Source organism: Malaclemys terrapin, chromosome 17 (genome assembly GCF_027887155.1).
Source record: "Malaclemys terrapin pileata isolate rMalTer1 chromosome 17, rMalTer1.hap1, whole genome shotgun sequence".
In the NCBI taxonomy this organism is placed as follows: Eukaryota; Metazoa; Chordata; order Testudines; family Emydidae; genus Malaclemys; species Malaclemys terrapin.
The window spans coordinates 17,543,879-17,688,057 of record NC_071521.1 but is presented as its reverse complement, the minus strand read 5'-3'; the positions used below and the strand labels follow the sequence as shown (position 1 = coordinate 17,688,057).

At 44.3% G+C, this 144,179-nt stretch overlaps 1 protein-coding gene across 9 annotated transcripts; it reads right to left on the bottom strand.

Annotated features, from left to right (window-relative positions):
- Positions 1-28,716: 28,716 nt before the first annotated feature.
- Positions 28,717-124,377, bottom strand: TNC (tenascin C). Of its 9 annotated transcripts, none has more exons than XM_054007133.1 (29): positions 124,157-124,377; positions 87,142-87,745; positions 83,696-85,195; positions 81,734-81,997; positions 80,150-80,265; positions 79,603-79,759; positions 78,780-79,049; positions 77,392-77,577; positions 75,865-75,954; positions 74,523-74,786; positions 71,505-71,864; positions 66,437-66,856; positions 63,464-63,736; positions 60,984-61,256; positions 59,357-59,629; positions 56,890-57,165; positions 51,864-52,136; positions 50,094-50,366; positions 44,719-44,841; positions 40,962-41,105; positions 39,632-39,751; positions 38,921-39,064; positions 38,680-38,810; positions 37,773-37,905; positions 34,106-34,257; positions 33,284-33,380; positions 32,920-33,081; positions 31,019-31,182; positions 28,717-29,949 (listed from the first exon to the last, which is right to left on the bottom strand). In XM_054007133.1, exons 2-29 carry the CDS (start codon positions 87,602-87,604, stop codon positions 29,839-29,841), a joined length of 7,212 nt encoding a protein of 2,403 aa, XP_053863108.1. In that variant the 5' UTR covers positions 87,605-87,745; positions 124,157-124,377; the 3' UTR covers positions 28,717-29,838. The 9 variants fall into 9 exon arrangements, with proteins under 9 accessions (XP_053863108.1, XP_053863109.1, XP_053863110.1 ...); XM_054007134.1 differs by having other exon boundaries at positions 60,984-61,253; XM_054007135.1 differs by lacking the exon at positions 56,890-57,165 and having other exon boundaries at positions 124,157-124,376.
- Positions 124,378-144,179: the final 19,802 nt, after the last annotated feature.

The following is a 144,179-nucleotide window of genomic DNA, read 5'->3' as shown; positions in this document are numbered from 1 at the left end:
ATATTTACATGCCAGATATGCTGAACATTTGTATGCCCCTTCATGCTTCGACCACCATTCCAGAGGACATGCTTTCGTGCTGCTGATGCTCGTTAAAAAAATGCACTAATTAAATTTGTGCCTGGACTCCTTGGGGGAGAATTGCATGTCTCCTGCTCTGTTTTACCCACATTCTGCCATATACTTCATGTTATGTCAGTCTTGGATGCTGACCCGGCACATTATGGCTCATTTTACAAAGACTTTCATGGCAGATTTGAGAAAACACAAAGAAGGTACCGATGTGAGATGTCTAAAGATAACTACAGCACTCAACCTAAGATTTAAGAATCTGAAGTGCCTTCCAAAACCTGAGAAGGAGGAGGTGTGGAACATGCTTTCAGAAGAGTTAAAAGAGCAACACTCCGATGCGGAAATTACAGAACCCAAACCACCAAAAAAGAAAAGCGACTTTCTGCTGGTGGCATCTGACTCAGATCATGAAAAATGAACATGCATCGTTATCGTGCAGAGCCTGTCATCAGGAAGGACACATGTCCTCTGGACTGGTGGTTGAAGCATGAAGGGACATCTGAATCTTTAGTGCATCTGGCACATAAATACCTTGTGACGCTGGCTACAACAGTGCCATGAGAATGCCTGTTCTTACTTTCAAGTGGCATTGTAAAAAAGAAGTGTGCAGCATTAACTCCTGCAAATGTAAACAAACTTGTCTGAGTGATTGGCTGAACAGGAAATAGGACTGAGTGGACTTGTAGGCTCTAAAGTGTTACATTGTTTTATTTTTGAATGTAGTTATTTTTCTGTACATAATTCTACATTTGTAAGTTGCACTTTCATGATAAAGTGATTGCACTACAGTAATTGTATCAGGTGAATTGAAAAATACTATTTCTTTTGTTTTTTATTACAAATATTAGTAATAAAAATAATAATATAAAGTGAGCACTATACACGTTGTATTCTGTGTTGTAATTGAAATCAATATATTTGAAAATGTACAGAATATTCAAAACTATTTAAATAAATGGTATTCTATTATTGTTTAACAGTGTGATTAATCAAAATTCATTTTTTTATTTGCACGATTAATCACAATTAATTTTTGTAATCACTTGACAGCCCTAGTTTAGATGCATCCAAGGGCAATACACCTGTAATTTAAATCAAAAGGAGGAGAAATAGGTGCCAAAAATGAATAAGATGGCCATGAAAGAGATGTTCTAGACTGCAGCAACCCACATTGCAGGCTTTCCACACGCCTACAGTGGAACAAGTTTTAATTATCGTCTACCTATGTGCACAAAGAATGAGATTCCAAGTGCTGAGAATCCTCAGTTTGCACTGTGGTCTTGTTCACAGTCCACTATCATCAAAGGTGCCGGGTTGAACCATTGAATGGGGTTGGAGACTTGTAGCACCTGGCTGGATCAAATCTTTGGTGAGATTACAGGAGGGGCGGCTCTATGGTTTTTGCCGCCCCAAGCACGGCAGTCAGGCGGCTTTCGGATGCACACGTGCAGGAGGTCCGCTGGTCTCGCAGATTCGGCGGCATGCCTGTGGGAGGCCCGCCGGTCCCGTGCCTTCAGTGTCCCCGCCAACGAATTGCTGCCGAAAATACAGGACCAGCGGACCTCCCACAGGCATGCCGCTGAAGGCAGCCTGACTGCCGCCCTCACAGTGACCGGCAGGCCGCCCCCTGCAGCTTGCCGCCCCAGGCATGCGCTTGCTGCACTGGGGAGTTTTGGTGTCAGATCCTTGCCCAAAGAGACACTTCCTCTGACTGATCCAAAGCATATTTTCTAACTAAACTCTTTTTAGATATTCTCCCAACAAAGCAGATAATTCATAATAGCCCCTAATAGGTTAACAATTTCCATAGCAACAGCCAATAACAATTAATTATTCTCCTTATCAGCAAAGCAGCTTCAGGAAAAAAAAAACCCACAACCGTACTATGACAGGTTCCCCCTGGGATGCCACCTGGAATTGGGGTACCACTGAGCCCTCTGACCCACCAGCCTGGGCTCTCTCTCACACTGTGCTGCTGTGACAAGTTGCAAAGTCCACCAGTCACATGCAGGCTCCCTAACCGCCAATCAGGACCCCAGAGCAGTACCATCCTGCCCTGGTCAAATCTGGCCAGTATATGGTTTAACACCTGGTCTGCCTCTCCCTCAATGTGAAGAGGACCATGCACCCTTGTGGTAACCAAGATGAGATTTTCCTCAGATGCCTTAGTCAAATGCACCCTGGTTTGGATTAAAACATAAAATAAGTGTCTTAACTGCAAAAGGATAGATTTTAAGTGATTACGAGGGATAGCAAACCGATCAAACCAGATTACCTAGAAAATAAACAAAACCGCAAACTGAGTTTAACATACGAGATAGGTAGGATATGAAGTAGCCAATTCTCATGCTGAGTGAGAAACGGGCTGGCAGATTCTTAAGGCACAAGATGCCTTGACTTTGCAGCTTGGGTTTCCCAGGTTTTCATACACAGGCTAGAAATCCCTTTAGCCTGGGACCATCACTTCCTCCCCTTCCTCCCCCCCTCCCCCCCGTTCAGTCTTTGTTCCTCAGGTGTTTCCAGGTGTGTTGTTGTAGGGAGAGTGAGGTCCCCCCAGGATGTCATTTTCCCCCTTTTATATCTTCTTCCCACTTGCTGGAAAGCTCTTTTGCTGTGATGTGGGTCAAACAGTTCCCATTGTGTAGTGCCATCTCTGAGAGGTTTCTATTGTACACAGTTCCTGGGGTAATCTTTGTGCTCGCGTGCATTTCCTCAATAAGCCATTAGCATTGTTTGGCCTTTTTACGGTTGTACTGGAAAGGCTGCTTGTGGGCATTTTCAACCTCACAAACATGTTTCAGTAACACATACATAGCCAAACTTCATAATTTCCCATATGATGATAGCACATACAATCCAACGAGATATTAATGTCCAGCAGATCAATACGTTTAAAATGATACCTCACAGGGCATACCTTGTACAAAACATATCCTAATTACATGACGGTGGTGAATATTGGGGTGCCAGGGTGTCACACTTACAACCACAGACAACCAAAATCAAGGTCAATTTTCCACAATTCCTCCTTTCTCATGAATCTGTCCTTTACCTTTATCTATCCCAGTCAGTAAAACTGCAGCTTGCCTAAGCAAGGCCAAATTATTCCTCACTTCCAGTTTATGAGGGCTAAGTGCAAAAGATGGCTGACAGTTATGCCAAATCCAGTTCTCTCACAACAAAGTGGCTATACCACAAAAGGTCTCATTGCAAGTAAGGGTCTGTCTACACTGCAATTTGACATCAATAGCTGGCCCTTGCCAGATGATGTGGGCTTGGGCTAAGGGGCTATTTAACTGCAGTGGAGATGGTCAGGCTAGGGTTTCCAGTTTTAGTTGGATGTATTCCTGGAGGTTTCATCATATGACATAATCTTTAATTAAAGATTAATCTTTAATTTCTGGAGACTCCAGGACATCCTGGACAATCCTGGAGGATTGGCAGTCCAGTCCAGGATCGGGCTGCAATCCAAGTTCTGGGACCCTCCTACCTCACAGGGTCCTACAACCCATGCTCCAGCCCAAGCCTGAACATCTACACTGCAATGAAACAGCCCCTTAGCCCAAGCCCAGTGAGCCCAAGTCAACTGGCACAGGCCAATTGCAGGTTTTTAATTGCAGCATAGAAATACCCTAATTGGCCACATTGTTGGCAGCCTCAACAGAGGTTGAGGAATGAATGGGATGTTAATACAGAAATATTCTCTCACCATTAAAGGCAGCTCCTCTAGGTAAAACATAATGGCTGAGAGAAAGTTTGACTGGCTATTGTCTGTCTGACATATGGTGATTATGAATATTCACAGATGTTGTGGTGATTATGAAGATATAAAGACACAAACCCACTTGGTTCCTGAGGGATATCCAGTGAGTCATCTAGTTTCAAGGCTTTGAAATTCATCAGACAGTGAAATGTTTTTAAACATATGCAATGCTACCTCAACCTTTCACTAGAAACTGCTTTGAGAATATTGAGAGCATGTAGAACAGGGATTGGCAATCTTTGGCATGCGGCCCATCAGGGAAATCCGCTGGCAGGCTGGGACAGTGTTTACCTGCAGCATCTGCAGGTTCGGCCAATCACAGCTCAACATTCCCGGCCAATGGGGGCTGCGGGAAGCAGTGCGGGCTGAGGGATGTGCTGGCCGCCACTTCCCGCAGCCCCCATTGACCTGGAATGGCGAACCGCGGCCAGTGGGAGCTGCGATCGGCTGAACCTGAGGACGCTGCAGGTAAACAAACCGTCTTGGCCCACCAGAGGATTTCTCTGACGGTCCGCGTGCCAAAGGTTGCCGATCTCTGATGAAGAACATTACATTGGATTTCCGCTAGCTGCTGGACTGGATGTTATGTAACTGAAGTTGACATAACTTAGGTCGACTTACAGCTGTAGTGTAGACCAGCCCTAAGTGTAGCAACCTGCATGGAGCAAGGAGCACAGGTTGCAGGAGGGAAGCGTTTGGAGGAAGCCCCAGGCAATCATTCTGTGTGCACATGGTTGGAATGCAAGCTGCAGTTGCAGCACCCCTGTAAATAGTTCTATTAATAAAGATCCAATTCAGTTTTACAAACGTGGAGTCCTCTCATGTTATTACCCAGCATTTGGTACATGAAACACGGTTGTGCTACTGAGACCTGCAACAAGGAAGAGAGTTTGAGTAACAGGCAAATAAAGAAGCACCTAGGTACAGAGCAAACAGGTGTCATGGAGGCACTCAAGCCATTGGGAATGCAGGATTTCCAGACACAACCGTGGAAGCAGTGCAAACAAGAAAGGAGTCAGCAGCCAGAGCTGACTGGGGGATAAAGGTGAGAAAACGTAAGTAAAGGTTTTTTACTATCTCGTTGGGCGGAAAAGGATGATAAGTCAGTGGTTGCCAGGGGTAATGCCTGAAAGGCTGGAACAGCTGCTGATTAAAGTGTTTGATGAGGTCTGTGATCCTAGACAGAAAGAATGTGTAGAGAGAGACTCTGTTTTTTTACCTCAAAACTAAGAAGAAGAAGTAGATACATTACATTACAGAGCTGAGAAATCTGACATCCACATGTCATTTTGGAGACAGAAAAGATTCCCTAGTTAGAGACAGGATTGTTTGCGGGATTCCCGTTTTTAAAGAGACAGTCCCGTATTTAAGCCATCCTGCAGACGTCCCAACTTTTTCTTAAACACGGGCAAATGGTCCTGTATTTTCTGTCTCCCCCCCCATCAATACTGGCAGGCCCTGCAGCTGGCCGAATCCCTGCTCTCCAGTCACCCGCCCACCAGTGACGATGGGCGTGAGTGTGCAAGGGCTGGTGGCAGAGCGAAAATGGAGTGCATGGGGCCGGCCCCATCAGCGCAGCTCCCGCTGTGTGCTGGCTCTCTGCCAGCAGTGCCCCGCCCTCTGTCCTATTTCCAGCCAGCGCTGGCTGCAAGCTGCAGTGGAGTGCAAGCAGGCGCCAGGCAGCGGCCGGGTACGTGTCGCCTTTATTGCCCACCCATCGGCCCATTACGTGCTCCCCCTCTCGCTGTCCTCTCCCTGCTTTGCTCCTTGCTTCCCCGCAACAGCCCCGCTGCTCCTCCATATCCCTGCAGTGCGGCACGTCCTGCTCCCAGCACTGTGCGGAGAACCAGCCCCAGGTCAGAGCGCTCAGCTCACCAACAGCTTGGCTGACAGGCTCCTTCCTTCCCCCACTGCCTCTAGCTGGGCGCCCCGGGAAAGCCCAAGACCCTCCGGCCCAGGGCACTGGCCAGGAGGAGCCGAGCCCTGCATGTCCCAAAGCCCCACACTGAGTTGGCACAGGGAAGCCTCTCCACCCCTCAGCTAAGCTCTGGCATGACTGGGAGGGGGGGAAGCGATTTCCAAGCTGTTCATGCCCCGAACCTGCAGGCTCCACAGCAGCCCCTGGGGCAGGAGGTTGGGGTGCGGGAGGGAGTGCGGGGTGTGGGAGGGGGTGCAGTGTGCAGGAAGGGGCTCAGGGCAAGGGGTTGGGGCAGAGGAGGGTGCAGGGTGTATGAGGGAGCTCAGGGAAGGGGGTTGGGGTGCAGGAAGGGTGCGGATTGCAGGAGGGCGCTCAGGGCAGGGGTTTGGGGTGCAGGAGGGGTGTGGGGTGTACGAGGGGGCTCAGGGCAGGGAGTTGGGGTGCAGGAGGGGTGCGAGGTGCAAGCAGAGGGCTTAGGGCAAGGAGTTGGGGGGCGGGGTGCAGGAGGGGTTCGGGCTCCGGCCTGGCACCGCTTACCTAAAGCGGCTCCGGGGTGGCAGCAGCGCGCACTGGGGCCAGGGCAGGCTCCCTGCATGCCTGCCCTGTCCCCTCCCCCACAGCCCCCGGCACATGTTGCCTCAGGAAGACGCGATGCCAGATACCAGGAGAGGCGGGGCCCAGACAGGCAGGGAGCGCCGGGCAGGGAGGGTTGGGTCAGTCAGTCACTCCCGCTGTGTGAGAGAGCTGTATGGGAGTGTGTGTCTCTCACCCCTCCCCGTGTGTGTGCGTGTGGGGGGAGTAAGGGTGTATGTGTCATCCCTCCCCATGTGAAGCCTAAAGCCTTAAAGATACGAAGGTAAATAAAAAGAATCTAACTACGCGGTATTTCTTTTTAACAGGGGCTTGATGTTAATTTGAATGTTTGTATGATTGATTGCCATTGAACTTGCTTGAATAGGAGTCATTTTACCAGGTGTCCCATATTCAGCATAGGGAAATATGGTCACCCTACGCAATACTATCCCTGTAACCCTGATAAGGAGAGATACAAGACCGGACACATATGCCCAAATGCTGTGACAAACAATAAAACCATTCTGAGGCCATTAGGCAAATGCAAGCTATCGATAAGGAATCCACAAAACACATACACTGGACATCCGGTAGAGGATACTGTCCTGTTGGTATTTTTGAGGGAGTCTGGCCAGTCCCAGAAGATGTGAAGAGAGTCTAGCAATTCATAAGGATGGTCGACTAACTTTTCCTGTTACTGTACCCACCTATCAGAAGCCTGGGAACCCTTGAACAGTTAACACACAATGACACAGCGTGGGAATGGTCATAGATCCAAGAACAGGCATTTGAAAGATTAAAGAAAGAGACTCAGAAGCGTGGCACCAGACCTAAAGTACCACAACCCTGCAGAGCGGCTAGAACTGCAGTGTGATGCCTCAGAAAGAGTCAGAAGCAACACTGCTGCAAAGCCAGCAGCCCATACCATTTGCTAATAGATCCCCGACACACAGAAAAATATGCTCCGAGTGGAAAGGTGTTACTGTCTGTGCTTCTTGGAATGGAACGATTCCATCAGTTCACCTTTGGGCACATGGAGGCCGCTCACGTTATACCCAGCATATAGTATGTGAAACATTGAGCTCTTCTTGCCTATTTTGAGATTTCCCCCTCCAGTTTTATCCTAGAGCAGGAAGTCGCAAAGTTGGCAACGTGAAGAAAAAAGCAATCCGTTGAGAGCTAAGCCAAGGTTTATGTTCCGTTCCGTTGGAGGGTTGGGCAGTTCTTATTCTGGCCTGCTCTAGTTCCACCACTTCTCGCTTAGGCCAGCAGTGTCAGAACACATTGCACAAGAGCTAACATATTTCAACTGTGGTTTGGTAAGATTTCCTGAGAATCAGTGGGCAGTGGTTGTTTTTCAATGTTACATATACCCACATATGTACTGAAGTACCATGAAGACCTAATAAACAGGTAGGTGTTGTGAAAGGTTAGAGAGGGGGAAAGAGGGCAGAATAGTCTCTTGGCCTCTCTCCAGTGCCCCTGAAGCTGCTTGGAGATAATTCGTGGATGTGCCGAACATGCAGTACTGAAGGATTTCAATGTACCGAGGAGGTTATGAAGCTGCAGGAAAAATGTGGTTAGTTTTTACTAGCACCTGTGGCAAATTCCTCTCAGAGGTCCTCCCACAGCCATTCTGTACGAGACAGTGATAAAAGAAAAGGGGGGAGGACAGTGGTGTCATATGTTCCCCTGGGGTTGGCTGTTTTATTTTTAAAGAACATTAGACAGATTTTTTTAAAAGGGGACAGAAAATAGTATGGAAATTATTACGGCAACATTATATGAGATCAATGGGAGGCTGGAGTGCAGACTTCGTTTTGGTCTCAAGCAGGACAAAGCAGTAATTGAAAAGAGCCCGAACAGAGGGATGAAAGCTTAAAGGCAGTTTCACAGTTAGCAGGGCTGGCAGTCAAGAGAGGCAGGCTAGATTCCTGGCTCTGACACTGATTTGCGGCATGGACTTTGGCACGTCATTTAACCACTCCACGCTTTGATTCTTACATTGATCAAATATGGATGCATATCTTACCTATCTCATGAGGCTTAATTTACTGCTGTTTGTAAATGCCTTTGAGATGTTCCAGTGGAAAGTGTTATAAATGGGGTTTCTATAGGAGAAGAGGTTGTGAAGATTGGGATTATTTTAATCGGGAAAGGAGAAGATTTAAGGGGACTCGATTATGATAAGCAATGCTATGAAGGCTGTAGTGAAAGCTCAGCAATCACTCCCTCATATTCTTTCCTATACCACGTAAACCAAGAGCTGTTCAAAGAGTCGCTGCCTCAGTAAGTGAAATACCGTGCCTGTGGATTTTTTTAGCCCCGAAGAAATCTATGAGCAGTATATATGGAGCTATGCAAGTAAAATGTAAGGTGAAGCCTCTTTTATAAACTGATCACCAGGGGATGGGGTGGGACTGGGGCTGGAGAGAATCAGAGATGTTAGCTCATCCTGCCTCTCTGCCTGCCAAGGCAGAGATGTTTGTCTGTTTATATCCCCTCTCCCCTGAACCACAGCACTACACAGATAGCTAGGAGGTTTTTCACCTTCCTCTGAATCCTCACTATTGGACATCCTCCAACTGTATCTTCAAGCTCATTGTTCTGAGGCGTGGACTTTCTTCCTCAGACAAGGATCACACTTGGGTCTGCAAAAAAGGGCTGAGACTCTCACCAGGGCAGGCTCTGTTGCGCATTTTCTGGTCTGCCTCATTTCTGGTCCATGGGGAAATACCAACAGGACAGTATCCTCTACGACCCTGTGGCATATCCACGGTGTTTCTGAAGAGGACAAAAAGATGCAAAAGAAATCTCACGGATTATTCAGAGAGCCCATTTCTCCTCTCTCTTGGTACACTAAGAATCAGGAGTAGCCCCATTTATATTAATTGAGTTACACCAAGATAGGACCAATGTAAGTTAGAGAAGTTGGATCTGTAAGAGGTGAACACTGGCCAGATTTTTCAAAACTGGATAATAGTTTTGGGTTCCTCGGGTTTTGGGAGCCCATCCCGAGACACATTTGGACTGATTTTCAGAAGAGCTGAGAACCTACAACTCCATTTGAAGTCAATGGGAGATGCTCAGCACCTCTAAAAACGGACACCTCGAGTGCATCTTACATTGACCACCCAAAAACTGAGCACCCCACACCAGTGGCCACTTTTCAAAATTTAGGCTGTAGTGGCTTCCAACTGCGAAAGGCCCAGAGATGCTCTTTTTAGTTTGGACAGGATAAAGAGCCCATGAGGGTCCTAGTTTGGGTCTCTTTCAACTCCAGTCTGAGCTTTCTTTTAACTGAGAAGACCCAGAGACTCCATGAAGGAGACTAAAGACTTCATTATTGCTATTGATTTTACATGGAGGGGTTTTCTGAGATCATATGGTGATGGATGGCTGTACGAACCCCTATGATATATAGCTGTAATAATTGTACTAACATGCACAATGCAGACCAATGACCATGGATGAGAGACTCACCAGTGAACAGGGCTGGCCTTAGTGAAACTGATGCCCTGGGTGAACTTGTATTTTGGTGCCCTCCCCGCATTAGCCCTGGCTCCTACAGGCACCCTGGGCTTCCCCCCTATCACCGCTGGGCCATTACCTATACTTCATATGGAATGCCAACAGGAAAGTCCATTCAATGTAGATGGGCGTCTCCCATGATCCATTGTGAGTTAAGTGTCACTTGATGAGCCACTTACTTTGACTAGTCCCTTCAAGATGTGCTGGGTAACTACCTTGTGGGCGTTACCCCAAACATTTGAAATACAGGTATAGAGCCAAGACTCATGACTTCAAATACAAAAATGATACATGCATGCAAATAGCATAAACACATTCAGCAAATCATAACTTTTCATAGACATCTTACATGCCACATGTACAAGATTTGTTGCAAATGTATAACAGTGGTTGCAACAATGATCTACATGGTCATGTTTTAATCAGATAACATCATAATGAGTAACTGCTACAACTAGCAAATTCCTAGGCCACCGTCAGCAGAAGCGAAGAAGTAAGGGTGGCATGGCATATGGTGTATTGCCACACTTACTTTTGTGTTGCTGTGGTGGCTTGTGGTGCCTGGCGCTTGGCCTGCAGCTCAAGGCAGGCTTCGTGCTGTCACATGGGGACTGCATCTTGCCAGAGCCCATGGCCCTCCTGCAGCCCCTAGCCACTCTTAGAGAGAGAGCCAGTGTGTGAAAGAGAGACAGAGAGAGAACCCGTGTGTGTGTGACTGTGTGTTGGGGGATTGAGGGAGAGACAGAGTGTATGTTGGGGAGTGTGAAACTGAGTGTGTGTGTGTGTTAGGGAAGTTTGAGAAACTGTGAGCGCACTGAGGAGCGAGTGAGGGAGGGGCCAGTGGGGCGGGAGCGGGGAAAAGCCCGCTGGTCCAGTGCAGGGGATAGGCCGGAGAAGAGAGGAGGCCAGCCACATCCAGCCAGGGGAAGCCTGAGCCCCTTCTGGCACTCCCCCCGGCTACGGCACCCTGGGCGTGGGCCCCATTTGCTCAGCCCTAAGGCCGGCCCTGCCAGTGAAGGCCATTTTAAGGTTCAACCACAAACAGGTGAACAGAATAAAATGCATGAGGTTGTTGCATTAACCATGGTTGCCATGGAGGGAGACAATGTTGCTTTTAGAACAGGAGTACTTGTGGCACCTTAGAGACTAACAAATTTATTAGAGCATAAGCTTTCGTGGACTACAGCCCACTTCTTCGTATGCATCCGAAGAAGTGGGCTGTAGTCCATGAAAGCTTATGCTCTAATAAATTTGTTAGTCTCTAAGGTGCCACAAGTACTCCTGTTCTTTTTGCGGATACAGACTAACAAGGCTGCTACTCTGAAAAATGTTGCTTTTGTTAGAGATTTTCTTTGAAGAGGGTTCGCTTGCATAGCTTTATTTTCCAGGAAGAGCAAGCTTCATCTCAGAATCTATATGCTCCAAAATCTCAAACGCTGGCACTGTTTAGTAACAGCTTGCTGAGTAGAGAATATTCTTCCTTATATAGGCCTTTCAGAAACTAGGTCAGAGGATTAGTGAGTACTGGTAGTTAAAATCCTCTTTGACTGCCTGTCTTCCTTTATTATTTCCTTGCCTGACCCATTACGTACACTCATGCCTGCCTGTTTTTCTAAGCTTACTTCTCTTGCGGGCAAACTATGATGACCACAAAAGATAGCCTCTCTTGCTTCAAGTGTGGTAATACTTTAGAATGCTTCTATGTCCATGTTTATGCCTTAGTGCCTACCGTGTTGGCTTGTTTAGTGGTTGCATCTTACAACATTAATCTTGCCTCCTCCTCATAAACCCTTGGCCGATTTTATGGTTTTTAAGAGCTACAGTAGCTACACAGCTGATTAAATGGCCAGTGAAAAGATATATAAACAACATAGGCACAAGTATTCCTAAGGATGGTATATTAGGGATTCAGGGTATTCATCACAATTAGACCTAAAGGGGAATAAGGCATTGACCTGGGAATCAGGAGACCAGAGTTAAACTCCAGGCTTTCTTTATGTGTTTGTACAACCTCTGTCATTATAGACCCTGATCTTGGCTGAAGAAATGCTGCAATACAAATAAATAAAAACTAATAATTATAGATTTGTGGAAAATGTTTTCTGAGAACCTCAAATTACAAGCTCAGAAATAGGCACCAGGATTGTCAAAAGTACATCTGTGTTAAAGGGCTGACATTTTCTTGCCATATTGTCTGAAGGAAATTGTGTCTTTCTGGAATTTTTACACACATACCATTCACTATTAAAAAGACAAGATGTAGCAATAAGTGCTACCTGCTCACTTATCTGAAATGCAGCTGTTTCTCCCTACCACTGTAGTAAGTGTGCAAGCTATTGTCAGTTGTTCTCTCTCTGTACTTATGCATATGTAATCTGTGTTTATACAAACAGGCCAAGGTTTTCAGAGCCTAAAGTTAGTGTGACACTCCCAGGATAATGAGCAGCTGTGTCACTCCTGCCCAGCAACCTTGGGTGCCTTACAGTACCTGTTGAAGAAGCTCCCACCTGGTCTGCACTCACAAACAGCCTGCCAGCATGCAAGCCACACCCTGAGTATCTGTGCACTACTGTAGCCTACCAACGGCACTAGAGTTACACTTTGGCTCTCACCAGCCTGGGTTATACTGCAGGGTGTCCCCAACACACCCCCAGTCTCAGATTCCTCCCAGAAATGTATGTCTTATACGCCGCAGCCCTCTCCTAGACAGTACAAAATATTTTAAGTCTGTTATTGCTTAAAGGGAATAATATGCCATTTTATTATCTCAAATAGTTATTCAGACACTTCAGTTTAAACACACTGGATTAGATAAAAAAAAAGTTGATTAATTACAAAGAGATATCTTTGAAGTGAGTACAAGTGAGGCATAAATGTCAGAAATGTTTACAAGAAAAATAAAGATAAGACGTTTAGTAATTCCCAACTGAACAAACTATGTTAGAGTCAAACAAAGTTTCTCACCACATGCTTTCAGCAGTTTTATTGACCAGCCTTTGTAGGCCAGGACTCCTCCTCCAGGGTCCAACAAATGCTTCCTTTATGTCTTCAGTGTAGTGAATGCAATGGTCAGGGAAAGAAAGCGGGGTGCCTTAGGGTGTTTGTCCCTCCTTTTTATAGTTTCAGTCACTCTCTTGAAAAACATTTTCAGCAGAGCAGTGGGAGCCAAAGAGTCTATATGAAAGGATGATCCCTGATGGCTTTTTCTCACTTCTTTGGGTTTTCTTTGTTTCCCTTCCTGCTTGATGACTTTGTTTACTGCTTAAATGCAAATTAAGCAGCGCACACATTCCTTTGTCTACAACAGACCAGTATGCTAACCTCTGTTTGGGCTAGGCTGTGGAGTTTGGAACATGTGTTAATAACATCATACATGGAACTCTTACAATTTTACATACAATGTTGCCACACATATTTTATTAGGATGATACTGACCAGCAAATTATGAGTTTTTAAACGATATCTTACAAGACATTCCTTGTACAAAAAATATTACAGTCGTGTGTAGGGTGTGAACACAGAATTAGATTCTGTCACTGTTGGGTTTCTAAAGCCATTGTTCGGCAGCTAAAAAGTGGTCTCCTTTTCAAAAGTGCTGAGCACACAACAGCCCAAAGGAACCTACTGGTGTTTAGCACTTCTGAAAATCAGATTACTGATTTAAGTGCTTAAGTATGGGTCTAAAGCTCAAATCCTTACAGGTATTTAGGCACCTACTCCCATTTGAAACCAGTGGGAGTAAGGTGTCTAAATACCTTTGAGTTTTTGGGCTCAGAAGTGTTACTTTAGCTTCCTACTTTTGTAAATCTTGGCCAAAGTTGATCATGTCCTGTAATCTGTAAGGTTCAGAATAAAGTTCAATGCTAGAGCAAGCAGGTGCATGCAACTCCATTGAAATAATGTAGTCGAGTCTACTTTTGCCAGAATGAATTTGATCTCCGTGGTCATATGAGCAGTAACTCCGGCTGTTATGATTTGTTCAGTCTCTGCTTTTCTATTAAAAATCAAGAAAGAAATCTGCTTTCCAGCCATGTTATTATTTCTTCTCCAGCTAGAATAGTGTCTGTACCTGACTTTGCTTGCCTTGAGATGAAAAGATCAGGCTGGATATTTTCAATTTCATTTCCTTGCTTTTAAAAGAAAAACAAACGTTAACCCTTTTCCAAAGGCATCATCTGTCCCTCAGCATTTACTCTGCAGAAATGCTCCCTCTAGTGCCCACATACACTATGTATTAACTGGTGATAGGTGGTTGGTGTGCAAAGATGAATGAAACAGACTGCTCTAAAAGAGAAAGAAGGCGAGTAAGCAGGAGCGGCGCCCGGGCTTTTGCTGCCCAAGGCGGCAGCGCTCCTCCACAGTAATCAGCAGCAGCTCCTCCTCTGAAGCTGCGTTCTCGGCTGCGAGGGTCCTTCCACTCCGGGTCTTCGGGGCACTTCGGCAGCAGGTCCCAGAGTGAGCGAAGGACCCACCACCGAATTTCCGCCAACAACCCAGAGCAGAAGGATCCCTGCCACCGAATTTCCGCCCAAGACGCGGAGTGGAAGAAGCCCTTAGCCACCAAAATTCCGCAGAGAACGGCGAAATGCCACCCCCCACATCCTGCCACCCTAGGTGACCGCCTAGGGTTGCCTAGTGGAAGCACCGGCCCTGCGGGTAAGGTAATATCTTTTATTGGACCAACTGCTGACAAGCTTTCGAGCCACACAGAGCTCTTCTTCGGTTCCCAGACCTGAATGTGTATCCCTTTAACCATCAGAGTTTGGTCCAATAAAAAGATATTACCTCACCCACCTGGATTCTCTCGTAGCCCAGGACCAAAACGGCTACAGCTACAGAGCATTCTCCAAAAGAGACATTTTGGCAATGTGTTCCAGTTCAGTGAGATTTATTGGCATGACAAGGTATATAAGCATTTCCAAAGTAAAAAGAGCCAGCGCTATCAAGTATGTGGTCAGAGTTATCTTAGATCCTTGATTAGGAGAAGAACTTTCTAAGCTAGGAAACGAAAGAGACATAGTAAGCAGAGCTGGCTGGGAATTTTTTAATGAAATGGTTTTTTTGTCAGAAAATGCTGATTCATCGAAACGGAAACTTTTAGCAAGAAAGGGATGGTTTTGACAACTTTTTCAGCTTGAAAATTTTTTGTTTGAGGAAAACAATTTTGAAATTGTTGAAAAGTTTCATATTTACATTTTGAAACCAACAAAAAAAATCTGGTTTTCCGGTTTGAACCAAACGTTTCATTTTGAATTTTGAGCTAAGTAGAGTAACCAACCAACAAACAAAACATTAAAAGGGTCAAAATTGTAAGGAAATGTTTTTAAAATTATTGAAATGACCCCAAATTATTTTATTTTAATTTCAGTTGATGAATATTTTGGGGATTTTGAATTTTTATCCCAATTCTTGACAGGAAAATTGTTGGATATCTCCCACTGAGCTCCAATAATGACTAAACCCTACCCGCTCTTTTATTTTGGTTCATGGTCATGTACTGGCTAGGACAGCAGGCAAACCAGGAAAGCTGAAATTTAGGACAATTTTGTCCCAGGACTGAGAGAAATCATTGGTTCTCCCCTTATTTTCTGTCTCTGTAATGCTTTTTAAGAAATACAAATTGAAGTGAGTAAGTTGTACTGATAATTTTGAGCAGTCATAATAGCAGTAACAACAACAACTGAGGAATTTATATTCCCAGAACACCTCTTATCGGCAAAGTACTTTACACATTATGGTATAGGTCCAACCATTGGGTAAAAAGAGGGGATGTGTCACCTTCCCCAATATTTGGCTATTCTGTTTGAACTAATGCATTCTTAATCCAGTGCCTGCCCCCCTCCCATTTAACTTTTTTAACGTCACTGCATTCTTGCACCTGAGAAACATTCTGGCCTGTCTTACACAGATGTTTAAAGAAGGTGTAGCCATCAGTTGCCTCAGCACACTAGCCAGGGTAGTATAGTACTAGTGCGTCCTTGATTGCTAGATGCAGTGGGTGTCATCAGCTGGCTGGGGGGAGGGGAGGGATATTCTTCAAGTGTGCATGGAACAGAAGGTAGTAGGTCACAGAGAGGAGTGCATTCTGCTCCCTCTAGGAGCATTAGCAAGAAGCCCTGAAGATTATAGTAACCAGAGTACCATGAGTATTGCCTTGCACAAACACGGAGGCCTTCATTTTTGCTGTTACTGCCATGCTCTTCATACTCCACTGAGTACACCCCATCACTAAGACTGACATCACTATTTCGATATCACTTTACCAACTACTGAAGTGCAGCTGCCTCTGGGGTGGAACCGCTTAACAATTCACAGCAACACAACACATGAATTTGGAGCATTGTGCATAATTTAAACTGCAAGGGGACTTGAGGTAGGCTGAAAGCAGGAGGTACTTACCTGAGTTGGAAATTGATCAGGTTAACATCATAACTCTTGCAGAAGTTGCCAGGGAGTCTTTAAAAACTACAGACCCTCAGTGCTGTAGTTTCCCTTCTCAATTGAAAGCACCTCCAGAAGCACAGTGTCCTCTAGCACCACCCTGGGGAATTGTTTCAGAAATGACTTAGAAAGAATTCTAACACCAATCTCCAACACCACTGCCTTCAACACCTAAATTTTACCAAGAGGTTTCACATCCAAGTACTGATCCTGGCCTATGCCTTCTGACAAAGCAATCACAAACCCAAGGTGATGCTGCTACAGGAGACATAGTGAGACTCTATCAGCTAGTTCATGCATGTGAACATTAAGATCTTTTTTCAGAGTAGCAGCCATGTTAGTCTGTATCCGCAAAAAGAAGAACAGGAGTACTTGTGGCACCTTAGAGACTAACAAATTTATTAGAGCATAAGCTTTCGTGGACTATAGCCCACTTCTTCAGATGCATATAGAATGGAACATATATTGAGGAGATATATATACACACATACAGAGAGCATAAACAGGTGGGAGTTGTCTTACCAACTCTGACAGGCCCAACAAAGAAAATAACAGAACACCACTAGCTGTCACCTTCAGCCCCCAACTAAAACCTCTCCAGCGCATCATCAGAGATCTACAACCTATCCTGAAAGATGATCCTTTACTCTCACAGATCTTGGGAGACAGACCTGTCCTCGCTTACAGACAACCCACCAACCTAAAGCAAATACTCACCAGCAACCACACATCACTGAACAAAACCACTAACCCAGGAACCTATCCTTGTAACAAACCCCGATGCCAACTCTGTCCACATATCTATTCAAGTGACATCATCATAGGACCTAATCACATCAGCCATACCATCAGGGGCTCGTTCACCTGCACATCTACCAATGTGATATATGCCATCATGTGCCAGCAATGCCCCTCTGCCATGTACATTGGCCAAACCGGACAGTCTCTACGCAAAAGAATTAATGGACTCAAATCTGACATCAGCAATCAAAATACTCAAAAACCAGTGGGAGAACACTTTAACCTGTCTGGTCATTCAGTGACAGACCTGCGGGTGGCTATATTACAACAGAAAAACTTCAAAAACAGACTCCAACGAGAGACTGCTGAGCTAGAATTGATATACAAACTAAACACAATCAACTCCGGTTTGAATAAGGACTGGGAATGGCTGAGCCATTACAAACATTGAATCTATCTCCCCTTGTAAGTATGCTCACACTTCTTATCAAACTGTCTGTACTGGGCTATCTTGATTATCACTTCAAAAGTTTTTTTTTCTCTTAATTAATTGGCCTCTCAGAGTTGGTAAGACAACTCCCACCTGTTTATGCTCTCTGTATGTGTGTATATATATCCCCTCAATATATGTTCCATTCTATATGCATCCGAAGAAGTGGGCTGTAGTCCACGAAAGCTTATGCTCTAATAAATTTGTTAGTCTCTAAAGTGCCACAAGTACTCCTGTTCTTCTTTTTATTAAGATCTTTGTATGCAAAAAGTTCTGTTCCCAGTCCACTAAAGAAGCAGCTTTCTTACTGGGCTATGTCTAGGACAAGAAAATGTTGTTCAAATTTAGATGAGGGTTTGGGTTTAGGGTAGAATCAGGTTTGGATTCAAAGGCACTGAAATGTGATCTGTTATGGTGAGAATTCAGTCCAATTAATTTGTGATCTGCTGACAACACACTTCTGGAACTCCCCCTTCTGGAAGAGCTAGACTCCAGCTGTTTGGATTCAGACACAGATTGTGGATTCAGGCCATTCCCCAGGGTTTGAGGGTATTTCTGGTCTGGGCTTTGGTTCAGATTATTCTCTCCTGGTTTAGTTTGATAACTGCCACCATCAGTAGTGCAAGTAGGGTGGTACTCTCTCCACTACACAGGACGGGCAAGAGATTTTTAGGTGGTACAGGGTAGCAGAAAGACTTGGGGCTAACCCCTGCCTCCAGGGGGCTGCGCTCTGCTCCTTAAAGGAGCAGAACACAGCTGGGGGGGCCATTCATTTTTTATATGGCTTTAACAGCACAATGCAGATGCTAACAAACTTAAACAAAGGCTTTGTTTACATTTGTTAGCATATGTATTGTGCTGTTAAATTGGTCATGAGTCCTCAAGAGGGGAGGGGTGTGTGTGTGAGGGGGAGAGGAACAGAAAGTGTTTAAACAGTGTTTTTTATTCTGTTTCTCCCCATTGGTCTGAATTATCCATGACATTCATACTGCATCACATCAAGTCCAAATCATTAGAGGAATGCCTCTGCTTGCACGGACCAGAGGATGTTTGGATTCGGATGTCAGCCCAGTTCTGCAGCCTGACAGGAATCAGGTGTTGTCCCCAGTGTGCATAGAATTCTTCTTTGCAGCCAAACTAGTCTAACATGCATTTTGCTAGCTGGAACTGGAGCAGCAAAACAAAGAAAACAAATGCCTCATTTTCCAGTTTTATGGGTGAGAGAACTATAAGTGAAGATTATAACGCTGGACACTGACGACCTTAAATCAGCTGCCTCAGGAATCTGCCAAGAACTTTGCTGAAAATATGTTCCTCATCTTAGCAACAGAGCTAAGACTTATCACACATCGGCCCACCTTTATTCGAATGACGCTCCTTCTAATCTGACAGCTCAGGCATTGTCAGTTTCACCTAGAACAATTTACAAACTTGGAACCTAATCCTATAAACCCTTAATCATTTGATCAATCCCACTGAAGACAATGGGACTATTTGTCCTCAGCAGACTTTCCTGTTACAGGGGTATAAGACTAGGTCTGTGAAATAAAGAAATGTATTAATTAAGCAATTAAGCAGTGAACATTCCTGAGAAATGTCAACTCAGGACAGTCTCTATGCAAAAGAACAAATGGATACAAATCTGACATCAGGAATCATAACATTCAAAAACCAGTAGGAATACACTTCAGTCTCTCTGGTCACTCAATAATAGACCTAAAAGTGGCAATTCTTCAACAAAGAAACTTCAAAAACAGACTCCAACGTGAAGCTGCAGAACTGGAATTAATTTGCAAACTGGATACCAGCAGATTAGACCGGAATAAAGACTGGGAGTGGTTGGGTCATTACAAAACCTAAACTTAATTTCCCCGATACTAATTTCTCTGAACTGTTACTCACAGCTTGTCAACCATTTGTAATGGGCCACTCTCTTACCACTTCAAAAGTTATTTTTCGTCCCTTGGTAGCCTGCTGTTAATTGATTTATTTTGTTCGACTGACCTCACACTTGGTAAAGCAACCCCCATCCTTTCATGTATTTATACCTGCTCCTGTATTTTTCACTTCATGCATCTGAAGAAGTGGGTTCTAGCCCACGAAAGCTTATGCCCAAATAAATGTGTTAGTTTCCACTTTTTGTGAAATTGCCGGTATATCTTCCTTCTACTTGGGCAAAAAAATCTACTAAAAACTGCCTTTCTCACCGTATTTCAGCTCTTCGCTACTCAGCTCCAGGAAGCGAAGAGAGACAAGAAAATGAAAAGTAAAGGCGTGGGGAGAAAGTTAGTCAAATACTTTTGGTTTTGAAACTAGTTTCAGTTCAAGTGTTGATCAAAGTTCCAGATTAGTTGTTGTTGACAACTTTTAATGCCTGCCTGAATAACAACAAGCTGATAAGAAGGGAGGCCTCTTTGGTAATGGGAGCTGCAAATGAATTGGTGAAAGGCACAACCTGTACTGAAACTATCTACATGTTTCCACTCTCGGTTTGCCTGTCTGTGACACTCTCTCTTTCCTCTTTGGTGAATATGATTTACAGTAAAAGCACAGGAAACTGAATGATTTCCTCTTAGGAAAGCACCTCACAAAGAGGTAATATTGCAAGTAGTGAAGTAATATCTGTGAGTAAAGTCGTCAAATGACTTGGCTTCATCACCACCTGCTGCATCCTCCGAGGTTTCAGTAAAAGACCTGATCCCAGAGTGAGAGGGCTTTGATGTGGTCATGAAAGTGCATGACATTCAGAAGGTATGAGAGTCCTCAACTGCTCCTAGTGACAGCCCAAGTACAAGCAGCTTTGGATTTTCCATTGTTTTTGTGACAAAGCATTTACTTAATACGTCACATGCGATACCACACCAGAATCTGCCACGATCACCCACCTTGAGGAGTACCTTACTCTGCAAATAGGGCATTGGTGTCAGTGGGACTACTCATGCACCAAGACACCACTCAGTGTGAGAAAGGTTGGCAGCATCTTTCTCTTGAGAACTGTGGTGGGCCTGTCAGACAAACGGCTGGGTAATCTGCAGTGTCCTGTGGGTGTGACACTGCACAGCTGCCATTTTGCATCTCACCCCCCCCTTCCCCCACTCCTGTGAAGAGCAAATCCTCACACGAGCTTTGGCTGTGCGACCATCACTGTGCGGCCGCCATTTTGGTTCTCCCATCCTGTGAGGAGACAGTCCCTTTCAGAAGTTTAAAAATCTTTTTTTCAGATACCTAAAAACGGACAGCTGAAGTTTTCAGAGAGATTCGGGCACCTGGCTCATATAAAAACGAATGTGATGTAGGCATCCAAATCCCTTAGTCAACCAAAAACTTTCTGAAATTTCGAAAGTTGTCCTGACTCAAGAGCCAAGTTCCCCATCCAACCAACTCCACAATGGCAGCTGCAAAAGGTACAAGGGTGGAAGTGACGGCATGGTAAGTGGGTTTATATGTATGTTTGTGTGCATGTATGGGTGTGTGTATCATGGCATGAGGGATGGCAGATTAGGAAGAAAGGGGATTTTATATTTTGTTAGGGATAACAGTTTGTCCACAAATAGAATAGAATGTTACAACTTTTCTTTCTTTCTTTCATACCCAACCCCATCTTCTTCGAAAAACACTCTACAAAATACACAGTAAGATGATTCACTTTGGCTGTTCCTTTCTCCACCCTGAATGCCATAAAACGTCTAAATCCAAATGAAATCATTGTGGAGTAAATGAGGCAGTCAAAGGTGATGTGAATTAAGTGTTACTTTGCAGGAGGTGGTGAAAACTTGATGGCAAACCATTCCAAACCCAGTGGGAAATTCCTTCGCTCTGGAAGTACCTTTCAGTTGAAATCAATGGGGTTGAGGTTCCCAAGCTGCTTTTGAGCTCCCAAAAAACCATGAGTGGTTTGTGAGAGAGGAGGATGGCCTAGTAAAGCAAAGCTATTCTCTCTTTTCCATTTTTTTTTGGAGAGGCTCCCCTCATCTCTCATCTAACCCAGCCTTTTCTTCACCACAAGAAAGATTGCCCTGTTATCTTGATGAGATTCTACATAAGTAGTCATTCGTTCATGGTGCGGCTACCCGCTTTTCCAGGAATGAAGATAATTTGTATTGGTGTGTGGACGATGTCTGCTTGCGCTTCCTCTGTGACAATCACATCTTGTTTATTAGGACTCATATGTGTCTTACCCACACACAGCTTCTCTGGCACTGAAGGCTGAGATTTCTTTACCTGTGGAGGCAGGCGGGGAAGTACCTTAGGGGAAGCTGTACACACAAAGACAGGCGTCATGAGAGTTCCCGATCAGACATTTTCAAAGAAATGTGTTGCGTGAGAAATGTGTTACATGGAGCGCTGATGGAACTATCCCCACCAGCCACTGGAGCTGCTGAAGAGACTGGGATCAGTACAAATTAATCATTTTTTTCGTCTTTCCTCCAGTTTCCTTTTTACACATACAAAATTCTCTGAACCATAAAATGCTCACGTACGTCTCTCTAAGTTAGTTTAGCAGTAACAGTTATAGTCTGGGGGAGATCTGTGGGTTGGTGTGAGAGGAAAGAGCTGAGCTTTATTTGTTTTGATTCATTTTTAATCATCGCCTACATTCTCCATTTATCTTCCCACCAACCTTCTTTATAGAATCATTAGCAACCCTGCTAACTTTAATCTCAGGGGGTTACACAATCAACTACTATGGCAGGGAGCATGAACTGAGGAAGTATAGTTGCATGGCTAAAGCAGTTGACCGGGACTCATTATCTGGGTTCATTTCCATCTCTGCAACAGATTCTTTGTGTATCCTCAGGCAAATTGCTTCCTCTCTCTGTGTCTGACTCTCAGTTACACAGACAAGCACAAAACTGTTTTCATTCAGGCACTCCCACGTCTCCCACTACACCCAGCTGCCTACTCAAACCTTCTTAAAGAAAGACATCCCAAGTTGAAAGTTGACGTTGTCCAACAGAAAAAAATAATCCCCTTTCCACCTCAGAGTGACTGCAGGACATATGGAAAAAGCGTTCCTGCTTAGGAAATAGAAAGGTCCTGCAGTTATAGACATCAGTAACTGTCTGGACTACCCTTTCTACCCAGGAAAGGGTCCAAGAGGTAGGTCTACCTTATCTCAGGGCATGCTGGGAAGTAAACTCCGCATGCAATCCCATGCATTTTCTCTGAAAAGCACTTGCGTGGGGTGACTCTGAGAGGAGAAGGCTCTTGTGAGAAGACATATACTATAGCTAGTTCAGACTCTTATGTTTAAATATTTGGTCTGGTTCTTTGCTTTGTTTACTATTTAACTAGGCAACAACACAGGCAAAAATAAATTCTGCTAAGACTGATGAAGATAATACAAAATAATCTTCCATCCTAACGTACAAGTGCAATCTTGTAATTGTATAAGCCCTGTCAATACCCGCAGCATGCCCTCACCAATCTCTGAACTATAGCTTGCAGGGGCTTTTCAATAATGTCCCCATCGTGAAATCTAACACCACCACCAGTAAAGCCAGTTCCCAAACCACTTCTGACTGTGCACTTTCCAGTGGAGGAGTTTCTCTGTGTTTCTCAAAAGATGAAACTACTCCCAGAAGGAAAATTACTCACGTGTGTATTTTCTGGATTGGACCAATCATACTGTTCCCCAGGTATGAGCAACTCCTGCAATACTGCAAGCATTCCTTGGGCACTGTGCTAATGCAAATGTTCAAGCCAGCTTCTGTGTCAAATTTCCTTCTAAACATCCTAAGGGGTATCTTAATCAAGACTTTCTCTTAAAAAGGGTTAAAAATTTAAAAACAAATCAAAAGAGACAGGGATTAAATTTTTTAAAGTGGCTAAATGCCATAGTACCTTCAGGATATGTCCACACTTACGGTGTGTGGAGTACACACACTGCATGTCCAGCTAGAACAGGTATAAATAGCACTGTAGCTGGGGAAGGCACAATTAGGCAGGTAGGGCGCTTTACGTGCCTGAACCTCCAGGGTATATACATGGGCTCTCTATATGCCCACACAGTGCCTCACACAGCTACATTGCTATTTTTAGCACTGTAGTGTCCTGCTGCCAGAGCCTCTCTCTTCTGCAGCAAAAGGCTCTGGCAGTGGGGAAAGGGTCTGACAGCTCCCTGCTGTCAGACCCTTTCTCCTCTGCAACCCCCCTTCCAGAGCCTTTCCCCGTTGCTGGAGCCTTTCCCACAGCATGTAGCTACATGTGTAGTGCTTGTCCTCTACACGCTGCCAGAAGGGTAGGGTGCCAGAGTTCCATTTTCAAAAGGGACTCAGGGCCAGATGTTCCAATGTATTTAGGGCCCAGATCTTCCCATTGATTTCAATAGGAATTGGGCACCTAAATAGTTTTGATGAGCTGGACCTAGGTGATTAAGCTGAGAAAGGCATCTAGTGGGATTCTCAAAAGCACTTAAGCAGGTTAGACACTTATCTCCCAATGGGAGATGAACGTCAATAGGCATTAGGGTCAGATTTTTAGGCACCTAAAGATACAGATAGGTTCCTAGTAGAATTTTCAAAAGTGCCTAAGCACCTAATTTCCGTTGCTGCCAATGGAAGTTAAGCACCGAGGTGTTTTCAAAAATTCCATTAGACACCTAGCTGCATAGTCCAGCATCTAAATTCATTTGAATATATGGCCCATATGCTCCTAAGTCACTTAGGAACTTTCAAGAATTTTATCCACAATGACTTAATTTGAAAGTGGCTTCTAATTTCTTATTTGGGAAAAAAATAACCTTGCTGAGTCTAGTATCAGAGGGGTAGCCGTGTTAGTCTGAATCTGTAAAAAGCAACAGAGGGTCCTGTGGCACCTTTGAGACTAACAGAAGTACTGGGAGCATAAGCTTTCGTGGGTAAGAACCTCACTTCTTCAGATGCAAGACATCTGAAGAAGTGAGGTTCTTACCCATGAAAGCTTATGCTCCCAGTACTTCTGTTAGTCTCAAAGGTGCCACAGGACCCTCTGTTGCTTCTTGCTGAGTCTCTAGATCAATCTTGTCTGGTTTTACATTAACAAAGCGTTCTCATAATTTTTGCAAAATGACTTTGTCAAGTTAAAAATAGGGACGGAGGAGGGACAGCGAGAAGAGTGTCCTATAACCTATAAAAGATGCTGTAGTATGTTTTTTGCTCCTGAATCAAAATTGTATTAGGTCAGTGGTTTTCTTTTGGCATTCATTACTTTGAGGTTTTGCCAATTTCTTGCTAGCCAGTGACCCTGAAAAAATATCAGGCAAGGTATCTGTCAGTGAATAATTACTGGAAATATCTCTTTCCCATTCAGTTTATTAGCATGACTTCTGTGACTAGGTGGAAACCTAAGCTGGTCTATACCAGCTGTATTTGGATCTCCCAGATGAAACCTAAGCCATTAGCATAACACAACGATGTGATAGAGGTTGTTTTGGGATGCTTCTAGTAACGAGAAAATCAATTCTATGCTTTTCACCTCATTCTTTCCAGCTGAATGTCTGCAAACAGATTGAGAGTTTCTTAAATTTGCTTACTAACAAATTTATTAGAGCATAATAAAATAATTTGTTAGTCTCTAAGGTGCCACAAGTACTCCTGTTCTTTTTGCGGATACAGACTAACACGGCTGCTACTCTGAAACCTGTCATTAAATTTGCTTGTTGTTCAAAATTATTCAATGACATTTCACATTAACGTGAAGAATGGTCTCTGTAGTATTCAGGCATCTCTGTGTGACTTGAGACCCAGGGGTTGAGATCCAACAATGGATGCTTTGCTATTCTTTTCTGGTGTCTGTCATTTGAAGGGCTCACGCTGTGCTTTGACAAATATCAATGGGGAGCGTAACCCATCCAGCACCTTTCACCAATATCCCTTAGTGTCATTTCAGTACTCAGAACTAGCAAGGTGCCTAGATTGATTAGCCAAGTGGAACTCTGATTCAGAGATGTAAAAGAGAGGCTAAACAGCTTTGAATTTTGGGCCAGGAGTACCTCCTTGTAACATTAGGGTAACCAGACAGCAAATGTTAAAAATCAGGACAGGGGGTGGAGGGTAATAGGAGCCTATATAAGAAAAAGACCCAAAAATCGGGACTGTCCCTATAAAATCAGGACATCTGGTCACCTTTTGTAACATGGGCATGGTGGGGATGATGCTAACAGATGAAGGATTTACACGTGCAGTGAAACACAAGGCCTGGTACATTAATCTTGATTAGAGAGTACTCAGCTATAACGCAAGATAGAACTAGTGTGCCATCTGCTGGTAAAAAGAGATAGAAATAATGGTAGCTGAAGTCTGAACAAATTAGCCTGGGAGAAAGAGTTTGAATCCCCACCAGATGTTGGGATGGGGGAAGATGTGAACAAAAAGATCCCTCAAAAAATCGTTGGCTAGTATTAGCCAATATACTTGGCCACTTCCCCACAAAGGGGTTTGCTGTTATCAACCTTTAACTCATTTAACAGCCTCCCTGCATTTCACTCTCTGACCTTCCATGTCTAACATTTGTTTTGTGGTGAGTAACTTGTGCATTGTGTGAGATGGTCATGTGGGAGACTCATAAAAGTGTGTTGTATTGTCTTGGTTCTTGCAACATGTTCTGTTGTTGGCTGCTTCTGAAACCTAGGCACCGAAACCTGATAGTGAGGCAGATTATGGTGAGATTTATTGCTCATGTCTGCTTTGCTTAGGTAGCCACATATCAGTGGCTGGCTACACTCTCCACGTACATTCATTCGCAGCATACATGAGTCTCAGCATAAAACCTTGGATGGATTTGCTAGTAGGCAGTCTCTTCTTTGGTTGCTCCAAAGTCCTGACCAGGAAACTGCAGGGGAATGCCCCCATGACCTCACAGCTGTCAAGCAGCCAAAGCTCAAATGTAAGAAACCAACTGAAGGATGCAAAATAATAGAACAGCAAAGATTCAAGTGATGATGAAGGGGGTGAAGAGGGGAGATGTGAGTTTTTCCAGTATCTCTGTTCACTTTTTTATACCACTTCAATTCAGCAATTTCTGACCTAACCAAACAACTGCAGTAACAACGGATTAACTGTACCTCTGTATGGGACAGAAGAAAACATGGGTCTAAAACAAGGCGTTGCTGATAGGTCCTTTCCTTCTTTATCAGACATGGTATGAAGATGTGGGATGGGTTCTGTTGTGTCCCAAGTGAGTGGCAACCTTTCATTCACATGCTAAGAGTCAGGGTTAAAGGCAAATGACTAACATCTTTCTCTCTAAGGCACCTATATGACTCCCCCGCCTCACACCTATTACCATAGCATCTGAGCACCTCCCAATCTTTCATGTATTTATCTTCTCAACGCCCCCCTGTGAGGTAGGGCAGTGCCATTATCCCCATTGTACAGATGGCAAACTGAGGCACAGAGAGACTAAATCCCAGAACCTCTAAGATAGTTAGGCACGAAAATCCTATTTCATATACTTTCTCAAATACCTTTGAGGATCTGGGCCTCAGTGACTTGCCCAGGGTCACACAGGAAGTTTGTAGGGGAGCAGGAATTGAGCCCAGGTGTCCTGGTTACATGCTAGCACCATAACCACTGGGCTATCTTTCCATTTCAGCTTTAGTGAATGCATCCAGCTGTTGGATGGACGTCAGCACAGCTCTGCCAAAGTGGGATATTTTCAAAATTGTCCAGGGAATTTAGGAGCATAAGTCTCATCAAAAGCCAATCCTTTAGGTGCTTTTGAAATTCTCCCTGAAAGTGAGCTGTCCAACCACACATGGGGGCATGTATAAGGTCTGGGATGCTTTCTTCAGTGGGCTGTCTCTACCTTGATTCTTCCAAAATCTCAGTCCAGAACACATGGGCTTTGAATCACACCCACAGAAGTGATTGTTTCGTAGACATGATGAGTTATCTCAGGAGAAGTTTTCTGTTGAACAGGGGACTCTCCTGTTCCTTGTCAATCTCTAGTCTCTCCTGTAAAAGATTAGGACTGAGGAGGCAGGGGAAAGTGTCTTCAATGCCAGCACTGCTGTGAGCAGCCACAGCTTGCTAGCAAGGAGTCTGCCATACCTCGCCACTGGTATTGCAGAATCTCCACATCGGCTGAACACGCAGCTCCGCAACTGGATGTTGCTTTACACATCTGTGCTCATACCCTCAGCCACAGGCTTTGGGCCAGAAAAGGATCAATAACATTAGGGGGACCTTGTCATGGAAACAGGATTTGATCAGTTTCAAAGGATTACACTATGGCAACACTCTTGGGGGCTGGGAGAGGGGAGAATCTTGTAAACAGAGCTTTAAAGGCAGCCTTGAAAAGAACAGGGTCTGGTAAAAATGTTTGCAAGAGGTGTTGTGGCATAGTTGAGGCCTTTGGGAAGAAATGTGGTGGGAGACAGATATATTTTATGTCATTAGCTAATCACATGTGTATTTTTAACCTAACCATATTTTAGCTCCTGTGTGCAGGGCCGGCTCTAGGCACCAGCAAAACAAGCTGGTGCTTGGGGCGGCACATTTTTAGGGGGGGCATGGCCGGCGCCAGAATGCTGCCCCTAAAAATGTGCCCCGGCCGCCCTGGCTCACCTCCGCTGCTGCCGCTCGCGCACCATGGCGCGTGAAACAGCTGATTCGCGCGCCGCTGCTCCCCCTCCCTCCCAGGCTCTCAAACCTGGGAGGGAGGGGGAGATCCTGAGTGGCCGTGGCACGCGAAACAGCTGCTCCCCCTCCCTCCCAGGTTTGAGAACCTGGGAGCGAGGGGGAGACTCCGAGTGGCCATGGCGCGCGCGCCGCTTCTCCCCTCCCTCCTAGGCTTGAGAGCCTGGGGGGAGGAGGCAGGGCTGGGGATTTGGGGAAGGGGCGGAGCTGAGGTAGGACCGGGGTGGGGTAAGAAAAAAACAGGGGGGGGGGGGGGGCGGCCAACATTTTTTCTGCTTGGGGCAGCAAAAATCCTAGAGCCGGCCCTGCCTGTGTGATATAGAAAGTTCAGGTATTTGAGGAGAAAAAAAAGCCCCTCTTGGACAGAGTTTTGCAGGAAGTTGTTGCAACAAGGCACAACCACCTTGGCCAGCAGCGTGAGGTCCTTATTAAAACAGATCTGCTCATGTCTGCGCTCACAGAGCGAACATTTTCTTTCCAAGCCACAATCTAGAGATGGCAGAGGAAGAGTCAGAAGCCCACAACTGAGGAGCACGGTGAGGGCAAGGCAAGGAAGAGAGACCAGGGCTTAAAACAAAAGGTCTTTTATTGTCTTTAATCAAAGAGTATGGTACAGAGGAACTACACAGAGGCTTCATTCATTTCTTTTTTCTGTTTTTTTTTTTTAAAAGGAGCCCTTTATTTACACAGGTGTTCCACATCACCATTTTGTAGCTAATCCCACCTTTGCATTTTGCTTGTTTTGTTAGTGATTCCCACCTAGTTGAAAGCAAGAGTCAGTCAGTTAAATGGTACAGCCAATGTGCTTCTGGCTAGGAAAAAAGGAACACCCTCTAAAAACCTTCGCGAGCATTCCATTGCAATGAGTCCACCAGAATACTTACACCCAAACACTGACAAAAGGGAGCATGCTTTCTGAATAAATTTAGCATCCTGATCATTCTCAGCCTTCTTTACTTAAGGAAATATACCCCGGACGTGCACAAAGTTGAAGAAAATGTAGAGGTTTTTTTTTAAAAGTAATTGTGCTTTATTTAAAAAAAAATACAATCAGACACTGTCCTGCTGTGTTTCAGAAAGCATGACAAAAAATGTTGCTTATTATCATTATTATTATTATTTTGTCGTTATATTAATATAAAATTAAGATTTTGCTTATGGTTTAAATTGTACTGTTTCCCTTCCCCCATCTTTCTCTGCGATACATGATATATCTCTATATATATTTTAAAAAAGCTTTCCAATGACCAACAGAAGTTCAACTACTAATAATAATAATAATGATAATCATACAAATTTGTGTGTGTAAAATATGGCTGGTTCTCAAACTACCAATGTACAACCTTTCCCCCCGCCCCTCCCTTGTGCTGCCCATCAGACCATGGAAGAATCTTGTCACGGACCTTCTGAGAAAAAAACCCTCCCAAAATCTAAAATCAATACAGAACCCTTGAGATTGTTGTCTTTGGTGTGAAGGGCATTAACCATGGGCAGCAAAAGCTGGTCTGCAGAAGATGCTGTGGTTGCATAAGGCTGGTCACTCAGACTGTAGAAGGAGCCCCAGTTAGGCCAAGCGTCATTGATGCTTTGGTAAGATTACCAGCTGCCTTATCCCCCTCCCCCGTGTTATTCCAGAAAACCCTCCCACTACCCCCACCCGACGTCCCAAACTTTCCTCCATCTCTGGGTTTTATGCTCTCTTTCGTCTGCCTTCTAGATTCCGGAAGCTGATGGGTCTCAACTTCATTTCTGCAAACTGGATGGAGTATTCATGGCCCTTCCAGTGGAACCAGTTAATGCCCTGCAAAAACACACAGGCAACATGACCCCATATTAGTACAATCTGCATCCCTTGCTCTTATATAGTGCTTTTCAGCCATAGATCTCAAAGTACTCTATAGCTGGGGAAAGCACAGGAGCGGTGAAGTGACTTGTTCAAGGTCACCTCAGTAGGCTAGCAACAGAGCCAAGAATGGAAGCTAGATCTCCTGACTGCCAGTCCAGATTTCTATCAACTAGGCAATGCTGCCGGTACATGTATTATTCTAGTCTTTAACCTCATAACAGAGAAGTTGCAATATTTATTATGCTCCTGTATTTCTGCATTATAAACTCATAGATTGTAAAGCTGGAAAGGACCATTACGATCATCTCATCTGACCTATGCAACCCAGACAATAGAATTTCACACAGTGATTCTTGCATCAATCCCAATAAGTTGTGGTTGAATTAGGGCATTTTTCTTAGCAAGAGATCTCCAACCTCAATTTAAAGGCTGGTGAAGAATTTACCACGTCCCCTGTTCCAACTCCAACTGCACAATCTGTGACTAGAACAGCAGTGGGTTCCCCACAACTTTTGTCCCCGAGAGCAACTCCTGGTGTGAGATTAATGAGGCTTTAGTAGCTTTGAGATCCATCAAAGCCAGTACTCCTATGCCGTCCCTTTTACTGACCCCTGCTGGAGGAGGCAGGGGCTTGGGCTAGAGTAACAGTGTCACTCCTCCACCGTTCTCTCCTATGTTTACTTCATTTTCAACAGAATGCTCTTTTTTTAAAACATGTATTTGAAGTGATAAAAGCTCCAGCCCCAAACATTCCCATGAACTCTCATGCGAGAATGAATAAAGAAGGTTGAGAACATGTTTGGATTGAACCGTGATTCTCGTTTGGTGAACGTGATTTAATATACCCCCCACCCCATGATTTATTCAGTTTTAATGATGGGGTTTCTCCTGTCTCTCTGAAGCACTATATATTGGCCACAGCAAGAGACTGACTAACAGAATGAATGAACCAGTGGCTTGATTTGGTATGGCCACTCCTACATTCCCATGCCTGGTGGATCGTTACATAACATGGCAAACTCACCTGACTGTGGCTGTTGTCACCGTATCTGCCCATCAGATTGACTCGGTGACAATTCTTGTACCAGAAAGCACCTTTGTAGGACAAAGCACAGTTTGTGATAGCAGCGTCATTATCCTTATCAAAGGTGGAGAAGGACCGTCCATTGTGATAGGTCATGGAGTCACCTATGTAGGGAAAACAAAGAGAATGATGTCAGAGTTTTCACCTGGCTTCTATTCTGCATGTGCAAATGATTCAATGGTTAGGGGCAACTTTGAGTTTTTTGGGCATAAAATACCTTGGTTGCTCCTGCTCAAAAACCTGGCGGTGCATATCACAAGTTTCGCAGAGACCACTTTGAAACCGTGGTCCCGAATTTCACTTGAAATGCTATTTGCCAATAAATAAAGGAGAGATGTGCCCACACTGTGAATTTTGCCTCTGTATCCAGATTCTGAACCCACCACTAGCTTCTTGGGCTTCAGATCTGAAGTTTTGGTTCAGGCCCATCTCGGCTAAAAATAAATACCAAAAGTAAACGAAGGCCAGTCCACGGAGCTCTGCTGATCTACATCAGCTGAACATCTGACCTAAACATCATCGGTGTATAGACTTCAAAAAAGTGACAAATATACACATTTTAAAACTAAGTAGTTTAAATGGATTCCCCGTTCACTCACTGCACTTGCTGAATCCAGGATTCAAGCCCTCAAGGTGCAGCGTTTCTCTTGTTCAAATCAATGTTATATTGTTTAACAACTGCAGCAGAGCAGGGAACTACATTTCTTACGCTACTTTAGGTGCCAATAACGTTATCAGGAGACACGAAGAACCCCTAAGACCTTTAACTTCAGCCTTGACAGATGCTCAATTGCCTTTCCATTTACCTCTCAAAAATGCACTCACCAAATTTAATTCTGTGCAATGTGTCCTTGGATCTGGCAACGCAACAATTGCCTGAAGTGAATTTGATCTCCACGGTCAGTTCTACGGCTCTGTGTAAAATTGCTTTGGGGCCAATTTCTGCAGTTCATGCACTCGGGACTCAATCCTGGTCCTCTGTCCAAAGCCAGAGTGAACAGACAGTGCAGGGGGATCTTCATGTAGGTCACTAATGGAACGGAATCTCCCCTTCAGCAGGTGGCACAGCAGTGATGCTGCTACTGTAACCCATGAGCTGAAACAGCAGACTCTACCTCAGTCTGTTTGCCCTAGAATGGGGGAGTTTGACTAATGGAGCTGTATAATTGCTAAGCCATTGGCTACACTCCTGTCCCTGCTACTCAGCTCTTCAGAGAGCCACCATGGACAGCTGCAAGGTGCATAGTCCCCAGAGAGTTCTTTCTGTGGCCATGCCCAGCAGAATCACAGTATTTCTCTTTTGTTTAAGCCGTTATGCTCCTATGGCACAGGATTTAGCCCTTGGTCCTTACTCTGTCAACACTGAAGCCAAAGATGGGGCTGGACATGGTCTGCAGGCCTGTGCTTAATGGGATTGAAGGAGGCAGAGGAATTCTTCAGTAACATTATCAAGCATGTTATAACAGGCATCAGCCACACATTCCTAACAAATGGCGCTGCGGCAAGCTATTACAAGCCCTATTAATGACAGGTAGGTATTGCTAAAACGAGACATATGTCTGTTTTAGATGTTTGTTTACATTCTGCCATAAGCATGTTATAAAACGTGGCATCTGAAGGAGCAGAGCATTTAGAATGGAATCATAGAGGAAAGCGATCCTTTCGCATTTTCCGATCTCCCCCCCAAAAGACTTACCTGCTGTGACAACAATCCCCGTTGTTGCTCTGAACCAAGTGGAAGGAAATTGTAGCTCCAGCCAGATATGGAGAAATGCCTAGCCCTCCCCCCACGTCCTTTCCTGGCCTATTTCGAGTCTGAAAAAATATCAGTTTTAACCCACCTGCCGTTCCACTGTATCCATCCACTTTTAGCCGATAACGGGTCTTGGAGTCTCCCACGCTAAACCTGTCATAGAGAGCGTAAGCTGTCTCGCCCTTGTCTCGCAGATCCACACGCAGCTCATACTGGCCCTGGGAAGTGATTTTGTGGAGGTTCTCCAGACCTGTAGTAATGAATGGATAAATGAGTAAAGAACCACTGTGTTGTCTCTCTCGATCTTCTGTCCTAACATCTTATCACCACATATTACATCTTCCTGCCATGAGCCTCTTTAGAGAAGCCAATATTGTGGTCAGCAACATGGCTGTCATGCCTACAAGTGACTCATTCTCTTTTGTTTCAGAAAGTTCTTGGTAATCGCTTACCTATCCAGAATTCATCCTTGGGATCCCCAAACCCAGCAGCGTAAGTCCTCCAGTTCCTGTAGAAATCCTCATTTCCATTGTGGCGCCTCAGAAACACCTAAAACCCCAACATGCCAGTAGCGTTATATTTACAACAGTTGTGACTTTTACACACTAAGGGCTTCCCTGCACCAACCATCCCAAAGCAACAGGGGTACTGACATATTTCAGCCCAACTAGTACGATTTTAGCAGGCCCACTGAATGTTATTTTTAAACAAGGCCCATGTTTCTGCTTGGGTTCCAAGCCACCTCTGTATTTTGCAGCCTTGTGGTCAGTCCCTGCCCTCTGCTTTCTTAGCACTCCCTCAGAGCTCCATATCACTCAGCCAGGTCCTTCTATATCCTTCAACCTGTTGTCCATGAAGCCTCAGTTTTTCTCAAGCGCCGTTCCTTCACTCTTTGACATTTTTCAGACTCTCAGGCCCACCTGGCTTCTTTGAATTCCACAGATTCTCAGCACTGTACTTTGCTGTTCTTCTTGCCTCTGTTTTTACTGCCCTGCTTACCCACCCGTCAGTGGGACTGTAGAACTAATGCATTCTTCTCAGTCCTCGTTTCTCCTGCAAAGTTTTGGAAGTGGCTGCACCTCTGCTTCAGTCTCCCACCCTGACTGCAGTCGGATTTAGAACTAAAAGTTAAATTTCCCAAGTGTTTTGGCACGTTAATGCAACATCATTAATAATGCAGTAATTGACTGAGGCTGGGCCCTGTCTCATGTTCTTGACCCAGGCACAAGGCAATAGTGACAGAGGTTTTGGATCCCTTCCCACAGTATACTCACAATCCATCCACCTCCATCAGAGATCATGTCACAATACACCTCCATAGGCTGTGACTTGTTTCCATTCGTATAAATGGTGTAAAGTCCAGAGGCACTTTCTCCATTCAACAGAGCTTGGGAGCAGTCTCTAGGGTAAGGATAGAGAAGTCCAACTGCACACAAAAGAGAAAAGCAGAGAACAGCGCTTGAGAAATCATTTATGAAAAGGGATGCATCTTCCTGTCATTTAGGTAATTAATTTGTGAGCTCTTTCTGGTGACAAGGCAAATGAATCAATTTCATTTAGAAGAGATACTGCTAAGAATGGAGTAATACACTAGTGGTGCACAAACTTGAACATGTGCAATGGAAAAATCAACTTGACTGTCCACAAATCTGGATGAAAAAATACTGAAATTTTGCAGTTATATAGCACATTCCTTCTTCAACTTGCTCATTGACTAATGAATCCTTACAGCACAATGGATGCATTAAACATTAGTGTCCTTAGTATACAGTTGTAGAAATTAAATCAGAACACTTAGGTGACATGGCCAAGAAGGTTTCTCAGCTGGTCAATAGCCCAGCCAGGAATAGATTCCAGGAGACCTGACTCTAAATTCTAGAAAAAATCCTTGACCCTGTATTCACACTCTAGACAATATTGTAACAATCTTTGTGCAAAATATGCCTTGTGAGGAGTCGTTTAAAAACTAACACCACACTGATCATTAATAATCTTATGGAACATGTGTACATAATGCCTATTAAGTGTTATGAACACAAGCTGAAATTATGACTGCCATTTGTTTACTAGACAAGTTTGGGGAGTAGGTAAACTGGTTTCTCAAAGACAAAGGACAAATTGATACTTCTAGCCAGCTGTCATCAAAGTTGATTGGTAGCCACCTGTCAAGTTGCCAATCAAGGGGGGTGGGGCAGGAACAGATCAATCTGCATTTTAGCAAACAACAGCATGGAACCTTTCCCCCCCAAACCTCCATGTCTCCTTCCTCACAACTGGAATAAACTTTATCTAGGGGTAACTCTCAAGAAAATGCATTTCAAAGGGTGACTGGACTATAAAAGTGAGGGGCAAAACACCCCAATTCATCTATCTTTCACCTAAGAAGACAAAGGTGCCAGCCCTTTGACTCTGAGGGGAGATCCTGACCTGAGAATTTGGTCAGCCATGTTGCTGGAAATGTGGTAAGGATTTTACCTTGAACCAAGGCTAGCTTGTTAAGTTTTAGCTACTAGAAAGTGTGTTCATCTTTCTGTCTCTTGTAATCATTTCTGACTTTCAGACCTGATACTTGAATTCACTTAAAATCATATTTTCTTTTGTTAATGCACTTGTTTTGTTTTTTAAGCTAAACCAATCCAGTGTTGAGTTTAAACAGAACGGTTTGGCAACTCCAGTTAAAGTAGCAAACTGTTGATATTGACCCTTTATAGAGGCAATGGACTTGTAATATCTGAACAGCCCAGGACAGGGCTGGACAGTGCAGAACACACATTCCTGGGAATTTGTTGGGGTCACTCTGCAAGGAGTCACCAAGGCTGCTGGAAGCCAGAGCGTGACTGGAGCTTTGCTGACAGGCTGCTGGGGTCAGAGCTGCTGGACCAGAGCTGGAGCTATACACAGACACTGAGGGTGTGATTTGCATGCTGGAAAGCTGTTTGCGAGTGTCCCAGATTGGGAGCTACAACAGCAAAGCATTGTGAAGCACCCAAGGTTGCGGACCAGGTGGTGACACAACCCCTAGTCTGGATTGCAGCCCAGAACTTCACTATATATAAAAAAAATCAGATAATACATGCCATAAAGACATATTTAGGGACAGGTTTCTAAAACTAGGCCTCCTGTGTATGCCTGTAATTTTGAAGGCACAATTAACTGCATTTATATACCTACCTACCTGCAATGTGGGCACAATCATGTAGTTAAATGTTTAAGTGACATCACTTGTGTCTGCAACTACCTGCAGGACAACACTGCACCTTTAATGATTTGCACGTATGACACGTGAGAGTATAACAGTGGAAGCATGGCTAAAGCCAAGATGAAAATCAGGACTTCTTCAATAACAAGTGTAATGCAAAGTATGTTATAAAACAAGGCATGTGAAAAAAACCCAACAACAATGGTGCATTTTTTTTTCTGACTACAACTTAATAGAGGCATAGGTGCGGTCAATACAATTTCAAACACAAAAAAATCCCCCAAACTATTAAAATGTGAATGTTTTGGGCATTTTCTTGACATCTTTGAAATGACTGAAAAAAACTATTGATTTTAGCGTATTCGGTGGAAATAACTGCAACAGGTGTAATTAAGGGATGTTCTGAAAAGGTATATTAGGTGTATTTCTATTATTAACACTTTTAGAGTCTCAAAGCCAGCTGTGTAAATGTAACTCAAGGTCCATTGTGTATTATGTGACACCCTCTGCGCCAGAGGGTTTGAGTCCGTTACAGCTCCCTACTACAGGCCTCCAATTCAGGAAAACATCCCTCCTGAGGACAATTACTCAGAGGGGAGGGTAAACACACTTACTCATGTGCTAGCCTCCCCACTGAGGTCAACAGGACTCAAGCATGTACTTAAAAATAAGCACAGACTTAATTGTTTGCCTGAATAAGGTACTACCTCTTTAGCTGGCGCTGTAGAGATCTCCAGTTACTGGTCGTGACCAAGAAGGCAGATGTCACTTAAACACCTCAAGATCTGATTCTGCTCCCACTTGCTGGTGTAGCTCCATTAACTTCAATGAGGTTACTCCTGATTGACACCAGAGTTGACTGCAAGCAGGTTCAGGGCCCTGTGACTTTACCTAGCATTTTATAAGCATTTGACCTGATGTCAGCGTAGATGGCAGGAGTCAGGGGCAAACATTTGAAGACGCTGTTGAGTTTGGAAGGTTGAGAAGTGAGGAGAAGGGCAGGTGGAATTTTGTAGCCATTTAATCCTTAAAAACGTCATTGTATTTTCCCTGCCATCAAAAATGTGTCTGCTTGACTGTCAGCTTGATGAAGCTTTCAGAATTGCATTCATTGCATCCTTTATTGCATTATTATTGCATTCAGCTCAGTGGAAAGCCTTCCCAGGTAGTATCAGAACGAACACTCTAGGGTAGCAGGATGAAAACTGAGTGAACTCAGTGGGAAAGAGAGAAGGGAGAGGAGAAGCTATCCAGGGGTTAAAGCTCTGAGGGCCAAATTCTACCTGAGTGCAAGCCACTCCACCCAATCAGGCTGTGGGTGGGTGGAGTGTGGAGGGGTTGACTAGCTGAATTCCATCCTTCCAGGATGAGAGCAGTGAATGGGGCTGCTGCCTTGTACAGAGTTTAAGTCTTGCAGGGAGCCTTGCGCAGGCCTTCTACACAGAGGCTAGCCACTCGTGTAGATGCTTAGGATCCCGGGTGGGTTGTACGGTCCATGCTGCTGGGGCTTCACTGTTAGTGTTTTTCAAGCTAGCTAGACCAAAGCTAGCTCAAGCTACATGAACTATAGTCACACCTCTGACTGCAGTGTAGACCATACTCACTGCCCTAAGCATACTGCAAGTATCCACTGCCCTTTGACTTCAATGGGAGCTGCATCTGCCTATTCCAGAGCTCAACTTGGTCCTAAGAATGGAAACGCGTAGATAATTCCAATCCCTCATACAAAGCAAAGGCCTTACTTGTGGTGAAGATAGTCTGGATTCTCTTGCTCTTCAGGGCTCTGTTCAGTGCCTGCAGTTTCACTGTGTACTGGGTGGACGGGTTTAGCTCAGACAGGCTGTAGGAAGTTGCCTCAGGTCCCAAGATGACTTCCTGTTGGGAGAATAAATCCTAGAGAAACTCTGAAATGAACAAACCCACGGACTGGAACGGTTACATATTTTAGATTTTCAGATGCCTTTTTATGTAAATTATTGATGGTATTTTTAACCATTTCAATGATTTATGATGAAACTTTATTCCTACGAGATTTTTACCAGGCTAATGTTCATTAGTAGCATGAGAAAGGTTGCCTGGAAATTAATGTTTAATATTATAATGTTTAAGTAGTGTAGCTTAAAAGCAAGCACGGTAGAAGTTAACATGGCTTATATATACACACATTATATACTGCCGGAGGGGCGAAATTCATCAAAAATTAAGCTGGATTGTCCTTTGTGGTATGTCTGTAGATGCCACTGAACTGAATTTTGATTTTGGACAACCATCTTGGAATACCTAGAAGAGGCCTGATTTTCAGAAAGTGCTGAACATCCGCCCTCTGAAAATCAGGTCTTTAAAAGTGGCTCAAGTTGAGCACCCAAAATCACTAGCCACTTTTAGACACATATGGTCATTGCCTTTATTCCATAGACTTTGGATGGGAGAAGGCAGGGGCTTGCTATCTGATTTTTCTCCCTCTTGTGGAGGGAGGGAAGATAGTCTATATGTCATCCAGGCTGTAGCTAAGTTTTCATTATAGGAAAGCACTGAGACATGTGCTTAATGTTAGACGTGTGCTTCCGTCCCATTGGCTGGCATTTTCTGAGCAACTCTACCAGCATGTCTCCCAACTCAGAATTTGTGAGTTAGCTCCAAGTGCGGTACCTTGACTTTGCCATCGATAGACTCGTAGATAAGGAGATAGCCAGTGACAGAAGCCCGTGGAGGCCGCCACGACAGCACTGCTGTTTCTGACTGAACCTCAATGGCACTCAAATCTCTTGGCGCATCCATGCCTAGAGGAGACAAGATACAGTGAGTGCAGGGCTGGCTTGATGGCAGCAGACAATGGAACCTTGTCGCACTGCACGGGGCTGCAGTGCCGGGGGAAGGCTTGACACTGCACCTGTAGTGAATTTGGTGAAGACTGTCTCACTCTTCTGTGGTCCCTTTACTGCATAGATCCTCAGGATATATTCGGTTGCAGGACGAAGGCCATTGAGGTCATATTCCACGGTGTTCCCAGACACCGTCTGAGTAACTTCTGGCTCTACACAGCAAACACACAAAAGATGGGAACAGAGAACTTTAGATTACGGGCCGCTAGAAGTCATGGCGTTGGTTGTAAAAGGCAAGCACTCCTCAGAGGGAGGCTTCACACCAGCGCTCTGAATGACCACATCCTGAGCTAAGGGCTGATCATTCATTGGACGGAAACCCACTTTCCTGAGGTGTTTCAGGGCGAGGATGAAATAAGCAGAGGCAGTGGCTCGGTGGAGTCACTGCCACAACCCACACTAAAGCTGAGTGTAAACTGTTAACACTACAGTCAATTCCATACAAAAGTACCAGCGCCCCCTGCTGTATGCGTTGAAAATAACAGTGTTTCTCTTCACTTCCAGGATAACACAGACACAGCTCTGCTGCTGCTCACCGCCTGGATTAGGGATGGACAACTTACTTAAATGAGGATGCTGTAACATGCTCCTAACCAGCCTTCACCCCTCAAATTCAACCTTCCTCTCCTCCCTCCCAGTTGCTGAATCCAGTCCTGAGCACCATTCTCACTGACTGCCCTGTGGTCAAGCTCAAAGATGCTCCCACTGACCCTTCTTACCATCCTCAGCAATGTAGGAGATGATGTAATTGTCCACTGTGGCAATCGCTGGCTGCCAGATTGCCAAGGCCTCAGAGTCTGTGATATTCACCGCTACCAGTCCTGATGGGCTGTCCAGAGCTGAAGGGACAGATAATACCATAATGAGGGAATTATATGTATTAAGGGCTTCCCTGCTGCCTCTAATATGCTGTACCAGGCACATAGTGCAAACTGTGCACACACTGCTGCCTTTGCGTGGTCCTCTTTGGGAGGGACGGGGGGGGGGGTGTTTACTGGAAAGGTGTCATGCTTCACAAAACAGCACTGCTGCAGAGTGAGGTCATCATGGGACAGGATTAAACTCATACCAAGAGGCTGGCAGCGAGAACTAATTATATTCAAAGTCTCAGTTCCACAGGCTCTCAGATAATACTCTTGTCATCATCCATCTTGGGGCCTCTTTCAGACCTGATACATTTCTCTCCCCAATGCTCTCAGTCCCAGACAGGTTCTTGGGGAAAACTCTGACTACCGAGGCTGGGGAAAGGACTGAACTGATGGCAACTCATGGCCATTACAACCGTCTACAGACTTCTAGCCACAATTGTTTTGAATCACATAATCTGCCTTTCTACATTATTCTTGTGGGGATTGCATCTTCCCTCCTTTTCATGCCTCCCATCAGAGACCTTGCACTGGGACCATTAGCTGCTCCCAAGGGTGAAGGAGGCGAAGTATGACCTGGCCTCCAGTGCTGAGTGCATTGCCCTTTCCTCCCAGTGCTCTGTACCCCTATGCGCCCAGCAGAATGATGAATCAATTAAACTGCAGCTGGTTTCCAAAGGGACCTGGGGGAAACCCTATCCCTGATTTAATTAAAAGTATGCTAGACAAAAGAGAGATGAGAGAGAGGATGGTTTGCTGGGACTGGGCTGGGACTAAGGAGATCTGGGTGCAATTCCTTGTGCCTCCAAACTCCCCGTCTGGTTCGGGCCAAGTCACTTAATCAATCTGTGCTTCAGTTCCCCATCTGTAAAATTGGGCTGATAATGCTTTCTTTCTGTTTTGTCTGTTTGGACTATAAGATATCTGAGGCAGGGTCTGTCTCTCAATACAGGTTGGGACCTGCTTAGCAGAATGGAGCAGTTAAAGCCTCTAGACTCATCTGCAATACAAAGAATAATAAACCACTAGGCAAAATACAAACAAAATAAATCCTCTAGTCAGTATCAGGGGATAGCTAAAATGTGACTTGGTTGGTCTTTTTCATCTCTGATTTTTATGAGTCTTCTGTATGAGACATGAACTTGAACAAACTTACTAGGCCCTTATTTCTTTGGGGCATTACCTGTAGTCAGAATTCCAGAGACCGGCTCGCTTTCTTCAAACCCTTTGATGGATATTATACTGACAGTGTAGTCTACACCTGGGATCAGTTTCACCAGCTTGGTCCTAGTATTGGTTCCATCCACCGTCACAACATTGGGAGTACCTAGGTGCAAACCAAATGTCAAGGCAATGATGATATGATGTTCCAGCTAGTGTTTAGGCTGTGGTGCTGTGCTCCAAACAAAGGACTTCATTTCCAGTACAGAAATAAGTTTCATGGAATCATAGAAATGTAGGGCTGGAAGGGATCTCAAATCCAGCACCCTGCACTGAGGGAGGACTGAGTAAACCTAGACCATCCCTGACAGGTGTTTGTCCAACCTGTTCTTAAAGACCTCTAGAGAAGAGGATTCCACAACCTCCCTAGGAAACCTGTTACAGGGCATAACTATCCATATAATTAGAAAGATTTTCCTAATAACTAACCAAAATATCCTTTGCTGCAGAGTAAGTCCCTCATTTCTTGTCCTACCTTCTGTGGTACAGAGAACAATTGATCCCCATTCTCTTTATAACAGCCCTGAACATAACTGAAGACTATTATCAGGTGCCCCCTCAGTCTTCTTTTTTTATGACTAAACATGCCCAGGTTTTTTATTACTCTTTCCACACAGGTCAGGTTTTCTAAACCTTTTGTCATTTTTGTTGCTCTCCCCTACACTCTCTCCAATTTGTCCAGAGCTTTCTTAAAGTGTGGTGCCCAGAACTAGACACAGTACTCCAGCTGAGGGCTCACCAGTGGTGAGAACACAATAGTAACCTCTCCTGTCTTGCGTACAACACTCCTTGTTAATATGCCCCACAATGATATTAGCCCTTTTTTACAACTGCATCATATTGTTGACCTATATTCAATTTGTGATCCATTATAATCCACAATTCCTTTTCAGCAGTCCTGCTCCCTAGCCAGCTATTCCCCATTTTGTATTTGTGCATTTGATTTTTTTTCCTTCCTAAATGAAATACTTTGCACTTGTCTTTATTGAATTTCATCCTGTTGATTTCAGACCAATTCTCCAATTTGTCAAGGACGTTTTGAATTCTAATGCTGTCCTTCAAAGTGCTTGCAACCCCGCCCAGCATGGTGTCATCAGCAAGTTGTATAAGCATATTCTCCATTTTCCAAGTCATTAATGAAAAGTATTGACTAGTACTGGCCCCAGGACCCATCCCTGTGGGACTCCACTGAATTGATGATAACTATTCTTTGAATACTGTCTTTCAACCAGTTTTGTGCTCGCTTTATAATAATTTAATCTAGGTCATATTTCCTTAGTTTGCTTATGCGAATGTCATGTGAAACTGTGTCAAAAGCCTTACTAAAATAAAGATATATCACGTCTACCGCTTCCCCCCATCCACTAGGCTGGTAACCCTGTCAAAAAAGGAAAGTAGGTTGGTTTTGCATTCTTGACAAATCTATGTGGGTTGTTCCTTATCACCCTATAATCCTCTAGGTGCTTACAAACTGATTGGTTAATAATTTGTTCTAGGGTCTTCCCAGGTATTGAAGTTAGGCTGACCTATAATTCCCCAGGTCCTCTTTGTTCCTTTTTTAAGGATAGGTACTATGTTCCCCCTTCTGGGACTCTGCCATCCTCCATGAGTTCTCAAAGATAATTACTAATGGTTGCGAGATTGCTTCAGCTAGTTCTTTGAGTAACCTAGGACAAATTTTGTTAGGCCCTGCTGACTTGAAGACATCTAACTAAGCTATATATTCTTTAACCTCTTCCCCCCCCCCCCATATTGACTTGTGTTTCTTCCCCTTTGCTGTTAATATTAATTGCGTAGAGTATCTAGTCACCACTAATCTTTTTAGTGAAAACTGGAGGAAAATAGGAATTAATCACTTCAACCTACTTGATGTCATAAATTATTAGCTCTTCTTCCCCACTAAGTAAAGGACCTACACTTTCCTTCAGCTTTCTCTTGCTCCACTGTATTTAAATAACCTTGTTTTATTACCTTCAATATCCCTTGCTAGGTGTAATTCATTCTGTGCCCTACCGTTCTGAGTTTGTCCCTCCATTCTCGTGCTATGTACACACAGGGCCAAATGTCCCCCTTGGTTAAACCCACTGACGTCAATAAGACTGAATGGGTGAAAACAAGGGGAAATTTTGACAGTTGAGGATCAGTAAAAATGGTCTCCTTGAAACATAAAATCAAAGGGGCAGGTTTATTCATGTTTTTTTCCCCTAGTGGTCCAAGTGCCAACATTTGAATACGTGTAAGAAAAAACTAAAATCTCGTGCACATGCACTGCCCCATTTTCATGTGCAAAATAGGTAACTGTCACGTGCAAATATAGGTATTTGCACATGCAATTAAATACAAAGAAATCAAAGATTCTTGTTGTATATTTGGACCTCTTTGGTTTTGTTTCTGGTGGGAGGAGAAGAAAGGCCAGATATCAATTCAGTCTCTCTCCTTGGCCCACTTAATCTCAGACCAAGACACAGTGCATATTAGCCTGAGAGGTTCTACCTGCATAGACAGGGACTCGGGATATTTATTTATTCCAAATTCTGGTCCTACTCCAACAAAGCATTTAAACCCATGCATAACTTTATGCTTTTGAGAAATCCCAATGATTTCAATGCGACTGCTCTTTTGCTTAAAAGTTACACATGTGCTTTGCTGGATCAAGGCCTAAATCTTAGTTGAAAAACCAACCCCAGTTATCTGATGTTGGTGGTTTCCCATTTTGTAGTTTCATCCCTATCTCCTTCCTGTTCTGTTCTGTGGCACTTCCAGTGTATTTCTTTTAGTCCCTGGCCCTAGCATGCTCTTCACTTGCTGTTAGCTGATCTTTCCACCCAGAGGTCCCATGAGTTGTGCTAATTCTGCTGCTCATCAAGGAAGTCTCATGAAAAAGACAAGTTTCCCATTTGTCAATGAAGCACTAAAACAGAGAGAGGTCATGGTGGAGGGAATGAAACATCCTTGAGGGATGTTCAAGAAAGCGTTGACTTAGAAAACACAGTTAAAGCCACAGATGAAATTTTAAAAAACAAACTATTTTTAATCTTCAAGGACCAACTTTTCAGCATGATGCATGCACGCTGAAGTGCTAAACGGGAGCTGAACTCTTTGGAAAATCTGGCTCCAATTATGGGTGCTGCTGAGCACTTGGAAATCTGGCTTTTTTGCAAATCTGCTCCATGGCATACTAGATATGCCAGCCATACAGTAAGGGTACGTCGACGCTACCCGCCGGATCGGCGGGTAGTGATCGATCTATCGGGGATCGATTTATCATGTCTCGTTTAGCCACGATAAATCGATCCCCGAATGTGCTCCCCATCGACTCCAGAACTCCACCGCTGCGAGAGGCGGAAGTGGAGTCGACGGGGGAGCGGCGGCCAGCGATCCTACGCCGCGAGGACGCGAAGTATGTCAATCTAAGTTGATCTAAGATACGCTATTCTCGTAGCTGAAGTTGTGTATCTTAGATCGATTTCCCCCCCCCCCCCCCCCACAGTGTAGACCAAGCCTAAGTCCGCCCACTGGAACTGGTTAAGTGCACACTAATTGTGCCTGCCAGCTGCTGGCTAGCAAGAGAATTGAACCTCTGTGTCCTTCTGATATGGAGGCTAGACTGCTGTGTACCAAGTGACTGACACCAGCGTAGCCCTAGTCTCTTCCCTTTGCTCTCTACTCTCTTTAACCAGTGCACCCTTATTCCTTTCACTACCCCTCCGCTTCCTCACCTCCTGTTATGGGGACGTATGAAATCCGGAAGCTCTCCACTCGAGTCCTTGGAGGCGACCAGCTGACCGTGGCCGAGTTTTCAGTAATGTCAGAGAAACTGATTGCCTTGGGCGATCCCACAGCTGCCGGTGGAGTCAGAGGGAGAGGAAAAACACACCACACAGACACAGAGAAAGAGTTAAAGCATGTGCTTATCAATCATTTTTTGCTGGAATAACAATTGACCTCAGCCTTCTGTCCCAGGAGCTGAAGCTATAAATATCGAGTTCAACATCACGCTAGAGAAACTTCCACACAGCTAAGGATTTTATGACCTGCTCAGAACAATCGGTTCTGATTTTGTTTTCCAATAAAGTTACAGCCATGTCCAGCCTCATAAAAAAGCTATTAAATGTATTATTATTATATATTACTTTATTAGTAGTATACAGCCGGGAATAATGATAATTGCAAGGGCTGTTGAACAGATCCATTTTTTGGATTGCACTTTATAGTGGATAGAATTTGTTCTGGCCATTATTTTCTGTATCCAATTTCGCTTGGTCTATTTTTAGTTTTTCATTGAACATCAGAGGCAGCCCATCCTTACGCTCTGAAAAGCAGTTGGGCACAGCAGTCTTCAAAAATGGAGAGAGGCTGAGCTCTGGTGCCAAGTCCCAGGCAGGCAGGCAGCCCACAAAAGGTCTCGAATCTGCGGTCTTGGTGCATCAAGGGCTCCATCCCGTGAGAGGCTGAGTGCCCTCAACTCCCGCTGATACCAAAGGGGGTGGAGGACGCTCAGAAACTTGCAGGATCAAGCTCCAGATAAGATCACAAACTCCAAGTAACTCCTAGCCCAAGTCAAAATCACTGAAGGTTCAGAATGCAGAGAGAACATAGTAGCCCAATGGCACCAGAGGGCCGCCCGGCTGTGCAGTGTGTAGAAGAAACCATTCACTCCCCGTGGTGGAGCACTATTCTGGACTATATTTCTCTCTGTGTAATGGCATGCAGAAGGGAATCAGGGGCAGCCAGTGGGACCACAATTACATAGATCCACTAGGACAGGCTGCAATATCACCTGGGGTCCGGCTGTGCAGCTCCCCTGCACCCTGCTTATGAAAATGGGGAGGATTCCATCCCCTCAACCCCAGAGTACAGCCCCCGGCTGAAAGCTGCTTGAACTTGAGCTTTGCATATGAAAGCAGCATTTTACCCACATTCCCTGGCTGGGAAGTGACCGAATATTTAGAGCCAGAGAACAAATCGTTTAGAGGGAGGAGGACAGGGAAGGAATTCTTTTGGCTTTCATTCCTATGGATAAAACCACTGTTTCATCTCTCTCTCTCTCTCTTTCCAAAGCAGGGGGCATCACTAAGCAGAATTTAAAGGGGCCTAGGCAAGGTATGTACATATTGAGAGCAATGCAGCTGATGTCTCGGCTGCAAACTCATTTGGGCTGGACGCTGTCTTGTTCTGTACGGCGCTGAATGCATTGTTGGCACTTAACAATCAGTAAGAATAAGGTTGGTGTGTACACAGCCATTAAGCTGTGTTTATGGCTGATTTGCATTGCCAGAGCAACACAAAGTAGCCTGTGCATAACAGTGAATATGGCCCCATATATATTTTTGCATAGGTGGAACTACTGGGGGTAGATAGGTCTTATGAGGGGTGGGGGAACTGTGAACCTTTTGAGGCTTTGGTTTCAGTCTCTCTCTCTCTCTCTCTCTCTCTCACACACACACACGCACGTGCCCTTTTGTTAAAAACCTGTTGCCCTTCCAACCCTGGCTCCTAATAAGTTTGTGTACACATTGGCTGGAATCAGACATGTAAATCAGACTGCATGCACCACTTAGATAAGTAGAAAAACATGTGTCAAAGAGATTCAGTCTGAAGACGTGTTCGAAATTTTTGCCACATCTGAGCAGTATTTTAACCAATTAGATCTTAGGCATGATGAGGGCCTCCCAGCACTGTGGGGTGACAACACCTGGTGCTTGAAAGTTCACTTTCAGCATTTCAGTCCTAATCTTCCCTTTTGACTGTAACAAAAACAATCCTGATAATGGTTAACAAAAATAAATAGCCCACACAAGAGAAGTCCATTAGCAGAAGAGTGACAAATACCAAACACAAGCTATAGTAAGAGGATGAGTGGAGACAAGCCAGGGTGTAGGGTGAAAGGAAAAAAGAAAGGCCTGTGGGTGAAATGGCTTGCAAAGAAAGAATTTGCAGGAAAATGAGTCATAGAAGATTGTGACTTCCAGGTGCTCCTGGGAGCTCCAGCAGCAGGGCACTAAATCAATAGAAGGGAAAGGAAAAGAAAACAATGTGTGCTCCCCTGAGAACTGTAAATTATCTCCACAGCTCAGCTGTCCACCTTGGGCCTGCTGGGTTTGTTCAAAAACAAGAGCAGGGGGGAGTGGGGGCAGGTCTTAAAGACAAAGCAAATTGGGTTTGGTAAAAGTGCACTGCACCAAAATCTGCTGCCGATTTAGCCATAAATCCACGATCTGGGGGAAACAATGAAGAAGAAAAAAAACATAGATGAGAGAGAGCTGGAAATAATATTGATTTCGTTTTGCAATTCAAGTGAATTTAGTAGCTGCTGAAAGCTGATGGATTGATAGCCCTGGGGACTGAAAGCCTCTGGTGGGACCAGATCCTGACTTCCTTATGCATGGGTGAAATTCATCCCTGCATGGAGCGCCCCTGAGTACCACTTCAGCCCACCTGTGCCCTATTCTCAGCATTTATGTGATGTCTGACCTGTACGGTGCCTCTCTGCATGGGGCGAATTGCTCCCTGTTTGAATAGTCCCGTTGATGTCAATACTGGACTAGACCCTTGAACCACAACACAGGTGCAGCATGGGCAGTGACAGTGCAAAGCATTTTAGGTTCACTTCCACTGCCAGTGTGACTCTGTGCCGTGCTAGAGGGGCCACAACTTGGTGTGAAGAAGAAGTTCAGTTTTCAAATGGACACTTTATCTTTGGTCTTTCTGATGGGTATACAAGAAAGGCTCCATGGCCCTGTCCCCTGAGTCAGCTAGTTCGTCTGACAATGACTGTCCATAAAACTGGTTAAACAAGTTTTGTACGAATATTTTCCTGCACAAAAATGCAGTTTCAATAAAACGGAAATGCTCTGCAGGAAATTGTTGAGTTTGGCTACATGTTTCTATTTTCCAATCAGGGGAATCAAAATAATTTTGAATGAATATTTCAAAACCAAAATGACATTTTTGTTTCCAGACGTGTTTTTTTTTTTTTTTTCTCCAAACAAAATGTAAAGATCTTTTTGGCACATCAAATTATTTCTTTTTGATCAAAAATGGCTACATTTTCCATTAAATCTTTTTGATAGTTTTCATTTCATGACATTTGTTGCTATTTTGTCTTTTGCTTCCTATTTGGAAGGGAAAATAATGGTGAAATGTCAAAATTCCTCCAAATATTTCTTTACCATCATCGCAGAAATGCTATGAAAGTCTAACAGACAGAAGCTAATTAGATTTCTTGGTGGCATTGGCTACTGTTGCTGGGAGTGACATAACCGTTAACCTAAACCATTTAACTGGGATTTTATGGGCCCGGCTCTATTATCAATTATCCATGGGCTATTTATGGGTGTCTGTCTTCTGGACTATTAGCTTCAATAGCTGACATGCTCCTAAATCTTTCTCCCAGGGCCAAATCAGAATGTAGGCATGAGGAAATGTATAACTGTGGTGGTTTACCATAAATAGTCCGTGAGTCAGTGAAAATGGGGACATGCTGCTAAAAAGTATAGTTGACTTTAAACATCACCCTCTCTTGTGAGTCAAACCTGTGGTTGGACAAAAGGCTGTCTGTGATGGATTGGTGTTCTGCTTATTGCAAATGCCTCAGACCGTAAGTACGTTTGCTTGATGTTTGCTTAAGGAACATGGTTGTGATCAGTTGGAAGCTGGTCACAAGTGTGCATTCCCCCTCGACCATGGGGGACCAGTTAGATGAATCATGGTGCCAGGCAGTCTCAGTGGATGCTTTCCAACACTGATCTACCATTGGCTCTTTTCTTCTCCAAACGCCGGCTAAAGGTTATCAAGCCAGATTTAGGGCCTGATTCGCATTTTCACCAAGACCCCTTTATACCACTCTGGCAGTTTAAAACGGCCTGGATGTGAGAGTGGATTCCAGGGGAGATTTGAAAGGCACACACGGGAGTTAGGCACCCAGGAATCAGGTTTCAGGACCATGGCATTGGCATTACTCAGGGGCGGCTCTATGTATTTTGCCGCCCCAAGCACGGCAGTGAGGCAGCCTTTGGTGGCATGCCTGCGGGTGGTCCACTGCTCACGCGGATTTGGCGGCATGCCTGTGGTAGGTCCATCGGTCCCACACCTTCGATGTACCCGCCGCCAAATTCCCGTCGAAGCCGCGGGACCGGCGGACCTCCTGCAGGCAAGCCGCCGAAGGCTGCCTGACTCCCGCCCTCACGGCGACCGGCAGGCCGCCCACTGCGGCTTGCTGCCCCAGGCACACGCTTGGTGCGCTGGTGCCTGGAGCCATCTCTGGCATTATTCCATTTCTGTGCCAGCTTAGTTCCATCGAAGTCAATGGAATTCTGCCTGTGTAAAGGTGGCACGATACAGTGTAGAATCCAGCCCTGGTTGTTGTTTTTTTTTAAGCAAAATGGCACTAATAAACTCTTGTGTCTGCCTCTTTCCTTGGGGATCCCATTAACTGTAAGACTCGGTTAAGTAAGCACTGACACCAGGGTACTGTACTCCCAGTCAAGGTAATCTATAGTGTCCTCTATTTGAGGACTTCAAAGCACTTCCCAGACACTAAGGGCTTGATCCTGCAAAATGCTGAAGACTCCTCTGAACTGCTGAGCATTATCATCGCCCATTAAAATCGGGGTGAGTTGAGGGTGCTTAGCCCCTGGCAACCTTGCAAATCAAGCCCTAATTGAGTAGCCTCTCAATTGCCCTGTGAGTTAGGTAAGTTTTATCTTCCATCTTTCACAGGTGGGAAACTGCGGGAGAGTGAAGACAACTGACTGTCCAAAGTTACATAGCAAGTCATGGACAGTGCCTGCAATAAAGGCAAATCTCCTGTCTCCCAAGCCCTGTGCTCTAACCACTAGACTATGCTGCTTGTCTTCAGATAAGTATGAAATAGCCCTCCTTGTGTTGTATTAAATATGGTGAACAAGACCAAGCAGAAGAGCCTGCTCCATCAGATGGAGCAGATTGCAAAGAAAAGAAATCTTGGTGAGAGTTGTGGGGGCAAAGGACTTTTAAAAACTTTGTGAGAAGTCAAACTGGATGTGAGAGGGACAGAAATTAAAGAGACAGACATACACATCATGCTTTTCTCCCTCCATTGTAGAGACAATACCTGTGGTAGCTACTGCATTTATGGGCTGGGAACGTCGTCCACTGATAAGTCCATAGAGTTCAATGTCATACTTAGTACCCTCCTTCAGCCCTGTTATATCTTGGGTGCGTTCATGGCCTGGAACAATTAGTTCCCGTGGGTCAGACTGCCTGTTGGTATCCCTGATTTTAAGAACAAAGCTGTCGAAGACCCCATCATCTGCAGTCCAGGACAGACGGAAGCCACCTGGAGTAGCATCTGAAACCAGAAGGTTGTCAACCTCGGGTTCTGCTTCTAAAAAAAGGAGAAGATAGCAGTAGGAAGATGAAATTAGATTTCCCCTCCCCTACCAGTTCATATGACCTGCTCTAGGTCAGATCAGAGCACGCTGCAAATATCCAGCCACAGTTCAAAGAAACTGGAATAATCTGATAGCTATAAAAAAAGAAAAAAAAACTTTGGATATTCAGGAGTTATACAAGTACTGTACAAGATATATTTGAGTGTGAGTGTAGAAGTGCCCAACTTTTACAATACCCCAAAGCAGAACAAATATCTGGATACACACCATTTGCCCCTGTCATACAATATTAAAGATAATAGTAAAAGTGATGTTTATTTGTTCTCTGGCTTCCACTAGAGTTACCCATCCTTTGTGAGACCTTTATGACAAATAAAAACAAGGCATTGTTAATAATCTGCAGCTGTGCCTAGACCGTTGCTTGCTTCTCCCCCTTTGATAGGAGCACTGTAGAGGAGCCACTAAAAAGTTCCTTCATTCCTAACAATTATTGCATGTGGTTCTGGACTTCTTGATACTTCTGATCTAGACTACAGTGCCCACTTTTCCTTTGGAATCAATGCTGAAGCAGCAATGGGAAATCAAGAAAATTTATATCCGCAATGCTGCACACTTAAGTCCAAAGAGGTTTATCTAAAATATCTAGTGGAGGAATCCACCTAAGAGGATTCCAGCAGCTAACTAAGATGGTTTCTCACTATTATTGTGGTTATCTGCCCCACAGGGTACTCTAGACATCATTAGCTGTAGCAATGCTACCAGAATAGTAACTGTGTAACAGTATCTCCAATGCGGTTGTAGTTGTCACAATAAAAGGTCCATATTTATTTTCTCACCAACGTTCAGCCATATAACTCGGGCTGTGCTGGTGCATGGAATGAGCAAATCCTGTTGCTGAGACTCGGTGAAAAGAACCAGTCAGCTAGCAATAACTGTTCAATAAGGCCAAAAGGCAGCTGGAAAAACTCAGCTATGATGAGAATGAGAACACGGGCAATGCTTTGTTAAGAGATGCCCAGCTCTATTGGTTGTAATGATCCTCTTGTTTATTTTCTGTGTGAGATTGGCATGGAGAATGAAGGGGAGGAGTCCATGGGCAGGAAGCCCAGTATGACTCTCCTGAATGGTCCTGACGGATAGACAATTGAAGAATACCGAGGTACCTGATGGCTTATAACATGGTGAACTCCTGCATCTGGTCTCCTTTCTCCAGCTAAGGGTTCTTGCATGGAGCAATTTACCCCTCCACCCTGTTCCACTCTTCTCCACTCGACCCCACAGAGACAGAACATAAAGAATACCAAGAAACGTAGAAATGGGATCACATTAGTGAACCTCTCAATCATGATGAGGTATGCGTAGCCATGATGAAAAAGTATATGCAAAAGCCATGGTTTGTTTTGCAAATGGATTGCACACAACATCTTCCAGGTGAGAAGAGAAGCATGAAAAAGAGGATGGAAAAGAACAATTTGCCCACGATAATATACCTGTAACAGCCACAGTGCTTAGGGGCTTTGTTTGGTGCCCCTTGGCAAAACCATAAAGCATAACCTCATAGCCAATGCCAGTAATAAGGCCTTTAAGCTCCAGTTGCCGCTGGGCTCCTGTAAGGAGGAACTCCTGTGGGTCCAGCAGCTTGCCAGAATCCACCACGATTACTAGAAAGTTGTCAAAGGCATTCTCCGATGCCATCCAGGACACCGTGAACCCATAAGGATTAATATCAGAGACAGTTAGGTTTTCCAGTGGGGGCATGGACTCTAAAAGAAGGGAAGGTGCAAAAAAACAAAAAAGAAAAGAAGCAAAACAAAAACATTGCGAGTTAGACAATGTCACAGCTTCCAGCAAACATCAATCACAAGTTTCCCCCGAAAAACACAAGATTTAATGGAAATGCATGGCCACTACAACAAGGCTGGGATATTCAAAGGAGCCTAAAGATATTAGGTGTTCAATTCCCACTGCATGCCAATGGGATTTGGGTGCCTACTTCCTGTTAGGGTGACCAGACAGCAAGTGTAAAAAATCAGGACGGGGGTGGGGGTAATAGGAGCCTATATAAGAAAAAGACCCAAAAATCGGGACTGTCCCTATAAAATCGGGACATCTGGTCACCCTACTTCCTGTAGGTCCCTTTGAAAATCCCCAACCCGGATACTTAAACAAATGTCTTCAATTTCACATGCACACGGAATCAGTTGTGAATAATAGAGGTTTACGATGATTTGAATAACACATCTATTTCCATCCTCCCCTCTCCATCACCATTGCTTTAGGGACAAGCCTCAATTTTGACATATCTCGCAACTTCACACCAGTATCGCCTACTTTTCTTTCCAATGGTTGACCCAGCGGAACCAAGGCTTAAGCCAACATGGGTCGCTGCAAGCGTAAGATCTAAACAACTGAAGGATTGTTTCTTTGAGAGATTGTGCTAGCAACTGCTAATGACAGCAGGTAATGGCTGAAGAACAGACTGGCTAAAAATCTTAATAGCCAACCATTCCTCCCCTCTCTCCCCTTTAACTGATATGTTGACAACTTAAAGAGATTCCAATGCTTATTCTGGTAGTTTTCAGACCAAAATGGCACTAGTTAAAGTTCAGAGGCATAGGGCCATTGGTTCAAAAGAGGCACTAAAATAAGTGGTCAGGCTTTCAAAAGAGCCCAGCCTGTTGAACTCATCTGAATATCTGGTCCTAGGAGTCACAGTGGGAGTTACTGGGTCCTGAGCATTTTTGAGGGATCTAGCCCTGATGGTGGTGCTCAGCCCTTGGCAATTTGACCCTAAGCTTTTTTAAAAATCTGGCTTTGCTGTCTCATATGGCCCACTCATGGAATCTTGCAATCCTTCCTTAACATGTTCACTTGCTATAGTGGAAGTTTATCCCTAGTAAGAGTTGAGTGGATTTGGTCCTCGACTTCCCACCCACCCACCCCAAAATAACCCTGCCTGCATTTCAGTATGTGTGACTACAGAAAGAGCACTGAACGGTAGAGATGGGCCCAAACCAGAAGCGTGGATCTGAAACACGCAGCTCAGGCACCCGAGAAAGTTTCTGAGCTGAATTCTACAGCGTAGGCCATGTCTACGCTTGGAGGTCGGCATGTGATTTTCAGCTCGCCCAGACATACGGGTGCGATTTCGCATCGAGCAAGCACACTAAACAGCAGCAAGGGGCAGCCCAGGCTTTGCTCCGAGTACAAACATACCTGTAGCCCACAGCTAAGAACTAGAGGTGGCCAGCCCCTACTGCCGCTGGCCGTTCCCCAGGCTCTCGTGGGTACACTAGTATTTCTAGAGTGCTGATTCGAGGAGAGCGAGAGCAAGTACTTCTATGTTAACTGGGAACCACATCCCTTGCTCCAACTGTAGACATAGCCTTAGTCTGATCCAGGAGCTCGGATACGGACCTCCAACTTCCAAACTTTGGGAAAGTTTGGGTTTTGATCAGAATCGGAACTTCTAGGCTTGAGCCCATCCCTACTAAAAAGCCACATGGCTCTTCGAAAACGAGGCATGAACAGAGAAGTATTTCTTACTATTATCAAGGGAAGGACCAGAGAAACAACTTTGGGGCGGCCTGTGGCCTTCTTGTAGGAACTGAGACATTGTTTCCCTCGTTCTCCCATCCACAGTATTAAGCCACTTAATAATCTATAAATCCTCGAGCTTTGAGGGCTGCATAGTGATGTGCCAACGGCTTTGTTAGAATTTGATGCATGTGGAGGGCATGACGCGGGCAGACCAGGTGCCAGCTCTTGGCAAGGCTTTAGGCCTCAGCCGAACACTGACAAATTCAATGCTGGAAACCAGTCAGTTTTACCTGTGCATTAGTATGGTTTAGATGGGTATTGGAATTATAACAATGTGTTTAGACTTTGTGAAATGCTTGTAAGTTGCTGCCTGCACTAATCTCACTTACAATTTCTTTATCACATGCTATAAGTTAATATTTAAGTTTTTGCTGTGTAACTGTAAAAATGTTTGCTCTGAAACTGTGAACCCAGCCAGGAGGGTTCGTTTCCTGTCCATCAAGAAGGCCTATCAAAACTAAATGGGCCATTGTAGAACATCACAATACAAAGACTTTGCTAATTGCTCCCCGACACCCATGAGGCTACCTGCAAAAGGACTAGTTCCATTCTGGAAGAAGGAACTAAAAACAGCTGGCAAGAAAAATTTTCATCTCTTTTGCTGTTTGGACTCTCACAGGACAGAAAAGAGAAGCCGAGATCCCCAGGGTCAAACTGGGTTAGTCCTAAAAGACATTCAGAGCTGACAGATTACTACAACTGTGTCACCTTCTGAAACCATAGACTGGTTTGTGTGCATATGTTTGCCTGCTTTAACCTTGTAATAACTCTTTCATTTCTTTTCTTAGTTAATAAATCCTTAGATAGTTTACTATTGGATTGGCTACAAGCGTTGTCTTTGGTGTCAGATCTAAGGTACAAATTGACCTAGGATAAGTGACTGGTCCTTTGGGAATGGGAGTAACCTGAATATTTTGTGATCTAAGTGTATTGCAACCAACTATCACTAAGTCCAGCTTGCCTGGGTGGCAAAGTAGACTGGAATGACCAAGGGGACTGTGTGTGACTCCAGGGTAGGACTGTTATAGTCCTTTAGGAATTCATACTTTTACTGGGTCGGTGAAATCTAAGCTTAGAACATACAAGCAGTTCGGGGTCTCTGCCCTGCTTCTTGACACTCTGGCACTTATAGTCATGATCCAGACAGCATGACAGAGCAGGGCTGCCCAGAGGGCGGAGGGGGGGGGGGCAATTGGGGCAATTTGCCCCAGGCCCCACAGGGGCCCCGCAAGCCCTGGCCCGGCGGCGGTCCAGGTCTTCGGCGGCATTTTGGCGCCATGGGGCCCTTCAGTTGCTCCGCGTCTTCGGCGGCATTTCAGTGGCGGGTCCTTCAGTGCTGCCGAAGACATGGAGCAACGGAAGGCCCCCCCGCCGCCAAAATGCCGCCAAAGACACGGACCGCCGCCGGGTGAGTACAAGCGCCGCAGCTCCCCTGCTTTGCCCCAGACCCCCTGAATCCTCTGGGCGGCCCTGTGACAGAGTGGTTTAAGGGATTTACAATCATCGCCTACTGAGCATCCCCAAGAAATACTGGATTCAACTCCTCGTGGGTTTGGTTTGCTGGAGCCTTGATAAATAAATAAAGGATCTGAAACACTGAAATTATTTCTCGAAACAGGTTTACCTGCACTACAAGCAGACAAGGATTCATTGGCTTCCAGGGAGCATAGCATGCTTATCTAGATCAGGGAAACTTGCCTTCAAATGTAGCAATGCCACATTTGCTATAGGGAAGCATCTGTACTTTGGAGCATCAAAGAACAGGACTGGAGAAGGCAAACACTGGTTCATTTGTAAGACTCTACCATCAGGGAGGGAGGTCACAGTCAGTGCAAACTGCATCCTTGGGGCTTCGGTGAAGTGGTTGTGGAGACTGCCTTATGTAAGGGAGACTAACTGAGCACAATGCCTCTGCTGAGGGTGTTACCTCTGTGTATTACTGGAGTGAGGAGGAAAAGGACAGATAATGAGACATGAGCTTCTGGATGCATGCACATGCAGGGTGGCTGTTTGGTCGAGGCAAACGATACAAAGAATGGAGAGAAGCTGTAGTGACAGCCTCGGTTCTTGTGATATGATGTGCAAGGAATGCTTAGTCTTCAAGGAGTATAAATGGACGGGAGGCAGCACTATAATACATGCATGGCTGCTGGGTTATTATATTAGATCTGATCTCGGTAAAGAGTGAAATAGCAACAAGAATTGGGCTGAATCTTGACATCCTCTCTTACTGCCACATGTAGAGGTTCGGATAGCTCAGAGCATTGGCCTGCTAAACCCAGGGTTGTGAGTTCAAACCTTGAGGGGGCCATTTAGGAAACTGGGGTGTAAAAAAAAAAAAAATCTGTCTGGGGATTGGTCCTGCTTTGAGCAGGGGGTTGGACTAGATGACCTCCTGAGGTCCCTTCCAACCCTGATATTCTCTGATTCTTAAATAGGCACGAGGGTGCCTGAAGTCCTGGCCCTTTCAATCACCCTGTGTCATGCAGAAAGGAGATGCCCATCTCACAGATGATTAGTGTTATTCAGTGGAACTGACCATGGAGGACAGGCAGAATTTTAAAGGCCTGGACTGCTCTAAATATCCAAGAGTTGAAAAGAGGCCTAGAAGGCATTCAGGTTAGATAAATGGGCCCGTGAAGTTAACCTTATTTTTTGAAAGCTCAGAGGGGAAGGTTAATTGCAGCTGAAGTTAGGAATAAAGATTTGGATGGGTTCTTAATTCACCTGAACCTGTTCTCCCCTCCCTCGCCCTAAAACTGGACGATCTCTTTAAGTGTCAACATTACTCAGTTTCACAGGGAAACAGCCAACACCGTTCTCTCCTTTCCTCCACATTAATCAATGTTTGGTGGTGGTTGTTCTTTTTTACACAAAAAACACACACACACAAAGCAGCAGCCTTTAAACGGGTACCTGTCACGACAAAAGCAGTGAGGGGCTCTGTGTGGACCCCTGCATTGGTGGTGCCCTGAATGTTAATATCATAGCCAGTGCAATCTGCCAGGCCTGAGATGCGAGCGCTGCGGGCCCTTCCTGACACCGTAAGCTCCTGCGGCGCGTGGGTTGCATAGGAATCTCTAACATTTATAACAAACTTTGCAAAAGGCCCATCTCTCGCGGTCCATGAGAGGTTGAAGCTGTCGGGGGTAACGTTTGTGAGTGTGAGCGTGCCCAGCTGTGGCTTGGCCTCTGAAGGAAAAGGAACACAGGGGAAGAGAAAGCATTACTTAGAGCAGGGCGGTGCTTAGTAGCAGAAGAGAGTTATGGCTATTGAAGGGTGTAGAGAAACACAGCCAGCCTTTACCATCTGCTGAGCAATGGGTGAAGAAACAAGGAGCTGGGCATTACAAATAGCCATTGAAAAGGGCTTTTAATTTAACCTCTTGCAGGTGTTTATTTGTTTTAATTTTTTTTTCTTGCTCTTTTTTGTTTACTGTTAAATATATTCAGTGGTCTGGTCTAAACTTGGGCCTGATTTGCAGAAGTGCTAAGCGCACACAACTCCCCGTGAAATCCAAAGGAACTGCAGATGCTTAGAACTTCTGAAAATTAGGCGCTCGATGACTGCACAAATCTGAACCGTGATTACTTTTGCAGAAGGCCAACTCTCTAAATTATGGGACACTTCATGTTAAAGTGCTTTACCAAGCAGGTCAGGATCATTATCCTCACTGTCCAGATGGGGAAACTGAGGCACAAGTGAGTGAAGAGATTTGTCCAAGCTCATACAGCAGGCCAGTGGCAGCACCCCATTCACTAGGTCCCACTGTGGACCACTGAATGGAGGACACAAGATCACTGCAACCCCCTTTTTCAGGCCTTTATAATTCTTCTTAGGGAAAAATATTCCCTTTTGGCATAAATTTCATTCTCATCCTCAAAGGAATAACTTGGGAAATTGGAGTCAAATCCATCCAGCTTTCACATAATTCAACCAGGAGGAATCTATTGAAACCCCATTTGTTAAAATGTTTTGGGGACATGAAAGTGTTGGTTAAATGGAGTCAGTGATATTCGGGGGGGGGGGGTTATTGGGTAAATGACTCACCCTGGAGGACGTAATCATGACAACAACAGAACGATTAAAGAACAGAGAGCGACCAATAATTAATTGACATATGAACTGATGTAAGTTACCGCAATTTACCCACCCAAGACTTAGGTTAAATGGGCCAGGAGAGTTTGTTCCCCATCCACTCTGCTGCCTTGGTCTAGTCCAGGAGCAGGGACAGCTCAGTGACCCCAATTAAGGATGCATGCTGGGACTGTCATGCCGAGCCAGCATGGTTGGTAATGAAGTTGTCATGGCGAGAGCTCGATGCCTGGGGAGATGGCGGAGATCAGAAAGTATTCAAGATGCAAACATACGTAAGGGAGAATGTGGTGAAACCAGGCACGGGGCACTCAGTCCTGCATGCAGGTTGAAGAGAACAATCTTTTCCACACCGAACCCGAAACGGGCACATTCCTTCACATGCCATTCGCACCCAGCTCAGGCAGGCCCGTGTCATGGCATCCCGATTTCAAAGGTTACTACATGCAGCACAAGTTGAAAATCCCTCCAGGCAAGGCTTAGTGAGCTCCCAACATCCGGTAGTCACCATCAGCGTTGGAAAGGCTCTGGCATCCCCTGGAAGGCACTGTGGTGCCCATTCCCCTACAAGACTCACTGGCACCCGTGCAAGTGATAGTGTACGGGGCCGAACATCAAGAAGGGATGGACTTCCTTTTCAATCCCAGCTCACTGCTGGGGGGATGGGGAAAGATGCCAGGCAGAAAAAAAACTCTTGGTACCAGCACTAAATAACTGGACCACTCCATGCAGTTCCTGTTGGTCATTTAACATGCTACCCAAAGCACCAGGAAAAGATACAAATGCCATGAGAGACATTTGACCTTTACAAACAAAGAACCAAAATGGCATGCAGTTGCCTTTCTGGTCTGACAAGGACATAGCGCCCATTCCCGTGATAAGAAAGATCACAGGCAAATGAAGAGAGAGGGTGTGGAATGAACACAAAGAGTATTCCAAGTCAAATGCAAGGATGTTCCAGAGAGAATCATCTGGAGCAATTCAGTTATATATACAGAGAGCTTGCAGATAAGTGTATATATAAATAAACCAATCAAAGGTTTACCATTGTGCTTCCTTAATTCTGGGGACACTTTTCAGCCATTTCCAAGGTCCCAGATCCGCTACTTTCAAAGCAGTCTTGGATTCAGCTTATTCCAACCTGTCCCCCTAGTGACCCTTTCTTTAATTTACTAACGAGGGCCATCTAGATGAGGAAAAGTGATGTCACTTTGGAGCCACGTTCTAGAGCAGTTTGGTGGACAGGAAAAGAAAGAATAGAAAAAGTAAATCTGGAAGGTGAAATACCTGTGGTAACCAGTGCTGTCAAAGTCTGAGCACCTTGGTCATCAACTAGACCATGCAGTTGGACAGTGTAATTAGTGGCGGCTCTGAGGTTGGTGATTACAAAACTCCGTGAGGCCCCTGGCACTGTGTGCACCAGAGAATCCAAAGGCAAGTCAGAGTTTATAACTTCTAAAACAAAGCGATCAAAGGCGGCATCCTGAGCTTCCCATGTGAGGGACACACGGTCTGAGGTAGCGTTTGAGACAGTGAGTTTGCTAAGGAGAGGTTCGTCTACTAGAGGAAGAAAAACAAATGGAAATGTGTCGGAATTATTAGAACCAAAAATCAAATCAAATCAAATCAATGTCAGAGGAGTCAGAGATGGAAAAGACCGATTTAATCACATTTTCTGCACCATGACACCTATCATCTTAGCCAAAATCTCACCAGGATCCCCCTCCCATTTAGTAGTATGAGCAGTATGGGCAGTATGATTTTGACCCACTGACACCTGTTTGTGATCCTCCTGGGGGGGTCGTGATCCCCAGGCTGAGAAACCCTAATTCATCCCTCTGCCAGGATCCCACTCCCCGCTTACAAATGTATCTGCTATTGACTTGATCACAGATGCTTCATATTATGTTGAACTGCGACTGGCATCCCAAAGTTCCATAGAACTGTCTGTCAACCACGTCAGCAGCAGCATCACATTGTTACAATTCCTCCAACGTATACAGATTTTAAGATAAAGCAAGGTCTATTCCTGGCAATCTGTGAGGAGATAGAACCTGCATTACTTGTATAATTGGTCACAAGGTTAATGTAGGCACCTTGTTTTGAGAGAACTTTGTGCAGGGAACCATTTGCAGAGGTCATATGAATGGAGTCAACATGGGTAATAAAAGATCGCTGCATGTGATACAGTACCCCCCCTTGAGTAATCCATCTACTTTTGTACAACGATAGGATTCCTTCTTTCCTTTGAACGACTGTGCTACAGAGAGATCCAGATGTGAAACTTCAGGCTAAGAGCAAAATCCATACCTGTGCAGCCAGCCAGCCCAGGGCCGTGAACCACTTCAGTCCCATGTAAAACCTACTCTGAGGTTTTAAATGGGATTACAGTCGTGCATAGGCCTTATATAATTCCTCTGCCATGGAGTCAATTTCACCCAAATCCCTTTCAAAAAGTAGAAACACCTTTGCCTACACATCTGCCTATTCAAGAGAAATAACCCCCCTAAATGCAACATAACAGATACGAACACATGTTGCAATGCTGAGGTGTGCCTAGAAAAGTGTTGGCTCCACGCTCAGCCCCTGAGCAAACTTGTGGAGGTTCTCCTCTGTACCAGAAGTGGCCCCTGCTCAGATGAAGCCGAGAGGAAAGAAAGCTGATTATTTCTGTTGTGAATAAGAACACCGCTCATCGCCGTGGTTACCTTTCCCTGCACTGGACGGGCGGGTTAAACATAATTTTACAGGTTAAAATAATGCCTGCAGCTCTTCATCAGAAGGCGTTGTAGGGTGAGGTAGAGGATTTGGTGCCGGGTGGTTGGCTGGGGAAGGTAAGGGTGTGGGAAAGGTCAGGTCCTGTAAAGAAGAGTTAGGAGAAAGCCGAGTTAGTATGTGAGGTAGGTTTATATACCTGTAGTAGCTGCAGCACTTATTGTCTTTGTGCGGAAATCACCCGTGCTCCCAGAGAGGTAGACAATAAAATCAGTTTTGGGGGAAAGCCCTGAGATATGAGCAGTCCTTAAGTTGCCTGAAATGTTGTACTCCATGGGCTCCAGTAACCTGCTAGAATCAATAATTTCAATGGTAAAGGTCTTGAAGGCCTCATCCGGGGCTGTCCAGGAAAGGTGGAAGCTTTCGGGGGTAATGCTGGAAACCATTAGTTCACCAACTTCGGGTTCTGCTGCTAAAGAGGAAAACAAAACGAGTGAGAATTAGATGCCCCCTCTAAAGCCTTATGTTCAGCAATGCTGTGCTTGCATCTACAGCTGCCAGAGATCTACGTTGAAAAGGGGAATGGAGGGTTGGAACAACAGGTTGCTGCAAGCGGACGTGAGCGAAGGGGAAGAAAGTCAAAAAGAGAAAGCGTCTAACAATGCCGCATAGATGAAATCTGTAAGACTGCAGTGGTCGTCCATGCTTCTGAGCGCAGCCAAGCATCTTTCAGTAGGTCTTCACTGCAGCTGGGACCTGCTCCTCAGTGCAGGTAGACAGACCCACACTAGCTGTACTCAAGCTAATCTGCTAAAAATAGCAGTGTAGCTGGGGTAGCATCGGCAGCAGCTCAGGCGAGTCACCTGAATACCAACCCACATGGACCCTCGGGTACCTACTTGGATGGCTAGCCCAAGCCTCCCCCTATGCTCCCCGCTGCTACTCTGCCATTTTTAGTGTGCTAGCTCACGCCGAGCTAAGGCATGTCTGTTTACTAAGACTGGGAAACACATTCCCAGCTGCAGTGTAGACGTACCCTTCGAGGTCTGAGCATGAAAGCAGATGCGTAAGAACACACCGAGGGCCCTAAAGACTTGGAGAATACATGTCACTGTTTTAAGAGAAGCTGAAACTAGAGCCGTGGCTTGGGCAAGGAGAAAGGGTCGAGTTTCATTTGAGCTTTTCCTCTCTCCCTTCCTGTTTAAAACACACGAAAGTTGGCATCTAGTCCTGGAGCTTGAGCCAAAGTACAAAGCCGTGGTAGCTCCCTGGGGCTTCCTTCCCTTCTGCACTCATCCCTGACAGGCCCCCAAAAGGCGCAGAACATTCTGACAATGGAAAATCCCCCAGAAAGAAGTCTTGAAAAGCCAGGTGGTGAGTGTGACTGGAATAGAAGGGAAAACCCCAGTAAGGTGTCCTCTGCTGTTTCCATTAACTAAGAGAGACAGAGCAATGCATAAGCCATACTTCGGCAGGACGCTGTGGATATGTCTACATCAGGGGTCGGCAATCTTTCAGAAGTGGTGTGCCGAGTCTTCATTTATTCACTCCGATTTAAGGTTTCACGTGCCAGTAATACATTTTAACGGTTTTAGAAGGTCTCTTTCTATAAGTCTATAATATAGAACTAAACTATTGTTGTATGTAAAGTAAATAAGGTTTTTAAAATGTTTAAGAAGCTTCATTTAAAATTAAATTAAAATGCAGAGTCCCCCGGACCAGTGGCCAGGATCCGGGCAGTGTGAGCGCCACTGAAAATCAGCTCGCATGCTGCCTTCAGCACATGTGCCATAGGTTGCCTACCCCTGATTTAGAGTTTTGTAGATCATTAAAACAATGTTATTTTTTATTTATGAGTGATAGGCCTGAACCCAAACCATGGAATATCTTTGAGCTTTGAGGGATGCAAGATCTGGAGAGGAATGTGGGGACTAGTGCCCATCTCTGCTTTTCACCAACCCAGATATCATATTTACATCACTGAAAGGTGAATGCAGATCCGTGAAAGGTGCACAGATGAGTCATAAAAATTACTTTCATTATTATTGATAATTTTAGGCAATTTTTGGTGGTTTAAAGCCTGAGTCTCCTCTCACCTACACCAGCTTTACACCGGTGTAATTCTGTTGACTTTAGTGAAGTTACTCCTGATTTACACATTGGGAGAGCAGTAACAGAGTCATACTGGTTAACAGCCCAATACATGAGATCGCCCCATAGCAGTAATTCCATATTGGTTTTTGTGCATTGTTTTGGAAATAACTTTTGGAATCCAAAAAACACAAGTGCTTAATGCCTTGAGTATCTGGGCTATAAAGTCAAGTTTTCACAGCTTTCACAAGGCAATGTCTGTTCTTTCTGATCATGTGCAATGGACATTTGGGTCTTGCAACCAGAGAAGTGAGTAAAATAAGCAAACAAAAGGACACATGGGAGCTCCTGAAAGCAAATGACAGCATAGTGGCCCTGAGACTCTCACTAGAAAATCTGATCATCGTGAGACATTTCCAAGCATGATATGTTCAGCCAAGCTTTGATAAGCCTCTAGGATTAAGGGTGCTCATGCAAAAGAGTGCAGACATTCAAGCTCTCACTGGACTCTGTAATAGCTCTGGCCTATATGCCTCTCTGCAAAGAAGGAAGGAGCATGGAAAGTGATGAATGAATTAGAAAGGGTACCTGTTGTGGTGTTAACAGAAAGGGGTTTGGTCCTGTAGCCCTGAATCACACCATAAAGGGTGACAGTGTAGGGCATGTTAGCCTTGAGGCCAGTAACAGTCACAAAGCGCAGGCTGCCTGGGACTGTGAGATTCCAAGTTTCTTCTGGATTGTTTGGCTCCTGCACCTGGATGACAAAAGTCTCATAGGCCCCTTCTGCTGCTGTCCAGTTGAGTTGGAAACCATCCCATCTAACCTTCGATACTGTTAACTTTCCGAGCTCAGGTTCCTCCTCTGAATAAGGACAGAGAGTCAATTAGTTACTCAAATTACAGATTAAAGTAACCAATAATTGGGGTGCTACCTGATGACTTTCCCTGCTAATGAATTTCAGTTATAATTAGTGAACCTATACGCACTATAACACACACTTATAGATTTATGTCTGTCCTTGGTAACTCAGTGGAAAGCTTCCTTCAGAAACTTGGCAATGCAGAGCCGTACAACAAGGCGAGAGCAACAATAATAAATAATCATCATTTTAATACTATAATATTTCATGTAGGAGGCAGCTTTGGCGCTTAGAGCATTTTACAAACATTAATTAAGGCTCCTTATGAGGCAAGTCAGTATTTCTATAACCATTTTACAGCGGTCATTAATAATTCAATGCTCGCCACTCTAACGTGATTGTGATCCCGCAGTATTTCCCGTTCCAAGGTTAGACAGATACAGAAGTTCATGTAAGTACCGAGGGCTGTGAATTTTATGTTTTTAATGGTGTCCACTTGAAGAAAGGTTGGTTTTGTTTGTTTGTTTGTGTTTTAAAAAAATCAATTCCTGATTCAAAATGACAAAGAATGAATAGTGGTTTCTCCGCCTGTACCTGCCCATCTTTAGAGATTTGCCCTAATTGTGGGCCTAATTGTGGTTAACACAAGTTTAATGAGGGCAGATAACAATAACTTCTTTAAAACGACAAGCTTATTACTTCAAAATAAGAATCTCAGGGACATGCTATAGAAAGCCTTCCTGTGGTGAGGGAAGACAACTGACAGACATTAAGCTTTTCAAAGTCACGCTGGAAAATAGCATCTTCTTATCAGTTGGTTATGCATGGGGAATCTCCTCTTTTAATCTGTGGCTAACTTTCGGACTGGGCCCATTCCATAGCTCTTTTCTCTTTTCTTTGCATGGCTGAAATCAAGGTAAGACAGCCGTAATAATGATGACAGGGCCTGATTGTGCACCCCTTTACACACGTTACTGAGCACTTACTCGTGAGAGATGTTCCACCAGGACCTGGTTTTCAGTTATACTCAAGGTTCCTTTAAGCCACATTGGTGGAAGGTGCTTTAAAGGTGTGCACCCATTTTAAGGCAGGGTGGTGTAAAGGGACGTTAGTCTAAATGAGAAGCAGGCCCAATGAGATTACTTGTGTAGTTGCTCATCATGTAAAGTAAGGGTTGCACATAGTGTGTGTGTGCTTGCGTGTATTGCATGCCCTAATGGATACACCATGGGCTCAATTTTCAGAAATGCCTAGCCATTGGGAGCACCCATTGACTTAACCGGATTTATGAATACTCAGGCCCTATATCTCTGTATAGGAAAGTGGTATCACTCAGGTCCACTGAAGCACCAACCAGCTGCCTCCCATCCCCCTGTGACCCTGGAGAGATGACAATGTACAGAGTCACTTTTCACATCAATGCTGCTCAAGAACTTTGCATGAGCTGTTTGAATGAAAATAGGGATCAGACACGCATTATGATATAATGCAAATCCTGGCTAGGTAGCACTGTTCAGCTGGAAAGGGAGAATGCAGGCTGGAAAAGAAATCAGTGATCATTTGATGGCAGTAGAGTTAAATAAGACATTCCTTTAAAATCAAAATACACCCCCTCCCCCCCAAAAAAGAAATCAAGTCACAGCAAAGTCTTTCAAGGAAAAACATTATCTATTTTGCAAATGCCATAACAACTTAAAAGCCATTCAGATTTCCCTGAACATAACGTTCAATTTCCATTCTCTTCCAAGACGCAGGCTCACAAAAACACTTTTCCTTTCCGTTTCCTGTTCAGGGACATGCATGTCTGATCTGGAAATGCATCCAGCTCCCATCATGCTCTCCTGTTCTCAAACACAAATCATGCAATGCACCAATTCTGGTTGCTGGGGCACTCAGCCAGCCTCACCCATAAAGCCTGGACCATACATGACAACGGAGACGATGATGACACAGGAAGTGAGAGGAAGAGATGATGTTACTTACGTTAAAAAAAAAAAGATGTAACACATCATAGAAAAAGATGAGACTGTTCTAACCATTCCTGGGGTAGCCATGGCTTGGGTAAATCCTTTGTCTCACACAGACAGTGATTTTGGTACTGGTATGTGGACTGGGAGTATTGCTAGTCTATTGTCTGTTTCTCCAACTGTACATTTGTATCTTGGTACTTGATCATTAGCGAATTGCACTCAGTTTAGACGATTGTTTCCTTTTACTGTTGTATTGTTCAGGGAGAAATGAATGTGCTAAAGGAAAATAAGAGGCTGTTTAAAAACTTTGAAAACCCACTCACAATGTGTTACGATCTTTTTTTCCCCTTCAGACATCATCACTTCCATGGAAACACTGCCAGATACTACCTCCTTGCAATCTTCCTTTTGTTTGGATCCAAATCCAAACAAAACCCAGTCGCATATCCTGCTATTTCCATGTGTCTTGTAAATAGCTGATGCATCCAATCCCCTCTTTGCATGCAATTTGTAAAGGGAGAATCAATGCTATGTCCCTTCAAAAGCTGGATGGGGAACTGTCCATGCCACATAACTCAATGCCCTCATTCCAAAGCAAGACGGGTTTTGTCCCATGCAGAAAATAATTTCACAAAGCCTGGCATTTCTGCAATGGCAGCGCAGTGCGAGATGAAACCCAGAATGTCAAAGCAGAAATGAGAACATATGGATAACAAAATCCATAGAAAATACCTGTGGCAGCTAGAACATCCAGTGACTGAGAGAGCTGACCTTGAGAGCTTCCATGGAGATTAATCAGATATTGTGTGCCAGCTGTGAGATTGGTAAATTCTGTTTCTCGTAGGTTTCCCGGCACAAAGATTTCCTGGGTCCTTTTTAAACTGGGCAGGCTTTTCAGAGTGATAAAGAACTGATCAAATAATGCATCTTGTGCTGCCCAGGACACTGTGAAACTAGTGAAAGTCCTGCCTGTTATTTTAAGATCATGAAGCTGGGCAGTGGTTTCCAGGATGGAAAAATCAGTGGGCACTGAAAGCAGAGCGTGAGAATCAGTGCTTGGGTTTGTTAAGTAACTTAGCTCAGTAGGTGCTGGGCTGGTAGGATTAAGTGTTGTTTCACTGTCTGATTCTCCAGATGCTGTGACTAGATGTGCTAAACAGAGGTAAATCACAAGTTAAGTTTTCCTTATTTAAAAAAAAGGCAAAGAAACCAAATGACGCCTAACATCTGAGAGAGGTTAGTTTCTGCAGTTTGCATTAAAAATCTCTAAAACAGAGAAAGCAGATGGGATAACTGATTGTTTGGAGACTGAATCCAGGTCGTAAGCAAAGGAGACATTCAAAGCATAATGTCAGTCTCATACCTGCCACACTCAATGGTAGCTCTAAAGCATCAATCACGATAGCTAGCAATTTAAGGACACTCGTTTTCAATAGAGATACTGGGCCAGATCCTCAACTAGTGTAAATCAGTGTAGCTTCATGGACTTCCATGGAACAATGCTGATTTACGCTGGCTAAGAATTTGTCCCTCGATCTCTTAAACATGCCTTCGATCCACACAATAGGACAGTTAACGCTGCTGATGGAAATCAGAAATGGAACGCATGCTAGGGCTGCAAACATATCGAATACAGACTGAGAATTCAGGTCTAGCAGTAGCATTGCAAAATGTCTTCCTGCCCTAAGAAAAACAAACTTGGAGCTGTTGTCTGTCTGTACACATGCCACATTCTTAAAAAAAAAAAGAGAGAGAGAATGTGAGCCTTCTTCCTTTAAAGAGTTCACGAGACAAAGAGATGAGCCAGCACGTGCTCTGTGCGCGGGGTGTCCATGCTACCCAAGAAATTAACATGCCTTAGACCACAGTCAGCCTTTGGGGTTTTGAGGGTTACACAGAGAAGAGAGAATGCCCATCTCAGTTGGAGGGCAACAGGCAGATAACTTTTCTGAGTCTTCAATTAGCCATGCAGCGTTATCTCTTCCTTAGTGGACTAGCCACATCATTCCCCACTGAAATAGCTGCCCTGCTTTCTTGTCTCAATGGCATTCAGTTAAAAGACAGCGAGCAGCCTTCCACCATCAGGCAGATCAGCATGGGTACGTAGCCTCGATTCAATAGCTGTCTCCAAACTGACAAGATACTAGCGTAGCACAAAAATGTTTGCAGAAGAGAAAGAACAATGTAAACATCTTGAAACAAAAGCAAATAAAAAAAAGGGATATCTAGAAAATACATTTCCAGCACAAATACTCATGTAAAGTACTTTTCTGCTGACCTTCAAGAAATCTGAAAGCCTATGGGAACAATTCACTTATACTGGTCACGGATCAGTGTAACTCTATTATTGACTTAGATAGAGTTCCACTCCAGTGTGAGACCAGAACCAGGCCCTATATACTGTATAACTGAAAGGCAGTAGCTTTATTATCATGATAGTACATTACCTACAATGACCACTACTACACTAATTCCCATTTTGCCAGTGAGGATACTGAGTTAGTCTATAATTATTAACTGGCTTTTTCAGAGTCATTATGTTAATGTGACACCCCGGGGGTGGGGCTTGAGGAAAGCATGCAACATCTAAATATTAACAGACTACGAGTCTGTAAACTGCATTACACAGTCTGCATTTTGCCAAGAGATGCCACCCATTCTTTTCTAAGTATATGTGGCAACAACAGAACCTGAGCAGTGTGTTAATTGAAGGCAAATGCTGCCTAAATGTTGACCACTCTACATGCGTGCTGCTAGCTAACATATATTGTAGAGTACATCCAACTACACCTCTACCCCGATATAACGCTGTCCTCAGGAGCCAAAAAATCTTACCGCGTTATAGGTGAAACCACATTATATCGAACTTGCTTTGATCCACCGGAGCACGCAGCCCCGCCCCCCCAGAGCGCTGCTTTACCGTGTTATATCCGAATTTGTGTTATATCGGGTCGCGTTATATTGGGGTAGAGGTGTATATAGACCGGCATTGCATACATACACAGAACAGCAGAATTAGGAGAAGAGCAAAATTATCACATAGATACAGGATCCATTATGCAAATTGAAATGGAGATCGTGGAGACATGCAGAAAAGAATGCACAGCATGGAAAGATGTGAGCGGAAAAGGCAGACTGATTTTATACATCCCCTTTGCACTTGCTGCAGAGCTAAACACATAACTGAGGGGAAATGGTGACAATTAGAGCTAGTTGACGATTTCTGAATTTCAGAAATTTGACAAAAATTTCACAATTCAGGAAAAAAAAGGGAAAAGGTTTCAGTGATATTGTCACAAAATTCTAGCCCTCCCCCTAGTGGTTTGAGCAGATTCAAAGTTGACCGAAGATTTTCAATTGCCAAAATATCAAATTTTGAAATTCCAAAATAAAAAGGGGAATTTTTTAAAAAAAGTCACAATTTTCTTCCTTTTTTTTTGACCAGCCCTAACGAAAATGACTCCATTTTAATTATTTATAGGCAAGGACTTAATTTTTCATGCAGTCTGTTACTAATAGAAAGAAGGATGGTGGAATATGTGAGAACTCCAGCGAGTAACTCACACGAAGGGGACACCCTTGCAACTAGTATTGAATTCTGGATCTTACTGTTACCAATAGGTTAAACATACTGGGTCAAATGCTGCTCTAAGTTTTGCCCATGGTGTCCACTGACTTCAGTTGGAGTTGCAGGGCATAAATAGACCCATGGCATGCAGGTAAAACTACACTGTCATATTATTTACAATCATTTTATTGTAAAACTAGCTAAGGATACTGTTTGGGGGTTTAACATCAAAACCCACAAAGGGGAAATGAATGGATAAGTAGGGAGAAAACCTAATTAGCTCCAAACTAACCCATAATAGAAAAATGTATGGCTTAGTGTACAGACATAGAACTGAGACAGAAATGCAAAATAGCTGGATACGTGGAAAACATCCAGGTAATGTAGCTAGTGATAGCTATCAATGCATAAGAGATTGTTAACAACTAGACGAATGGACAACAGAAAATGTAAGTAATAGTTTGATCATTGAATAACAAAGTGGATGGGTGGCAGAGACATGTGAAGGTAACAACATTTAGATAAATGGACAAAAGAGAAACAAACTAGAAGCCCTGGATGGATGGGTGAGAGCCAGACAGAATGTCACCTAGCAGAACGATGAATGAATAGCAGATGCAGAGGAATTCAAAGAGGACATTTGGATGGACAACAGATAAATTGCTATGAGAATTCCTTGTCAAAGTGAAATACTGTATCTATATTTATTATCCTGAGGGTAAAACTTTCAAACTGAGCTGTCCCTTTTATACATATAGCTTATCCTTTCCTATATGGATGTTCTTGGGTCTTCTAGGGGAATTCCATTTTAATTTCTCACTGGTACTTTCACTATGAAGAATGTTAATGCCCTGCCTGGATGTCAGATTTCTCTGGGTGCTTGGGACGGAGCTGGGAGTGTTCCTTTCTACTATTTCTTGTTTCTGTCTTTTGTCTTTTGCTTTATTTATTGGAAAGAGGGGGCCACAATCAATTCAGTGCCAGATCTCCCATCGACCCAAGTTGCTAGGGGGGGGAGGGATAGCTCAGTGGTTTGAGCATTGGCCTACTAAACCCAGGGTTGTGAGTTCAATCCTTGAGGGAGCCATTTAGGGATCTGGGGCAAAAATCTGTCTGGGGATTGGTCTTGCTTTGAGCAGGGGGTTGGACTAGATGACCTCCTGAGGTCCCTTCCAACCCTGATAGTCTATGATTATGCCTCAGGGCTTTCACCCTCCCAAGATAGGATTTCAGCATCAGGGTCAACCATGAAACCTCCATCCTATTTTGGGACCCCCATTTAAATATCCCTCTCTTCTGCCTCAGCTAGATGGTTAAGCTACCTTCATACCACTGCAGGAAGTAATTGGTGTCCAGGATCTGATTTAAGGTCTTGCTTGTGATGGATTAACAAACCACAATGACTACCATTAAAAATTCTGTATTGCCAGTATTCGCTGCATACTGATATCTGCAATACCCATTTATGCCTTTGCTTCAAACAGGAATCAGATGTGGTAACTGTGTAGCATCTGTTGGCAAATTACTTTTCAGTGGTAATCACTGTAGGTTCCTGTCAGGCTGACTCACCTATTCATTGTTGATAATGTTACTTTGAACGTGGGAAAACGGGGACACAACTTCAGACAAGCAGAAGCCATAAGAGAAAGAAGGACTGACAGAATATTGTCAAGGGTCCTCAGCAGACAGAAGGGTCCTCAGCAGATAGAATGAATCTTCTTTAGTCATTCAACAGAATAGGAAGCTACCTTCTCCAAGCCATGCTCCCATTCAGCTCTTGACCTGTAACTCACTTCCAGAGACAAGAGAGCGTCTCATCCAAGACATGCCAGTAGTCACTGAACAATCTGTGCACCGTTGCAGAGGAATGTTAAGAGGGCTCCCAGCTATTATGAAGTCCATTCATTTATTTCCACATGCCACTCATGCATAACGTATTACTGTCCCTCCTTCTCCAGCATCCACATTATGCTACTCAGGCATTGCTCCAGAACTGGAGCAGGGAGAAATCTGACTGCTCAGTTTCCTCAAAGCTGGGCTATGTGGGCTATGCCTCGATAAATATATTTGGAAAGATATGCTGGAGAAATGGTCTTTCCAGCTAATACATGGCTTATTCTCCTTTGCTTATCATATCATTCTAAACTGCAAATATACCACGCTCTTGGGTGGAACAACTAACAAAGTGGACCATGATTAGGGACCCCTTAGTTAATAACTGAAAGGATGTACCTGTTGTAGCCACAGCTTCAAGAGGATGGGAGCGCTGTCCTCCAATCATTCCGTACACCTTGATTTTGTAAGATGTGTTAGCCTGGAGGCCATCAATCACAGTGCCTAAGGAGTCTCCGGGCACGAAGACTTCTGCAAGGGGCCCAGCTGCCCACGCCACCTCCTTGTACTCCACAACAAAACTAGAGTAGGCTCCTGAGTCCGCCTTCCACGAGAGACTAAAGCCATGCGCTGTCACATTGGAGACCACAACATCCCTCAGCGTATCCTCCCCCATCCCAGAAGCCTCTGTGCTCCAAGATCCAGAATACTCATCTGGGCCAGGAGTCGGCTCCCGCTTTAGCTCTAGACTACGTGTGGCTATAAAGAAACAAACAAGCAAAGGGCAGAATATGAAATACTTAATTCCTTCCTTTTTTCAAAGAACCAAAGTCAATGAACTGTGCATTTCACACTGATCACCTGGCCGTGAGTCGAACCATGTGAGCAGATTTTGAAACCAGGACCTTCAGCACCAAAGCACAAACCTCTACCACATGAGCTAAAGGACCCATTCAGTTATTTGGTAGCAGTAGATGACTGTTATCCACTAATGGGCCGGCCACTGAAGGAGATTGTGACACACCCTTTGCCAGTGTGCTACACAATTCACAAAGATTCTTAATTTGTGTGTGTGTATATGTGCGCAGGCAAAGGGGGTGGGTGTTGTTTATATTCTCAGAGGGAGATTGAGGAAAGTATGAGGGAGAACCAGCCAAACATACAATGCATAAGAAAATAATGTCTTCAGCTCAAGGGCCGGAGCAACGCCTATCTTACAAGATTTCAGTAGGAGATAATTGACTGATGCAAACAAAAAAAACCCCTGCAAAACAAAACCAAAGACTCCCTGACCTCTGCAGGCCTGACTGAACAAGTCAGGAAGGATTAAGGAGAAAGACTAAAATACACAACATGGGAAAAGGAAGGGAACTTTGGAAGCAAATACTCCCTGCCCTAAAGCAGACTGCATTCTATAAGCTGCATATGAATCCGTTTTCTTTTTTTTTCCCCCCCGTGAGGACAGATCTCTCTTTTAATGAACAAGTGTTTCCAAGCTGCGCCCCTGGGTTCCTCCACTTCATCCTTCCTAGGATACAAAGAGCTAGTTCGGTCCTAGCCATGCTCCTGGTGCCTTCCACTTGAATCAGTTACTCTCTGCTCCCTGCTGCCCAGAGCAAGCACTCCCCTGCCGCCCTATGGTGAAACGGCGCGAAAGCCATCTATAGCTGTGGACAGAGTGTGTGAGCTAACAAGATTTGTTTTGCTTGGCCTGAGGACTGGAGGATCTCATACATGCTGGGACATGGACAGAATACTGAAAGAAGCAAGCCCCCAGTTCACACACCCACAAGATCTTATTTTACAGCTCCTGATTCTTATGCATTTGGGATGCATCCGTCCCCAATCAAGGGACAGATCCCGGAGAAACGTTACATCCACTAATGCTGCTGCCTCTCAGGTGTTGCTTCAGGAGATTCTCGGTTTATTCATGGGCCAGAGCAAACACTTAGAACATTACACTGGTTTCATGCATTTTCTTTTTTTAAGTATCCCAAGAAGATAAAGAATAAGGCTTGGGGGCTTTGATTCTGATGCTGGAAATGACTAGCTTGTGAAACTCCACAGCAAGGTCCTTTTGATGTATGTTGTTTAAACCTTTTCACCCTCTATGTGTATTTCCTGTGAGGGTCTGAAGATTCTTCAAAGAGAAGGGGGAGAAACAACCCTGGAAAGATCAAAGCTTTCTTCATCCCTGCAGTGTAGACCTTCCGCTTTGTTCTGTGTGTCAGTGCCTCCTATGTTTTCTCCCACTTGGCTACTGGCCTTATTTATTCATCATACAATTTACTTAATGTGGATGTTTACAGCATATGAACTCTCAGCTGTCTTGAATTATCCAACTCTGTAAACCATTTATAGGCACAGTTGGCATGAAAATTAAAATGGAAAATAAGGTTGGGTTGGATTGGATTGACTGTGTGGCAGCAAAATAAAGTGCCTACTTTAATTTTCAGACTTCACAATACCAGGCAATGTTCTCTTGTCTACAACTGCTAATTTGTAAGATCTGGGATTTCTTGCATGGGTTTGTACCCTAGATGGAATTGAGGGAAAGAAGATGAAACTCTCAGGCCTAGATCTTCAGCTGGTGCCAACTGATGTAACCTCACTGTTTTCAGTGCAGCTTTGCTGATTTACACCAGGTGAGTGCTAGTCCACAATATTTAAACATAGAACACTCTGAAAACATGTAGGAGCTGATTATCTTTTACCCCAAGGCCATAGCCTGACATAGCCCATTTACACACTGAACTCAACAAGAAACCCCACTGTCTTCAGTAGAAACTCCTTGAGGAATAGGGTACTGCTCAAGGTGAATACTGGTGGAAGAATGGGCTCTTTTTTTATAAAAGTGTAGTAGTCATGCTATCCAATGGACTGAGACTAGCATTATGACATCAGCTTTCCTATGCTATTGAAAGAGAAAAATGGTGACAGGCAAAAGCAGAATTGTGAGGGCTCCAACAATGTTCTGATGCTTTCAGTGTCAAGAAAGGCTGCAATGAAAATTCATTAAGGTGTGTGTAGGGGAATGTTAAAGGGGTGTGTTGTTAACATCATAGTCCCCCTTCTTCTTTGATTGCTAGAGTGTAGGGAAACAAAATAAACCATTAGACAGACACACACAACATCGTCCAATTTAAAGCAAAGAACGAGGTTGTACATCCCCTGCTGGAGAATAAGTGTATTGTGTGGGTCTCCTTAAGGGATAAGCAAGCACACAACAGAGGAGATGGAGAGAAACAAAGGGATAAGGAAAAAGCAGGGCTACACCTCAGTTAGGCTTTCACAGAGAGTAACCAGGTTTTTGCAGCCAGCTGACGTGTTCAAAGCCGGTGACATTCTTCTTGGACCATCTCACCCGCTCGTTAAGAGGATATGGCACAGTGCACCCATTCAGACCCTGTTACTTACCAGTAGACTCCTTCACCATTGTGGGTTTGCTCTTGTGCCTGCCTTTCTCTGCCACTAGGGTGATGGTATATTCTGTACCAGGCTCCAGCCCTCGCAAGATGTAAGAGGTGCTATCTGCTGGTATCTCAATTTCATTCTTCCTCCCAGAGGGGTTCATGTAAGTGAGGCGGTAGCGGTCAAACTTGGCCAGTGGTCTTCTCCAGCGGAGGGAGAGGGTCATTTCAGTTTTATCACCGACCACCAAGTCCTTGGGATTATCCAGATCTGCACGTTAAACCACAGAGGTTATTTATATGTCAGAATTTTTTATGTTCCTCGGTGCAGGAGCAGTGTACTGCCACGTGGGTATTCTGTCAGCTAACTGGAGAAAGAGCCATAATTATACCTGCTGCCTTAATAGAGTCACTGTATAACACTAGCCTGATTTCCCTTTCTATGCCTTTCAGACCCTATTCCTTGGTATAAGTAGTAGCAGGTGACGTTCCGTTTATATGCAAACCAAACTGAATCCAGATCTCCCTCACGAACATTCTTTTCAACAGGGCCACATGGAAGAGAGGCAGAATCTGACCCCCGGGTTTATTCATTTTTTAACAACATTCAGTTTCAGCCGGTAATTCCCTCATTGAACTGTGTTTTGAATCTAGAGCACAGGTTCTCAGCCTGGCAGTCATGGGGAGAGTGGGTGCCACAGACAGGTATCAGGGGGTTGCAATCACACTGCCCTTCCCACAGTGTTAACGGAAAGGGGGATACCAGTATGGAAACAGAGGTCTGGATACAAAAAAGGTTGAGATCCATTGAACTAGAGCAGGTTTTTGGGATGACATCCAATCCTGGTTAAAAAGACTCCCAGAGATGGAGAATTTGCCACGTCCCTCACTAAGCTATCCCAAGGGTTAATTGTACCCATTATTAACATTTTATATATTTGGAACTGGACTATACCAAATTTTGTGGGATTTTCTCTTTGCCCCAGCAACAACATTCACTTTTAGTGGAAGAGACCATGAAGACTGCACAATTTACGAGACAATTTACAATTTAGGGGGAGGGATAGCTCAGTGGTTTGAGCATTGGCCTACTAAACCCAGGGCTGTGAGTTCAATCCTTGAGGGGGCCACTTAGGGATCTGGGGCAAAATCAGTACTTGGTCCTGCTAGTGAAGGCAGGGGGCTGGACTTGATGACCTTTCAAAGTCCCTTCCAGTTCTACAAGATAGGATATCTCCATTAATTTATAATTTTATATATCTACACTTGGTCCCTAACTGGGGCTCTTGAATGGCTCTGGCTTTCTTTGCCCTTTCCCCCCGTGTGGCCAAGAGAAAGGATCATCTCACCAGTTGCAGCATTGATCGTAGCGGGAGTACTTTCTTTGTCCTGCTTCACTGCTGTCACTCCAATGCCATATTCAGTTCCAGGCCTCAGACCTATGGTGAATGTGTAGAGATGTGTCACTGTTTAGGGATGGTGCTAGATAAAATGTTTCTTGGTTTTGTTTTTCATAAGAAAGCTGTAGTGTGTGGTGGCGTGGGATCTTTCTTTGTCTATGAACATTAAGAGCCAAATTTTCAGGGAGTCTCTAGGTGGCCTCCAATGTGGAGGAAAAAACTTTTGCATGCACAGTCAACTTGATTATTTATTATTATTATTGCATTACCTAGAGACTCCAACCAAGATCAGGATCCCTGTGTGCTAGGCACTGTACAAACATCATAAAAAGTGACAGTTCCTGCCTCAAAGAGATGATGATTTAAATAAATTGGACTTGCACGAGTGTGCAGACATCCATGTTGAATGTGAAAATCCCAACTGACTAACTTGCAGGCAAGAGGTCAACTTGCAAGCATAAAAAGGTGCATGCTTACTTTTGCAAGCACATGCAAAATTGGCATGGAGAACCAGAGACTTGGTGTCAGATTTTTAAAGGTATTTAGGTGCCTGGAGATTCAGAGAGGCACCTAGAGAGATCTCAAAGTTACCTAAAATCAACTGCCATTGATTTCAAAATGGATTTGAAAATTCCACTAGGCACCTATCTGCATCTTTAAATACCTTTAAAAATCTGGCCATCAGGCTGAAAATGTGGCTCTTGACAGGAACACAGCTACTGTGTACCCAAGTTAGTAAAAAATGAGATTCCTGGTGTCAAAATCATCTTCAAAGTATTTTACATCCTGAATATTTTCTCTACCATAAAAGATTCAAATACACTTATTATCCCAATCTGCATGGATTTTGGTGTGTTTTTAAAGTCTCTTTCATATATTCACATTTCTCTTTACATCTCTCCAATGTGACTCTTTATAGCTCTACATTTTTGTAAATTCTTTGTAATCCATTCAGAAGATACAGTAATTTACACTAAGTGGGTCTCCTGTTCCTCTGTTGTGCATATATAATTCTTAGTGTCAGGGAAAGTTCTGTTCATAGCAAAGGAAGAGCAGATCTCTCTAGATAGCTTATGGGACCCTAATGAAAACAATGCTGTTATTGAATATTGATGCAATTATGTTGTGATTATATAAATATTATGGTGGGCTGAGGCACCAGCTGGGGACTTAAAGCCCAAACTCTGGTTCAATTCAAAAGCCCTTTAACTCATGGATAGTTTTATTAACCTAAGATTTCAAAACTGCCAACAGCTGGGAGGGGAGAGGACAAGGCCTTCTCCTTGCAGAAGCTTCCTCTTTGTTTTTAGAGCCCTGCCCCAGATCAACCATGTGACAGGCAGGGTACCTGGGTCCTATTTGTAACCCCTTACATGCCTTTACACCTTGCCACAGGGCATCATGGTGATAGGAGGTCAGATTTCCGGATGGTTACTGGTGCCAGTTACATTAACAGCAATCTCACTTTGATCCTACCTGTGAGCGTTGTCTTGGTTGTGGCCTGGTTACTCCTTGGCACAGTTATCTCAGCATGGTCTCCACCTGAGATGGGAGCGAACTTGATTCTGTAGTTATCAATACTGGCTTGGCTGTTCTTCCACTCCAAGGTGATACTGTTGTCTGTCTGAGACAATCGCTTCAGGTTCTTTGGTGCATCCAAGCCTGAAGAGGGGAAAAAAGGTTTTCTCTCTCAGGACAGAAGGAAAGAATGATTCATGCGCCTGGCATATGGTACCATCTACAAGATGAGATCAATTTTCCCACAGAAGTTACCACTTCAAGGAAAGCAGACACCTCCTGTGAAAATTTTGCATTTTGTTTCGTCGAAAACCCAATTTTCCATCCCATAAAAGTTGTGACGGAAAATTGTTGACCAGCCCTGGAATTCACTATTCAGAAGATACACTCCAACCCTGGCCTAAAGGAGTCTCATATCTTGGACTGAAATAGGGATTTTATCTAAAAATTCCATGAGCTAGCATCGTTCACTCCCATAATGGACTTAAGTCCTGCTTTGGTGAAACAACTCCATCCTGGGGCAAGAGAGGATTTCATTCTCCCTGTTCCATTTATTCCCCAGCATTGTCATATGGCTCCATTAAAAAGATCCAAACCATGATTGCATGCTAAATTGCACACCTTTTACAAAAACAACAACAACAACGAGGAGTCCTTGTGGCACCTTAGAGACTAACAAATTTATTTGGGCATAAATACATAAATAAATTCGTTAGTCTCTAAGGTGTCACAAGGACTCCTCGTTGTTTTTGCTGATACAGACTAACACGGCTACCCCGCTGAAACCTTTTACCAAAACATTCCCCGCATAACCAAAGGTAAAACTGAATTAAAAACAAAAAGCAGGCAGTGGGTTCCCAGGACCAAGGAAGGAAAAAAGAAGAGAGTTCTCTTCTAATCCACAATGGATGTAGGCAGAATAATACATCTGTTCAGAACTAGACACTGTGGTGATGGCAGTTATAGGAAAACTTTAGATCAATAAACAGACAGGCAGGCAGATAAGGTAGGAGTAACACTGTTTGTTGGTGGGGGAAAAAATGGGAGATGCAGGATAAAAGTATCAAAAGGTCCTATATGATCTGGGAACCTAATTTCATTTTTCAAAAGAGATGCAGGCACTTAGGAGCCTAAGTCTCTTGGAAAAGTAATGGGATCTAGGTTCCTAAGTCATTTTTGAAAATTTTAATCGACTTCCATAAACCTCTGTGACTGGTACAGTGCTGTGATGGTATAATAACTGAAGTGAAACAACATGCTACAGCTAATTAGCATGGATGTGTTGATGGTGATTGGAGTAGAGCAGAAGACAAGAAGCTATGACCATCTCCGAACAAACTCTTTACCTGTGACAAAGGTTTCCTTCACAGGGTCGCTAGCCATGTCCCTGCGCCGAGAGATCAGCGTCACCTCATACTCTGTGTGTGGCTTCAGATTCCCAATGGAATACTGGCTTTCATCCTCAGAGAGGTCAATGGTCGTCCTGTCCCCTGGAACATCCTTGGGTCCGTAGGTGAGCTCTATGTCATCGATTTCAGCCAAAGGTTTTAACCATGTGATTAAAGCTGTGGTGTCTGTCACATCTCTTGCCTCAATCTGGCTCGGGCCATCAAGCTCTGTTATGGAAAGAGGGAAAACATGAACTTTCTGATCCCGTCATAGAGAGATCAAACACAGTCTCGACATTGATCCTTATTCGTTGAATCAAAGCCAAGTTAAAATGAGTGGCTCCTATTAGCTGAAACTCATCTTCATGTCGACTTACTTATGGCCCATAACATTCTACCGATGCAGATGGAAAGTGCTGTGTTACGCAGGAAGGAAAAGGGATGTATACGGAGCCAGTCCTGCACTGGCACAGCAAGTATAAGCAGAAGTTCAAGCAGGTTCTCCAGCTGCACCAGGAATCCTGATGGTGCCAAGTAGTTTCCATGTGGTGGGTTAAGGATGCGGAGCCTGTTTCACTTTGTTGCACTCTCTGAACAGGAATAAAGTGTATGCTGGCCCACGGTGTCCTTTCCTCCCCAGACAGGTAACCCAGGGATTCCTGTGTCAGCTACTTCAGCTCTTCTCGGCTATGTGTTTTCAAAAGGGGAAACTTTTGAAAGTGTGGCTTGGTTTGCCTCCTGCATCTCCACAGAATACACCAAATAACAGAATAGTACTTACTTGTGGTAAACACTCTAGACAGCCCAGGTCCTCTGGTTTTGTTTTTCACTACATGCAGGGATACGTTATACTGTTGTCCTGGTGCCAAACCTGGCTGCATATACGATGTCTCTGGTCTCGTCAAACTGTTGGTTATGTCCCCATTATCTTCCTCTTTCTGTAACGCAAAAGGCACTTGGTTAAAATTGAAGTTGGACTAACTGCTTTTTTATTCGTCCAAACTCTAACATTTCCTGAAGACAAATTGATTTTAAGGAAGTTTTTGATGGGAAGGTTTCTGAGGTCCATGACGGGGCTCTCTGGTGATTTCCAGAGAGACAGCACCGAATCCAAAACAAACCTTTTGGAACAATTCCATTTTGTGAAAACATTGGAAAAGTTTGGTTTTCATTCCAATGAGGAACAAAAACAAATATTAAAACCCTCAAAAGTGATTGTGAAATAAAATGGGCATTCTCTGGCCGGCTCTAGTTCGAATGCAGCATAAAAAAAGCCCAACACTCTGCATTTGTACACGGAGGCGTCACGGGATGAGCTTTTTCCTTACCATATTTCGGAAGATGAGCTCCCAGCCATCAAATGAAATGTTCAGAGGCTCCCACTCCACCTGCACAGATGTCTCCCTGATGGATTTGAATTTCAGGCCTTCAGGAGCAGGTAGATCTATGAGGAGAAACAGCAAGAGGGTAGCTGCATGGGTCATAGTGTCCCCACAGATCAGAGAACTAGGTATTCACAAACAAGTATCGTGGTGAAAATCACTGGGGATGTTTTGAGATACTACAAAATGCTTACATAGTACAGTGATGGGTGCTATAGAAAAAACTGTCTAAAATAGATAGATAGGCAGGCAGGCAATTAGTACAATGAACAAACACATGGTGGACAGATATCAAAGGTGGGTTCTGTAGATGGATGGATGACTTTTTTTTCTGTCTCCAAAGATGCCAGAGTTAATTTGGGACCTACCAAACTATAGGAAAATCTATCCACCATCCTGACTCCTCCCTCCCACCTCTCCAGCCACTGTATATAAAGCTTTAGCAAGACTAAAAATGCCATCAAGAATCTTCTTTCCCTTTTGCAAAGAAGGGGGATTCATAGTCCAACTTCCCTACATTTTTTCTTTTTTAGGACTTTTTAAATCATCTTTGATTTCCAGACCTCCCTCCCCTCCCAAAAAATCTGCCACCCACACATATGTTGATGCCTTTTAAGAGACATGCGTAGCTATGTACTTGCCAATTTAGCAGTTCTGTGGTACACTGCAGCAATATATGTTAAAGCAGAGGATTAGACTTCAGTCCCTTCTACTTACAGGTGGTAGTTCCCTTCCTTAGAACCTTTCCAAGCACAGTAATTAGCACATTCATGCAGTAAATCATCAAATATATTATATATACCCACAATGCTTCTGCTTTCTCAAGTGGGCCAACTGGAAATATATGAGCATATTTCGGTGGCAAGATTGAAGCATGAGGATAAGGAAGAGTGAATGCACTTATTTAATCTGGCTTTGATGGTGCACATTACCCTTAAAAATAAAGAATAATATTCTACAGCAACAGCTTATAATAGTGTTATTATAGGGCTAGAGGGCCATTGGTGTAGAATAGTACGGTATGGCATGCCTTTCAAAAGGCTGAACCTTGCAGTAGTGAAAAGCATTGAGATATCATAAAGAAAGGTGAGATAGATGTGCAATGAAAGTGATTTTTGTACTGGGAAGCATTGAAAATCCAATTACAATAGTATTGAGCCAAATACTTTTACTTGGATGCATGAAAACAATTTAACAGGCAGAGTCCCAAAGCCTTAAATGGTAGCCTGTCATGACAGAAGAAAGAGTTTTGGTTTACAGGAACCCAATGATATTCAATGGAAGGCCTCGTGCAGAGCAGGAAAGCTCCAGTAATGTAATTCTATCGTTTTGAAGGCATACCATTGCAAGAAGAGATTGGAAAAGAAAACTGAGGAGACCCTGGCTTGGTCCAGACTTTAAGAGGAATACACCAGAAAAAGAATAATAATCAAAAAGAAAAGGCCCCCCAAAAGAAAAGAGACACGTAAATGTATATTAGGGTGAAGAGAGATGGTCAAATATAGAGATTTGTGTTTATTTTAAACTCACAGGTTGCCACCCTGGCACTGATTGGAATACTCTTCTTGTTCTTTAGGATGGCAAACACACGGATAAAGTATTCCACGCCAGGCTCCAGTTCACGGATGGTAGCAGATGTCTCGTTTCCAGGCACCCTGAACTGCAGTTCTAGGCCACCAACACTGGTAGGAACATAGGTGATGAAATACTCATTGACTAGATTCTCATTCTTCCATTCCAGATTGACAGTCTTATCTGTCACGTCTGTCACTGTCAAGTCGCTTGGAGGGGACACTGCCAGGGGGAAAAAAAAAAAAAATCAATGGAGACATTAAAACAGTGGGCCAATTTCTCCTCTTACACCTCTATGCAACCACTCTTCATAGTACTACATGCCCTCCTCTAATGGCTGATGCACAGAGGTTTATAAGGCCACCAGAGCTGCCTGTTAGGGGACTTAGTAGGATTTGAACTCGGGATCTTCAGCAGTAAACTCATGGGCCTTTAGCACTTGAGATAAATCACTGTCAGCTTGGGAGAGGCCAGCTATCTGGAATTACTCCAACAATTTCAGTGGAATTATTCCAGATTTTCATGGGTGGGAGATCAAAACGTGACTCAGGATTCTTCTGCTGGGAGGAAGCTGGAGAAGATAAAGAATTGGAAAAGTCACCATAGGGACAACAAAAGAAACACAGCAGGGTTTCGTAGCCCAAGAATTACAACTCCCATAGGAGTGACCGCACGTTGTCTTAAGGGCCATGGCTTGTGCTAACAGCAAATGACAAAACTGACTCAGCTTTGCTGACCAGCAAGTCAGAGGGGATGGGAGCCAAGACTGCCCATTCCACAGTTGATTTACTCCCAAGGAGCAGTCAACCAGCTGAGCTCCTTGGTCTCTCGTTGCATGGTGCCACAGCGTGGCATGCACTCTGTTCCGTACACCTGAAACAGTTGCTATGCTGCAGATGCAACCCCCCACTTTCCCAGTTCAGCATGAACAAGAGGCACCATACACAGAAAATGCATCTTTAATCTGCAACCTGGCCATCAGAAATATACAGAACTCAGGCTTTCAACCTGTGAAGTCTTTAGCCTACACTCCGATATTCCTGGAGGGCCGTAAGTCTTATTTTCAAGTCAAAACTCACTCTACACTTCAAAAATCTATTTCCCTTGGCAAATCCAGCTGACCCCCTAGTTCTAGGACTCTTTAGCTTCCCCATGGCTGAGCAGGTGTATTTTAGATACAATCAGTACAGAAGAATACAACAGAAGAAGTATCATGGGAAAGTACAAGTGCAGGAGGCATGGGGAAATGAAGAGAGACTGGGAGTGGCTGGGTCATTACACATATTGAATCTATTTCCCCATGTTAAGTATCCTCACACCTTCTTGTCAACTGTCTAAAATGGGCCGTCTTGATTATCACGACAAAAGTTTTTTTTTCTCCTGCTGATAATACCTCATCTTAATTAATTAGCCTCTTACAGTTGGTAGGGCTCCTTCCACCTTTTCATGTTCTCTGTATGTATGTATATTTCTTACTATATGTTCCATTCTATGCACTTGATGAAGTGGGCTGTAGCCCACGAAAGCTTATGCTCAAATAAATTTGTTAGTCTCTAAGGTGCCACAAGGACTCCTGTTCTTTTTGCATATCCCCTGAAGTCCATGGAGATTGTACAGATTTATACGAGGTGAGAAACATAGCTATAGTGTTAGCCTCACCAGCCTCTTGGCCATCGAGTGGTAACTATTAGACCCAAGAACAGTAGAGATGACAAGAATTCTGGTCTCACTCACCTTGGCCAAACGCTGCCTTAACCCCACTGACTTCACTGGGGTCATTCCTGGTTTACACCATCGTAAACAAGATCCAAATCAGACCCCGGCTTTATAAGAAAAACCCTTAACATCTCCATTCGCTGATGGATAAACAGAGGGTAATTTAAGGGTGGTTGGCTGGCTGAGACCGACACTAAAACCTACCATTGGAGCAGTCATCCCCTTCGTATCCATCATCACAAATGCATTGCCCATCAACGCAGCGGCCCATGTCATTGCAGTTGTTGGGGCAGGATCGCTTACTGCAGTCCACTCCTCCAAAGCCCTCTTCGCACAGGCACTGTCCGTTGATGCAGCGACCCCGGTTGTTGCAGTCACTGGGGCACCGCTGTTGGCTACAGTCCATCTCTGTGAACCCATTGTCACACTCGCACAGCCCGTTGATGCAGCGCCCCCGGTTGTTGCAGTCATTGGGGCACCTCAGCTCAGCACAGTCCTCCCCCATGTACCCCTCGTCGCACACGCACTGCCCATTGATGCAGCGCCCGCGCTCATTACAGTTGTTGGGACACCTCAGCTCTCCGCAGTCCTCGCCCACGAAGCCCTCTTCACACACACACTGCCCGTTGACGCAGTGCCCCCGGTTGTTACAGTCATTGAGGCACCTCAGCTCCCCGCAGTCCTCGCCGATGAAGCCCTCGTTGCACACGCACTGCCTGTTGACGCAACGCCCGCGGTTGTGACAGTCATTGGGGCACTTCAGCTGGCTGCAATCCTCGCCTGTGAAGCCCTCGTCACACTCGCACCGCCCGTTGACGCAGCGGCCCCGGTTGCTACAGTCACCGGGACACCGCAACTCACTGCAGTCTTCACCCATGAAGCCCTCCTGGCACACACACTGCCCGTTGACGCAGCGGCCCCGCTTGTTACAATCTTTGGGGCACTTCACTTGGCCACAGGCGGCACCAGCAAAGCCCTCGTTGCACACGCACTTCCCGTTGACGCAGCGCCCCCGCTTGTTGCAGTCCTTGGGGCACCGCCGCTCACTACAGTCGTCGCCCACAAAGCCCTCATTACAGATGCACAGCCCATTATTGCAGCGGCCGTTGTTGTTGCAGTTGTTGGGGCAGGTCAGCTCCCCGCAGTCCTCCCCGGTGAAGCCCTCATCACAGTAGCAGGTCCCGTTGACACAACGGCCACGGTCGTAGCAGTCATTGGGGCAGATAAGCTCGCTACAGTCTTCACCCGTGTAGCCTTCGTTGCACACACACTCTTTCTCCACGCAGCGCCCACGGTTATTGCAGTTGTTCAGGCACAGCGGCTCACTGCAGTCCTCGCCAGTGAAGCCTTCATCGCACACACACCGCCCGTTCACACACTTTCCATGCTCACTGCATGCCACCGGGCAAAGCTCTTCACTGCAGTCCTCACCGGTGTACTCCTCAAAGCACAAACACACACCATTCATGCATTTGCCTTGGTCACTGCAGTCATTGGGGCAGGTGAGCTGGCTGCAGTCCTCCCCAGTGAAGCCCTCATCACAGATACATTTGCCATTGACACAGCGGCCTTTGTTGTTGCAATTGTTCAGGCATTCTGGTTCTGAGCAGTTGGGTCCTTTCCAGCCAGGTTCACAAATGCAACCACAGTGCTCACTGCTGTAGTTCCCTCGTCCGTTGCAATATGGTGTGGTGTCCACTTGACCTGTATCAATGAATCAGAAAACTCATTATACCTAATGAGTTGTGGTGTGTGTCACAGAAGTTAGACACACAAGATTGCTATTAAGAGCACTCTGGTACCACTTATATGGGACGGGTCACGGCTACAAAATGTTATAATCTTGTATAAAATGGCAGGGGTCATCATCCACTGAACCCAGGGACAACTGTTACCTCTTCTTTTAAAAAAATGTTAATGGTGTCAGAAGTGGGATGGTGCCAATGTGGATAGTGAGCTTGGATTTGTGGCCTGCTCACACAAATATCACATAGTGATTAAGGGTTGGGTGAATCTCAAAAAATTTGGCTTGGATACATATCCAAAAGTTTTTTGTAAGATTACACGCTTCAGGTTTGGGTTGTGCCACGTATACTCTGAAAATGGCTTCTCACACTTCATTCTGCTGCTCTGACAGCCCCGACCAAACCCGAGAAGAGCAGAAGGATGTTTAAATTTTAAAAAAGAGATAATGGTAAGACATTTTTCAAAAAGACTAAACTTTCTATAATAACCAGTGATTACAGGAGCTTCAGTTTTGGGCCCCCAACTGAAGACACCGGAATGGGGCTTGATTTTCAGTGGCTGCTCAGCATTTTCTGAAGATCAGGTCTCTTCGAGGCATCTTAAAGAGCCAAAATACATCCCCATTTCCCTTGTAAATTTGACTTCGCTGACAACTCTTTAATTCACACTAACAACAGGGAAGAGCTGTTGCCAATTACCGCATTTTGTAGATTAGCAGGTATGTCCCTTTCATTGGTTTTATCTGCCCTTCCCGAAGACCCTGACACAATGTCTGATGGAATTTTCCTGACAGTCCCATTAGATATCTTATCATTATATACCATACACTGACCCCAAAGTAGGACACCATCTAAGATGCTGTAGAGTGTATAAATAACAATCTTTAGATGGGCTGTAGGTCAAGGTTCTACTTTAACGTTCTGTCTTTGCTCTTCTGTGTGACCCATCCTCTCAACATCAATAAAATAAAAACTTTCTTGCATCCATTTGTTCCCCTTGACCCTGGCCTATAGTCTATTGTGAGCTGTATTTTCATTGGCCTTTACTAGAGAACGGTTGGAAGCAAGAATGAAGAGAGCTTCCATTTTCATTGCTACATCGACAGCCTGTACTGGGACCAGGAGCCAGGAATTCCTGAGTTTCAATCTCGGCTCCGGCAATGTATTATTTATTATTAGTCATGTTTATTACAGTCATACCTAATGGCCAGCCAAGAATGGGGACCCATTGTGCTAGGTGCTGTACAAACACACTGGCTATGCTGCCTTGTGAATATATAGTCTTGGTGCCTCATTTACCCCATCTGTAACACGGGGATAAGGTGGAGTGGGGAGGCAGGGAAGAGGAATTTGAGTCTGGGCAGCACTTTGAAGTTGCAAGGCATGACCCGTTGATGGATTTCCGGCCAGGCCAGTGGATAATACTTTCCGTCATTGCAAAATGATAATCATAATAATATAGGGCCTGATTCTCAGCTGCTGTAATAAAGCATAGCTGTGTTGAAAGCCCAGATCACAAAGGTACTTTGGCACTTAATCCCCAGTTTTGGCTGCGCTGTGATCCACAAAACTCCCACCGAACCTTAATCCAGACACCTACGTTTTCAGGAGAAGAGGTCCCAAGGTGCCCATGTTTCAGCCTCTGGCCTCACATGCTGCCGCCTCCCTCTAGGCACGTGGCTGCCGATCTGCAGTCTAAGCCCCAAAGGGATTCATGAACAACAGTTGTCTGGCTATGGCCTGTGGATAATCCAACTCTTGCAAATGTATCTTAACATTTCACAAGCTGGTCAAAAATATTCCCAATTTGGGATTCATTTCCCCCTGTTTCTCAACCAGCTCTAATATGTATTTGCAGCCAGGACCCAGACTCTGCTATGCAGCCGCTTCGCCCGTCCATCTTACCTTCTGCTGTTAGGCCGCTGGGGCAGCAGCCAGCGCTGCTGGAGCACTGCTCTCGTAGAGAGGATACCAGCCCCTCCAGCTCCTCCAGTCTGCTCAGCAGATCCTTGATGTCAGGAGCAGCCGCACAGCCACAAGCCCGGCGGGGGATGTTGATGCGATGTGTGAAGACAATCTGGTTCCCCTCATTCACCGTGTGCTCCTGGTAGGTCTTGCTCGGCTCAACCTGGGACTTCAGGTCCGTGTCCTCATTAGCTGAGTCCAAGTCCACCGAGCAGAGGGAGCCCATGGGTACGTTAATGTTGTAGACGTGGTTAAAGACCACAGACTGGTTATCCTCTGGCAAGGTCACGTTTAACCCGGTCTCCCGCTTCTGCCGGATAATTCTCTTGATGAGCCCACCGTTGACATGGTGGTGTAGCAAAGCTATGATGGCGCAGGTCAAAACCTGCATGGGAAGCCCCATGGTGATATTCGGCTCCTTTGGGACACTGTTGGTTCCTCAATGCCGTTTTGCTTTCACAGTCCGGAGAAGAATTCGGAGAGCCAGCTCAAACGAAATTGGATTTCTCTTCCCTTCTTGATGTACTTTCCCCCTATAACAACACTGAAAGTTGCATAGAATGAGTTACCACCGTACCTCCCGATTAAAGCTCCACAATACTGAAAGCACAGTGGCCTCAAAGAGTTCAGGAACACCACTGCTGACATCAAGACCCAGTCAGCTTCAAATCACGGAGCTTGCATTTAAACAACAACCCAATCCATCCCCTTCCATCCAAGGCCCCAGTGCCTTTGCAAATGAGTCCCCGTTTTCCAAGTGAACATGCCGAGACACAGAGAGTTGAAGTGATTCACAGGGCCAAGAATGGAACCCAAAACTGCTGAGTCCCATATTGGACAAAAATGCTACCCGACGGTGCACACGTGTAAATCCCATTGCTGACAATGGGCACTGTGCATGTGCACCTGAGGTAAGAGAATCTGCCCCCCTGAAAGGAGTATTGTGAGGAGTAAGTTTGGGAGCTATTACTGAAGGATACTTGGATTTTATAAGGGTAAGAAGCAGAACTAGTCAAAACACAAAAATCAAGATGATTTCCTTTAAAAACAAATGGAAATGCTACATTTTGATGTCATTCTAATAAGAAACTAACCTTCCCTCCCTCCTCTCACCCAGCAACCAAGTGGTCCAAGCCTAACAAGCATCAGGCCACTTGGGACCTAAAGGGCGTGTCATCCAGCATGTCACAACCACTAAGCCAATTTCAACAGTTTCCCTTTATTTACAACTGACTTGGGGGGTGGAAAGGGGATCAATGTAAAGACTTATTGTGTTTCTTATATAGAAACCCCCCTCCCCCACCAAAGGAATTTGCTTACGGCAGTGAAGTAAATGTGTACTCAGAAGAAGAGTCAAGCGTATGGACTTTGATCTCTTCTTCACAGCCACACTGATTTACATCTGCTAAGGATCCAGCCCATTGCATTGACTGGGAGAAATAGATATTAGTTCAAGTGTAGCAGGTATATTGCACTGTGTTGAGCTACATCAATCTTTCTGAAGGGTAGGACACCAGACAGGTGTGCTGGGGAATAAGGATGGTAACAGGGAGAAAGAAAGAAAACAAAACCCCTTTGATACACCTGAGCCCTTCAAGAGAAAGACAAAGCTTCACATTGACACAGGTGTGAACAGGTCTTTTCAGCAACAGGTGACTCCTTTCACCAGGCACCATTTTCCAATGTCTGATCTTTCATCAGCTATCCATAAAGTACCTACTTTTAGCCACAGCCACCTGGCTGGGCCAGAACAGCCCTTCTTGCATGTCATTTTTTTTTTAATTTGGAAAAAAAATGTTGAAGTGAATTTCAAGTGGGCTGAACTGGAGAGCAGATAAAAAAAACAACAACCTGCCCCCTTCCCCCCCAATCTTCTTCCATTCAGAATTAGCCCTTCTTCCCTCAGGCCAACATACTCAAGGAGGCTTCTAGGCATGCAATCACTCCCTAATAAATACCTTAATTTTTATGTTGCTTTCTACTCCCAGAAAAAGTCTTGTTAAATGGATAGATCAGTTGTTGGCTTCTGACTGGATGTGGCCTCTCTTTCTTTGTGTTGGTAATTGCTCAAACATCAGTAAAGACTCTGATACCCAAGGTTCTGATGGCAATAGATATCAGCTGGGTAACCAGCTTTCATGGCCCTTTGCCTCCCATAGTGTAGAGATCAATTTTGTTTCCCCATGCAATTCCACCCGCTTTTATAACAGGAGGACAAGAATACCCCAGCCTCCTTTATCCAGGCCCATTTTCTGCATAGAGAAAGCAGAGCTCCCACAGAGTGAGCGTTATATCTTTTTTATTAGGAAATAAATCAGAACCAGACAAGGTGCAACCGCATCTTGCTCTCTGTCTAGTAAACCATTCAGCTTTGAATCATTCTCCAGCACTTTCCCTGTTTGTTCAAAAGTGTTTAAACCCAGTTCTGTGCCGGAAAAAGTCACCAGGTTAATAATAATAGAGGTGGTCCTGAGCCAGACTCTCCCAATGGTTGGTGAAGTTCAGATCCAGATCTGCATCTCAATTTGTGACCTAAGCCCATCCGTAAATGGGGCTCTGAGTCATGGAAGTATCCCTACTCAGGATAGTACTTAGAAACAGGCTTACTTCATACCTGTGCTTGAATTCCAGTGAAGTCAGGATTTAAGTAGGTGCTTAAGTCCTTTCCTGACTTACACGGCAGTTCCCACTTGAGAATCTCAAAGTGTCTTACAAATGATGAAGCTGAGTTCCCAGGCACGCTATATATTTTACCTCGAGACCTTGATTGTCTCACAAGTTACCTGTAGGTGTTTGGAGTTTCTTGGGAGATGTCAATGTCAGACATTAGCCATGTCTTACCCAGTGTATAAGCAAAATTATTGTCCAAATTGACAACAAGCTACTGATGGACAAAAACCTAGCTACATTTAGGAACTGGCTGGTGAAAGGATCAACAACAGAGTGAAGGCTGGGATATAGAAAGGGGTCTTAGGCATGTTGATCTACAACCTTTCCTGATGTCTTCTGACTAACCTTCAGCTCGCTAGAATGAAGATGACATTATAGGGATATAATATTGACCGTGCGTATTGCTCATTAGTTTAGAACACGCATGGGGGCAAGTAGATGGACATAAGTAACTGGGTTATTAAGCTTGCTGTGATTAGAGCTGAAATCGAGCCTTTAGTAAAATTACTCCCACAAGGCCTCAAACTAATATAACAGGCCCCTAATCACAGCAAATAACCCAGTTCCTTATGTTCCTCTACTTGCTCCCATGCATGTTCCAAACTAGTAAACAATACTCACCGGGCAATATTATACCCCTATAAGGTCATCCTAATTCTAGTGTTTAAGGTTAGTCAGAAGACATCTGAAAAGTTAGGCATACAGCTCCTAACAGATTTCAAAAGGTTTGAGCACCTAACTCCCTTAGGCCTCTTGCAAAATCCCAGCCTAAAGGAATATGGATTCAGTCCAATGCCCATTGACCTCAATGGGAGTTGAATATGGCTCTGTGACCGTATTAATTGTGTCTTTGGAATGTGGCTGAAAACTGTAAAACCTATTTCCTTAGTGGGTCACTGTCACTCCACCTCTGAAGAGTTGCAAGATCATATGTAGATTTATTGGAGGTGTGTCAGACCCAATCAGTTAAGCCTCCCAGCTGGAGGATGACACTGGAAGACGTCATCCCTACTGACATCTTTTTGACATTCTTTGGGGGTGGTCTGGAAGAAGCACTCCACTCTGCCTGAGTCGTAGCGGTTGTGCTTTGAAGCAGAGTGCAGGATTCCAGTGTATCTTGGCTGATTCAGATCAGGTGTTTCTTGTCTGATCTGACAAGGATCTGGCTTGGGGAGCCCAGTTCCCCACTTGGATCTGAGATCTTTCCTAATCTACCAGGCAACTTCCATACACTGCTTCATCAATTATCTATTTTTTGGCTGGAACAACAAAGGCAAGACTCTTCCCTGCAACTCCCACCCTTCAAGCATGTTTACCCAACAGTTCTAGCCATTAGTGACCACCCACGAGCAGACATTTAAAAAGGGAAAGATGTAAGACATGGCAACCTGCAGCATTTGGTCTTTGTTTGCCCCCCTCAATCCCTCCTATGATATTTCTTGTTGCTATGGAAGTCAGCATCCAAAAGTTACAGACATGTAATCCAATGTAGATATCTCCTAAATATTCTCTCTATAGACCTCAAGGGTTGAGATGTTTTAATGTACGGCAGGTTATAAAGCTTGCAAGAGTTTGCAAAAGAGGGTCCAGATGCAACAGCCCTTATTCATCAAGTGCTCAATCCTGCCCTAATGCCGACAAAAAAAACTCAACAATTAGGGACAAAGAGGCCTGTGGCACCTTATAGACTAACAGACGTATTGGAGCATAAGCTTTCGTGGGTGAATACGTCTGACGAAGTGGGTATTCACCCACGAAAGCTTATGCTCCAATGTGTCTGTTAGTCTATAAGGTGCCACAGGACTCTTTGTTGCTTTTTACAGATCCAGACTAACACGGCTACCCCTCTGATACTTGACAATGATTAGGTAGCTGGTGGGTTGACCCCATTGTTTCTTTATGCTCCCTCATCTGTCTTTCTGTCTCCACTTGCTGTCTCCGCTTGAGGAGGTCTACTCGAGTTGCAGTTACACCTGGTGACTGCAGTGTAGCCGTACCCTGAATCTTATGAGTACAGGTTGGCAATCAAGCCCTTGATCTAGCAGAACCACCTGTTAGAAATATTCGAAGTGTATTATTTTTGTCACTTGTTAGTTTAGCTATAGACACAGTACATCTGGGGGGAAAAAAAAAAAAACAACCACCACCAGGAATGCAGTTTGCATTTTTACATGTTTTTATTAAAGATAATAATTAGGCTTCTTAGCTAAAATGTAATGAAATACGACAAACATTTTGTTTCTGATTGGGAAAATAATCCCATCTGGATTGCAGGGTTATTTTTCTTTTCCCTTGCTTTCCATTCTTCACTAGTCTGTGTACTTTGCTGCAGACTTCATTCAGCTAACATATAGTATAATCATGAAAAATAGCCACCACAATACAAAATGCATTCTAGGCATAATTCTCTTTTGTGGTCTACACTGTGGGCTAGACTAATGGCTACTAATGTCTACAGTTGTTCTGCATACAGAAATCCCATTGATGTAACTGAGGATTTCTTCAGGGAACAAATGTGACGTGTAAGGACCAGGATTTGAGCCTAAAACAATTGCTTGGGGAGAGGGAAAGGGAAGAAAAATATATGGTATAGGGAATACAAGGCAGAATATTATCTAACCAGACCATCTTCTTAGAGACATGCTCTTTAGGGTTAGGTATGAATAAACCTGAACCAGTAATTCAGCCTCTGGTTAGGATGGATATACCTGTTTAGAGATCTTGGAATAGCTTGACAAACAGGCATTGGCTTATAGCGCCCAGCCTGAGTCAAAGACTAATGTCAGATAAACACACACTGGGACTGATTCTCCTCTGACACTGTGTTACTCTACTGACTTCAGTGCTCAATCCAGCCCATTGCTCGCAAAGCTGACAACACTGCTTCACTGATCAAAGCCATTCTCTTTACTTCATACTGAGTCAGATTTTCCTGGCCTGGGGTCAAATTTCCAAAACCACCTAAGTGACTTAGAGACTAATTCTCATTGACTTAAATTCCTAAGCCGAAGGAGCTTTGGAAAATGTTACTCCTAATGTCCATGACCGGCAAGTAAGCCACCAGGATTGAGGATGCGGGAGGAGTTAAAACACAATCCTCTATTTCAGACGCTCTCTACTGGTAGGCTGAAGATATTGCATAAAGATTTAACAATAGAGTTGCCGTGGCAGTAGCATTGTGCAGAAGATGGTAGAGAGTCACTGCAGACCGTTTTGTTTTTCAAGGAAGCCCTAAGATTAAGTGCGACAGTAACCGGACCCAGAAGTTACAACAGCTAAGCTATAGTCTCAACATCACACTGTTAGAGCCTTGGACATATGCTTAAGGAATTAAGTGAATTGCAGCCAGGCATTCAGAATACAGAGCAGAGGCCATGACCAGAGTCCTCGTTTTTAACTGAGGCAGAGGGAACACTAAAGCAACTATTAACACGCTACTGGACCAGCTGAGGCAATGAAGCACTGTAGAGGCAGCAGAGTTAGCCGCTGGTGGAGGATGAAGAAGCCTGCATCAGTTTCAAACTAACCCTTCTGGATGACTCAGAATTACTATTGATAGGGTTCAGAAGGAAATAAGTATACTTCTCATGAAAGAATAGCTTGTCGACATTTGATGATTATGAGAAAAGAAATGGGGGAAATTTCTAAAGAAACATTCCATAAAATATTGATTGCCATCAATGAATAATAAATAATAATAATAATATGATGGAAGGGAGATGGACTCTCCATAACACCAAGAAAAATCACACTTTTCTTTTACATAGCAGCACCTTACCTCTGAGGATCTCAAAACATCGTATTTTTTGGTTGTTGAAAACTGATTTTTTTTCACTTTTTTAACATATAAAACCTACTTTTTTAAAGAGAAAATGGAAAACCATATTTACAGTGATTGCAGAACCCAGGAGTCCTGACTCCCAGTGTCTGCTAAGGAAACGCAATCTATTAATATTTTCCAAAAAATAAATTTGTTGGAAACTACCAGGTGTGAAGAGAACTGTATGGTCTCATAGCTCGTAATTCTAGCGTATCTTTCAGTTCATTTTGTAAATTCAGAAGGAGCAGCAGGACCATCAGATGATGTCTGGACACATGGCGATATAAATAGGCAAACAACAACATTGTGTGGTTTTAATCAAGGCAGATTGCGGTGGTGAGGCAAATCTCTCTGCGGCGCCTGTACTGAAGAAGGCAAAACCTGAGACGATTTCTTCAGACACCTGCTGCATGTCACAATATGGAAATTAAATTCAGAGATGTGCACACGCACATTTAGATCTTAAGTATCAGAGGGGTAGCCGTTCAGATGCAAGAAGAAGAGGTGAGGTTCTGACCCACGAAAGCTTATGCTCCCAGTACTTCTGTTAGTCTCAAAGGTGCCACAGGACCCTCTGTTGACATTTAGATCTGTGCAGACACTTTCACCATCCCGAGAGGATGGGAACAAATAGTGTCAACGTATTTTATATTTTGCACGTTTTGTTAAAATCTAGAGTGAAAATATTGGGCTAGATCCTCAGATGGCCTACAGCTGGTTACACATATTCTGTGGCACCCACTGGCCTAGGAAGCATAAAATGGTGCACTTTGTACTCGGCTAACCACTGACTCCATAGCAGCCCTGTGAGGGTTATCAGGACTCAGGGCTTCTCAAACTTGCACCAGGGGCTAATTTGGCCCCCAGTTACCCCAAGGATTGGGGTGCACAGAAATGGCCAGCTGCCCCTGTTTTGTGGCGTCCTTGTCTCTCTGTCTCTTTCCACCAAACAGGCACAGAAGACTCATACTAGGAATTGCCTCACGCTGGGATATTTTCCCTTTGGGGACTTGAGGAAATGGTAAAGCTCGGGCACTTTCTAATGCGGTGCGAGTGACCTCATTCCCAAGGATTAGCAACTGAAAAGAGGCTGCCAGGGTGGATTTTCAGAAGGAAGAGCTTCAAAAGCATAAACCCATCTAAAGGAAATCTGCTAATACCACCGCTGTGCCAGGGCCCTTGAACTTGCATCATCTTCTCGAGCACAGCTAGGCCAGGGAGTAGAGGATTTTGAAACGTTTTAAAGGAAGTAAGATGCTGTGGGGATTGAGGCTTTTGAAGCCGCCGGGCAACAAGTGAACAGTTCTGAGCTAATCACATCTCCTCGCTGCTGCTGTACATTCGAGCCTAGAAAAATGCTGTCTCTTTCCATCTGAGATGCCAAACGGGCAAAGCACCCAGTGGGAAACTCTCCATGCAAAACAGACTAAATGAAATCACTCCAGGGAGCTTAAATGACCATTTGTAACAACAGCCCTTGACTGTCTCTATGCTGCTGCCTCCCAAGAGCACGAGGGGACCATCAATGCAAAATCATTGCATCTTTTCCTTTGGCTGACATCTGACTTGTTCTGAAGGGGAAGGGTTTTAAGAAGGATGACTCAAGCCACTTCAGAAAGTCTTAGGGTATGTCTTCACTACTGGCCGGATAGGCAGGCAGTGATTGATCCAGTGGGGATCGATTTATCGTGTCTAGTCTAGATGCAATAAATTGATCCCCGAGCGCTCTCCTGTCGACTCCTGTACTCCAGCTCGGCGAGAGGCACAGGCAGAGTCGACTCACCGTAGTGAAGATCTAAGTATGTCAACTTCAGCTCCGACACCCTGTGCCCAGCTCCCGCCCCGACCCCAGCCCCTGCCTGCCCCAGCCCGACTCCCTGTGCCCGGCTCCCCCCACCCTGAACCTGGCCCCTGCCTGCCCCAGCCCAACGCGCTGGGCCCGGCTCTGGCAGGCTCCTCACCCTGGGTGCAGTGGGGCCCGCTCCAGCCCTCGCAGCAGGCTCGCACCGTGCGGTTCCACACCACGGGCCTCTTGTCCGGTGGCCTGGCGGGCAGGGGAGAGACACGGTCAGAGACGTGGCGGGGCACAGAGATGGATGAGGGGACAGAGAGGGGTGGAGGCACAGACATGGGGGGCACAGAGAGGGGATGGGGACACAGGGAGGGGGCACAGACATGGGTTTGGGGGCACAGAGAGGGCAGGGGCAGAGAGAAGAGATGGGGGGCAGAGAAAGGAGATGGGGGCACAAACATGGGGTGGGGGCACAGAGAGGGTGGGGGCACAGAGAAGAGACGGGGGGCACAGAGAGGGGGTGGGGGCACAGACATGGGAAAGGGGCACAGAGAAGAGACGGGATCACAGAGATGCTGCGGGAGTCTCTAAACCACAGGATTTGGGGACTTCAACAGCAGAGTCAAGGGAAAGGGTTGGGACGGCTTTGTGGCCTGCATCATGCGGGAGGTCAGACTAGATGATCATAATGGTCCCTTCTGACCTTAAAGTCTATGAGTCTATGAGCTACGTTATTCATGTAGCTGAAGTTGCGTAACTTGTAGATCAGGCCTTAGTGAGTTATGGACCATAAGGATGTAGTGAAACGGTGTGCAGTCATGTATTCCACATAGCTCAGCCCCCAGCAGCTCCCAACGTTCTCACTGGGAATCTCTGGCTGCTGAGTTCTTTTCAACTTTCCCTTACGGTACTTGTTGACTATCGGTCTCGTGCCGGTATTTAGCCTTAGATGGAGTTTACCACCAGCTTTGGGCTGCATTCCCAAGCAACCCGACTCCAAGACCACCCAGACCCGGCGCGCCGGGGGCTGCTACCGGCCTCACACCGTCCACAGGCTGAACCTCTTCACGGTTTCACGCCCTCTTGAACTCAAGAGGGCGTGAAACCGTTAAGAGGTACAACCCGTGGACGGTGTGAGGCTGGTAGCGGCCCCTGGCGCGCTGGGTCTGCCTGCTGAGCTATATAGAATATCCAGTAATTAGTCCTTCTACCCTATGGAAAACTCTTACACTGGGTTGAATTTCCAGAATCCAGAGAGGAAAAAGGGAAAGCAACAGTGTGAGAGATCGGTCTGTGATGTTACACCTCATATTCTTATCATAGAAATATGGTTATGATATGAATATGGCCTAAGACATATTTTACAACTGTGTGTGTATTTGGAGGAGACACACCAGACAACGGGCCATTACAGCCTTGATGAGCCACTAGGAGGGAACAATAAAACTGTGAAGATACTAATCTCTCTCCTTCATCAAAGGCATCCTGGGACATAGCTTTGACACTACCAGGTCAGGTGGTCCTGTCACCTGATACAAAATACCATCTTGGACACTGCTGGTACTTTTCCTCTGTAGGGGGATGGGGATCAAACAAAGGATTCCCGCCTTAGGTAAATCCTTTTAAGGGCTGGGGAGGGAGTTGATCTGGACTCTCCTCCATTGCCTACCCAAGAAGAAGGACTGCTGAAAGTACCTGAAGGGACAAAGAAACAAACCTGAAGGGAAAGGCAAGGGTGAGTCCAGACTGAGACAGGGGTCCAGTCTGTAAGAAAAAATAACTGGAACTCTAAGCTACTGAAACTCTGCAACTTACCTAAAATAACATTTAGGGTAAGAAATTACTTCTTGAAACCACTCTGTTTAAGATCTTAAGCTTAGTATGTGTGTTTTGTCGTATTTATTCAGTAATCTGCTTTGTTCTGCTTGCTGTCCCTTAAAATCTGCCTTTTATCGTTAAATAAATCTGTTTTGTTTATTATCAAACTCAGTTTGTGCAATTTCTAATAGGGGGGAGAAGTGGTGCATATCTCTCTTCACATTGAGGGAGAGGGCAAATTTTTATGAGCTTGCGCTGTGCAGATCTTTGTATACAGCACAAGACAGTATTATTTAGGGTTTATCCCCCAAAAGGGGTGTGACTGAGTGCTGGGTGAATCCTCTCACACAGAGCTGACTTCAGTCTGTGTCTGCCGTTGGGTGTGGCCCTACCTGTGTGTCTGTGTGTGCTGCAAGAGGCCAGAGAGCCTAATTCAGCAAAAGCGGGAGAGGGAAGCCAGGCTGGTGGAGCAGAAGGGGCTCTGTGAAACCCCAGGACATCAGGTAGCACCTTAAAGGGGGACAACCCATCACAAGGTCCATCAATGGCTATTAGCCACGATGAGCAGGGATGGTGGCCGTAGTCTCTGTTTGCCAGAAGCTGGGAATGCGCAACAGGGAATGGATCACTTGAGGATTATCTGTTCTGTTTATTCTCTCTGAAGCACCTGACATTGGTTACTGTTGGAAGACAGGATACTGGGCTAGATGGACCTTTGGTCTGACCCAGTATGGCCGTTCTTATGTTCTTAACCTATATTTAATCCAGGGTAGTTCTTTGTTTTCCTTTCCTCAACTGGACCACACAAAAAGCTTTGGTTTTCCACTGCCTACAACCTGCTGGGCCTAGTTCTTTAGATCAAGCAATAGACACATGCTTTGGATCTAGAAAGTTTGAGTTCTTCTCTAGAGAAGTATTTGGTCCACTATTTGCAAATAAAAGAGAGAGAAACCTGAATGGAAATCCCAGATCCAAAGAATCCAAGATTACAGATCCAGATTCAATAGCCCCCTTCCTTCTAATGGACAGAAAGCGAAAGGCCAGATCTGAAGCTCTCAAAACTCAGCTCCAAATGTATAGGTTGAATCCATCTCTAGAAATTCAGTGTAAGAAATACATTTGCTGAATGGTTCTTACTTTGAAGAGAAATCCATACGGAATGAAAAAGAGGGCGAGAACACCCTCCAGTTTTCTGCTTATCAGAACACCACATCAGGCACTGTCACATTGAAATACAGGCAGCAGTCAGTTGGGAGGATATTACATTTTCCCAGTTTAGGCAAGTCACGTCATGTACCATTATGTTATCAAGTGTCATCTTGGATTAAGCCCCAAATCAGCCAACACTCTCTCAGATGTGGTGACCCATTTGTGGGGTAAGGAGTCAAAAAGCATTGCCGTACGAGGTGATTTTCATGAAGTGGCACACAACGGATCCAGCTGCATCAGACAGGATGCAAGAAAAGCTTGGCCTTGCATCTTCCTGGTTACACAAGCAAGTATGACGTGCTAAGTCCAAGAAACATAGCTCTCAGCTTGCCCCAGGCACTAACATGGGACAAAGACACAGGAACATGAAGAAAGCAGTTGGGAAAAAAATAAGAATGGATGAAAAATTCATTCATTTAACTAAAGGGATGGAGGGCTGAAACTGCAAGGGTATGTGGGCCCTTAATTCCTGTTATTATTACTAGAATATTTCAATGATGCCCAGAGACCCCATGGGAGAGACACTTCCCTGTTCCAAAGAGCTTGCCGTCACAATGGACAAGGAAAGTATTCGCAAAAAGAAGAACAGGAGTACTTGTGGCACCTTAGAGACTAACAAATTTATTAGAGCATAAGCTTTCGTGGACTACAGCCCACTTCTTCGGATGCATAAGTGGGCTGTAGTCCACGAAAGCTTATGCTCTAATAAATTTGTTAGTCTCTAAGGTGCCACAAGTACTCCTGTTCTTCTTTTTGCGGATACAGACTAACACGGCTGTTACTCTGAAAGGAAAGTATTATTACTCCCATTTGAAAGATGGAAAACTGAGGCACACAGAGGCCTAGGGCAAGTCTACACTGCCCTGCAGTTTGGACTCTGGGGGTGTGCACCAAAGAGCTGTGCTGTATCTCCCCAGTGTGGATGCTGCAGGTATAAACTTAAAGGTCCTGAGTTCGCACCGATATAGTCCTCTACAAACAGGACTATTAGTGTGAACTCGGGACATTTAAGTTTTTGCCCACAGCATCCACATGGAGGAGTTAGAGCGCAGCTCTTAGATGCACGCTGCAGTTCACATCCCGGTAGTAACTCCAAACTGCGGGGCAGTGTAGAAATGCCCTAAGTGAATTACCCAAGGCAATATAAGTCTCTGACAAAGCTGGAAATAGACCCAGGTGTCTTCAGTCTTACTCCAGTACATTAAAACACAAGATCACCCTTTCTGTCTTGCATCTGAGGTCTCAGCCTCCTACCAGCGGCACTCAGAACCTCTTAGTAGCAAGCCAAAGTTCTATACCCTCATTTTCATGTTCCTGCCTTTACAGCTTAAATAGCTCTTATTTGAAGGACAAATTGAGGCTTTTGTTTGATGTGGATAAATGTCTACAATGAAGGGCTTTGGCTATATCCTGCAGTCATCTGTGTTTCATCTCACTTTGGCACAGCTGTTACTGACCCACATGGTCACGTTTACCAAGGTCCTCCTTAACGACTCCCAGATCTTGTCCGTTTTCCATGGACAGAATGGAAAATGATTTGCACCCTCACGTTGGGATTAATTTTTGTGCAGCAAAGGAAGGGGTTTTATGTGCAAAAATGCATGCACCATAAACGGTGGTGGTGAAATTATGGAATCCCCATTCCTTCCAAAATGACTTTGAGGACCTCCTATGTTGGCAGAGTTTCTCAACCACCAGTCCCTGGGCCGGCACTGGTCCCAGAGATCTCCCTGACACAGTTTAGGAAAGCAGCAACCCTGCCCCAGTATCAAAAATGTTGAGAAACACTGTGCTAGTGCACTTAAGATAAACAAAGGAAGCTGGGGGGGGGGGGGGGGGAAGGGGTCTATAAATAGGCCCTGGTGTTTATGTTTATTGCTCCCAGAGTCCAAACACAGCCTGCAGGTCAGAGAGTAGCAATATAATAGTAGCAAACAAACTCTTTTTTGACCCATCAACTGCCTGGGGTCTTGTTCTAAGCGCAGCTCAGCTGGACCTGAGGATTAAGCTCCTAAACTCCAAGCACTGGATAATATTTGTCCTTCCTCGCACTGGGCTGTATTTATTCTCCCAGCCCTCCACCACTGGATTCTATTCATCTACCTCTACTAACGCAAAAGGCACAGAAGGCTTTAAGCACACAGCACCGGTTTCCTATGGGAGTTGAGCAGTTAGCTGCTCTTTCTGCAGCTAAAAATCTCCCCCCATTTATCAGCTTGGGTTTTTACACTTTATCTCATTTGGTAGCCACTGGCTTTGGAAAAATCATTCCTCTCACTTATGCTTGTTCTTGTTCTACCAATCACTTTTTTTTTCATATAGGTCTCGGCCCTTTTCTTTTCCCTTGAGCAATTTCTTGCGATTTCAACAAGGGAATAGCTGTACAGTTTCTGCTCTACAGCTCCTACTGTGTATCATCCTGGAATTAAACCATTAAGATTAATATTCGCCTCCAGCCCTCCCATCTTGGATGAAAAGCAGCATGCGGAGAAAATTTTGCCAAGGGTGTTTTGGAAGGAGTTTAAATTAATTGCTTTGTGTACAATTTTGAATTTAGAAGAGTCTTGTGTTACAAAGGCATCAGCATGACATTACCATGAAGGGAAAGAAAAAACTAAAGCCAGCATCCGTAAACAATGTGAAAGAAACTGTAGTAAATTCTGAGTGATAAAGCACACCCGGATCTCCCCCGGGAGACCAAATCTACTGTGGTACAACAGCAATTTCTAAAACTAGAATCTATTATTGCATTCTAAGCCACTGTTTTCAGGAGGTTTGTACTCTCAACTATAGAAACGCATCCTAGGCTTACCCTTGTCATTCAAGATCCCAGACAGAGAACATATGTTTCCAAATTAAACATTCGGTTTGGAATTTTTTCAATAGAGGCAGTTTGTGGATTAGACATGGTTTTTTTTCCAACATCAACAGCACAGAAATCATATTCAAATCTATAAAATATTAGATTTGATGAGCAATTGCTTGCAACTTAAATAGAAAATAAAGCTAACTGGCCAAGATACAGTTGGGAAAAAATGACAGCAGAAAATGTGCAATAAATAGATTTCATAAAGGCTTTTAGTGCATGCTTCTTTGGGACTCCATGACTTCTGATGGGCATCCCAAGTAAATTCAGTCTGACATCTTAGCAGTCCATCAATTTCAATGAATTCAGAGGAAGGTTGGGTTTTGGGGATAAGGCACTAAACTGGGACTCAGGAAATGTGGGTTACTTCCCGATTTCTGGCATATCCTTGGGCAAGTCAGTTAGGCTGGGATTTTCAAAGGAGCTTACAGGAGTTAGGCACCCAAATCCCATTGAAAATGAAGTAGAGTCGGTTGCCAAACTTCCTAGTACCCTCTGAAATGTTCAATCTCCATGGCTCAGTTCCCGGTCTGCACAATACGAATGAAGCTGTTTGGGTCAGGGACTGTCTCTTACTGTACGTATGTACAGCCCCTAGCACAATTGGACCTTGATCTTAATTGAGAAGCCACTAGCAGGGCTGGCTCTAACTTTTTTGCCGCCCCAAGCAAAAAAAAAAAAGAGTGCCACCCCGCCGAAACACCCCCCTGAGCGCCGCGCTGCCGAAACACCCCCCCGAGCGCCGTGCTGCCCCGCCGAAACACCCCCCCCCGAGCACCACGCCGCTGAAACACCCCCCCCGAGCGCCGCCGAAACAAAAACAACAGTAAAAAACCTCGAGCACCGCTCCACCGAACCAAAAACAAAAACAACAAACAAACCCTGAGTGCCACCCACCATCGCAAGATTGGCCACCCCTTACAAGGTGCCGCCCCAAGCACGTGCTTGGTCGGCTGGTGCCTGGAGCCGACCCTGGCCACTAGGTGCTACTGTAATACAAAGTAAACTAACAATGTGCCTTGGAGTTACTACAGGTAGTGACAAAAGGGTTGTTCATATTTAGGATACGCCATCTAAATAGGTAGCTAATACAGAAGACAAGAACAGTGGTGCAGAGGGCAGATGAAATGTCTTTGGAAAATATAGACTCTGATAGTTCTTTCAACACTGAAATTGACTACCACAATGGTTAGGATTGCTGGGTATAAGATACTCTTGTTAAAGCCTTGCCTGTGTAATTATTTATAGAATAGGCTGGAATGCTTCCTTTGGAGCCATTCCAGAATCTGGACGCTCTTGGAGGAAATTAAACAACAGATCTGTGTTTAACATTATTAAATTGAGATTAGCGTAGCAGTAGGGCTTCATGCTGCCATGTGGGAGATCTTGGTTTGAATACTATTCTGCATCCACCACAATGCCCCCAGTGCCAGAATATTGGAGGGACACAGATCTACTCCACAAAGAGTGGGGGATGCTGAGAGGGGTTTCCTTCCCCTTTCCAACAGCTCTGGCTGACTGAGGAGTAGCATTCTGCCAGCATGAACACCAGAAAGAATCCATACGGAGTCTGTAGTTTGCCGGATATTAATCCTTGCCTGTCCTTTGCAGCCTTAAGGATAGCAGCTGTCATGTGGCGTCCAGAGCATGAGGGAATCCAGACTCCGTATGGGTGATAATCCATGGTCTGTGAACGTGCTTATATATGAAAACCCCAAGAGCAGCAGCACTGTCTCCCCTTCATAGTTCAAATCATCTGAACTATGACGGCCTTTGCTCTTTGACACAGACTGTAGAATTCCGGCCCGTCTGGACTCATCCATCAGGAATTGTCTCTGATCCTGAGAGGACTGAATTTGGGGAGCTAAGTTTCCTAATTAAATCTCAGGTCTTTCTTGCCTGCTCTTGCCCAGGTGAGCACAGAATAGAGAGGATACATGCAAGGAGACACTTGCTGGGCACACTCCCAATCCTTGCGATCAGGGAGCACAAGGAACATTCTTGTCTCGTGCCTATAGCAGCCCTAGTTTCCTCAGAGCTGGGGAAAGGAGAGAGAGGGTGGATACTGTGACCCCCAGCCCCAATTTGCACCAGCCAGCAGATGAAGTGGAATGGATGTCGCACTCTTCCAAAGGATGTACACCTACTGCCCAGCTGGAGTCCATCAGACATAGCCTCTTGGAGTGGCAGCTGGCTTGTGTGACTCTGCAGTGCCCCCTATGGAGGACTGTTGTTTAAAGCTACACTTTAGCCCCTAAGGTTTTTGGAACTCACCTTCCCCCTAAAAGAAATTCACAGGCATGTCTTGATTTGTTGTAACTTATCAACTCACACGATCACTGAAACCAATAGGAAAGTTGACAGAGCAGGGACCTGCAGAGTCCTTTATCGCAACAACGTGCATTAGCTGCCCAATGCAACATCCATCAAAGGCTTCCATTGAGTTGATCGGGCCCAGGAGAAGAGCTTTAGATGTATCCTTGAATCTCCAGCCTGCTCTTGGCTTGCATCAGACCCATAAGATTGTTTTGCATCTAATGTTTATATTAAGAAGCATCCGACCTGGCATTATGTAACAGTTATGTTTAGTAATGGGGCACAATGCAGATGGCTAAACGCAGAAATGAGCAAGCTTCTAATAACTTCTCTCTGATGCCACTGGAATTAAAGACAATTAATTAAGCTCTGGATAAATAGAGATAATCCTTAACGGACATGCCTCCATAATTCAGAATTAGCTCATGACTTTGTGTTTGATCTGTCATGTAATGCATTGTTAATGGTGTATAATTAGAGCGAAATAAATGATGTGTTTCAGTCTGTGTTACTTCATTAACAGGAGATGGCGGATCCATTGCTTTCCAGTGTAGAGACTGGCTTACCCCAAATATGCCTCCAGCTCGCAACACGGTGGGCTGCTGCCACGCCACTTCATTGTGCAGTTTCTGTCTAAGCACTGAGGTATGTTCAATTACTGTAAAAGCCCTTTGTCCCTATTCTTAATGACACACTTGTACAGTCAAGGTTCTATGGACTTTCTAGCCTTGTACAGTCAAGGTTCTAGCCTAGCAGGTTGGTGCTCCATACCTCTCTCACTCATGCCTAAGTCTCAAGCAAAATCTGGATCCTCATACCCAGCGGCTGGGATTTGCAAAGCCCCTGGGCCATTCAAATACTCTGTTAGCATCCAAATCCCCTAGGCTGCGCCTTCCAAAAAATCTCAGCCACATTGTACAAGAGCCAGGGGACACTAGTGCTGACAGCAGCCCATGTAGGCAGTCAGGCGGGACCCTGGCTTCTCTTCTCTCCCTGTGCGTGTGGGAGGAGCACATGCTGCACCCTGGTAAAAGGATAGCTGCTGCTGCTGTGTGCACTCCCCCAAGAATCCACAGAGGCACTGAGCCTGAGGTTTCAATATTCCAAGCACCCACGACAACCAACAAAGTCAAGGCCTAACGTGCTCTAGGAACTGCCGCTGGTCCTCAGCCCCTCCAGCGAGGGCAGTGGCTGTAAGCGAAGGTCCATCGAGAAGCCTGTGAATGCGTGGCAGGGAATCTAACTAGGGAGATCTGCCTTGTGTTTTGCATGTCCATACATGTTTAATCTCAGCACGCTGGGAAGACATTGGTAAAGCTTTTTCCCTGCTGGGGAGGATTGGGGAGAGAGGGGATGAATGAGTTTCCTTGCAAAGCAAGCCTACCATTAATTTTAGGTGAGCAACCAAGTCTGAGTTCATGTAATCAAGTAATCCTGTCGATGAGGTCATGTGCTCCTCTGAAGGGGCTTCTTTGTGCCTCCGCGCTAGTTAGCAACGCTTTGTCTGTTATCAAGCATTTGATTCCACTCACAAAAGCAGGGTCTTTTTAAAAAGTCTCAGGAAGAAGCGAATAAATACATTGGCTTTTCTTTGGCGTTGTTTTATTCAACGTAGGCAAAGAGCAATCGGCCGGGAAAGGGAACACAAGAAAGGGTTGCATTGTTCACAGACGATCAGCAATGCTCAAAATCCTAATCTATTTTAGGGGTTTCTATCGTGCCCATCACTGCAGCAGATCATGATACACATTTATAGAGCACATTCCAGCCTGAAGGATCTGCCCTTTCCGAATTGTACATACTTTACAGGAGTCATTCCACACCACCACTGAAATGAGGTCACCTCGGGGTTGGACACGGCATTCCGTCTGCACTCGCGGAATCCGAATTCAAACTAAGGATTTGGGGGTTTTTTGAGGTAGATCCAGGGCTGGTGCAACCCATTAGGTGACCTAAGGCGCTAACATTTGGGGGGCGGCGACCACGGCGGTCAGATCTTCGGCCACGCCGGTCGTCGTCCTCATTTCAGAGGCAGGACCTTCCGCCGTCTCTGTCGGGGGCGGCATTTCGGGGGCGGGACCTTCCGCCGCGTCTGTCGGGGGCGGCATTTCGGGGGCGGGACCTTCTGCCACCTAGGGCGGCAAAAAAGCTGGCGGCGCTCCTGGGTAGATCAACTGCAATTTGCCCAATTTGTACTTTGACCTGCACACTAAGGTTAACGCCTCTCCTCTTGGATTGGAATGAGAACTGGGTGAATAAAGGATTTTTCAGTTCTGAAGTCAAAAAATATTGTTTTTGAAAATGAATATTTCCAAACATTTCAGCAAATTGGAAAAAAAATTAAAAAGGTTTGGCTCAAATGAAATATTCAATTCCAAGCATTTAAAATATTTTTGGAATTTTTAAAACAACAATCAAAGGAACTTTTGAAATAAAAAGTCATTTTTAAAACCAAAAACATCGGAATGATTTGAAATTTTCAGCACTGTTTGGTTTTCCCTAAGCAATTTGGCAAAAGCAGCACAAATTTGAAAAATGTTTTGGTGTTGCCAAATCTGAATCCCCGCCCCCCCAATTTTTTCATAAAAAATCTGTACCCTGCTGTAATTGAAACACTGTGACATCCATCTCAGATGGCTTTTTCAGCAGCACTTTCACACCAGGCTGGGAACGTGGCTCATTAAGAGGGAAGAGAGAACCATACTGAATTGCTATCAGCACTTCCTACAACATGTAGCTTTTCCTCCAAGGAGTAATGTCTAAGTCTTTACTCAGGTCCAGCCGTGCTTAGCTAATGAGGTCTAACAGCATCAGAGTCCCAAGCAGTGCAGAAAGTAGTTGTTTTACTATATTTTTCTTAAAAGGATTCAGGACAAAGACGCAGGGAAATTGTAAAACACCTGCTGTTAAACAGCTGTGCCTAGTAGAATTGTACCACTTCCCATCAGTAATTTGCTGTTACTCTTGGTCTTTATTAGAAAAACAGAGTTCACTTGCCTAGCTGCTGTATTAATTTATGGGTTTTTCCTGTCCTCATCACTGTGGTATCAGAGCACCTCATTAGGAAGTGAATAGCTTACCAGGAGCTCCATGTAAAACTAGTGCCTGGCGGTGATCAATCTACTACAGAGTTATAGACACCACGTGATCTCTCCGTGTCACTTCGCTGTCACCATACTGTGCTATTGTACTTTGCCATTACCACTTGTCTTATTTGAGGGAAAGGCCCAGCTCAATCATAACGGAGCACTGACAGATTCAAAACAGTGTTGTCAAGCCACAATTTTATTGTCTCTCTCATAACATCCGGAGTTCTCTCAGAGCCCCAGCTCCTGGAGCCATGTGGTTATGTGGACATCTCAGCTTTCATGTAAACAGAAACGGAAGTTCCAACCCTCATGGCTATAGAAGAAAAGCTTAAAAACATGAATACCAGTGGCTCAAAAGCCAGAAGACAAAAAAACTACTTTAAAAAAAATTCTCCTGATTTAAGCCAATCTCACGATTGGGGGACTGGAGGGGCCAGGGGAAGGAGGGAGAGACAACTTGCGATTTTTGAATGCTAGGGGTTTGACAGTACTGAAATCGGTTCAGAAGATGTAATCCAGTAAGGGGAGAGGATGAAGGAATCACCAAGAGTTCCTAGGTAGGAGATGGTCCATCCACCACAGAGAAGTTCAAGGTATCAGTCCTTATCTTCAAGATGCTCAATAGCCAGAGTCCAGCATATCTAATGCACCAAGATAAAGACCAGGGTGGACAGCTCTGCTCCTCTGGTACAGTGGAACTCTCTGCTATACGGGTAAAGCTCATGGTGTGGAGAAAGCGAAGAGGGAATAATGATTTACTCCTTCACATAACACAAGAACCAGGGATCACCCCCCCCCCCCAAATTAATAGGCAACATGCTTAAAATAAACATAAGGAAGTACTTCTTCACACAACACAGTCAACCTGTGGAATTTATTGCCAGGGGATGTTGTGAAGGCCAAAATTATAGATGGGTTCAAAAAAGAATTAGATACATTCATGGAGGATAGGTCCGTCAATAGCTATTAGCCAAGGTGGTCAGGGATGCAACCCCATATTCTGGGTGTCCCTAAACCTCCAACTGCCAGAAGCTGGGGTTGGACAACAGGGGATGGATCACTCGATATTGCCCTGTTCTGTTCATTCCCTCAGAAACCTCTGACACCAGCCACCGGCAGAAGGCAGAATACTGGGTTAGATAGACCATTGGTCTAAGTATGGCTGGTCTTATGTTCATCTCTGCAGGAGATTGAGCTTTCCTGGTGGCTGGTTCAAGACTATGGAACGAACTCGCCCAGGAAGTGCCATCACAAATCTCACCACCTTCCTCTCCAAATGCAAGGTACACTTCTTCAACCTGTGTTCTCTGACAAATACGGAGCAGTGTAGACATTTAACGCACACACACACACACACCCCTTCCAAAACACAACACTACATTGCACAGAATTTTCTCCAAGGGGAAAGGAGAAGAGAGATTAACCACATTTGATACATTACTTGTGCTGTTTAATGCACTTTGAGCAGTGCAGGGGGTAACATTCAAGTGCTTTAGTGATTTAAGAGCCTAAGGTCATTTTCAAAAGCAACCTACAGCCAGATTTTCAAAGGTATTTAGGCACCAAGAGATGCAGATAGGTGCTTAGTAGGCTTTTCAAAAGTGCAGGGAAACTAACATCTATATTTAGAGGCTTCAGAAAATTCCACTAGGCAACTATCTGCATCTCTAGGTGCCTAAAGACCTTTAAGAATCTGGCCCTAGATCTGAAGAGCGTTCTTTCTCGCTCTCTCTCTCTCTCTCCAGTTGGCTCATTGTCTAGTCCCAATTCTGATTCTCATCACTCTTTGGAGCACCAGTTCCTATGGTACCAAGGCAAGTTTGCCCATTTGGCAATAAACCATCATGATGACTGGTACATAAACTGTGCGTGTGTGTGTTTGGCGGGAAGTGTTTTTGGTACTAGATCTGAAGCAAGCAGTGTGAAATGCTTGAAGGAGGGGTCCCGTGTACCAAGATGTCTAGATTCTAATTTCATTGCATTGGTTTGGAGTGTTAAAAATGTCACTCTCTTTTCTTACCAAATGCTTTGGGCCAGCTGGTGAAAATCAGCACAGTCCCGCTGATTTCAGCTGAGCGTCAGCGACTTACCCTAGCTGAGAATCCGTCCCTTTTTTAACAACCGCCGCCCGCCCCCACAAAACCTCCCCCCGATTTCTATAGGAGGCAAAATATGGACTAGATCCTCCACTGGTATAAATGGGCTTAGCTCCGGTGAAGTCAATGGGACGATGCTGATTTATTCCCAATGAAGGGATGGCCCCGATTGTTTCAACGGCTTGCTGCTCCTTGCCGGCTTACGTTTTATAAACCAGGACATTAAAATGCAGCTGCAATAAAAAATAGAAATTTTGCAAATCAGGGATTACGTCCAAACTGACAACACAGAGCCATGGATCTTTGTTTGAACTCTGAGTGGAGCATTAAGAATGAATGTTTTTTGGAGTGGTTTTTTTTTTTCCCTAATATCTTAAATGGAATTTACAACATCAGCCTATATTCCGGAGTGGTTTGTGTTCTGTTAAACAGGCTACGTGTGTAGGGGAGAAAATATCCTCCACACTTGACCATATGGTGTCCATATATCTACTGTGACACATGGACTAGAGTGCAGGACAGGGAGAGAGATTCAGCTCACTTCTGCTCTACAGTGGATTTAGGGCTTTGCAATGTACTAGAAACAGTTCTTTCTCCCAGCTCCTCTTCCAACGTTAGAGGATGAAACACTTCAACTCATCAGGCTAGGCAATCTGTTGCAAACGGTTTAGAACAGTAAAATGCAAGGGAAATTGGAGTTGAACTGACAAGTAGTGCAGCTGAAGCAAAACGGTAAGGCTGGAGTTAGGGTTAGGTTGCGGGGTGATGTAGAGACCCATTATGGCATTGTAAAGCTAAAACATGAACTGAACTCACAGGTGGATTGAGTTATCCAGTTTCAGACAAGCTCCCCCTGGTCAATAGTCTAGATGAGAGCTTCCCAACCAGGGCTGCCCAGAGGACTCAGGGGGCCTGGGGCAAAGCAATTTTGGGGGCCCCTTCCATAAAAAAAAGTTGCAATACTATAGAATACTATATATCGCCCGGGGCCTGGGACAAATTGCTCCCCCACTTACCCCCCCGGGCAGCCCTGTTCCCAACTAGAGGCCTGCTCAACCGTAACCAGAGAAATAAAGCTGGCTTAATATGCTGGATGGCTGGAATCCCCAGACAACCATTTAATGTCAGCAGGGTCTGCAGGAAACATTTATAAGCCCTGGTTTAGTAGCAGCGTGATCTAGTGGTTAGAACAGGGGATTGGGATTCAGGATTCCTGGCTTCTATACTATTGTCTCTCATAGCACTGTGCCTCAGTTTGTGCATTTACAAATTCTCAAAGGGGAAACGTGGCTTAATGAATGAATGTTTTTAAAGTGCACTGACAACCTCAGATGAAAGGCACTGAAGAATCCCCAAGCTCACAGTTAGATACAATATTCAGGAGCGCCACAGCCATGCCAGTAAACAAACACATTAGAATAATTGGAGTCTGAGTTTGCTGATAGGGAAACTTCTTTTATTGCCCTGTGCTAGCTATAGACTGGGTTATCTTTTGCATCAGGGAAGAAGTCCTCATGAGAAAATGAATGGACAGAGCACCATGAAGCTGCCTGGATTTAGAATTTCTGGTGGAACAATACTAGATTGAAGACTTCGTTTGGAGCCAACATGTGGTCAGCAGATTAGCAAAACAAGATGAACGTATGGAAATAAGCGATAATGCTAACAAAACCCTACAGCCTTTGGGGACAATTTGTAGCTGGAATAAAATCCAAACTTTGTATTTGGAGCTAATATTTTATATTTACCCAGTGCCTTTGATCTCAAAGAATCCCCAAGTCTTTACGAGCTGAACATAAGAATAACTTCATATGCATGTGCACACACACACACGCAAAATGCACCCTCACTGGTGAAACACATCAACTGTTTAACAGCATCACTGTTGTGTAGTGATGTCATACACTGTTAAACAGCTGACATATTTCATGCTTTAGGACAGAAGTGAAGAACAGAACATTCAGTTGAAACTGCAGAGGGATTTTCATCCGAGCCGTGACAGACAATCTGGATGTTTTAGGGGACAGAATAGGATCAGAGCGAGTAATATTACCGATAGATGGAAAATTGGGAGAAAGCAATGGGGAAGCTAACCCCATCTTTCTCTTGCAACCCAATTCTCACTGCCTCAAAAGAGGCACAGGCTAGCAGGAAATCCAGTCCGTGCACGAAGCTGGTTTTTGCAGAGAGCTTGGTTATTTGAGCATAATTTTCTGGAAACAGGAATTCGCAAAAGAGAAACAAAACAAGCAGGTCAGTGGGGGACTTTCGAGCTACATTCAGAATCCCGGCAGGGTGCAAAGCACTCAGCCAAGTAGAGCAATTTGCTACAAACTTGAGAGAAATAAAATAAAAAGAGGGGTCTATGCATCTGCTAACTACCACCTCCCCACACGCCCCTCCCAAAACTGCAAAGCAATCTCCATTCTTACTGTAGTTTCCAGGGCTGGAATTAAAAATGCCTCTGGCAGATACAACACAGACAAAGAATATAGATTAGAAACAGCAGTATACATCAGCAATGTGAACGGCAACAAGGGGATGAAATCAGGGGGAAAAAGAGAGCTCTGTTCTAAAAACGGAAGCGGAACTATAGAAATATGCCTTCTCAAAATGACTCCATGGAAACGGGTCTGGGTTTGCACTTTCCTTTTGTTTTGTGTCCTGTTATAAACTCCCCTGCCCCCCCCCCCCCGCCCCCGCCCTGCATTTTCAGCACAGAAATCAGTCTTACCCATTAGTTTGTGCAGACCCATATGCAGCTGCTGGACTCTTAAATATGGAAACAGGTCCATAAGCAGCACTCAAGGAAGCTAAAAACCAGATTAGTGCCTTTTCCAGTAAAAAGCCTTCCACAGCCAAAGCAACATTTGTGCTTAATCATGCAGCAAAATCAATCCTACAATCTGTATCTTTTAATAAAACTGTTCCTAATAGTAAAAGTATTTGCTTACTCTTGCTCTTCCTGCCTTTAGCAAAGATGTACGCAGGGCTGGAAAAGATCTACAGATTTCTAAACTTGTCTTTGGAAAGTTTCTTTGCCAAGTTACACTTTCTCCGGAGCTCATTTTTTGGGTAGACATCAGTGACTTCACTTTGAATTATGCCGAGTCCTTCACAGACACAGTTTCAAATTCTGAAGTTTGTATTCTTCTCTGTATTAATCATAGCAACTTATGTTAATTTCAAATACAAAGCTCTGTTTCATTTCCAGAACCACCACTGTTTCTTCAGCAACCATCCATAGACTTTCGGCAGTCCATTTCACATAGCCCAGAAGGGTTAGTTTCCATCAGGTCACAATGGTCGGAAGCTGGGAGCCAGAACTTCTAGGTTTTGTTCCTGGTTCTTTTGCCGACTTGCTGCCTGACGCTGGGCAAGTCACTTAGCATCAATTCTGAATTAGGCCCAGAGAAGTTAAGACTAACTGCACATTTTTTTTCTCATTTACACATCGATGGAGTTACTCTGAATTTATACTGAGGTACATGAGAGCAATATTTGGCCCACTAATTCCATGTAGAAGGAGTCTAAGTGGCCGTTCTTCTGACCCCACACCTGCCAATATGTAATTTACACCAGCTTACAGTGACTGACTTACTTAGGCATGAGTGAGGCTCTCTTCTATTAACATGTAACTTACACGTTCCTAAGAATCAGTTCTCCTCTAGATTGGTGTAACTCACATAGAGTTGGGCCAGAATATGAAAGTGTGGCAAGAAATGCAACTAACAGGAGTCTGTAAGTTAAAATGCCCTGTGCTTTATTCTGATATTTAAGAAGCTATAAATTAAAGGGTTGGAAAAAAGCATAAGTGACAAATTTAGACTTCTTTTCATTCAGATTTACACGCTGGCAAGTGGAATAAAGTATTTCGGAGACAGTTTTCTTTAACATGCACCGTCTTACAGATCTACTCTCAGTTTAGCCACTGGACTCTGCCTCAGCTGTGCCGTCTGTAAAATGCACATAATGCCTCATAGGGGTGTCTCAAAACTCAGCTTACTCACATTTCTGCCACACTTTGAGGTCATTGGATGAAGGTGCAATACAGTATGTTCTTATTACTAAGCCAAAACCAAAATACACATAAATGAAGTCAGGAAGGGTGAAAGTCCATCAGTGCACACTCACACTCCTCTAATCACAGTATGGTGTCCGCTCAATGCAAAGAAAGTTTCTCCTTTAGTAATGCTGACCGGGCATTGTTCAACAGGTTCATGGAATCTGAGTAGCTTACTTCCAGATAGTCCATAGAGATGCATTGGTCACAAAATGCAACCATAATTTGAACGTCATGTGAATCAATTCTGAAGCAGCGTCCCCCTTATATACCTGCTTGGGGTTGCGAGGCAGACATCAAGGACAGCAATTAAGTCTCCTTAACAGGTGTTTCTTTGGTGTAAATTCAATTATGGTCAAGCTTGCAGATGAAAAACGCAGCTTGAGAGAGTTAGCCGACACAGCTAACTGGCAAAGAGGGTGACAGTGGGGGCTGCAGATCAGAAAAGATGATGGACAACACAGAGAGAAGGAAAGAAGTACAGCTACAGAATAAGGGACGTAAACTCATTGTATTAAAGTGATTTGATTTTCCTCGTGTCTCCAGTTCTGCCAAAATATTGCTTTTCCATGTTCCCTTGCACTATAGTGGCCACAGAGAACGTGTGTGATTGGGAGGGGAGTCTCCTTGATCTGTTGTAAGTAGTCCACAATAAAGAACACATTGACTATCATTGCTCCAAAGGAAAGTAATAAAACCTCCAGCAATGTGCTGTGGGGTTGGATTTCTTCTCCACCCAATTTTGATGATTAATTTATCCCACGAATGTGAGCGAGAATGACTGTAACTGAACATCTAAACATGTGTTTTCTCAGCCTAACCACTGCACCTAGAAACACAGAGCAGCAGTACTCACGGGAAGGCCTTCAGACTCAGCGCTTGGCCCCGCTTCCCATCACCACCTCTCTGAAGAGGATGCTTCCCTAGATGGCCTGTTTGTCTGCTTCTTTCAAAAAAATCTTTGCAGTTTCTTCCATTCTACTCTCTATGCATGAGAAGTCCTTTCAGAGCTGTCTACAAGACCACCACCCTTACTGCATCCAAATCTCTCCTCAAATCCACCATTGAGACACCTACAATAAATTTGCCAACTAATATCAACAAAGTAGAGGGGCAACTAAGAGTAGTTCACTGTTGCCAGCTCTCATGATATTATGAGTCTTGTGATATTTGGTATTTCTCTTAAAAACCCAGCTCCTGGAATCATATTATCTAAAAAAAAAACCCAAAACACCCACAGGTTTCCTTTGTTTTAAGTACATTTCTAGCCTTCTAGTTGCAGGAAAAAGCTTAAAAGCAGTAAGACAGTGTGACCTAAAGGCTTAGAAACCGTAAGAGAAATAAAATGAGCCTCCTCTTCCCCCCCCCCAACGTCATAATTTTCAGGCCAGGTTCATGATTTTTGAACGCTCGGGGTCAACAATACTGATGAGGATGTGTAAAAACAAAATGGAGCTTTCAAGATCTGATCAATAACCATGAACACATTTCACACAATGTGTCAAGTATCAGGGGGTAGCCGTGTTAGTCTGTATCTACAAAAACAACAAGGAGTCTGGTGGCACCTTAAAGACTAACAGATTTATTTGGGCATAAGCTTTCGTGAGTTAAAACCTCACTTCTTCGGATGCATTCTTTCGGATGAGGTTTTAACTCACGAAAGCTTATGCCCAAATAAATCTGTTAGTCTTTAAGGTGCCACCAGACTCCTTGTTGTTTTTGATTTCACACAATGAATCCCTTATGCATACTTTGGGCGTCTGATTCCTTTTTCTATATTCTAAGATTTTCATTGCACCTTTTTCCTCAGAGACACTGGTTTAAATCCAGAGTGACTCCACGCTAGCCAAATGCAATACACTAGAATTACAATGGTGGAAAGGAGAGCATAATTTGACTAATAGCATCTCTTCACTTTTGATTTTGCTTTTTATCACAGTAAACACTTAACAGTTATGTTTTTAAAAATAGTTTTGCAATTATGCTAAAGCTTGCAGTTAGGGACTAAAGCACTGATGTGATCAACACATAATATTCATTCCTATTTAAATGAACGTTCATTTTGCACAAAGGTGAGGTTATGCTCACACACAGCCTATAGATATAACAAGCCAAGTTCAAGTTCATCCCTCCATGGAGTTACCCAATCAAAGGATTCGTCTTGTAATTTGGTCTATTTCGTAGAACGTGGGCTCTTATGAAAATAAAGCACCATGTTATCAAGTGAAAGGATTTATAGTGGGGTCACAAAGCCAGCATGCAATTATCCAGTGTCCCATTCCATAAGCCAAACATTCCATTGTCCCTTCTTTTAAGTTAACTTTGTAGAGGGATCCTTGTATATAGAGACAAACGGAGTGGTATTCTTCTTTCTTTATGACTTAGCTGTAACTAGAGAACACAATTGGCACACTTGTGCATTGGAGTGGAAAAAGACAAAGCGTTTAAAAGCTATGAATGGCTAAGATGGCAATTGGTTGGAAGGCAGGAGGATATTTTAAGCGACGGTTGTGGTTATTTGCACTGCAGTTTGTAATTTTGCTTTGCTTTAACCACATAATTATTCCAGCTCTGCAGATTACACATTGGGATGATGCTTTCCTCAGACCTCACCATAAACATACACTGCTCTCAGCTATGTGAAATATCACTGCTTCCCTTCCAACTCCCGGGGGCTTATGACTTCCTCTTAATAGGTGCCGAGGGAGTGAGCCGGCAACCTTCCTTTGAGCCAACCCCTCATTTTTTAAAGAATTAATGGTTTACTTGGCCTGCATTCCATCCCAGCTGAGAACTCCTCTGTCCTTGGTACTAACATTTTAAATTTGCAGGAATATGCACATTTTACCAACACACGAGATCACAGAAATAATTCCTAGAAGACCGTCTCCCCCAAGGCTAGATAGCTGCTTGGCCTAAATCTGTCAGAGACAATGGATCAAGAACTTGCTTCTTCAGAAACCAGCAGTGGAGTAGTAGATCCTTCCTTAAACCCTCTATTTTATGAACAAAAAATATTGTTGACAGGCAGAGATGGGATGGAGTCAACTCCAGAGAGTGCAACCCCTCCCCCCTGGACAGATCAAATCCACAAGCCACGAGGGAAATGGGTGCAGAGCACTTGAAACAAGCAGTGGATCTTTCCTCCTTAACTCAGCCTGAAATGCTCCTTGGTACTTTGATGTAAAGCATAAGCTTTTATCAAGGAGGGGAACAGAAAATCTAGACACACGGGCAGCTCTGAGCAAGTGGTGCATTGAATCAATGACTGCACTCGTGCAAGAAGTCTGCACAGAGACACCTTGTACGTTGTTTGGAATGTAACAAACTGAGGTTCTGCTGAGCTGAAGGGAGATTTGAGAATCCTCCAAGAATATCCTGACCCATTCTCTCGAGCATATTCACTTGGGATCTATCCACACCAGAGCCATGTCTGACTGCAACTTGAGCTGTGGAACCTGAGGAGCAGGGCCAAATTTTATGCTAGCAGATCTCCACTGAAGTCAACACACTTACATCAACAGAGAATTTGGCCTGCGGTGTCTAAGCTCATCTGATTGCACAGAGGAAAACCGATCCCTTTAATTGCATGCAGAAATGAAATGAATTTCAAACAATGACATTGGTGAAGCACAGGTGTAATACGTTCTATCCACTGGAAAGCATTCGACAGACCCAGCTCTCCTCTCACTCGTACCCGTTTTACATTGGTGTAATTCCACGAGAGGTTACTCCTGACTTACATGGACGCAAGTCAGATCAGAATCAGGTCGACACATGTAGATGCATCCTGAGCAAGCTGAAGTTTCTTTACAATACAACTAGCTCAGGGCGTTATGCATTAGGTCCCACTCAACTTTCCAACTCTGAGTGCAATACTAACTAGTCCGGGTCCGGCGGTAAGCAATCGATCTTCTGGGATCGATTTATCACGTCTTGTCTAGACACGATAAATTGATCCCGGAAGTGCTCGCCGTTGACGCCAGTACTCCTGCTCTGCGAGAGGAGTATGCAGAGTCAACGGGGGAGCCTGCCTGCCGCGTGTGGACCCGCGGTAAGTTCGAACTCAGGTACTTCGACTTCAGCTACGTTATTCACGTAGCTGAAGTTGCGTATCTTAGTTCGAAGTGGGGGGTTAGTGTGGACCAGGCCTAACAGTGAATCGGATAAGCTCAGTCCATATATAAAGCAACTGAAGATAAATTTGACACTTCAGGCCTGATTCTCATTTACACAAAGCCTTTTGCACCCATCTGGCAGTGGACAGGGACTTTAAAGTTTAAAGTTATATTTACACCCAATGTGAGGCTCCTTCATACTTTCAGTGTAGTGTAAGGTGGCATAAGAACATAAGAACGGCCCTACTGGGTCAGACCAAAGGTCCATCTAGCCCAGTATCCTGTCTACCGACAGTGGCCAATGCCAGGTGCCCCAGAGGGAGTGAACCTAACAGGTAATGATGAAGTGATCTCTCTCCTGCCATCCATCTCCACCCTCTGACAAACAGAGGCTAGGGACACTATTCCTTACCCATCCATTGAGAATCAGGCCCTGCCCCTTTAAAACAACACTATTAATTTGGAGCCAGATTGTAAACCCCTTACTCACAATAAATAGCAACAGAGGGTCCTGTGGCACCTTTAAGACTAACAGAAGTATTGGGAGCATAAGCTTTCGTAGGTAAGAACCTCACTTCTTCAGATGCAAGTGAGGTTCTTACCCACGAAAGCTTATGCTCCCAATACTTCTGTTAGTCTTAAAGGTGCCACAGGACCCTCTGTTGCTTTTTACAGATTCAGACTAACACGGCTACCCCTCTGATACTTATTCACAATGATGAGCATTACTCCGAGTAGTGCCAATGAGGATATTTGTGTAAGTAATTGATCACCAATATGAGTAAAGTGTTCATAATTTGCTCTTAAGAGATCCCAAACAAATAAATCACATGTATAAACTGACTTTCCCAAAATGCCTATGGCAGTACCATATCAAAGCTGATATAATCAGTAAAATAAGACTAGTAGAACAGTGAAATAGCTTCAGAAGTGTGACCAGATCAGAATCAGATTGAGAGAGACCAGGCAAGTGGAAATCTATTTCTATCCCATTTTGGCATGTCACACTCTTTGGATCTTGTATTCTTTATATCAGACTTGGCAGTGCAGTAATTGGGTGATCATTGGGTCACTGAGATTGTGAGCCCAGGGGGAATGAAAATCTGATCACTTCCCTGGAAAGCAATCTGGTGTAGTGATGCTTAAGTACCACAGTGTTGGGGGCACCTTAGAGATACCAATAACCATAATGACATACGTGCGTGTGTGTGTGTGTGTAAAAGCAACCCCACAGGACTAAGGATTGAGAGGCCTGAGCATCAAAGTGAAAAACACTGCACCCATTCTAAGACTATTTTACACAGTGGTGTCAAGAGGCATAAGGGTAAATAAGAAGCAGGCCCACAGAGTTAAACTTTCAGATTAACTCCCCAGTACAGCAAGGATCTGAATTACATGCTTCGCTTTCAGCCTGTGTTTCAATTGTTCTGATGAATCAGGACAGATTATAACAGGCGTTTTGCTGAATCAGGGCCATTACACCAGCGATTTTCAAAGGAAAATAAATGAGTTCAGCACCCCTCCGTGGGCCATCTTGAAAACCTCAGTCTAAAACTACACCCAATTCATCTCTTGCAAGATCTACAGCTCAGCAGAGGGATGGACAAGATATCGAAGAGATACCCTGACAGACCTTTTTCATTTCTAAATTTTGATTTTTTGTTTGCGTCTGTATTAAAACTGATTCTTTCCCATCACCATGTTCTTCTTAGTCAATTGCTAAAAAGAATAGGTTTTCTAGCCATGAAACAATATCATTTTTGTTAAGGGTTTGGAAACCAAACAGCTATAGGAATGGAAGAAAGCTTCCTTTCTGCTCCTCATGCAGTTCTGGTTAAAAGGAAAGCGTTTTCTGTGTGAGTAATCTTTATAAGTAGGCACCAGAGCTCCCCTATTGCTGAGGAAGAATGGCTTATACGTGATGGATGACTGAATGCAAACTTGGCAAGGGTACCCTCCATTTTCTGAAGAATACAAAATGCCACAGGCTATTTGCAGACAGGGATTTTCTGGTTAGAAATTCTTAAAACTTGGCAACAGCCAAGATTAGTTTAATTGAAATGACAGTGGCAACACCATTAAGGATGTGAATTTGAGGATATTCCGAATGTCTGAGTCAACTCAGAATGAATTTGTCTTTTGAATCCAACTTACAAATAACCCTTTTATATATATGGGGGAGGGAGGTAGATGGGACCTCATTTCCATTGACTCCATAGCCCAAGGAGCAGTATCTTACTTGTGTTTTATTATGGACAGTTTTTGAGCTACGTCCTCAGCTCGTGTAAATTCACCTGGTTCTTCTGAAGTCAATGCAGCTACATCGATTTAAACCAGCCGAGGATATGGCCCTGTATTGCTGTGTGTATTAGCAATGGGATTTGGGGTGTGTGAATGACACAAAGAGAAATCCTAAGAAGATATTTTTTCTCATCCAAGTATGATGAAAGATATATAATCCAAATCACATTTACGTTGTAACAGCTTTTCTCCTATTTGCTAATGCTAGAAAAAGACCATGGGTAAAGGATTTTTTTCTGCACAGCACTAGGGACTTCATAATATTCCTTCCTTATGCATCCAACCATCCTGCTAAGCCCACAGATACCCCTTGTCCCAAAGAATCCTCCCACTCCTATCCCAACCATTTTGTGCAGCTTAGTTCCATCACACTTTGGGGGATTTTATTTACTGGAAGAATGCCCAATTGTTAACTTTCCCCACATGCAGAAGGCATTTAACGTCAACTTGGATTGGCTGGAGTGGGGAACGCACAAGTAGAGAGCGCACCATCGACAGGGATGGTTAAGTTGTACACACCCCACAGCTCAGTGGAAACTGAAAGAGCTCGACAACGTATCTGAGAATTGTTCATTTTGCTTCTGACATTTTTCTTCTTCCAGAAAGAACGGTCGTTTCGCTTCTTTCCTTTGAATCCCACAAAGAACTTTTAAAGCCATCAGTAACGATGTTTCGGTCTTGTCTATTTGTAAGGTTCTGGGGACAGGGACTGTCTCTACATGTGTATACAACACTGAGCACAAAGAGACCCCAAACTAATGTAGTCATAACAAAAACAGCTTGTTAAGAGGTCTGATCCAAAATCCACTGAAGGCAATGGTCATAGGTGCTGGAAGTAGGGGTGCTGCTGCACCCCCAGACTTGAAGTAATAATAACAACCCAAATACATGGTTTCTGCCTTCAGCGCCCCCATTATAAAAATTGTTCAAGCATCACTGGTCACGATAGTAGATTTCAATGGCCTTTGGATCAGGCCCTTGGAAGTCCTTTCCATCCATAGATCTCAAAGCACTTCACCAATCAGAGTAAATCTCAGAGCTCAATATTGACCTGCAACTGTCCCCTGCTCTTCCATTCCTTGGCCCAGGGACTCAAGTGTATTTTCAGGCACAAATCTAGGACCAAACTTTACTGGTCCTAAAATGATTTGTATTGTCTGCCATAATATTTCTAACCCTGGAAGGTCATGTGAGACTGGTCCATAAAATCATGTCTTTCTGATTCCCATCTTTGTTAGTTTCCCCCCTTCAGTTGTAACATGCTTTCTGTGATCATATTGCAGCTATTATCTGGAAAACTGCTAGGATTAGGTATTAGTACTTTACAATATTTTCAGGCTTATATAGTTTATAAATTATTGTTTTTTGTGAAAGTCTCAGTTCCTGAGACAGTGCTGCTTGGGGGGAAAAAAAAAGCCATATAAGAATTTAAGTTAGGTAGGTGGGGAGAAACAAGATGGTAAATTAGAACATATTTTTACAAACCAATAACTTACAGCCGGCCAGAGTTCAAAACAAATGCTTTCTGCCATTGGAAAGATGACATTCCTAACTTTCCAGTAGTATAAATCATGCATTTCTAACCCTGGAGGTTTATGAGATATTGGACCTTAAAACTGTCAGTGGCCCTTTACTTAGCAGTGCCTTTATGGCATGTGTCCAGGGCTGAATATATCAAGTCCCAGACTTCAGACTGGAGTAATTTTCAACCTCCCTGCATCTCTTATATTTAATTATGTGTTGAGCTTGTAAGGTAGACAAATGGCTAGTTGGTAACTATGCAGAGACCACCCAACTCTTTTTTGCTTGTGTCCAAGTTCAAATCTGAACCCAGATCTTATGCAGTAAGAGGTTTATTACACTCTAATTCAAGTTAACTCACTATGTCAACTTAGCAGCTCTGCAAGGGTGAGGTTATGTAATGTTAGGTACACCAGCTGACTGGTATAAATTCACATTCACCATTGTCAATTCATGCAATCCAAAATACCAAATGATTAATACTTAGCATTTTCCATTGTGCCTTTGCATCCAAAATGCCTTACGTGTCAAAGTCATACAAGCCTAGGCAAATGTTAGATGAGATGTGTAATATCAGAAGAGTAGCAAACAGCTGTAAGTGGGTGGCCATTATTTCACATGATGACATCCCTTGAGGTTAAGAAGATGCTAAGCTTTAGACTTGCAATTCAAATCCATTTTCAGTTCTGTATTTTGACAGCAGAGAAGGAAGGAGAGTACGGAACCTACCCCAAGAACTATAGACTCTGCAGCTATCTAATCTGGTCTTGCTTATCCCTAAGTGACAGAATATCTTTACTCAAGAGAGCTTTGACAGTCTTGGTAAAGCATCACCAGAACATCTGCACCTATGAAAGAGCCCTTTAGTTTATTATAGGGATTTTATAAATGACAGGTTTAGGATGAATAAGCCACCCCATCTAACGTCAAACACCTTTTGAAATTCCAGGTTGGTAACATGATAGTTAAGCATAACTGCAATTATTTTGGGGGAGGGAGAGGGCAGACAGTCTAGCCTGAGTGTGATAGGGCTAGCAAAAGAAGAGATTTCCCTATAAAAGTTATGCACTCTGGCCAGAGTTACAGTAACTTTGGGAAGTGCTTCTGAGTCAAATTTTATGGGGCACCCAGCAGCACTTCAATGGAAGGGCGGAGGTTTTTTTAGGTCCCTGTTTATTGGGGCGGGTTCAGCAATAGGTCCTGTCTGACACCTCTTGCTATATGACACCAGCTTTGCTGTCAGACAAGACTCAGTGCTCTAATCTGCAAGATGCATACTTTTCTGTGGATCAGAGGGCCCTTCCAATGGCATGGATAGCATCAATACAGTAACTAGAAAAGCCTCTTCTCTGGGATGAAAGGAGACATGGGATGACATTAATGAAGAGAAAATCTGGCACATGAATAGTAATTTGCTGCAGACAATGAATGCAATGGGGCCAGTGAGGGTGTGGGCAGGATGGAGTCTTTTGACTAGTCCCTTTTTACTCTGCTGTTTTACAGCTGCTAATCCCCATGTTCATTTCAGATGCAAGCTCTTTGCTGGGCTGATACTGGAGAGGGGGACCAGCTGCAGCATGAGGCTGACTGTGAACTCTCCGATAACGGGTGTGAACACCCAGGGAGGTTACTGGTTCAGCTTGATTTTAATTGAGCATGTTAATTTGATTAAAAAAAAAAAATCTGATTTTTAAGATTTATTGCTTAGACATGTGAAATGAAAAGACACAAAAGAGAAAACTCTCATTCCATATCTGGCTCTCTTTTTAGTTCTCTGTTATAAAAGAGTTAATACTTGCTAAGTCATCAAACAGTACATACCATTTGCAGGCTCTGGTTTTAAATCATTTCAAGGCACATACAGGCACTCTGATACATGAGAGATAGAGCATGGTTTTTTTAAACTAATTTAATGTGTGTAGTTATACGTTTTCCTCTCTGCTACTTTATTCCATCATAAGGAGGGGAATAAATGTCACTAAAGGAAGACATTTGCTAAATGAACTGGTGGAAAAAAAGATACTACATCAGATTTTCTGCCCTATTCACTGAATAACTGCAGTATACTGGTTTTTGTTCTAGCTTCTGTATTAATGAAGAGTTGGTAAAGAATACCTTTCTTGTGCCTCTGGACTATGTGTGTGTCTATTGTACACTAAAGACGTGTCATGGGTTTCCATTTATGCCAGGCAGCATAAACGTAACATTTTATCTGCCCAGTGCAATGAAAGTTTTGTCAAAATGAAAATACTAGCCAAAACCCAGTTCTTCCCATTAACTAGATATTAAGTTGTAAAGCAAACACTTAAAAATGATGTCACTACAGAAAGTTCTGAAGTAAGACTTAACCATTAAACAAAGCCAAGGATTACAATCTTCTCTATCATCAGAAGCAATTTAAGCCAACGGGATAACTAGTGATGCCAAAAATTGTAATGCACAGGGAAGTAATTGGTTAAGCATGAGAAAGTATCTCTGGTTTGTACAGAAAGTGGCTCGTTTTTACCTGTCATGATGGCAGAATTTCAACCCTCTGCCCTGGAGTCCCCTTGTCCTCCCGTTTTAAATACTTAGTAATAAAATACCAGCTGTGGCTGCCTTGGTCTTTTGTTCCCCAATACAGAGTCAGATGTCACTGTACTTGTGGAAGAAACTGGAGCCCAATGTGGGGGTGGGGGAGGGGGAGAGAGAGAGAAAGGTGAGGAAAAAAAAAACTTTAGCGCAAGGGAAGTGGCCAATTAAAAATGAAAACTTTCCAACTCTTTTCAATTCATACCTAACAGTCTAGTGATGACAATTATTTGAAGTGCCTAAGAATTAGAAGTGAGTTTGATCGGATAGTGGGGACACCTTCTTTAGTTACGTGAGTAGCAAAGCAAACCTCAAGAATTCCCCTCCAACATTCATTTTGTACCCACCTTGTCATCCAAATTTTGTCTGCATTTCCCCAGATCTAGAGCTCAGCAATCCCAGCGCTCCTTCATTCATTCATTGGTTCATTCATTTGTTCAGGCCAATGCCACTGAGACACTCATCTGATTATATCAGACATCAGAAAATAAAAACAGCCTGAACGCATGCACACTTCACGAACACATGTTCCCAGATGAGATCCTCTGACAGTTCAGACTGAATAAAAGCAACGACTGTAAAGTTCACTAGGGCACATTCTATTATTGCAAGCTTAAAAAAAAAAAAAAAAAGAACCTGAGGGTTTGTTGTTGTTGTTTTGGTTTTTTTTTTTAGATTTAGCCATTTGCGATGAACCAGACTTACCTTGCCAGCTTTGATATGAATTAGATCCCACCACGAGCAGCCTCCAGGAAATAAATAGGATGTTAAAGTCAGCAACCGCCTTTCCACTTTGTTGCTGTCCTGTCAAAGCTGAGAAGAAGTTGTCTTGTCTTATAGTCTGGGTATGTTGGAGAGAGAGGGAGAGAGAGAGATGTTTGACAGTAAGGCAAACTGTGGTCAGAGCAGCCAGCTCCTGCCTGGTTTTTATAGCTGAGCTAGAAGTCCTGATCCTTGTCTCATTCCACTGTAATGGGATGCCTCAAGGCAAGCGTTCCACTTCTTTTTTTTTTTTTTTCCAGTTGGCTTATTAAAGGAACAGCCTCCCGAGTCCCTTTGGAGAGTGGGGTAGCTCGTGAAACTGAAAAACACACACACACACACAAAGGTATTTGCATGCAGTTTATGGCTAAAGAAGGAGAAGGAAACCCCCTGCTCCAAGAGGGAGAAAAAAAAAAAAAAAAAGTCAGTTCAAGGCAAGTGACTCAGAGGAGAATATTTTCCTTACAGCATCAGCAAAGTATATCATCAGAGTTTTTAGTCTTTCCCCCTGTTATTAATGCGGTGGAACAAAATCCAGTAAGAACAGGGGGGTGGCAAGCAGGATTCCAGTTCCAAAGATGCTTCTCACACATCGCAGCCCCCTCAGCTGGTGTAAATCAGCCAAACTTCACTTGGTTCATGCCAGTTTACACCCGGTGAGGTGGAGGCCCATGTAATTGCAACCTTGCATTCTCATTAAGGACTGTCTCTGAGCGGCTGCAAACTCAAAAGCTGTGTGGAGGGGGGGAAAGAAGGGGAGCAAGATCTGAGCTGAGCTCCATCCTGATGCCTTGAAAAGGAGAGAGAAAAGAGAAGCCTCATCTTTCTTCTCGGGATCTGATAAAAGGGGATTATGTGTCTGGGGTGCGTGTGTGTTTGGCGAGATAATCTGTTCTCTTTTGTGATGCTTGTGTTTCATCCAACTGAGGACAAAACCCCCTCACCCTCATCCCCTTTCCTCACCCAAAGCTATCAATAATTCACAGACCACCCCCTTTAGTATATTTCAAGGGCATCTTTTTGTTATCTCTATTCTTCCCTGGAACCTCAGGTTTGTGACTGAGGGTTAAAGGTGTCCCGGCTTCAGTGGGTGGGTAACCTGGATGTTCTTCCTACCGGGCAGTATAAACTAGCCCATTCAGCCCACCCCACTTATTTACCTTTTAAAAAACCTTCAGAGTTTCAGCTCTGCCTTCACCTAGCTACTGTCCTGACCACACATCTCCGATGTTCTTCCAGTAAGCAAGCACTGCCATCTGATGCACTCCCTTTGGCCTGATCCAAAGCCCACTGGAGTCAGTGCAAACACACAGGTTGGCTTGAACAAGCGATGAATCAGGCTCCTCAAAAGCAGTGGGATCCTTTTGAGCTATAATCCGAGGGCACCACCTGGATCCTGGTTGGAATTAAAATTGGTTGACTGGCTCCTTCCAGCTACTTCACCCCTCTGACTGCATCTCCTGTCAGCTGGCTTTTCCTAGGAACTCAGGATTTGCCACACAGGATCAGACCACTTGTCCATCAAATCCAGTATGCTGCCTCCAGCAGCAACCAATCCTTGCCGGGTTAAGGGAATTACATTACAGGGAATATCCTGCCCACCCTTACATATCCAAGGCTGACAAAATAGATATGGTCAACTGTGCTCTGCTGCACATGGAGAAGGGAAAGAATTTCTGACCTGGGGCAGTCATTGTAAACCTAGAATGCTGCGACTCTCATAATAATTACTTCAGCTGTAAATGGTCAGAAGATTATCCAGTCTTTTAAAAAAAAAGATATTTCATTCTATTGTTTGACTCTCTCATGGACAAACTGGAGAGGTTGACTCAAGAGCTGGTCAGAAAGATGGAAAATTTAATATTTTATTGGATACTTCCTCCCATTTTAAAAATAAATGAAAGTGTCAAAATTCCGATAATTCCACCCACCTCCACAATCAGTCCAAAAAAAGAAAAATGGGAAGAAATCACAAGACTGTTGAAAATTTTCCTCGATTAGCCTCCCACCCGATTTCAAAATTATTAACACAATTTCAAATTTTGAATTTTTTTGACCAGATCTAGTGTTTGCATCTCTGCATACTCTAATTCAGGAAAGAATCCCTATTCAGGAAGCATTGATGCACAGGCTTAAAGTTAAACATGATTTATAGGCTTCACAGAATAAGGATATATTTCAACAACGTGTTTCCTGAATGTGGGCCTATCACTGCTCTTTAAGAATCTCCATGTTATGGGTTATCTCTCATCTGTTCTTTATATTCTGGTCATTTCAAATATCCCCCCAAATTTTTTACAGTGGTGTTGCTAATCCTACATTAGCAGAGGCATCTATTTTTCCCAGACAACTCAGGACCAGCCGCCACATTAAATAAAGCTGGTGAAGCATCCAAATTTTGATTTTCTGTGAAAACGCGGGATGAATTTTTTCACAATATTTTTAGGAAAGGGGGGAACAAAAAGTTTGCCCTGTTTTTCATTTAGCTATAGAGCTTGTCAAGAAGAGGAGGAGAAGGATTTCTCCCTCCCTCCCTCCATTGCAATTTGTGACAAATCCTATGTTCCAATTATTTGCAGCCAGTTCTGTTTCCAAGACGTCGTGTCCCCCCTACTGGCAGTTGAAGCTAGACAAATTCAGACTGGAAATAAGGCACACATTTTTAACAGTCAGAGTAATTAACCAGTGGGAAAAAAATTCCCAGGATCATTGTGAATTTTCCGTCATTGACAGTTTTTAAAATCAAGATTGGATGCTCTTCTAAAACGTCTGCTAGGATGAGCTAAAAGATTTTGGAGAAGTTCTGGGACCTGTGTGATACAGGAGGTCTGGCTAGATGATCACAGTGGTCCCTTATGGCCTCGCAATCTATGAATGAATCACCAATAGAACCTGGGAGAGAAGTTAAGAATGGGCCACTGTCTTCTAAAAATACCACATCCCCACTGTTCTGAGCACAGCTACTCTACTACAGATCTCCCACGACTGCTGGCTATCGTGAAAAGCAAACGTTGAATATTGGGTGCAATGTGATCTATTTGGCAATTAAGTGTGATAGGTGCTCAGGCAAGGTTTCTCTCCCCCCCCCCCCGATATAATCATTGCCCAGTTGGCTAAGAGTATTATGGAAATTCACAATGTCATGGGGTCATAAATTAAGACCAGAAGGGACCATTATGATAATCTAGTCTGACCTCCTGTCTAATCTAGGCCACAGAGCCTCCCATTCCTCAGGTAAATTTCAGCTATTGACTACTGCTAAAAGCATGATCCTGGACTTGATGTATCAATGCTCTGATCTGACAGAAGAAATCCTCTGTTCCTATGGTTCTTATATTTACAATGCATTCAGGGTTATCCCTTCCAGTCCCTAACTCTAGAATATGCTTGGAAAACATTTTGTTTCATTGTCCAAATCCATGAGACTGTCTAAGCTAAAAATGTTGGATTGTTCAAAGTCCTTTGCTGTATTTGTCTCAGTAACTATTAACACTAGCCTTTTGCCTTCACTTGTTAAAACCTGTTCACCATAATTTTCCTCTTTGTTTTCTCCCTATGAGATTAATGTTTTAGGCAAAAGTTCAGACCTGTTCTTGTTTCTTCCTTTCTGGCTCACCCCAGGCCTGTTCTTGTTTCATCCTATCTACTCACCCCTCCCTAATCACATACTGGTGTTTTAATTTCTGTATCAGTATGAAGTGATTCCCTGAATCAGAAGCAAAACAAAAACTGAATCAATGGGGGTGGGTGGGGGGATTCTCTTTTAAAGAATTCTGGATCAGAGATACACGTTTAGGCACTGGTCCATACCAAGCAGGATAGAAGCCCAGGTCTCACTGCCTGCAGCATCCTCTCTTGAGAAATAAACTTTGATGGCAAGATTTGTTTGAGAGAGAGGAGGGAAGGATGGAATTTCATCCTACGTGAAAGTGAAAGAACATTAGACTAGAGAAGGCTGATTTTTAGCATTCATAAGACTTATAAAACATCAAGACATATGTAGAGAAGGACATAATGGATAGATGGGCCATGGGATGACTGGATTCTAATGGCAGGACACCATAGCTCAAGCTTCTCATGTTCAGGGATTGGGATTCTGGAAAACACTGGTCAGATGTACATTGAATCACATCATATTCTGCGAAAATTGATTACTGGAGCCTAGGTAGTCAGTGGTGGTTAGGATTTCTGACATAAACGTCACTATCCTATTCTAGAATAATTTAGCCTAGAACAGACCAATATTGACAGTAGGATTTGAATGCAGCTTGCCTGTAGCACTGAGGAGTCATGTGTTCTTGGTGGACCCTGATGTGTCACTAATAGTGTACACAACCCCAGGTGGCATCATACAGATGGGAAAGCAGCAACTCAAATGAATCTGCCTCATTAAACATAAATGATCAGGTGATCATGCTTTTATTCAGTGGAATAGATACCTGGATTGAATGGTTTTAGGCTCCAGGAAATATTCAAGCACAGGCATTTGGGAGGAGATGGGTTTCTAGTTAGAGACTAATGATCAAATGAGACGGTGATAAAATTTGCAAGTAATTCAAAGTTGGGAGGTAAAACAAAAACAGAGAGATAAAGATCATATATACAGATGGATTAGGGGTATGGAACAACTTCCATATGAGAAGAGGTTAAGAAGACTGGGAGTTTTCAGTCTGGAAAAGAGATGACTAAGGGGGGATATGATAGAGGTTTATAAATTCATGACCCGTGTGGAGAAAGTGAAAAAAAAAGTGTTATTTACTCTTTTACATAACCACAAGAACCTGGGGTCACCCAATGGAATTAATAGGCATGTGGTTTAAAACAAACAAAAGGTAGTTTCACATAACACACAGTCGATCTGTGGAACTCATTGCCAAAGGATGTTGTGAAGGCCAAAACTATAACTGTGCTCAAAAAAGAATTAGATAAGTTCATGAAAGATAGGTCCATCAACGGCTATGGTCAGGGATGCAACTTCTGCTCTGGGTGTCTGCTAGCTCTGACTGCCAGAAGCTGAAAGTGGACGATGGATCACTAGATAGTTGCCCTGTTCTGTTCATTCTCTCTGAAGCACCTGACATTGGACACTATTGGAAGACAGGATACTGGGCTAGATGGACCATTTGTCTTAAGCTTAAGACTGGAACTTATTTGTGCTTATATGTTTACTTGCTTTAACCTGGCAAATAACTCTGATTCCTTTTTCCTAGTTAATAAAATCTTTAGATAGTTTATTACAGGATTGGCTACAAGTGTTGTATAGTATGAGATCTAAGTTGCAACTGACCTGAGGCAAGTGACTGGCTCTTTGGGACTGGCAGTAAACTGACTATTGCTGTCATGAATTATCTATCTATAAGCTTACCTGGATGGCAAGATAGAAAGTACCCAAGGGGGACTGTCTGTGACTCCATGTTTACGCTGTTTTAGTGCTTGAGGAGTTCACACTTGATAATTTGTTGATGACATCTAAGTATAGAACTCAGAATCAATTTGCAATTTGTGCCCTGCTTCTTAACCGTCTGCCCTTGAGACACTGCAGGGCAGCTTGGCGGGCTGTAACAGTGTTTTCTACTGGTTAGAGCAGGACATTAGGAATCTTGACTGCCCTTCTTTCTGCATCATCAAATCATTTTCCGCACCCATAAAATAGGGATGACACTACTTTGAAATTCTCAGATGGAAGGCACAGTATATTTTTTTAGAACTCCAAACAAATTAGAAATGTATCTCAGCTGTAATGTTCTGATGTGAATCCATACGAAAGATTGAGATTTTACAAAAGCGATACAGTAAAGAGGAAAATGAACTATTCACATTGGACACAAAGGGTAGAAGAAGGAATAATGGGCTAAAAATAATATTCAAATAATGGACCTTGGTGGAAGAAAGCTTTTTAAAGGTGGATCAATCAGGGGAATAGGTCTTTGTGTTCATGAAAGGTTGATGGAAAAATTAGTATATAATAGTGTTGGTTCTTTCTACTTGACACTAGATCTGAAAGGTCCCTGCCAGATCCCAGTCCCCTCATTGATGATTTTAGGACAAGTAATCACACAGGGACATTTGTGATCCTAGTCCATTTCATCCCCCTTTGTTATATTGTCTCATCTTTGAGCCAGTGCTCAGAAAAGCTTAGCAGAATAAAAAGATTTCATCAGGTTAGCGTTTAGCCCTTTGTGTCTTCCCTCGCCCCATATCTTGAAAGTATTGGGCTTCTAAAACATGAAAGTCTTGACTTCTACATGCCTCTAACCTGTAGTTGGCTCATGTTCAATCTGACTGTGTTATTCTTGTCACCTCACTCTCATCTTCTCTTTCTCGAGTAAGAAATCAAATGAGAATATTGAAAGTTCCACTTTTTGCAAGAAGCCATTTGTTCTATGCATTCAGTATTTTCTTCTGTTGGCAAATGATTGACAGGAACTTGATTTTTATGAATTTGTTCATTTGAAGTTCTCCAGCAAGTGGTTTATGTGAACATAGTTCCACTTAGAGTTTACCAGTGACCCATAAAGTATCCTGGCTCCGTTGCTTGGAGTATTTGGTATTTGTAACTTACTGATCCTGTAGCCTGTTTAGCAGTTTATTTTCCACCCTGCTTTGATTACTCCCAAACCAATCAAGAGCCCTCAGGATGGCTGCCTGGATGGTTCCTGTATGAATGCTTGAACCAATACCTATTTTAGTGGCTAATGGAGTGCAAATAGGGATTTGTGAGTAACTTTCCCAAAGGATTCTTAACTTTTATGGATGGCAACTGTTGTGTTCTGGCTCCCACCTTAATGATGAAGTTCCTGCTGTTAGATTTGGCTACATCCTCACAGCAGCACAAAGGGGCTGTTATGATCCATTAATCAGAGGCCAGAGAACTGAAAGGCCCATTCTTAATATCAATGGGACTCCAAGGTGAGCAAGGACTTCAGGACAGAGCGCTATAAACAGAACGCTTATGGCATATCTACACAGCCCGCAGCAGCAAGTCTCCCAACCCAGGAGAGCAGGACCTGATCCTGCAATCCCTGCTCATATGAGCAGTCCCATGGATCTCAAAGGAATTGATCACACTCGTAAGGAGTAGAACTGTACCCCAATAATCTCTAATTAAACATAATTAGCCAGTAATTCCAGTACAAATACCCTTGAATTACCCACACTCTTTTCTGTGAAGTGCTTCCCAAGGAGAACAGGAAGTCCCTCCTTGTTTAGAACGTGTCTATTGTCAGGATGTTTCTCAAGTGTTGTGTTTATGCCCGAGAAGAAGTAGGATGCAGCTGTTTGAGATTAATACCATTGAGCTTGTGCAATATGTCTGCACAGGAAGCAGGTTGCAAGGATGTCTTCCCGTAGCCTCTTCTTTAACTCTTCCTTTGGAGGCTGAGGCTGTCTGAACAGCCTCCACTTGACCTGGGAAGACTTCAACCCAAAAGCAGGAGGAGATAATTGAGGAAGCTGCAGTTTTTAATCAAAGTAATTTCAAGTCCCCTTATCAGAAAAATCAGGAAAGGCAATGACTAGAGCAGTGGACTGGGATGCAGGATACATGGATTCTATCCCTGGCTCTGCCACTGACCTGCTGGGTGGCCTTGGGCAAGTCACTGCACCTCTGTGCTTTAGTCTCCCCATCTCAGAAACAGGAATACATATAGTGACCTTTGTAGAGTCCTTTGAGATCTATTGGCAGTAATAGCAAACTCTTATAAAGGACAGAACATAGAACACCCTTTACATTCACCACGTTGAACCAATGCTCTGGTGCAAGGAGGAATGTGACAGTCAAGAACTGGTGACAATTAAAATGTATCAACTTCCTTCCATCCCAGTGATGGCGTCAGAGTTAAGAGCAAGATTGAGACCCACTTTTATCATTTCTTATATTTGTGGCAGGCTCCCCTGGAAGCTGAGGAGACTAAATACAGCTTGAGGTCTCTAGTTAGCTAGAGAGACGACAGAGCCTATCCCAAGTGGTTGTATGAGAGGGAGTATAAATAATGATGTGGTGTGGCAGAAAGCTTTTGTCAGCATGATTGCCTTGCTTTTGGCAAATGAATGCCAACAATGCCTTTATACCACACCCCACCACCTTGCAGTCACTATGGCCCAGACTCAGGGAAGCACATAAGCAAGTGCTTAACTTGAACTATGGGTTTAAGTCCCTGTAACATAACATACTCCCCACCCATACTACCCCACCCTTGTGCTGCTTCCCTATAGCCTGGGCTTAACACAGCCTCCCTCAGACTCTCCTGCCTAGGGCTTCTCCCTTCTCTGCAGAACTAATACATTTTACACAGACACTCCACTGAAGTGTGGTTACTGACCCTACTTCAGAACATCCCACACAGAGCCTAACCTACTCCTGCAGAGTTCTTCCTTTGCAGCTGCTTCTCTTAGCAGGTTTTCCCCTCACTGCCTCCCTTCCCCAGAGCCTCTGGCAGCTTCCTTGAAGGGATCTCCCTGCTTTTTTGTCAGCCCTAGAGCAGGGCTCCCCCCACAGGAAGCCAAGCTGCTGCCTGTAGTCCTCCTACCTGTTTAAGCCCTATCTCCACATTCCTCCTCACAGGAGCCTGAACCTGCTCCCAAGGGGTTCTCCTACCTGCCAGAGATTCCTGCCTTTACCACACTCTTCCCACCAACTCAGCTCTTTCCTGAAACTTTTCCCATTAACCTACCTGCCCAGATCTGTTTAAGTAGTTCCTCCTGATTCCCTGCAGCTGGGGTCACTAAGTATCATTAAGTTGCCATATCACCATCGTCAGCTGGGCGCTAGCTGCTAGGTCATAGGCTTGTCTTAAAAGGCCAGCCAGCCTGTCACAGTCCCATTGACCGTACTGTTAAAGTTATGCCTGGTAACCAGGTACTTACAATGTTTGCTGAAGATGTGTAGTTTCCTAAATTGGGATGTTAATAACAAATACATAATAAAATAATAATAATAAATAATAAATTAATTAATATCTGCTAGGGACTTCACCATTGCTACCTATTTTATGTGGAAGTTTGCTCAGATACTATGGGGGTGGGTCTTAGTATAAAACCCCAAGATTATTAATGAATTATTATTAATAAGTTCTTATATAACTTAGGATGAGCATTGCTTTGTGTACACACACACACGCACACACTTGCCCTCTGTAACTGAATGTGACATCATTTCAATCCAATATGTCACCCATTCCAGGAAGGTCATGTAAGTTCCACAGGTGGCTGGCACTGTTGATCCTCAGCATCCCATCTAGCAGAGGAGGAGATGTAAAATGGAGTCGATGGCACTGAGGAAAGGATACAGTTTCCACATGGGAAGGGAAGAGTTCCATGCTTTACTGATTACTAAATAAATAAATGGAGATATCCTATCTCCTAGAACTGGAAAGGACCTTGAAAGGACATCAAGACCAGCCCCCTGCCTTCACTAGCAGGACCAAGTACTCATTTCTGCCCCAGATCCCTAAGTGGCCCCCTCAAGGATTGAACTCACAACCCTGGGTTTAGCAGTCCAATGCTCAAACCACTGAGCTATCCCTCCTCCCAAGTTACTATGTTACTCTCCATGGAGCGTGGTGAAAACGTGCTACTTTTACTCTACACACCTAGTCCAGCTTGCTAGCTAGGAAACCCTCTTCTCCTAGATCTGAGTTTGATGAGGCATGTCTGAAGTGCTTTAGGCCGTCTCAGGGCTAGTCATTCAGCATAGGATTAGCCCTCTACATCTTTTTTTCCAAATAAAAATGGCATAGACACTGCATAGCTTCTCCTGGTACCCTGGGATGAGCAACAGCCCTGCAGGGCTGTGTGTTAAAATATGCCTGAAGTAAGTACTTGCTGAGCTAATAGAAGCTGTACTTAGGTAGTACATTCATTCATAAAGAAAGATGCCGAGTGGTTACAACAAATGGACCTCCCAGGAAGTGCCAGTTTGAGAATATGTGTCTGCAAAGGCATAATACCTGTTGCCCATGGACTTACCACCTCATTTGCCATTACTGACACTAAACACTGATCTCCCAGGACAGAGGAAAATGAAATCTTCTGAGCTTTACAGATAAGTATTACAATTGATTATTATTATTACTATTATTCCTACTAATGCTTCTTATTTGGGTTAGCTACCTTATTTTCTGATCAAAGGAGAACAGACAAATTGGTTTCCCAGTTAAGCAAAGCAAAGAGGAAACCTTTCATTTTTTTACAGCACAAAACCATGGTATCCTGTGTTTATTCAGCACCCTTTACCCAACCTTCTTAAAGCACTTTACAAATGATCATTAACAAAATATCCCTCCAAGGATTATCATCCCCATTTTGCTGGGGGGAAACCGAGCCACACAGAGGTGACTTGCCCAAAGTTAAAAAGACAGCCAGTCGGTGAGCCAGAAATTGAACCCAGCAGTCCTGGCTCCCAGATACTTTGCTCTATCAACTAGACCTACTTCTCTCGTCCTGCAGCTGTCTACCTGCTGGATTTGTCACCTGCCAGCTACCCTGCTTGAGCTACTGTGCACTGAGCCTCCTGGCTCTGCCACATCTCGTATTTAAGGTGAAGGTGTGACACTTTCTCTAGGCACCCAGAACTGTGAATCACCTTGTTACCCCTCTGCCTTAGGGAAAAGAGGAACTTACTGGGTCCCTGATAGTTATCCACCCAAACAATCTCCCCCAAAGCTCCGCCTGCCTTTACTTTGCCTTGCAGGTAACACTGGGAACCTCACTTCCCAAGCCCCCTGGAGGAGTATTCTGCTGGAGTATCCACCCTTGTCACTGGATACTTACAGAAATTACCAAATTTGCTAGCTCCAAAGAGGGTGCTCACCCCAGCTTGTTTGATTCAATTAAGAATCCCCACTTTGCTTAATTTTACAGCACTGTGATGTACTTATGACAAACAAGGAGAAGGTTATTAACAAACACAGAGATTTAAGTGATATAAAGAAAGTTTAATGAAGACATATGGTTACAAATAAAAGAAAAGTATTAATGCTTCTAGGAGACTCACCAGCACGTCAGCAGGCTACAATCATTGTCAAAGGTAAGCGTCTCACCTAAAGCAACCACTCAGCATCATCAGCTTTCATGGATACAAAAAATGCTGTCCTTTTTGCACCCTCGATGGATCACCATATGTCTTTTTGCCTCGCCTTATATTTCCCCCAAACTCACTGTTCTGACCCCAGAGACAAAACAATTCCCCTGTGGTTTTAGTCTCCAGTGTCTTCTTAGGCTGATTTGACATCCCCTCATCAAACTGGCATTTCCTATTGACTTACAAGCAAATGCAGGTCCCATTGTGTTTTGGCTTTTTTAATGCTTCCTTCACATCAGAGACTAGATAAACAGGTAAATCAATCTGCCTTTGTTTGGGACAGATTTGTTTATCAACCCTCCCTGGTTACATGGTTTAAACTTCTTTTTAGTACAAACAGACAACTTCTTGAATAGCTCCTGTACATATGTCTCCTAATGCTTATGATAATCAGTATGACATAAGATTTCATTTGACACCTTACACAACATTCTTTACAAAGCAATACTATGACTACAATGTATTAGGTGTAGTGAGTTTGTCAGGCCTGATAGGAGTTGCTGACACAGACTAGTGAACCACCAATGGGCCTCCGTGTCACACAAGGCTTCTTCCTGAAGAAAACGTGAGTGTGGAATTCCAGCCTAACGAGCAGAAATTACAACTCAGTTGGATTACTCGTACTCCAGGGAACTGTGTCTACTCACTTTCAAGCTGCAAGTGACTTGGCTAGAAAGGTCACTGGTTTAACAGGTAGCATTCACCAACCCTACAGGCATAGGAAGATTCAAATAAAACAGCAGTTGTATGGGAGCATTCTGGCCCTGTGGGTAATTAGGGAGGCGGGAAGTGGATAGGACAGCATTACTCTCCAGTAATTTCTTTTTGCTAATGTAAGGCTCAACATTGACTGGCTGGAGAGAGAACCACATTCAACCTGGAAGGATGGTCAGGATGGCCGTCCGAATGCCAAAGGGGACAGGGGAAATGGGATAGGGGAATCTTGTAGCATCCATTGTGATGGAAGAGACCAGGTGCCGAGGTTATTAAATATATGGTTATTAATCATATGTATTACAGTAGCTCCAAGATGCACTGACTCAGATCAAGCTCCGATTGTGCTTGGCAATGTGAAGACACCACAGTCTTTGCTCCAAAGAACATACAATCTAAATATACAAGACAGACAAAGGTTACAAGAAAGGAAGTGCTTTTATCTCCATTTTACAGGTGGGAAAACTGAGGCACTGAGCAATTAAGTCACTTCCCCAAGGCAACACAGAGAGTCAGTGGCGGGGCTGGGTATTGAATGCAGATCTTCTGAATCCTAGTCCAGTACCTTAACCCACAAGAGCATCCTTCCTATCAGGGGAATCTTGCCCCAGGATGCAGGAAAGACCACAGCAGTCATTTGTGGAAGGCTGTTGACTTAGGCTATGTGTACACTGTAGCGCTTCAGTGTAGGCATTTACTACAGCGACAGAAGAATTCCTCCATTGGCCTACAGCTGACTACACAAGGACTTAGGTCTCTTTAACTAGGTCACTCAGGAGTGTGAATTTTTCACACCTTTGAGCAACGTAGCTGAGTTGACCCAACTTTCTAGTGTAGACCAGCCCTTACACTCCATAGTCTTGATTCTTCTCTCATACTGGTGTAACTGCATTGACTGGCGTGGAGTTAGTCTTGATTTACATTGGTATGAGAGAAAAGTCAGGCCCTACGCCATTCCCCTTCATAGGAAACACCCCAACAAGAGGTTCTGTCCTTAAAGTCATGAACGGTTTTCAAGGGGTAGGACAATGTCTGTCAGAAATCTCAGGCAGTGATGGAGAAAGTCTCACTACTGAGTTTATGAGAGCTCAGAAGACCTGGGATCTCCCTGGGTTCATATCTATGGAATATGGGAATATTTCACTGCCTGGATCTTATAGCTCTCAGACTTCTGTACGTACCTCAGTGGAAAAGAAACTATAAACTGTAACTAAAATGTAAATGTCTGCAGGAAGCAGACACATACCAGACTACCCGTCCCCTTTGTGCCTTTGTTAACAATTAACAAGCTCTTGGTTTCCATTTTATTCTGTGATCTCATTCATGGATTCATTAGCAGGGGACATAATAAGCCCAGTAGTGAAACACAAAGCAAACCTTAAAAAAAAAGTCAGCTCCCTTCACAAGTTGCAGATGGAAGGGCTTCATGGCAGTTAAGACACTTGCCACAGACAGCTTCTTACTTGGAGATGCAATATTACCTGGGGATAGGGTGACCAGACAACAAGTGTGAAAAATCGGGATGAGGGTGGGGGGTAATAGGAGCCTATACAAGAAAAAAGACCCAAAAATCGGGACTGTCCCTATAAAATCGGGACATCTGGTCACCCTACCTGGGGACTAATATTACCATGAGAAGGGTAGCACACGAGGCTAGAACAAACCATTGACGCAGTAAGTAGCTATGGCCTTACCAAAGTTTGTTGACATCTCTGATGTACATTTAAAGCCAGCTGGTATAAAGTAGTATAGTTCCAGCAAAGTGAATGGATTTGCACCATCTGATCATTTGACTCTCACATTTTAAAATAACCCTCTACTTTCACAAACCACGGAATGACACACACTCTCAGGTGAAGCTGAGAATAATTACTTTCCCTTTCAAACAAGTTTTGCAATAATAGTTCAAAACTCTATTGCTCACAGTAATAAAACAGAGGTGTTTGGAGCGAATAGTAGGAGAGTATGGGGCCAGATCTTCAGCTGGCATAAACTGGTGTAACTCCCTTGATGCTGATAGAGTTAGTCTGATGTATACAAGAATGTAACTATTCCTGATTTACCTGGGTGTCAGAGAAGAATCAAGTCTGTCCTATCTATCTATCTATCTATCTATCCCACAGTGATCAGCATCTGAGTACTGGAGAAAGTAGAGTACATGAAAATGAACAAATAATGAGAAAAATAAAGTCAATGGAGCATTTTAAACTATTCCAAAATGTTGGTTTGGGCAGACTTCTAGGAAGGGACCCAGGTATGGAAGGGCTGTGAAGACCTCCGTTGTTTGGCAGAATCTTGCCTTCTCTAGTTCAGAGCTTCCTGTTGCTGTCCTGCCAGGACACACAATTCACTGGCTTAGCTGGTTCGTGACACCCATGTGGCTGCTGCATTTGAAAGCTAAGCTGTTGCCATGCTTTGGTCATAAATCACAGTTTAATCATAAATCACTGAGCTGCAGATTTTTTAGCAACTCTGCAGAGTGGGGTTTTTTGGGGATATGTACCAGGAAAGGCCATTACTGAAGGGCAGCGTTATTGGCGGCTGGAGAACAAATCATTTTAGTTCATAATTCTCCCTCCTCGTATCAGCCCAACCTGTGAAATATACACTGTCGCTATAAACATACAGACACGTTGGGCAACGGAAGTGGCTCACCTGCATGACCATTGCGGCTTGTTCTGGCCTCTTCCAGGGCACACTGGTGGCGTAGTCTGAGTAGAACTGGGGGAAAAAGTCTCCGTTTTCAAAGAGGGATCTAGTTAGGTGAGGGACCTGAAATTCACAAACGTAAACCTGTGGACAGGGAGACAAACAGACCCTCAGCATGTAACACTGGCCTCTCAGCATTATTGATAAAGTTGTTTCTCATGGCTCCACTTGTTTGCCTCCTGGCTGCATTACTTATTGCTAATGAAACAGGGAGCGGGGTCAAGAAAAAGTTGCTGTGGTGGAGAATCCACCAGACACCCAGGCGCCAACTGTGTGGATCTCCAGCCAGAAGCACTAAGTCCTTTACGGGCGCTCTCCTTTCAGAGCTGCCTCTCCTGCCAGCCATGTCAGTACAATCATGTTTCTGAGGGCTGGCAAGAAACCCCTGGTGCTGTGTGACTGCTCTAGTGACAGACATTGGGAATATTTATTGCTGTGACCAATTAATCCCCAATTTGTATCCTGCCACGTAGCAGAGGGAATGTGTTGAGTACAGTGCTTCTTCCAAGGCACCACCCCATGCTCCTCGGCCCCACTGTTTTTCCCTGCTAGGCCTATGGACTGTGTAGTAAGGTTATGAGGAGGATGGAAGTGGGGATGTGGAGGGAGGGGATTCTCTTCCTGCTGCCTTTCTCCAGTCTGGCTCTTTCCAGAAGCTTTAATCCAATTTGCTGGGGGTGGAGAAATCACTACTCTGCTCTCTCTTCGTTCATTCCTTTGCTATGCAATGTGTTGTACTGTAGCCTGCATCACTAGATGAGGTTGTTAGTGATGAGGTCACATCATAAAAGCAGACAAAAGGAGCATGGGGAGGCATTTTTCCTTGCCTTTCTCTCAGTGTTTCCGGAAAAAGCCTATACACCTCTCCTCATATCCTGCCTTTGGCTTCTTCTGGGACCAAAGGGAAACCTCAAAGCAGATGAGATTTAACTTACTTACGTTCTCTGTGGCTAACTTGGATTTCATTAAAGACAGCTGTAATCCCAGACTCCTTTGAATGGGTTAGCTCTGTTCTTGTTCTGCCTTTGTGTTCTTAGAGACCTAATATCAGCAATAATCTTAAACCACAGAGAGAAGGAGTTTGGCATCTGTCACTAGTGGCTAACATAGTCATAAATTCAATATATAGTAATGCAACAGCCTGTAATTAAATCCTGACCGCCAGCTCCCACCTACCTCTTCTCTCCATTTTGCTCAGAAAAGTATGGCCCACTCTAGGCTTAAGCTAGAGACCATAATAAAGCACAGTAAAGAGCAGGTATAAATACCAAGGCAGGTGGGTAGGTAGATAGAGGAGTACAGAAGCCCAGAACTGAGTAAACATGGTGCAAACAGGTGCCTTTCTCATGTTATATAAACTCCAAACTCACCACTGCACTCCTTACTAAGTTTTGGTTCTGTTAACATAGAGATTAATAACAATAGAACACATCCAGTTTAAGCCTTCTTCCTTGTCTTATCTGCTCATATGGTTCCTCCCTCAGGATTGCTCAGCCCACATCCTAGATCTTCTCCCTCTCAAGAGCCACTCTCACCTCCCTTATGTCCAGCATAACCCTCTTAACTCTTTCCCAGAAGGATCACCACCTAATACTAGGGATGGCAATCACAGATAGCTTGTTACAGATGGGAATCGAATCCCTGTTACCCCAGGGGCTATGTCTACACTACAGATGCTACAGTGGCACAACTACAGTGCTGCAACTGTGCTGCAGTAGCACCATAGTGTAGACAGTTGCTACAGCAGCAGAAGGGATTTTTCCATCACTGTAGGTAATCCATTCCTTCAAGAAGCGGTGACTAGGTTGACAAAAGGATTCTTCTTTCAGCCCAGCAGTGTCTATACCAGGGCTTAGGTCAGCTTTACTACATCGCTCAGGGGTGTGAATGCAAACCTTTAAGTCACATAGCTAGGTTGACCTAAATTTTAGGTGTAGACCAGGCCATGGTAACGTGTGTCCCTCCAGCTTGAGGTTAAGTTGCTTGACATCTGTTTGTGTGGTGGAGCAGGGGAAGCCTGGGTTTCAGGGAACAGGGACTCTGAGTTTTCCCCATTGCTGAGTGGATGGTGGTCCTCTAAAGGCAAGAAGGCCTGTGGGGTGGGTGGGGTAGCATGTCAACAAATGGGACACCACCGCAGAAGCAGACACTCATCAAATGAACACAGAAACTCACTTTTTGTGCAAGAGAAGGTGGCTCCTTTAAATATTTATTTATTTAGGTTTACTAACACCAGGTTAATAAAATGGGATAGTGTGGAGAACTTTCTGCTCTACTAGGCACATTCCTGGTCCTGGTGAGACGGGAGGTCTCCACAAAGGCCAAGATGCTTTCACGGATATCAATCTACAAGCATTGCTACTATTGTATATGCTATTTGCATTACAGAAGCACTGAAGGGCCCCGTGCAGGGATCATGGCCCCATTATTCTGGGCACTGTAAAAAAACAGTCCCTGCCCACAAAAGCTATCAACAGAACTAGACTAGGAGAAGAAACGGACACATAAATGAGGTTGTGATGGAGGATGGGGTAAGGGTAAAATAAGTATATCATAGCACAATGGAAATCAGTCACGCTCACCTATTTCTACTTTTTATACATAAAATCATCCCTTCCCCCCCAATTTATGTACAAAAATTTGCCCCGAACTTCCTTTACAGAACTTCAGCTGGGGACCTCTTTCATTGCACAGGAAAACACTTGATATCAAACAATAGTAAGTGAAATGAGCCTGTTTTCCTTGGCCTGCAGCATCAATATGAAATACAAGTTTCAACGTTTCCAAAATGGATAGAATACATTAGAGTAGGCTTACCACCAATGCCAAGGCCAGTTCCTACTCTTGGTTACACCTGGTCGGATTTCATTGTCTCAAGAGAGACATGCATGGGCGGATCTAAGGCTTTGCAAGATACTTAAGCAGGGGCCTAACTTAAAGCGCATGAGTAGTCCCATAACAGGATAGTGGACATCCAAGTTCACATCCCTGCTCCCCATCAGGCAGGGTGGGATTTGAACAAGGGTCTCCTACATTGTATAAGAGCTCCCTAACTACTGGGCTGTTGGATACAAAGGAGAGAGGGTCACTACCTCTTTCACAAGAACTAGGGGTCACCAAATGAAATTAATAGGCAGCAGGTTTGAAGCAAACAAAAAGGAAATATTTCTTCACACAATGCACAGTCCACCTGCAGGGCTGGCTCCAGGCACCAGCGGAGGAAGCACCCGCCCGGGGCGGCACATGTTAAGGGGTGGCATTCCGTCCAGTCTTGGAGCGGGCACAGTCTGAGCGGCTTTTTCTTTTTCTTTTTTTTTTTTTGCTTGGAGCCGCAAAAATGGTAGAGCCAGCCCTGTCAACCTGTGGAACTCTTTGCCAGAGGATGTTGTGAAGACCAAGACTATAACAGGATTCAAAAAAGAACTAGGTAAATTCATGGAGGATAGGTCCATCAATGGCTATTAGCCAGGATGGGCAGGGATGGTGTCCCTAGCCTCTGTTTGCCAGAAGCTGGGAATGGGCGACAGGGGATGGATCACTTGATGATTACCTGCTCTGTTCTTTCCCTTTGGGGCACCTGGTATTGGCCACTGTCGGAAGACAGGATACTGGGCTAGATGGACCTTTGGTCTGACCCTGTATGACCGTTCTTATGTTCCTGTGTTCCTCATCTAAGTATTATAACACCCAAGTCCCCCTTGTGCGTCTAGCCCTGGGAGCATTCTCACTGGCTCTCAGTGATGTAACAGGTATATCCTCAATGCTCCATAACTGATCAAGTCTACAGCAATCCCATTTTGTAATGCCCTCAAGATACCCCATGCTTTGCCTTGAGAACGGCTATTGTATTGCTTGGCGAGTTGAACGCATGCAGCTGTTGGCCTCATGCCACAATTATTACACCACCTGCATGCAGCAATAACCACTCAGGAATGCTCCGCCTCTCATTGTCCTAGCGTTAAAGTACAATGGAAATCGCTGCTTAGGGGAAAACATATGGTCCGATGCGTCAAGCAATCGTTGGTGATCATCCATATGGCACGGGACATTTATGGCCTTTACACACATTCCTTTGATGTTATCATTGAAATCACGTCACCGCCCCCTCCCCCTCCCTTTTAGGGCCTGTTTTACAAGTGTCTGTTCCTAGTTTGCTGCGTAACAAAGTGAGCCGGGACTTAGGAGCGGTCCCTGGAACACAGCTGCCAGCTCCTCCGCCTCCTTAGACGTGGCTCTGACTTGACACCCGGGATCAGCAAGCACACCACGTTCCACAGCTACCGCTGCAGCCCTGGCAGGACTAAAAAGTCAGGCAGACTCGGTACGTCTGCTCCGGGGCTGCAGGGGGAAGTGAGTGAGGACAGATTTTCCACTCTATAGCCAGAGGCCCGTCTTACGGGAAATTTCAGTCAGTAAAAGCAAAATGTTACTGGAATGCCGCCTTCCCTGGGCTTGAATGGAATTATTTTATTATTATTAAAATTGGAGAAACAGGTGTGACAAATTCATCACTTCCCCTGGGGGCTTGTTCAGACACTGGAGACTGTGCAGATTGTGTCAGATGCGAATGGGCTTCTGTCTGGGAATGTCACCTGCAGACAGTACCTGTTTCTAATTAGCTGTGTGTGATTCCCCGCCCGGGCTGGGAATTAGCAGCCCAGAGGGAAAGCGTTTGGCGATAGCAGCGATACGCTCTGCTAGATAATCCCTCCTTTGCTCAAAGGACTCGGCTCAGTAGTTGGAGAAGTGAGACTCCTCTCAGTCATAAACAGGGTAGTGACGAAGGGTGGGGGGACCCCAATGCTTTGTGAGTGGAACTGTGCAGCCTACACTCCCCGTACAGTGTGAGAGGCTAACAATAGGTCCCCTCCTGCCCTGCAGGGTGAATTCGATTGAATGACATTGAGTGCCTGTAAAAACAAAATGACCGGTGTTCCTTTAGGTGATGTGGACACACGGGTTTCATTCAGCACTACACCTCAGCTAGCAGGCTTCCCTCTCTGCTCCAACTCCCGCCACATTCCACCAGATCCCAGCTACTCAGGCTGGGTACGGTGGGATGGATTTTAACCCTTACCATATTGACATTGTGTTCTCATTGGGACAAGGAGCTTATACTGATCATGTGATTGCAGCACAATTCATTTCACTACTAGCTTTTATGTGACGCAATGGGCGTTTCTGGGAGTAGGAGCTGGTTTAAATGAACCCCTGTCTTGCTGAAGAGGGGAGACATAGTCCTGTAGCAGCAAGTCGATTTCTGAGTAACAAGCTCCTGACTACTAGGGAAGCATGTTAAGGCTGATGGCACTTGACCTAAGAAGCAAGGAGGACTAAGGCAAGGTGTCTCTCCTGTTCAGAATTGCTTGTTTAAAGGGACAGGGTCAGGTTACAAAGCTACGGGGCAATGAGTAGGGTAAGGTAGTTTGGGATTGACTCCCTGACACTTGGTGGGTCAAATTC

What these genes read in the sequence shown, in the direction of transcription:
- TNC (XM_054007133.1), bottom strand. Translation starts at nt 87,604, where the DNA reads ATGGGGCTTCCCATGCAGGTTTTGACCTGCGCCATCATAGCTTTGCTA. An exon ending in GACAGCACTGGTTACCACAG is followed by an intron (nt 57,166 to 59,356) that starts GTATTTCACCTT and finishes CTTTTCCTTCAG; the next exon opens with AGGCCAAGCCACAGCTGGGC. An exon ending in GTGACAACAGCCACAGTCAG is followed by an intron (nt 29,950 to 31,018) that starts GTGAGTTTGCCA and finishes GTGTTTTTGCAG; the next exon opens with GGCATTAACTGGTTCCACTG.